This window comes from Haliotis cracherodii, unplaced genomic scaffold, assembly GCF_022045235.1.
Source record: "Haliotis cracherodii isolate W230 unplaced genomic scaffold, xgHalCrac1.p SCAF_18, whole genome shotgun sequence".
Lineage (NCBI taxonomy): Eukaryota > Metazoa > Mollusca > Gastropoda > Lepetellida > Haliotidae > Haliotis > Haliotis cracherodii.
In genome coordinates, this window is record NW_027266273.1 from 13,935,371 (window position 1) to 14,039,439 (window position 104,069).

Consider the following 104,069-nt stretch of genomic DNA (forward strand, 5'->3'; position numbering starts at 1 on the left):
ATTCCAGCAACATCACGGCGGGGGACACCAGAAAAGGGCTTCACACATTGTACCCATGTCGGGAATCGAACCCGGGTCTTCGGCGTGACGAGCGAACGTTTTTAACCACTAGGCTACCCGACCGCCCCGTATTTCGTTTGTGTCTCGGCAAGCCAGGTGGATGGTGACAGTGCGACGTATTCAGGTCTTGATGTGACGCATCAGTGACAAAAGAATTGCTATATGTCCCCGTGATGTTTCTTCAGGTAAACAATTGACTTGCCTTTGCATGTGTTTGTGACGAATGCCACCGGTGGAGCAGGAAAAGTTTATTTATGTACCATTTTAGTGTCTGCCTCTACTTATTTATAACCGTCAGGATCACATGATGGAAATTACATTATTGTCCACCCAGAAGAACATAGTGTTCGTAGTGTAACAAATGTTATATTTAGGACAACACTTTCTGAGTTAAGTACAGATTCCAGTACTTATTTTGGTTGAGCCCTGTCCGGGATTCGAACCCAGACTGCCAGAGCGAGGCACACAAAGTCAGCGATCTAACTCACTCAGCCACCGAGGCTTCCACAAAAAATGAAAGTCCGACAACTTTCGGACTGTGATCCTACCCGAGAAACAACAGACATATTCCCCGTAGGTTTACACGGACATAATACGGATACATAGCTTTACCCTCAATTGGAACAACGTATTTGGAAAAATTGTATAATCCTCACTGTTAACTTTTTGTTTGTTTGTTTGTTCTTTAAAGCCGCAATATTCCAGCTATATGACGGCGGTCTGTAAATAATCGAGTCTGGACCAGACAATCCAGTGAATGACATCATGAACATCGATCCACGCAATTGGGATACGATGACATGTATCAACCAAGTCATCGAGCCTGACCATCCGATCCCGTTAGTCGCCTCTTACGACAAGCATACTAGTAGTCGCCTTTTACGACAAGCATGGGTTTTTGAAGATCTATTCTAACCCGGATCTTCACGGGTCCCGATTCAAATAAGAATTTCAACATTATTGACATTTCACTTCATTGTTACATAGATAATTAACTTCTTTAAAGTCCATGATGGTCATGATGACCTTAATATGTAATATGGTGGCATTAATATGTACTTTTATTATATATTAAATTTGTATGTTGAATTGCGAAGTGAAGGTTTGCGTACATAGAACTGGCAAGGCGTGAAATGTGGCATATTCGATCCAGGTATAGTGGAGCTTTCACATTGTATAACGTTATTACCATTAACCATGGAAGTAGGCAACATGTGGCCACACCTCAATTAGTGTCATAAGTACAGAATCAATATCCTGTGTATATTCTATTTTTTATACGCACAGACCTCTCAATGTTGTTACGTAGTGTGAAAGAGACATCCCCATACATCACACTGACATGAATAAACCAATAAACAATCAATATACAATTAACGTAATGCGTGATTAAATTATTGTTCCTTTCTTAGCAGTCGGTGATATAGAGAATTTCACCTGGGTGTCTTTTGATATCAAATATATCAACACGAGTTGATAAAAGTGGAAAAATTCGAAAAAGACTTTGATCAACGAGCGTTGATACATTTGTTATCAAAAGACATCAAATATTGAATTGTTATTCTTTTACAATGGCAGATTGAAACATGTCAGCGAGGTACAATTGTTGCACTGTTATTACGGGTACATGTGGTTTTATGCGTCCCTCATAAGGGTTTTTTCAGCTCCTGGTATTAAAACCAGTTTGTAGACAGTAATAAGCAGTGTCTTAGGTGTAAAAAGTACTGCCAACAGCTCCAGTAGCTGAGTCATTGGTGATGTCATTTGACTGTCTTGTCATGGTAACCATTGACGTCAGAATGGTCTGCAAAGCAATGTAGATACCGCTTGATCTCACCCATGTGTGTGTGTGTGTGTGTGTGTGTGTGTGTGTATATATATATATATATGGGCGGATTCACTGTAAGCGAATCCGATGGTTGATATGAGCACCCTAATTCAACTTTGTAACAACTATGGCTTATTTCCTTTAAAGGTTTTCTTAATCCCCTACAGGGAACTGATAATAATGAGTTTGATTGTGCTGTGGAGGAGTTTCTGGTCTCACATACACGTGATAACTGTAATGATTTACCCTTTTGGACGAACTCCTGTCAGGTTAGGTCACCGAAAGAGAGGTCACGGACGCTATCAATAATCTGAGTACGGGTAAGTCCGCAGGTGAAGATGGGATACCCCCTGAATTCTTTAAACTACCATCGGATCTCTTTGCACCATGCTTGAAGTTATTGTCCAATATTATTTTAGACATGGGTGTGTTTCCAGAATCTTGGAATATAAGTATGATTATTTCATTTATTAAATCTGGGTCAGTTTGTGAGCCAAGTAATTATAGAGGCATTTCACCACTAAATGTTATTGGCAAAGTCTTCACATCAATCAAAGAAAAACGTTTGAGAATTTGGATGGAAGTAAATGATTTACTGTCCTAGTCTCAAGCAGGATTCCGACCAAAGTACTCTACTGTTGATAATTTCTTTGTTTTACAAACTCTTTATTCTAAATATTTGTGCACAACTAGAGTTCTCTTTTATTGTGTATTTCTTGACTTTAAAAAGCTTTTAACTGTTAATAGGAACAAATTGATGTATTTACTTACTACTAAATGATAAAATGGTAAAATGTCTGTACTTTTAAAAAACATGAATGAATGATTTTCTTTATAAATGAATTTCTTTCTTTATCTTTATAAGTTTGTGCTAGTTTCCATAATACATGTAGTTTCAGTTTAGAGTGAACTGACCTGTATTGGACCAGATCCTTTCTCAATGACAGTCTGAGTTTGTGTTTTAAGTCCGTTCTTGTTTATATTTTTCATAAATGAACTTGACATAGAGCGGCAAAATAGTTGCCAACATGGGATATTTGTAACACAAGAAAAAATGGACATTATGCAACTTTTTGCTGATGATGTTGTAATGTTTTCCTATTCTGTAAATGGCTTGCAAAAACAGTTAAATGTGTAAGATAGTTACTGTTCAAAATGGAGGCTTGAAGTAAATGTGATTAAAACTAATGCTGCAGTCTTTAGAAGAGGTGGTATTGTTGCAAAACATGAAAAGTGGTTTCTTGGTTCGTCTGCCTTGAGTGTAGTCACTTACTATAAATATTCAGGTCTATTGTTCTCCTCAAGATTGTCATGGTCTGTGGCATGAAAGCAATTATGCCTCTTTATAATTTATTCAGGAAAAATAGTTGTGTGTCTTTTTTACAGCATGTACCATTTTCGAAGACACAATTGTGCCTATACTTTTGTATGGTTCTGAATATGGGGTGCTAAGTATTACGCTGCAATTGAAATAAGTTCACACTTCATATTTCGAATGTTTTCTAGGTGTTGGTAAGTTTGTCTCAAACAAGGCAATCCTTGGTGAAACAGGCCTGTGATGTATTGTCATTAACCACGAGAGCACGAGGTGATGATGATTGTTTTTTATTCACTCATCGTACACACACTTGACTTCCGGTTTCGGGTAACACTAATACCCGGATTCCATATTGTAGCGGAACACATATTCTGAGTATAATACGGAACGTAAACATTACATCCTCTTCTTTGTAGAATGTAACTTGGTAATGATGCACATAATATTATAACTGTCACAGGTCTCTGTAAAGTCTTCAAAACGTGCACTGATTGCATAAACGTACATGCACTTCTAAAGTCTCTGACCATCACTGCTTTCACTTAGACAAATTAAAATTGGTCCACAGAACATATCTTGTTCACCTACAGTTCCAAATTAGACCGTAATAACTAAAACTGCCATTTTTCTTGCTGATGTAAATCACATCACAACATATGCACTCTGATAAATTTCAGAAATTAAAATCAACATTTAACAAAAACCCAGAACAAATATGCAAACACAGTCACTGTTTGTTTGTTTAAAGAACCAATCTATCTGGAACTTTACGGACACGGGTCGATCTGCGGACTATAGTATGTTTATCTGGACTCGAGCGACTTGTATCACGTTCGACTACTGTCTCTTGGACATCGACAGCCGTTGATGGGATATCAGACACTTTGACATCACGCGTACCTGCCTGGGTAGACACGGGAATGTCATGAGTCGGACTGTACATCTGCTGTTTGGGGTTGTGCTGGATCACATTCTCAGGCTGGTAAACATCACTAGTGACACTCATGTAGTCATCATCTGACTGATTGTTCATTAAAGGAAGCTTCTTGAAAAAAGATGAGTTTCTCGTCACTGTTCTCCCTCCTCCTTCTGCGGTGTACATGCTGCCTTTCTGGGACACAATGATCATGGGGTCAATTTCATATGGTGTGTTTCCTTTCACCATGTTGAATGGTCTGTGTACCAAAACATTGTCACCAACTTGTAGATTACACGGTCGAACATTCCGTTTGTGGTCATGGTAGGTTTTCATTTTCTGTTTCTGTTCAGCATCTCGATTGCTAACAATCTCTGCCAAGGGATCGATGTAGGGAAGCTGTGGTAGCTTGTTCCTGACGATTCGTTTCAACAATAATGTCGCTGGGGCAACTCCTGTTGTCTCATGAGGCGATGTTATGTACAACCGGAGGTAAGATTGTAAACCTTTTCTCCAGTTCTCACCTTTTGCCTTTGCCACTTTCACGTGCTTTTTCAAGGAGCCAACGAAGCGTTCAATGCCTCCGTTTGCACGGGGCCAAAGAGGGGTAACTCTTTGTATCTTGAAGGCGAGTGAATTGGCAAATCTCTTGTATTCGTCACTGGTAAATGGTGGGCCATTGTCAGACTTGACAACTTCGGGTGTTCCCATTGCTGCAAAGATTTTGTCCAACACGGGAATAACACACGATGCACTTGTGCTGGATACTGGTTCGACGAATGGGTATCTAGAGTAGTCGTCGATCAGCAGTAACACGGTTTCACCATCAATATGCGCAAAGTCAACACTCACCCTTTCAAATGGAGCTTTTGGTAAGGGAGACATTTTCAGGGGTTCTCGTTGCATGGTTGGCACAGCTATTTGGCACGGTAAGCATGATTTTATTTTCTGAGTGACCAATTTGTCCATAAGCGGGAACCAAACTTTCTCACGGAGTAATGCGATTGTTTTTACAATGCCCAGATGCCCTTCATGTGCGATATCAACCACACGTTCCTGGAGTAATGTTGGCACAACGATCCGGTTGGACTTCAAGAGAATCGTGTCAGAACAGGTAAGCTCATGTTGGATTTTCTCGAATCTACTCATCTCTGCCAGTGACACGCCTGGTGGGGTTTCGTGCCACCTTCCAGATTTCAGAGCCGATATAACTGCCTGCAGGAGTTGATCATGCAATGTTGCATTCTCGATTTCGCTAAGTGTCATGGCTTTGGGAACAGCATTCCGCGAGACGTACGCGACATAACTTTCAGCAGACTGGTCTTCCTCTCCTGATTGGTCTGAAACAGGCAAAGGATGACGTGATGCGTAGTCTGCCGGGTTATTTGATCCGGGTCTGTACTCCACTGTGAAGCGATAATGCTGCAAGTCCATCAGCCATCTTTCGATTCTTGCCGATGGTCTTGATGCTGGATTGTTGAAGAGTGATACCAATGGTTGGTGATCAGTCACAACTGTAAACTCTTTACCGTAGAGGTACAAGTTGAAACGTTTGATTGCCCAATAGATAGACAGTGCTTCTCTGTCGATTTGAGGGTAGCGCGACTCTGTGTCAGAGAGTGGATGGCTTGCAAAGTGAAGTGGTTTCACTTCGCCTGTGACAGGATCCTTCTGTGTCAACACCGCGCCAAGCCCAATGGGACTTCCGTCAACGAACAACATGCATGGCTTCTCGGGGTCAAAGTAACTGAGCGTTATGTTTTCAGATAACGCCATTTTGAGCCTGTCAAGAGCTTGTTGTTCGGTTTCACCCCAAGTCCAAGGAACATCCTTGCACGTGAGTCGACGCAGTGGTTTCGTGATGAGAGCAAAGTCTTTGATGAAACGACTACAGAATGACGCTGAACTCAGAATGCTGCGAACTTCAGAGGCATTTGTTGGTGGTTGGATGGCCTGTAGATCTGCCACCTTCTTTGGATCAGGTGAGATACCATCTGCGCTAAATCGATGACCGAAGAATAGCATGCTAGGCACACCAATCTCACACTTTGATGCATTGATTGTCAGGTTGCAGTCAGACAGACGCTGTAACACTTGTCGTAGGCGCTGATCATGCTCCGAAACATTTCTACCACCAATGTAGATATCGTCGCTGATATTGCGAGCACCTGGGATGCCTTGGATCACATCTCCAATCACTTTTTGGAATATTTCGGCTGAGCACGACATGCCAAAGTTGAGCCTTTTGTACCGGTAAAGCCCAATGTGCGTGGAAAATGCAGTCAAATTCCGAGAATCAGGGTGTAGCATGATTTGATGGTACCCTTGCTGGAGATCAAGTTTGCTGAACAACTTACAGCCATTGAGGTCTGCTGCGATGTCATCAATCGTGGGTATAATGTGGCGTTCACGAATGATAGCACGGTTCACAGATCGCATATCCACACATATGCGTATGTCATCTGGGTTTCTCGGTTTCGGTACAACAACAATCGGCGAGATCCATGGTGTCGGCCCGTTGCATTTCTCAATGATATCTGATTTCTCGAGCTCTTCGATTTTCTTTTCCACCTGTTTCCGAACGTGAAATGGAATTCTGAGATGTGGTTGTGTTACTGGTTTTATGTTCGGGTCAACGTAGACTCTGATAGGATTTCCCATGTATGCACCCATACCTTCTGTCACATTTGGAAATTCTTGTATGATTGACGGCAAAGTCGACTTCTCTGTTGACTTTTTTTGAGTTGACTTCTCACCAGTCGACACGTGTATGTTGTTGGCCACACGAATGAGGTTCAGCTTCTGTGATGTCTTCCAACTGACTAGTGAGCTACTTGGTCCACTCGCAACATAAAATGTCTCTCTACACTCCCTGTCTGAATATTCACAAGCCAGGTCTGCTTCAAATTTCCCCAAAATGTTCAATGGTGATATGGACATATAGGGGTAGATTTTGGTTTTGGATGAAATAAGTTGTGGTTTCGGGTTGAGTTTGTCAAAGTCACACTTGTTCATAATATTCACTGTAGCACCAGAGTCAGCCATGATTCGGATCGGGGAACCAGAAACTGAAATGTCGAAAAATGGTGCGTCAACCAGACTTGTTTTCGATAGCAGGAAGGTGTATTCTTCCTCACTACTTGTTTCGTGTGTAGCGCCAGCTACTGTGTTGTTTGTTTCATCTTCATGATTGACTGATCGAGCAGATTGTCTGTTTCTCCCTGGTGTGTGTTTCCAATTTCCTTGTTTCCAATTTCCTCTCCCACGGCCACGATTGAAATTGCCAGGTTTGCGGGGACTGGAATCTGGTTTAGAACGACACACGTGACTGAAATGATTTAATTTTCCACATTTGTGGCATACTTTTCCATGTGCTGGACAGGTGCCATGATGGGGATAGTGTCCTCCACACAATCCACATGTTGTATTTTCCACTGTTACCCTTGGGCGTGGTTTCTGATCTCTCGCTCGGTGTGCATGCACTTGTTGCTGTGATTGCTGTGAACTGAACATGAGGTCATTTTCTTTAGCAACTTCCATGGAATGAGCGGTTTTCAAAATACTGTCAAGTGTCAGTGTTTGTTCAATGGCTTTACGTCTGAGTCTGTGATCACGTGTTCCTTGGATGATTTGCCGTTTAATTTCCAGGTTCTCATCATGAAACTCACACCGTTTTGCCAAGATCACTAACCGGGTATAAAATTCACTGACAGTCTCTCCACTTTGTTGCGTTTCCTGACGAAATGAGTACACAAGCTGATCAATGCATTTCTGCGGTTCAAAATGAGTCTTTAGCGCTTTCATCGCACACAAATAAACGTCCTTCCGGTCCTCGGCGTCCTCTGAAACCGCAGGAACAGTCAGCGTATCGAAAATGTCATTCACATTTTCACCCGAATAATGCAACAACAAAGCCTTTTTACGGTTTGCATCAGTGATGTCCGTGGCGAGGAATAGGTTTTCTAATCGCCTGAGGTACTTTGAGAAACGAGTAGGTGCTGTTTCTCGTGGTTGCAGTTCGAATTCTGCGAATGGGGGTAACGACGCCGCCATTTTATCTACGTACGGTCAACGTTGTGCGAGGGTAGGTGTGAACGAACTATGGAAAAAGTCAATGTTGGTATCGATTCAAACACAAGAAAAGTGTCTCTCGCCAGTAATTACCTCTATGGTATCTGTAGAGGTCGGCCGATAGGCTGCTCGTCGCCAAAATGTGATGTATTGTCATTAACCACGAGAGCACGAGGTGATGATGATTGGTTTTTATTCACTCATCGTACACACACTTGACTTCCGGTTTCGGGTAACACTAATACCCGGATTCCATATTGTAGCGGAACACATATTCTGAGTATAATACGGAACGTAAACATTACAAGGCCGTAGTAATAATTTTACTTAAAATGATACCTGAAGATACCCATATCAATGTCACAAAATGTTAAAGGTACTTGATGACAATGGTGAAAATAATTGGGTTTCAGCGGCGTTAAGCAACATAATAAAATCAGATGTGAGAAATCTATTAATTCTTAGTGGCTTTCATATGTATGGATTTCCCTTGATGTGGGAAATCCACAGGTCTTTTATATTCATTTAAGCAAGGACTAAAGGATATATTCTGTCAACAGTGGCACCAAAGTATTTCTGAATCAGTTTATCTTAGCAATTACAGCAAAGTTAAATCATTATTACAAACTGAAAGATATTTAACTTGTTTAAATGGTAAAAGTTTAATCAGAGCTTATTGTAAACTTAGAGGTTCATTGCACAATTTTAATGTATGTCGCATGTCCAAAGACGGTGATATTTTGAACTGTTCATCTGGAGAAGTGGAGGATGAATACCATGTCTTAATTATATGTGAAACGTATTCCCATTTAAGGTATAAATTTCTCCCCATGTTGCAAGTTTTTTTTTTTGAAGACCATCAGATAATGATAAATCTGCTAAACTCGGAAAATCCTGATATGCTCCATGCTGTTTCTGTATTCTTGAAAAATGTCTTTATAATGAGGAATGTGTAACTTGATTTAAAATCTAATCATATGCGTCACGTGACAAATGTTAATATCCCATCTGCATTGTACTATGGGCCTTGATGCCTAAATTACTGAATAAACTGTCTGTCTGTCTGTCTGTCTGTCTTTTGTAACCACCGAATGGTCAATTAGTCCACCGTTGCTGCCAACACTGGAGTGAATGTGTGCGGTGTCACCCTCGCATTCCCAACATTGGTAGGAGTATAAAAACATATGGATTATTAAGTGGCGGGTGTTGTCCAAGATATAATCAGGGGTCTTGATCGTGGGCTTGGGTCAGTTTGTTGGAGAAGTGAAATAAGTGGAATCAAACTTGTTTAATACATCAATTTTATTACCAATGCTCTAGAACATATATAATAATATACAGTTTTATTACCAATAGTTTATGGTTTTGTTTTTGAAAAAAGATAAAATGTTTGATAGATCAACATAAATATTTGTCACAGATATTTTGTTTTAATTCATGTTACATTGGTTTGGTTGATTGGTTTGTTGTTTAACGCCGCACTCAGCAATATTCCAGCTATATGACGGCGGTCTGTAAATAATCGAGTCCAGACAATCCAGTGATTAATATCATGAGCATCGATCCACGCAATTGGGATCGATGACATGCATCAACCAAGTCAGCGAGCCTGACCACCCGATCCCGTTAGTCGGCTTTTACGACAAGCATAGTCGCCTTTTACGACAAGCATGGGTTGCTGAAGACCTATTCTACCCCCGGAATCTTCACGGAATTCATGTTACAACACACAGATGACATGAAGCCCATTTCTGGTGTCCCCCGCCGTGATATTGCTGGAATATTGCTAAAAGCGGCGTAAAATCAAACTCACTCACTCACTCACAGATGACATATTTCTTTATGTTTTACAACACATATATTTGTTTAAGTCCTTACAACAATTACATCTTGATTATATCAAAATTCAAATAAGGTTGGATGCATCATTAGCAAACTGGATTGGTGTTTTGCGGCCTTCTCTGAGATGACGTTTCTCTGTCTAGAGCATCTTCTAGGTTGCGGTATTTCTTTTTCCTGGGACGGGCAGCTCCACCAGACTGCAGCTGGATGATGCAAGCTTCGGTGTAGGCTTGTTCTGTTTTGAAGAAGTCTATGATTTTGTAGACATTAGGATGAGGACTGCCCATAATGTGTGGTCAGTTTTTTGTGCCAGTCCTCATCAGGGTTAGTTGTTCCTGGGCCAACAGTGTCGCGGTGGTTCTATGTAGTGCGGCCGCGGTTGCCCTCGTCCGAGTAGTCGGTGACGTAGTCGGCAAGCCCCAACACTAATGCACTGAGCCACACGTCTTGGGGATCGGCGACACGAACCTGTGACAAGGCGTTACCTCCTCTAACCGTGGTGTTCATGCTGTCGTCTCTGGTGTAGTCAACTTGAAGGCTAAACGTCTGAGCATTGCGCAAATACACTGTGCGTAATGGAAGAAACAGCCTTTCAAGATATAAGTAGCCAAAGCTCTTCTGATGAAACTCTGTGCAGCTGATTCAAAGTCAATGTAGGCTGTGGTTGGTTCTAGGTTAATGTTCATATTGGCGGACTTCTGTTTCAAAAAGCTGAAGAAACTTTCACAAGTCAGGTAACACGGCAAAAACTAATGGTTTTCAGGTCAACCAAAGAGAAAACCCTAGTTAATCATTCTATTGTTCTACACCTGGCTGGAATTATTGTTTTAACAAATGTTGGGAAAGTGAGGGTAAACTATTTGTACATGATAATTTCATCCCGTCAGGTTCCGGGTTACTATTGGTTCCCAGCAACATATGCTTGTGGAAAGTGACTTAATGGGTCGGGTGGTCAGGTTCGGGGACTTGGTTGATTCTGTGTCATCGTACACCGATGGAGTTGATCGTTGCTATTAATCTGAATCTGTACATTGACTTTACAGAGCGAAGTTTAACAGCTGGAGTTAAACAACACACACAAAACGCACACAAAAATGCGCGCGCACGCACACGCACACACACACACACACACACACACGATCATTTTGATACTATTACTGGTATTTGCTACGAGTATTTGCTACCGCTGTCCTAATTCTGAACGAAATGTCAAGTTGTGGTTATTTAGGTGATGTATGAAGAAGAAGAAGTCTTCTCAAGCACAAATGTCTAAATGTATAAAGCGACTATTAATGAGAACACATCCCCCGTCAAGCTGTCACGATATTTCCATTACTGTGCCTTTACCCAGTATAGAAATAGGCTGCGTTTATTTCTGACTGAAAAGAACGACAAATCTAATATTGTTAACTGTTATGAACAGACACAATTTCTGCAGTATAATAACATAGAACTACATACTTGCCTCTATTTACCACATGCCCCATCTGTAAAATCCATGTTTATTGTCAGTATTTTCCTTCATTCATATTCATATTTATACACATCATGGCAGACACCTGCGCTTTTGTAAATATAATCGATGAGACATATACTAATGCAGACAAAACAGTAAAATCCTGAGTCTGACATACAGAACCTGAAACAAACATATCCAACACAGCCCATGCAAGTCTATAATGTTTGGCAAGTCTGGATTACTGCAGTATCTGGGCTCCCTTTATTATATTTTATAACTGTAGTTTAATAGAACAAAATTCAATAAAGACCTTAATTGGGAATTTTATCCAATTTACTAAACTCATTCTATACAGAACATGCCCCAGACGTCACTGTGCCGTACCATATGAATTGACAATGTGATTATAACATCTCCATAAACAAACTATAATAATAATCATATACAGGTTTTTCTCTCTTCTTTCAAATCATATTTATTTAATCAAGCGAAGTCTGAAGTTCGATGGACAACTTCCGACTTCACCATTTGCATGACAGGGATGAAACTCATCACTCGAGCATATGGAACCATGAACGCAATGCTTGAATACAGAGACACCTGGTATCATCACTAATTTTCAGTGATCCATTTATATAATTTTCATCACGACTTTTCCTCTTCCGAAATATGAAAGATGTTTCGGCAGTTATTTTCTGGCTTTGACATTTTGAATATATTTTACATCAATAACTGGTTGGGCGTGTTTTCTCTCTAGCCATCAATTTACGTCCTAACATATGTGAACTCAGATTGAGAGTTGGGGTCCTTGTCAGCCATCGTCGGAACAATGTTCCCTTCACCAAGCGACCGCCTCCGTGGTCTAGTGGTCGAGCGTCCGCCCGGAGATTGGAAGGTTGGGAGTTCCCCGGCCGCGTTGTACTGAAATATGTTAATAGATGGTACTTGTTGTTACCATGCCTGGCGCTCTACATTAAGGGGCTAAAACAAGGACTGGTCGTCTCGGAGTAAGTACACTGTGTTTGAGTGGGGTATTCATGTTAAACTGCGGAATGGTATCTCAGTGGCACAGCACTATAAAATCGAATTAACCCGGACTAGTACAAGCAGGCACGCACGCACGCATGTATCATAATTAAAGTTTCCTTCATTTAAAATTAACTGAAGTAGTGTACTCAGATGTTATATCATTAGGTGAGGTGAAATGGGGTTTAACGTCGCGTCCGAGATTATTCCACTTATATAGCGACGTGCATGTACGTGTGTGTGTTTGTGTGGCTGCTTGTACTAGTCCGGACTGATGCCGATTTATAGTGCTAGCTCACTGAGATACAATGCCGCAGTTAAACATGAATTCCCCACTCAGACACAGTATACTGACTCCGAGCGCCAGACAGGGTAACAACAAGTACCATCTTTTAACGTCGTATGACGCGGTCGGGGATCGAACCCCGGACCTTCCGCTCTCCGGTCGGACGCTCTACCACTAGACCACGGAGGCGGTTTGTTATATTATTAAAACATCCTTAATTAATCCTTTTATAGTTGAGATCTTTCAGCTCCAAAATCCATGTTAGGGCTGAAAGTGTTCGCCTATGAAATGATTTAGTCGAAATTATATGTTTATCCTTATGCTGCCTGAGAGTTGCATACCGATCATCATGTAAAGCGGCATTTGCGGGAGGAACCGTACTCTCAGTGGGTGGAGCTTATACGAGTAATCTGACAGGCCAATATGACATGATGACACACACATTTCATTGGCTAATTAGTGACGACACGTGTACACCCACCCACGTGGGCATTTGACAAACAAGACGTAAGTTTTAATGGTAATAAATATATATCAAGCAAATCCAAGACTTTTCAACAAACTCGTAGGTCTCTTGTTCCAAAACCGACCTGCCATGTCGTCTTTACATCTTCGTAAAATGTTAGTGTGGAATGGCCACGATTTATGTTCTCATTCCCGTTCAACACCAACAAATTAGTCCTGTGCTTGTATAAAAAAATACGTTGTGCTGTGATGAATAAGAGCAGCGTTATTAAAACATACAACATAATGTGTTTCACGGCGCCACATGTAATCCTGTGTACGGTATATTTGCAGTTTATAAATAGCATTTCTCAAAATATCAACGACAATCGGTGATTTCAACCGTGTTTTATTTTCATTCGTGATCAGGGGCGGTCGGGTAGCCTAGTGGTTAAAGCGTTCGCTCGTCATGCCTAAGACCCGGGTTCGATTCCCGACATGGGTACAATGTGTGAAGCCCATTTCTGGTGTCCCCCGCCGTGATATTGCTGAAATATTGCCAAAAGTGGCGTAAAACCATACTCACTCACTCATTCGTGATCGTCTTGACAACATCTGGAATCAGGATGACAATGATCGTAAAGACAGTGGCAATGGTCAAAACTATATTAATGTGTTGAACATCGGGTTTTGTCACATGTTTTCATGTACCAAGGTGTTTTAGCAGAGCCCCACTTGTCCGAAAGCTCCCCGTGCCACGTCAGTCCGAAACTTTGTGGGTCCCCGTGACCCAGATTTTAATTTCCTGTTGATTTATTTTGTTGCATGACATGCTTTCCATGAGGCTATCCATATTTGTTTTTGTGTTTCTCATCACCAACCTCCTCATCCAAGATGATTGGTTGGTTGTTTTGTTGTTTAACGCCGCACTCCGCAGTATTCCAGTTATATGACGGCAGTCTGTAAAATAATCGAGTCTGGACCAAACAATCCAGTGATTGATATCATGAGCATCGATCCACGCATTTGGGATCGATGACATGCATCAACCAACCAAGTCAGCAAGCCTGGTCACCCGATCCCGTTAGTCGCCTTTTACGACAAGCATAGTCGCCTTTTATGGCAAGCATGGGTTGCTGAAGACCTATTCTACCCCGGATCTTCACGGGTCCCATCCAAGATCCAAGATGAGAGCGGGCGGATGAAATAAAATATATACTTTGTAAAATAATACATATCTTACGATAATTGTGAGACTTCATGCTGGTCTAAAAATTAATTTACGATGTAGATCAAGTCGCTTTGCTTAACAAACAGCTGAGGAAAGATAAAGTTGACATGGTTCTTTTATGTTGCTGCAATGGTCGCAGCAATTGTTGTTGTTTTTTATCAGATCGGTGCAAACATCAAGATACGAAAACTATATATACTTTCACGACGGAATGGAGATGGGGAACTCAGGCGAAATAACAGACATGCTTCGAAACGAGGTCCAGATACATATTTGCTCACAATAATTCTGTCATGTGCGTGAAGATGGATTTCAACATTATTTTCATCAAGACCATTCAGGTCGCTGGCTCCACCGATCTTCCTCTCGTGTAAACTACTTTGTCATGAACACACTTTTTTGTCTCTCAACTCAAAGCAACAATGTCGCTCTCAGGTGCATGTTGTCTTCATCTATGGCGACCATCTCTCATAATGTCAATGCCTCGACAATCTTCCTGGTCAATTGATGTCAAAAATGTAATATCCACACCCTCATTCACGTCATCACTAAATTCCTTCGACACCCACCCACGGCCATGACCTCGTGATGAATGAATAAATTAATTTGCATATTTAAGAAAAGAATTGTTTTAGTGAATACTATATAAAAATATGTTGTACATGGTATTTTGAGATTGCACTTTTTGTATGCTTTTATTCCGACCACACGGTGTCCTAGCAACCACGTCCAGAGCGCAAATCCCAATTGAATTGAAACTTACGACAACAGTTTACTGTCAAGTACTTTGCAAGCTCACTTGTCTTCAATATGAGCAACAAAACATTTTCGCGTGACGCTTAATTTGACGGAAGAGTTCTTCGAGATGATCAGGGGAGCCTTTGGTTATTTCGATTATGAAACTGATGACCTTATTGTGGAGAAAATTCCAATTCAAGATGACATCATGTCTAGTCGAATCAACAAGATGGCGCCTCTCTTCCCGCCCTTGCAAGTGCAACAGAAACATTAACAAATTTAGTGCCAATGTTTTAGATTGATGGATCAGTGTAACAGACAGATTTCATTTTGGAACCAGGCGAAAGCGAAGATGTATTTTCACACTGCTTTTGTCAACCATGCGTGACACAGTACAGGCAATCGTGATTAGCGAATGGTGCCCAACCAACCGGTTACAGGCCGGCAAAGCCACATTTCTAAAATAGATAGCCTAAATTGATGTGGCTCTCGCGGCAATGGTTATGGTTGCGTGAGTGTATAATGTGGCTCTCGCGGCTATGCTGTCAAAACATGCTTTGTGATTCTAACAGGTTACCGTATATAACAAAACAAGTCTTGTTTTCTCATTTTCTATTCAACAAGGATAACATATTCATCAAAACTTTACAATGATGAATATGAATAGCATATGAATATCATAATGCAGATGAAGGAGGTCGCCCACAAGGTCAGCATATTCCATCTCACTCAGGTGTGGGTTCAGGAGCTGGATCTTGAGGGATGCAATACGTGCAGTACACAAATGTTCAATGTTCCTGTCTGTAGTGAAGATGATGATGTCGTCACTAACACGGTGTAGGAACTGGTCGCCTCCCTCAGTCTGGGAGTACCGCGCTTAGTAATTTAAATGTGGGACACTCATATAAAGGTATCGGTAATCGGATTAATTAATTACCCGCTAGAATAGGCGAAATGCACTCAGCTGAAAATGTGGCTTTACCGGTAATAGCCATTTCTGAAATGTGGCTCTCCCGGCTAGACACCCAACCAACACATTCGCCTATTAGAAAACAGTGCCACCGATACTTCTGGACTGAACTGAAAAGACGAAGTGTTTGGAAAGATCCTAGATACTTGGACTTAAAGAAACGGATAAAAAAATGTAGAAGCAGATTAGAATTGATGTGGACAAGACGGGGAGTTTCACATCTTGCCTGAAATGTATCCAAGTCCACAGAACAAAAATTGAATGGGACACATGTGGATCTAATGATCAAATTCAGTTTTGAGTGTGAACATTATGGGAAAGTAAAGGAAGTCCGTGAATAAACTTGTCTTGTTACATGTGTATTGGAGTGTACGTTCATCGTAAGTGCAATATTATCTAGATAGGCCTGATGTAGGTCAAAACATCTAGTTTGATCTCGTAAATATTTATCAGTTGGCTATGTGCATTGTTATGTTGATACAAGTGATATAGTCATGGTAAAACTTTTGGCGTAACTTCTGGTGTTTCGAATTAGGCCTCTTCCAAAAACGCTCGTTTGAAAATCTCTACAACATTGACTCGTGAAGATCCGGGGTAGAATTGGTCTTCAGCAACCCATGCTTGCGGTAGAGGTGACTATGCTTGTCGTAGGAGGCGACTAACGGGATCGGGTGGTTGATGCATGTCATCGTATCCCAATTGCGTGGATCGATGCTCTGATATCAATCACTGGATTGTCTGGTCCAGACTCGAATATTTACAGACCGCCGTCATATAGCTGGAATATTGCTGAGTGCGGCGTTAAACAACAAAACAACCAACCAATCATCTTGGATGAGGAGGTTGGTGATGAGAAACACAAAAACAAATATGGATAGCCTCATGGAAAGCATGTCATGCAACAAAATAAATCAACAGGAAATTAAAATCTGGGTCACGGGGCCCCACGAAGATTCGGAGTGACGTGGCACGGGGAGCTTTCGGACAAGTGGAGTCCGGCGTTAAACCAAAAAAAACCTCAACCAACTGTATAAAATATGCGGTAGAGAGCAAGACACACGCTGCCTTGCAGCCAGGCACCAAGAGTGTCAACGTCCACTTTGATGAACACGCCTGCATTTCGGTTTGTGACATGTAATAGGGACACGCCTTGTGTCACCTCTAACATAATGAATAGAATGTGTCCCACACCTAACCTTTGCTCATCCAGTATCTTATCCAGCGGTCCGACATCATACGCGATTTGATATTAACACATTGCGTATCAACTCGTTAATCCGAACCCCGTTAATCCTGAAATCCCCAATTCCTGACCGAATAAGTCAACATGTCTATAGACTGACATCACTCCGTAGTTATTAATGGTAATGAAGTAATTAATAAAATGATCATTTGATTGAATATAATATCTTCACAAATAGTAATAGACCAGGAATATGTTTTGTTTCAGTTTGTTCAAACACGAAAAGTTTAACTTTCTCAAAGCATGTAGGCGTTGAAACCACTGAAGAATTAGCAGACCGGTGTTTAATGCCTGGTTGGTTGGTTTGTTGTTTTACGCCGCACTCAGCAATTGTCCAGCGGTCTGTTAATAATCGAGTCTTGACCAGACAATCCAGTGATTGACATCATGGACATCGATCCATGCAATTGGGATCGATGATATGCATCAACCAAGTCACCGAGTCTGACCACCCGATCCCGTTCGTTGCCTCTTACCACAAACATAGGTTGCTGAAAACTAATTCTAACCCGGATCTTCACGAGTGTATCTCCACTGTAGGAAGTGACAACACATTTCTGAAGATATATGAACAAGTAAAATAACGGTAATGGTAAGCTATCAGTCAGCTACACGTGAAGAACAAGGACGATCCCTTCACGACTATTGGAGACACATGTATTGCGGCCTCTGGAGACACATGTATTGCGGCCCCTCTTGACATATATTAATTTACCTATCTGTGTATTTATAACAGAACGTTTCCCGACATCTCACAAGCTTTTGTATCTTCATCTCACAAATTATTCCTGTCATCCCACATTCTCCACATTCTCTGTGTTGTGTAACTGAAGACGAAGTATAAGAAGTATTTCACATTATATTGCTTGAGCTGAAGTTAGGTTAAATTTGGTTTAACGTCGCGTCCAATATTATTGCACTTACATAGCACGTGCTTGCACGTGTTTGTGTGTGTGTGTGTGTGTGGCTGCTTGTACTAGTCCGGGCTGATGCCGATTTATAATGCTAGCTCACTGACATACCATGCCGCAGCTTAACATGAATACCCCACTCAGACACAGTATACATGTACTTACTCCGAGCCGACCAGTCCTTGTTTTAGCCTCTTAATGCCGAGCGCCAGACAGGGTAACAACAAGTACATCTTTTAACGTCTTTTGGTATGACGCGGCTGGGGATCGAACCCCGGACCTTCGGCTCTACAGGGGGGCGCTCTACCAATAGACCTCTGAGGCGGCCCTTAAATTGCTTGAAGCTATGTGCTTATGTAAAGTGCAAAAACAGTTTTAATCATTAAAATTGAATACGTGTTCGAGACATTTTCTTTCAGTTAATAAAAGCGACCAAAAACATTCTAGTCATAAAAAAAAATATCTTCTGAAAGCAGAGTCCATTGTACGATTCCGACTACATCATGAGATGTGTTTATGAATCACTATCAAATAGTGATGATACAAGGTGTTCACGAAGAGGTGCGCCTCTCCTGCCCGAACGGTAGCATCCGTCACAAACACATGCAAAGGTAGGTCAATTGTCCGCCTGAAAAAAACATTATATATGGAATATATGGTACAAGTCAAAATAGGGACATGTAAAAGTAATGAACACACCAGTTGAGCAGAGCGGTTAATCTAAGCGATGTGATGAAAATATGTTGAGACGCCAGAGTTCAAAGACGACCTCCATATTAATACCAAAGGCGACACTCTGTACAGAAACATCTGACTGGGGACGTCATGGCCATCGTCGCAAATTGAACAGGATAGTGTTAGTGAGTTTGGATTAACGCCGATGTCCACTGAAGTACTTCAGCTATATTACGATGTGGCAGTTTAACGTAGGAGGAAGTCCCAAAGTGAAGCAGGTCGTGGAATGGCAGAGAACATGGGAGGAGTCCCACCTGTGAACTGGCTGTATGAAGGCGTGTGTGTGCGTGCGTGCGACTCATAAGGTTTTGGTTTGGTTTGTTGTTTTACTCCGCACTCAGCAATATTCTAGCTATATGACAGCGGTCTGTATATAATCGAGTCTGGACCAGACAATCCAGTGATTAATATCATAAGCATCGATCCACACAATTTGGATTGATGACATGCATCAATCAAGTCAGCGAGCCTGACCACCCGATCCCGTAAATCGCCTTTTACGACAAGCATGGTCGCCTTTTACGGCAAGCATGGGTTGCTGAAGACCTATTCTACCCCGGAATCTTCACAGGTCCCACGCAAATGGGAAACGATTACACGCATCAACCAAGTTAGCGAGCCTGACCACCCGATCCCGTTAGTTGCCTCTTACGACAAGCATAGTCGCCTTTAACGGCATGCTAGAGTTGCTGAAGATCTATTCTACCCCGGATCTTCACGGGTCCTGTGTATCAAGATTATTGCACTTCTATGTGCACGCATGTGTGCGTGTGTGTGTGCGTGCGGAGGCGTTTGTAGTAGTCCGGACTAATGTCGGTTTTTAGTGCCAGCATACTGAGATACCACTGAGTCGACCAACCGACTTCAGGAGGGAAAAAAACAGTACCGGTTGTCAGCCTCTTTTGGCATGACGCGGTCGGGGATCGAACACCGACCTTTCGCTCTCCGGGAATTCGCTTCATCCGCTACACCACTGAGGCTGTGATGGAGAAAGAAAATGGTCTTCACCTATTATTTTAACCACCTAACAGCCGACATTCCGTCACGTTGCAGAAGGGAGTGTTCCCCAGGCCAGAACGTAGCCTGGTGCCTTGCCTGGGATGTCTGCAGTTGTCTACAAATCTTGTAGCCGTCTGAAGATACACGATATCCTTTGTAGACAATGACCTTTGTCAGCTTCTACATCTCCACTTGGCGAGCCATACAACAGCCACGCAACAGTAAGTCAACATAGGTGGGCTTCCACCTCAGTGTCTCCGTGTACTGGAGATTGATGATGGCCGTGCGCTGGGCGTTGTGTGCATTGTCCCTAACCAACACACTGGGCATGATATACATACGGTATCTGGACCGGTGACAGCGCTCACTTGATGGATTAAAGAAACAATTGCAAATGGTTCAGAGGTTACAATCAGGTTGTCAGCATATGTGTTATATGTTATTCTTACATTAGATGTACAACTAGAGGAACGGTTAACGCGGCTTGTGTCAGCGTTGGGGCGATATTTAAATTTGACTTTTAGTTTTGAATCCTAGCAAGGAAAAACTTCTTTACATGTGTAAAACTGTAAAAAGACTTTTGGATACCACAATAAAATGTCAGCAGATGAAAAATATTTTGTTTGTGTTATGGTGAAACATAAATCGTGCTACTCCCAACACGCAATAAAGTGTATGAGGGAAAAATTATTACACACCGCAATTGTCAATATTACGTTATATCATGCGTCTTGTATATAACACAGTCTGCATGAGACAAGACAAACTTTCTTATTTGACCGCCCGTGAAGATCCGGGTTAGAACAGGTCTTCGGCAACCCATGCTTGCCGTAAAAGGTGACCATGCTTGTCGTAAGAGGCGACTAAAGGGATCGGGTGGTCGGGCTCACTACCTTGGTTGATGCATGTCATCTTATCCCCATTGCTTGGGACCCGTGAAGATTCCGGGGTAGAATAGGCCTTCAGCAACCCATACTTGCCGTAAAAGGCGACTATGCTTGTCGTAAAAGCCGACTAACGGGATCGGGTGGTCAGACTCGCTGTCTTGGTTGATACATGCCATCGATCCCAAATTGCGTGGATTGATGCTCATGATATTAATCACTTGATTGTCTGGTCCAGACTCGATTATTTTACAGACCACCATCATATAGTTGGAATATTGCTGAGTGCGTCGATTAACATCAAACAAACAAACAGTGGCACCAGTCACAAACACATGCATAGGCAACTCAATTGTTCACCTAAATAAACAAGGCAATATAATTATGGCATAAGTCAAAACAGAGAATTACATCATTTTTTGTCTCTGATGGGTCACATTTGGAAATGTCCACAACATATGTCTGGCATAAAACCTTCTGAATTCTTCACTTAGCCTTGACGCTGTAACCCTGATCAAACCACCTTTGAGAAAGAGCCCTAGGACGCTCTTTGAAACCTTGGTAGAAAGAGCATGCTCTGTACCTCAAAAGTTTTGAAATGTAGACACTAAAGGCTGGAGCTGAACCCGACCACATACCCCACCACCAGCCCCATGTATAAATTGGCACACAGGAGGAACCCGGTGTATCAGTTCAGTTTGATAAGCGAGTGAGTGAGTGAGTTAGGTTAAACTCCGCTTTTAACATTATTCCAGTTATATCACGGCGTGTCAGCTTAATGTGGGAGGAAAGCCCGAAGTGATGCAGGTCTCAGACGTTTACCACTTCGGTGAAACCCTCGAGCACGGATATGGTGCTGACAAACCTAGAAACATAATCGGGGCAAACTGGGATTCGAACCCACAACCTTAAGTATCTGGCGTGCCCAAGGGACGCAACTCTGCATTGCGAATCGCGGCGTCTTATACAACTGGGCCACCCGTGCCCCCAAGTTTGATAAGGGAGATCTTTACTTCTCAATGCACGGTCGCGGCCCTGGTCCCAAACCTTCCCGCTGCTGTAAATATAATTGTATCGCTTAGAGGCTTTGGAAACGAACTCTTCCTTACACAATATATGCCTACCATAAAACCTTTTGAATTAAAGAATTTACTTAGCCTTGACGCTGTAACCCTGATCAAAGAACTTTTAAGAAAGTGCCCGAAAGGCTGCAGCTTAGCCCAACCACAAACCCGGCCACCAACCCCATGTATAAATTGGCACACAGGAGGAACCAATGTTTCAGTTCATTTTGATATGAGAGATCTTTACCGTCTAGATGCTGCAAATATCATTGTATCGCTTAGACTCTTTGGAAACGAACGCTTCCTTACATAACCAAGGGGGACAATGGCTGGTTTCTTGTGCCAGCTGTTGAGTGACTACCCGAGCCAGGGTTCCCTTTAAACAGACGGATAGCTCTTCGGCTGTCGTGTTAATGTTAATGTATGCAAGACACGATCGTCATAGCGCTGAGGTTTGTGGAACAGGACCTAGGGCACTGTTCTTCGGTTCACGTCAGTTCTGTGTCTACATGTTCATGTCTTTCCTTAGACTGTATCCATCTCCATTTCATGAAAATAGCGTGTAAATATGTCACAATTGTTTTACAAAAATGTAATTACAAAATATTTGGTTTGGTTTGGTTTGTTGTTTAACGCCGCACTCAGCAATATTCCAGCTATATGACGGCGGTCTGTAAATAATCGAGTCTGTACCAGACAATCCAGTGATTAATATCATGAGCATCGATCCACGCAATTGGGATCGATGACATGCATCAACCAAGTCAGCGATCCTGACCACCCGATCCCGTTAGTCGCCTTTTACGGCAAGCTTGGGTTGCTGAAGACCTATTCTACCCCGGAATCTTCACGGGTAAGTTACAAAATAGACTCCAGAGGTAGTTATGTATTCGGAACACATGAGGAAAGAGGAAAAGATATCCCTCGGATTTTTAAAGTCATATAGGACACAGGGACTCAGCCAGTCGACTGGTGAAATTACCACAGTCATGTTTGTTGAAAGAGGCTGTGATTGCAATTCGACCGAGGGTAAAAAATATTACTTGTTTTTTTTTACAAACGAAAATCGATTACTCACAAACATGACCAATGGTAGTATAACGCTACTTTTGTTTACAATAATACACATATACTCATGTGACATAGCCGTGACTACTTATAAACATAGAGACAAGATCCGACTTAGAATTGGTCTTCAGCAACCTATGCTTGTCGTAAGAGGCGACTAACGGGATCGGGTGATCAGATTCGCTGACTTGGTTGATGCATGTCATCGTATCCCAATTGTTGTGGATAGATGCTCATGATGTCAGTCACAGGAATGTCTGGTCCAGACTCGATTGTTTACAGACCATATAGCTGGAATATGGCTGTGTTGAGTTAAAAAGCAACAAACAAACAAAACAAACGTAAGCACGTACACACACTAGAATTGTGTTTTCTACCGCTTTCATTGGAGTACTCTGTGTAAATTTATGGTGAGGGTTTTGCTGTCACTTCAAGTTCTGGTCGGCATTTACATGTAACAGGCAGGATGTTTACGTCAAGGAAGGTGCTGACATTTGGGGACCACACAGGAATGTACCTAAACTAATAAGATCTGCATAACAGTTGCTTTTCCTATTTCACAATGTCAATCACACACGCGGAAGTGCATATGACTGTCAAAATTACAAACATGCATGTCTCCATTTTGTCCGACTGAATATGTCGACGAACAATTAATCTTACAATTTATTGACATTTTTGAAAATGATGATCGTATGTTTAGACTTGCATACAATGCCTGTACAATGTAGGCAAGTGACAGTCATTCATGTTTCTACTCAAAAAAGTCACGGCATTTGCTATAACGGCTTATCACTGGGATGGTAATGCTAGAAATTCCGTGTAGTTGACAGACTTTATTGCTGTTACATCAAAACGGAGGCTTCGCAATTTGAATTTTCGCTGTCTGTTACATGGGTTAAATGTGCGTTCACCAAAATCCTTATAAGCCAAATATATATTTTATATTTTTTCAATATACGGACAGTAGATTCCCACCTATTGTCTGTTTGTTTGTTATTTAACGCCGCGCCCAGCACTATTATAGCTATATGATACCCCGGATCTTCACGGGTCTTCCCATCTATTAACCCTATGTATACATAAGTAAATTTAACCAGTTTTCACTTTTGTGGCGTATTCATCTTTTAAAGCACTTATTAGCTTCTTGATAATACCAAAACTGTATAAATTGATTACATCCTGAGCGTTTCAATTTGTTCCTGCAACAACCTGAGCAGATGTGGTTTTAGAGTTGCGTCCCTTATGATCGTTTATTCGAATCCCGGTTTTCAGCATCCTACCTGTGATCGTGGGTTTCAACCAGGTTCCTAAGTCGTCAATACGCCCCATCCGCTGCCCAGAGTCACGTCCCTTAGTCGGGCCAGGAAACTGTGATCGTGGATCGAATCCCTGATTCCCCTGATTATGTTTCCAGGTCTGTTCGTGTGTTTCACCAAATGAGTAAACGTGTCATACCTGAATACTTCAGGCTTTCCTTCCACAGGCGGTGATAAAAGTGAATTACTGTTCAAAAGTTGTTAATCAAACTCACCCACGCCTACTAGGCGTTACGAGCAATCAATGTTATCTTAATGGTATCAACCTGCTTCGTCTAATGTTTAAAAAGAGGCAAACAGTAACAATTATACAACCCAGGGATGAGGAGCTTTGCTGGTGAGACAAAGTAGGCATGTTGATCAACCAATTTTACTGTTGACAGAATTAAAACAAATAGACATTTGTATGTTATTGCATTATTTATTTATCCATGGATACAGTATACGACAGGATACATGTGTACCTCGTTCTTTGCATGAACGGTGTATATCTGTCCAAACAAACATAGTGACGAAATAAAATGTTCCCTTGGCAAATAATGTCTCCTCCCCAGGAAGACACGTATCATGTTCAGGGATGTCTCCGCCCATCAACTCAACCATACAGGTTTTCATTGCCTGTTAATTAGTTTACATTTCTGACTCTATCTACCCGAGATGTACTGTAAATTGAAGTCACTTTGGTGATACTTCTGTGGCCTTCTGTCTCTATTTTCCATTTTCAGAATCTGACAAAACCGCCGGTAAAAGCATCACAACATTTACCCTAACTTTGTGGCAGGTACATCTACCTTATAATTATCTATGAATGTGAACCGTCAACGCCAGAGAACAACCAGTCTCGATTATCTGGCGAAACAGATTCCATTGGGTGTAAGATGCAACATAGCGATGAAAATTATATGCATGGATCACTGAAAATCACTGATGACACCAGGTGCTCGCGAAAAGGGTAAGCATGTCCTGCCCTAAAAAAATATATTAAAAAAATGTCCTGCCCTCCGGGTAGCACCCGCCACTCACACTATTTGCGTCAAGGAGCTGTGTACCACCGGCATGAAATCACGTGCACAAATGGTAAATCAATCATTTATCATCCAAAACTGGCTCCCACCGCAAATTTCATCACAATGCTTTGCAAACATTGTGAGGTCATTGGTTACCATGACGTCACAATCAAATGACATCACTAATGGCTCTGCTACTAAAGCTGTTAGCAGTACTTTATACACTTGAGAGACTGCAAGTTGGAAGAATGATGTTGGATGATACATAAAATCTCACCCTCGTGTCTTTTTTTTCAAATATATCAACACTCGTTAATAAAAGTGGAAAAACTCCTCGGCAAGCCTTGGAGTTTTTCCACTTTTATCAACTCGTGTTATTTGATATCAAAAGACACTCGGTGAGATTCTCTATATATATCAATATACTTCGGGCAACAAGGCCTGTAATTCTAAATAATTAAATATTGTCAGTCTGTTTGTCTTAGTTGTAAAGTTTGTATTTGCCTGTTTCCTTTGCCTCAAGGCTCTCGTCGTCATTGTGTTTACCCATGCATTTATCCATACGTAATTTATTAAACAAAATAGCCAGATATTTTGTTGTCATAAACAAAAAAATCTTTTGCGCAGTAAACATACTGTACCTGTGACAAGTTTGACCATCCTTTCAAACCTTCAAGGTATTCAAGCAAATCCAAACATGTGGTGTGAACAATGAGGCATCTCCTGCACATGTATGATGTATTATCTCTTGTACATGGGGTGGGAACAATGAGGCATCTCCTGCACATGTATGATGTATTATCTCGTGTACATGGGGTGTGAACAATGAGGCATCTCCTGCACATGTATGATGTATTATCTCTTGTACATGGGGTGGGAACAATGAGGCATCTATTGCGCATTTATAATATGTATAAAATCAGATGTACCTAATCATAGTAGATAACAAAAAGACATACGGTACTGATATCGTCGGAATCATACAACGGGTTCTGCTTTTAGCATAAACTGCTCATGTTATAAACGGAATTTGTCGCTTATCAGTATATACCTTTTGTGTCATGCACACTTCCTGGTGGTGGTGGTGGGGGGGGGGGGGGGGGGGGGGGGTTGCTGGCTCACAAAGGCACCAAATGGATCCGGGGGTCAGGCTCGGTGATGTGATGCATGTCTTCGTACCCCGACGGCGTGGATCGTACAATATCGATTACTGGATTGTCTGATCAGGACATTTACAGGACGCCGTCATGTAGCTGGACTACTGATGCATCAAGCAACATACAAACAAAATTATGCCAGATGGATGAGTGGCATTTATTATGTTGTATATACAAGGGTTGAATAATGTCACTTAATATGCGCATATGCACTCTTTGGTCGAGAGAAAACTGTTGAAGAGCGTCATGACGGATCTTGTGATGAATTATGTGACTTGTTGTGAATGACATAAAAGAGTTGCGTTGAAAATGCACAGCATACAACGTGAACATGTAAATTAATAGTAACGTGGCATAGTATCGTGGTTGATGACCCTGTCATTGACGTAAATATTAAACATCAACGCCAGAGAATATTCAGTCTCAAATATCAGACGAAACAGATTCCATTGGGCGTAAAGGGTAAAATAGTGAGGACAATTATCTGCATGGACTACTAAATATCACGACCCGTGAAGTTCCGGGATCTTCAGCAACCCATGCTTGCCTTATAAGGCGAATATGCTTGTCGTAAGAGGCGACTAACGGGATCGGGTTGTTAGACCCGATTAATTGTTTGATGCATGTCATCGATCCCAATTGCGTGGATTGATGCTCATGATATCAATCACTGGGTTGTCTGGTTCAGACTCACTTATTTACAGACTGCAGTCATATAGCTGAAATATTGCTAGGTGGAGCGTTAGACTACAAACAAAACAAAACAAACAGTAATTACACCAGATGTTCGCGGAAAGGCTACATGCATGCCCTTCCCTACCGGTATCACCCGCCAATCACACAATTCGCATAAAAATGTAAGACTCGGTGTTTGTGGACACAAACTACACTCGACCAGTCTATCCAGTGCGCGTTTACTGATTTTGTTGAAACTAAATACAATCTGTGTATCTGTAAAGACATCTGTTGCGTCCGGAGACAGGAAACAAACGAAATAAACCAGATGTTACTATTTGTCGTAATTGAAGCTTTTCCTAACGCGCAAGGATTTGTTTGTACAATCGTAGATACAAGGAGAAAGATATATAGAAGTTCAAATTCACCACCAGGAACTATCATCCTAAAAGTCATACTATCCCTAAAACGTCGAAAACGTCTAATGACCACTAAACAACAGACAACAATGTTGATGTAGGACAAGGAAACATGTAGAAGAACTAGCCTCGATTATCCGACAAAACAGATGACGTTGGGCGAAAACTACAACATAGTGCTAAAACAAAATACTAATATTTGAATGGATCTGAATGAGACCGTGTGTTCTTAGACAACCAGACAATCCAGTGATGGACCAGAAATCCAGTCACGACAGCGCATTTACTGATTTTGTTAAAAGTGCAAAACTGAACCTTAACCTGCAAAATTGTTCCTCGGAAATTATTATCCGTGGACAATGGTCACCACATACCCTAGGGGGTCTCTAGTGTAGATTGTCCCTGGACATTGAGTAGATAGGATACTGGTAGCTATGAAAAATCAATTAGAACTCTAAACGTTTTCTGTACAGGGCTGGTATAGTTAGGGAAATATGTGACTTTATTTTATAATGGATGGGTTTCCGGGCAGGATAAAGCCTACGGATATAACCGATATCCGTTGGGGCCATATGCGGATAGAGATGCAAATATCAAAGGTCAAGTAGGGACTACTTTCACTGTTTATAAACAAAAATGGCGAAGGCCTTGTCATTTGGCGATCGAGTCAGATTTAACCACCGAGAATGTGGAGAAACTTCAGGGATAATTGCCACATTATGAACAAAATAGTCTAATTTCATGAAAATCAGTGTCTAACTGTGCTAAAACATTTTACAAATTTTGGCAACTTAAGAGATCAATTTGCGAAACAATTTAGCGCGGGCACGAGCCAAACGTGATCACTTTACATATCTGTTCTTGTAGACCTCTGCGGCTTGGAACCTTTTCCACAAATTAAAACAGTTGGATTTGGCCGAAATATGGTCGAATTGTTACCTTGTTTCGTTTTGCTGCTGTTTGTACATCTGACTGCACTTCTTAACGTTCTGACAGGACAGACCGACTGTCAACATCTTCTGACTGTGGCCGTGACGTTTCATAGACTAGGGTGAAAGTAGCTTCCCTTTGATAAAGGGCAGTTACTCTATCGGACAGACCAATGGCTTACCGCAAAAGGCAAGTAAAAACAATTTGTGTACTAGGCAATTGGTTTGCACATTTGTAGTTACGCCACTGTATAAGAAACAGGTTTCTGTTAGAACTATATTGGCTACTGTCACTGTCCGACCGACAGATAACTCACCCTCTTACGTAATATATATTAATGCGCAACATTCCAGGGATATTGCAATGTTGTGGGTTATGCTTGTGAGAGATGGAAAGAGGTTTTCGAGCACAGAATTGAAGAATGACATTATCTGTTGAAGAGTTTATCACTCTTGTGTGTTTGGGGATAGTAAATATCCTGTATTAGGATAAGTATTAGCCAAGGCTCGCTAAATACAATGAATATTCCAAATACAGGATATTTACCATTCCGAAACACACTCGCGTGATAACCTCTATTTATATGTCAGTGATAATGAAATAATCTACGATTGGATGTTATGGTGTTCCATAGTGCCATATGTTGAAGAATGGTTTGGGAACTCTTGAAAAAGATGCATAGATATAGTTGCTCCTATGTTAAATGGGAGAATAAATGTGAATTTATTTTAGTCCGTTTATATCATCTGTGCAGACTCTACTCATGGCAAACTGGACACGGGTCTCAGGACGGGAAAACAATGGTAAATCATAGTATCACAGGTACGGAAGCTCACCTTCATTGGATGTGACAAAACTTGAGTTGTGAGGATATCCAACACTAGTTATTTTGTATCCAGACCATACACCACAATACCTGGATACAACAACTTTGTCTTCCTATTTCGATGTCTATATTAATGAATAGTAAGTAGGGCAAAATCATGGCCATATTTTCCTGGTAGTCTGTTCAATAAAATTTGTAACAACATCACATGTAAATGAAGCGACAAAATCTTTCCATGTTCATACGAAACCTTCCTACTGCATCATGAACATGTGTTAATGAATCACTATCAAAGATTGATGATACCAGGTTTTCGCGAAAAAAACGGCAAACTTGTTTATTGATAACCTTGCAACAGAACCCGAAAACACATAATATGTTTGAAAACTGTATAAATCCCAAAATGGAAATATGGCCAGTACTGGTCCGGATTATTACCGTTTTTAGTGCCAACCAACTGAAATGCCATCCCGCTGTATAGTGACTCCGAGCCGACCAGTCCTTGTTTTAAGCCCCTTAATGCCAGGCGCCAGACAAGGTAACAACAAGTACCATCTATCAACGTCTTTTGGTATGAGGCGGCCACTGTTGAACCACTGACCGTAACCTCTCCGGCAGACGCTCTATCCACTAGACCACTGAGTGGGTCAATCTCACATGGAAAAAAATGTATGACAAATATACATGACAACCTGCAAATATAGTTCTGAAACTTTGAAAAATATGAAAATTTGGGCAGTGAAGGCACTTCAAAACATATTTATTTGTCCATTTGCATCATGTTTACTGACCAGGGCATTACACACATTAACATGTCATTAAAAAACACAACCTTTTAAGTCAGTTGATGATTTGATGTTAATACATTAATCCTAACTACTCGAGTTAATGGATTTTGAGTTTACGAACTTCAATTGTTGAACAATCGTGAAATTAAATAAATGTGACTGCCTTAACCAGGTCTGACTCCCGTGATAATCACTTGATCATAATATATTAATCCCCACTACTCCCAATTGCTACTAATTATTAACCAAAGATGTTTCTCTTTTCAGACATATAGTTCGTGATTGGCATAGTATTGGCCAGGTCACGGCATACACTAAGCATTTGATCCACGGAACTCCGTCAATTTAGCAAATATATTACACTCCTACAACCGATCTACTCTCTTCCTGAGTCTTTCGGTGAAACAAGCGTCCACATAAAAGCAAAGGTTGGTTGGTTGGTTTCTTGTTTAACGCCGCACTCAGCAATGACGTCGGTCTGTAAATAATCGAGTCTGGACCAGACAATCCAGTGATTAATATCATGAGCATCGATCCAGGCAATTGGGATCGATGACATGCGTCAACCAAGTCAGCGAGCCTTACCACCCGATCCCGTTAGTCGCCTTTTACGACAAGCATAGTCGCCTTTCACGGCAAGCATGGGTTGCTGAGACCTATTCTACCCCGAACTGAAAACATATTGAAACAATTGCACCCAGTGTAGGCATGTTATGAACGACATAGAAAGCAAAAGCAGTAAAGCTTTTGATAGATTGCAGCCATCGATAATTCGAAACCATCATAATTTAAGTTATCTTTATTTAAAGTTAACTGAAGTAGTGCACTCAGATGTTCAGACCTGTTAATCTCAGATGTTCTGACGTGCACTGAATCACCGTCACATTTGACAAATCTTGTCTGTCATGATTGTCTTTTGTCAATCCTGGGACATTGTCCTTGTCTAAGAACCATAGCCTATGGTCGGAATCGTAAGAAATCTGTACTAAAATCAGAGTCCTTTGTAGCATTGCGAATATGTCATAAACATGTGTTTATGAATCACAACCAAGTAGTGATGATACCAGATGTTCTCGAAAGTATGTGCGTATCCTGATGTTTCCAGGTTAGAAGAGTTCAACGGGTCCGTAACAACAGGAGAGCTGACGTCATACCTGACTACGACCTCATGAATGTATTGTTTTTATGGTGGCGAAATTTAAATATTGCAACCGTTGGATGATTCATCCAGTTCAACGGAGTTTTCTTTTGCAGATTAATTCATTTCATATGCACGGGGAGTGACAATTTACTCAGTCAGCCACTTGTTTTGAGCATCAACTCTCAGGGATTAGCTCTGCCTCCGTGGTTACCTACAATGTGCTTTGTCATTTCCGACTTCTGATTTGTAGAACTATTTATTTACCCAGTCGAAGGCTAGCCGACATAACCTGAAACCTTTCCACATATTAAAAGGGGGCACGGGTGGCCCAGTCGTCTAAGGCGCCGCGATTCGCTGTGCAGAGTTGCGTCCCTTGGGTACGCCAGAAACCTATGTGTGGGTTCGAATCCCGGTTCGCCCCGATTATGTTTCTAGGTTTGTCAGCACCATACCCGTGCTCGTGGGTTTCACCGAAGTGGTAAACGTCTGAAACCTGCATCACTTCGGGCTTTCCTCCCACATTTAGCTGACACGCCGCGATATAAATGGAATACTGTTAAAAGCAGCGTTAAACCCAACTCACTCACTCACTCACATATTAAAAAGCCGTTATCCTAATTATGATTTGCTTCTATTCTTTTTCCTGTCAGATAGATACGAATATTTATACAAAGACCTTTTTTATGTATTAACCAAACTTAATATGCTCTTTCAATACAAGTATAGTTAAAACATATGGTTAAATTGCCATCCGTGCTACCTTTTCAACATCCACCAGAAGATAACTGTTCATAGTGGTATCTGAATTAGAGCATAACTATCGTGCTACGAGTATTTAGTGGTCTCGTGGAACCTTACAGCATTTATTCACCAGATACATATAATAATTGGTTTCGGAAAGGTTACTTTTGTATTACCCAATGTCGTTTCAAGAAAACAAATGAAAACAACGTATACTTAAAAATGACTGAAATATTTGTGACGTCATTTGCAATGGTTTTGTGACGCCATTATATGGATTACGTCATATCCTATTATTCTCAGCTATGAAGCAGTTTTGCGTCACATCACTTTCACTGGCCAATCAGCGTTGAGAATCGCTGAAGTGCACATATGCAAATATTGGGAAGTTATGACACTCAACCATCCAACCTTAATACGGGATATGTATTCCTCACGTATTTAAATAATGGCATTTCTAAGTTCAAGAGATACTTAAGAGCATCTACATATTATTCAAATTTCTTGGAAAGACACAGTTTTCTTACAGCTAAGATTTTCAATCAATGTTTCACTATCAAAGGCCTGCTTACGTTATTCAAGAAAAGTTATTGTGGACATGCAGAGGAAAATACTAAATTTATCACTTTGCTTGTCAACGTGTACACGGGTGGCCCAGTCGTCTAGGGCGCCGCGATTCGCTATGCAGAGTTGCGTCCATTGGGCACGCAAGAAACCTATGATTGTGGGTTCGAATCCCGGTTCACCCCAATTATGTTTCGAGGTTTGTCAGCACCATACCCGTGCTCGTGGGTTTCACCGAGGTCTGAGACCTGCATCACTTCGGGCTTTCCTCCCACATTAAGCTGACACGCCGCGATATAACTGGAATATTGTTAAAAGCAGCGTTAAACCCAACTCACTCACTCACTCACTCACTCACTCACTCACTCACCCACTCACTCACTCACCCTGGTGATGACGTCTTGAATTAAATGACAACTTCATAGCCTACCTTTTATAATAATGGCATCTACGACCCGATACATACATTCTTAGGGTACCTCCCGTGAATAGTCAATGTTAGATTATGAGTATTAAGTAGGTTTCAAATGCTGAATTCATCAAATTCATGGTTGTAAGCGATAAATCGAGTTAATGGATTTTGTGTTTACGAACTTCAATCGCTGAACACTCGTTAAATTAAATAAATGTGTCTCCCTCAACCAGGTATGACTTCCGTGATAACCACGTGATCATGATATACATCACGGACCTTGCCATTGCATCACTTCGGTCTTCATGACAGGCAGATGCGGGAGTATGTAACACTGACGGTATCTCGCGTGAGACATTAGAAGTTTCATACGAGGCATGACGGATAAACAGTTTGCTATTTATTGACATAAACGCCCGTATTAAATTGTCTGATACAGCAAAGCTTTATCAAATGGTTAAATTGTTGTCATATCTTCAATATGCATAATTCACTAGTAAGTAAGTACAGAAATTAGATACTTATTTTATCCTTGGGGTATCCTTTCGCCGGTAATAAATCAAAATGTATGTGCCATGATCGCGTCAAATGAGAATAGCAAATTTGTAAATGCGGAAAATGTTTAGTACATTAGATACCATAATTAGGTTTAGAATAGAATAGAATAACTAATAATATCTGTATATTCCATCTCCACCTAACGTTTATTTAAGCCGACCAATGCTTTATCAGAAAATCCATGTTTCATTTGAAGGCCTGGCTTTGCATGTGTTTGTGTCGGATGCCACCGTTGGGGCAGGATACGCTCACCTATTCGCAAACACTTGGCATCATTGCTATTTGACAGTGATTAATAATCACATGCTTATGGTATAGTCGAAATCGTACAATGGACTAAAAATAAAATTTTCCTGTGATTACAGAAATGGTTTTGTCACTTCTATTTGTTCGATATCGATATTTACCTATTTAACATTGCTATTGCTATTTGCTAAAAGTGCAACAACACGTTGAAGATGATTGCGATCGGATGCTGCCTCGTGGTTGCCTACAATGTGTCATCATGGTATTTCCCACTTCCGACTAGTAGTAGCAACTACTTCTACCTAGGGCAGAGTGACAGCAGGCTAAGTAGTCCCCTTCCTAATTGTGTTCACCGGAATCGTACCACCTTGAACATACATTTCTGATGGTTATGAAAATGGTTTTATCGCTTTTAATTATTTGCAAATACGCTGATTCTTCGACACCAGTAATCATAGGATTTAGTTTTGTTTGTTTGTTTGTAGTTTAACGCCGCACTCAGCAATTTTCAAGCTTATATGACGGCGGTCTGTAAAATAATCGAGTCTGGACCAGACAATCCAGTGACTGACATCATGAACATCGATCCACGTAATTGGGATCGATGACATGTATCAACCAAGTCAGCGAGCCTGACCACCCGATCCCGTTAGTCGCCTTTTACGACAAGCATAGTCGCCTTTTACGGCAAGCATGGGTTGCTGAAGACCTATTCTACCCCGGAATCTTCAAGGGTCAGTAATCATAGGTGATCACATCATAATGAATTAATTGGAAGCGTTTAATGACAATTTCGATTGGCCAAGTAGAGGAACATGAACATATAAAACATGTTTGTTTTGTAGTATGTATACAAAACATGGTATGAACGAATCAAACCATCTGGTACCGATATTTGGAATTGGATTCAATGCATTGGCTTAGATGTAGATAACGTCACGTGTTTTAGTTAGGGTGTCATTATATTTATGCTTGTCCAATAGTTTATTATGTGACCATGTTCTTTTTAAAGAGTGAGTATGAGTGAGTATAGTTTTACGCCGCTTTTAGAATATTCCAGCAATATCACGGTAGGGGACACCAGAAATGGGCTTCACACATTGTTCCCGTGTCGGGAATCGAACCCGGATCTTCGGCGTGACGAGCGAACGCTTTAACCACTAGGCTACCCGACCGCCCTCCTTTTAAAGAAGTATATTTATCCTCGAATAGCAGATCTGATAGTCCACAGCATGATTTCCTCTCAAATTAATAGCGACAAAAAAATAATAGAAGAAATCACTGAAAAAACAGAGTCGAGTGTACGATTCCATTGCTATCACGTTCCACAAGAATGCACTAATCATCAGCGTTTGTAAAAGTCGAATCAGAATATTTAATTTATTCATTTAAGAAATATATTTTCTATACATGATCTATATACAATTTATAATCCAGGTTGTCTAAAATAGGTACGTTTTAGCTAAACGACTTGTGCAGGGAGTTGGTTGTAGATACATGCAATCTCACCTCTCGCTGTGTTTTGATCACACTAAACGGTATCCATAACTGTCAGAAGTCAGAGTGTTACACAATCATTTACGTGCCATGAAAAAGAATACATTACAATCACCCTTGAGGCTCTGAAACAGTCTAGACAATCATGACGCTATCATTAGGCATTTTCCTGATGAGGAAGTGAGGTGAGGTGAGGTGAGGTGAGGTGAGGTGAGGTAAAGCAACGGAGGTAGAGAAATCACACAATGACTATTAATACAAAGGGACACAAAGTGAGGTGAAATGGGGTTTTAACGTCACGTCCAAGATTATTGCACTTATATAGCGACGTGCATGAACGTGTGTGTGTTTGTGTGGCTGCTTTTACTAGTCCGGACTGATGCCGATTTATAGTGCTAGCTCACTGAGATACCATGCCGCAGTTTAACATGAATACCCCACTCAGGATAGCCTAGAGGAAGCCTCTACTAATGCTAAATTTTTGTCTTCCCTTTTTACAAGTCTAGGTCATTTTACGACGATGTCGTATTGGCCATACGCGCTACACCAATGAATATTTATTGAAAGGCCGTGATCCTCCGTCATGCATCCCTTGTGATGAAAGAATCACGGTCAGGCATGTCCTGCTTTAATGTACTGTAAAATTGTATCTTGTATTGTTACGTATGGAGTTATATTTAAATGATTATCTGCTAGTTTTAAATACAATCTGTGATAAATCTAGTTATTTAAACTGTCCTTCGGCGACAGGTTTTTATGGTCTAAATATATGTATTTTGACTATAGTACTTTTTCTCGTCACGATATGGCTGAAATAATGTCCCTTATAGCAGCATGGTAATATTTTACATGAGCTCACAAGTCACCTTCAGTAAATGTAATTAAATAGTGTTGAGACTGGGAGCGTGTATGCTACAAGCATCAGATTTATGTTTAGGTAAGCACTAGTTCGTCAACATGTCAGAGTTTCCGCCTCTCATGGCGCACGTCATGTTGATTACCCACGATATTAAACCATTTCGGGAAAGGCACGTATTCGCAAGCCTGATTAATATTTGCACTATCTCTAAATGAGGGAATAACAGTTACTCCCCTTGGAGAACACGTAATTTTCGTGGCAGTTTAAACGAGACACCCTTTTTAGATATTTATAAATGTACATTTTGATTTATGTCGAGCCTGAGGCAGGGGCTGGTGGCTTCTGTCTTAGAAACGTATAGCCCCCACAGTATCGTATCCGGCCCGCTCAGCAAGAGGGATATATTACATCAGTAGCTTTGGCAAAGCAGCATTTCACTTTAAGAAATCCACCAAGTGTAACAGTATTAGAACTGGCAAACTAAGGGTGAGTTAATTTCTTTGGGTTTTTTTAATTTTCTTCTTGGCATTTTACTGACAAATTAAACGAATGATGTTGAGAGATAGCCCACTTATCGACGCCAGGCAAACGTCAACTAGTAGCATTTGATATTAGATCATGTTATTTTTTCAGTTTGTATTGTTTTCTAATGTACATTATTATCCTTTTTAATAATACCCATGGTTTTCTAGGTTTTGTCCTAAACGTTTCGTTGACCATTTCTTTTTAAACTCTTATGAATGAGAACTTTGCAATGAACTTCTATTCATAAGTGGAGGCTGGAGACACCATGTACAGCAGCACAATTATCCACTTAGGTCTAGCATACATCCTTGTAACGACTGTCATAATCTCGTAATGTGTTCCTGTGCTTGGATGTCAGTGTCATAAAGTAGCCATTAAACGGTATTAAAGGAGTAACTCGGCTGGCCGCATTGGAATCTTAATGACTGCTTCCACGAGATGACGTCAAGTCGTTTTCTTGATGTTTTTGATTTGTTCCAATAAGCCCGTGTTCTTAATAGACATGGTCATGGTAAGAAATATAGTATTACTTGTTCTATCTCTTTGCACATGTAGTTGTGCTTTAAGTTAACATCAGTAGCACTGTTAAATAAGCAGATATTGATTACAAATAAGTAAATGTTACAAAAACATTCCATAATCCTAAGAAATCTCTGTTAATAGAAATATTTCAATAGATCCCTTGTATAATTCCGATTATCATTCTTTATTCATTCATGTACATGTGTAGGCCAGCGGCCCATGGTACAATATTCGGTCCATCATTAACATTTATAGGGTTAGTGTTTGGAGTCTAACATTCATAGCATGGTATATAAAAGTTGCAACATTTCTAATTACAGTTTCATTGTTTACCGCCATACGCATATTGAATTTAGCAAGAGTAGGATGTACAAAATACTTCTGTGGTAAATACTGAAGACGAAGTTCATCATAAGCGTTACAAATTAATAAAAAATGATATTCATTCTCGACATATCTTTGGTTGCAATTATTGCACAATCTCTGCTCTCGTGGAGTATTAACGTATCTACCAGTCTCAATATGGAGAGTGTGGGAGCTACAGCGAAACTGGGCTAGTGCAACACGAAATTTGTTGATAGTGATAGCAGACAAATACAACTCTAGACTGGATGATTTTTTGAAAAGTGTATAATGGAACATTTTAGAACTATTTGCTAAAGACCAATGCGAGTCCTGTTCGTAAGCAAATTTTAACCGATCTTCACATTCGGAAATAAATGATTCGGGGCAAATAACATATTGGTTCTCCCATATATATCCAAATCCAAGGCTGTATAAAAGAGTTTTGACTTTTGTAGCCCAATTAGTTTTACCATGTGTGGCTAGCTGAAATAACATATCATAACTTTTCTTAGGATATCGTGAATTTGGTAGGGACATAAGTTTACACCAATATTTTATACAGCGTTTATACGCAGAAATGTACAGTGGGTATCTTCCACACTCTCCTCGCACAACATGATTGGGAGTAGACGTTTTAACACCTAGCAGACGTTTACAAGCAAGTACATGGATACTTTCTATTTCTTTGCAGTTTTCAAAACTCCACATTTCAGCCCAATATAACATAATTGGAGCAATTTTTGTATCGAATATTTTAAAAAATAGTTTCAGTGGAATAGGTTTAAGTGATGAAAGGGATTTTAGAACCGAGAACAATACCCGTTTAGCCTGTACTGAAGCATTGTAAGTATGTTTCGACCATGATAAATTCTTTGAAAATACAACTCCAAAATATTTGTACGATGATACACATTCCAACTGACAACCACTGAAATACCATTTCTCAGATCTAGAAAGTACACCACCATTTTTAAAAACTACTATTTTCGACTTAAGATTTACCTTAAGGAAATAATTATGGCAATAGTGTTCGAGTACATCGATGCGTTTTTGGAGGCCATATACAGTATCTGATATAAGAATTACATCATCAGCAAAGAGTAGCAGGAATAGTTGAATTATGTCTGGATGGAGCTGGATTCCGGGTTCACAGTTAGCCTCAATTTCAACAGCTAGATCATTGATAAACAATGAAAACAAAAACGGGCTCAGTACACAGCCTTGACGGACACCCAAGTCACAATCGAATACATCTGAGAAGTTATTGTTAAACTTTACACAGGAACGTACAGTCGTATATATGGATTGTATACATTTAAACATTTTAGGTGACACACCACTGTTATTCAAAACTATCCATAGTTTTGATCTGTTTATAGAGTCGAACGCTTTGGAGAAGTCTACAAATAAAGCATATAGTTTACCTCGCTTCTTCCCCAGATAACGCTGTATAACTGACTGTAAAATAAACATATTATCAATTGTGGAATAGCCACAACGAAATCCTGCTTGCATCTCCACAACTTTATCATAGGCATCACACCAAGCCTGCAACCTTCTATTTAGAACAGAAATATATAACTTGCTAAAAATACTTAATACTGTAATCCCTCGGTAGTTATCGGGTGTATTAGTATCCCCTTTCTTGTGTAATGGTACAATTTGGCCAGTCGACCAGGAAATTCCGATTATCGGCATGTGTTGATGATCACTATGAAATTGTGATGACACCAGGGCCCACTTGCTCAAAGCAATCTTAGTGCTAAGACTATCGTAAGTCTATGTTAAAGTATGGGAGTTTCGATCATATTAGTGCTAAGATTACTTTGTGCAAGTGGGCCCAGGTAAAGATATCATTCTGCTCAGGTGACATCCGTCATAAACACATGCAATAGCAAGTCAAATGTTCACCTGAAGAAAACATAGGAACATATGGTACAAGTCTAAAGTGGGAATTACTTCGGATATTATAAAAGGAATGCATCACATATCACGAGCTTCTTGTGGGTAATGGCATGAATACAGGCATGAGTAAGGACTGTGACAATTCACCAGTTAAAGTGGATTGTCATACTTCTTGACGAAACTAATAATGTACATCTCATGGAATGAATAAGAAAGGCCTATGTTGTCATGAGTCGCACAACCAGGAATGAAGTTGTACTAATTTGCTTTTCTCATGACATATGACATGTCACTTTGTGAGACTGAATATATTTTTATCAGTTTGATGTGCCCTTTTTCAGTATAGTTGACAAAGGCAGGAATTGTTGTAAGTCTTTTCAATCTAGCTGTCTGTTATTCGAAGCAGAACATTACATAATCCATTACTACATGACGCAAGTTTCGTATTTAAAGGATGTTATAGTTTCTGTATAGTGACGATATCCGATCTCACAACTCTGCATGCATGTAAAGTTACTAAAAGGAGAAAGGATATTTCACTAGAAAGACCATGACCCTCGTGATGATCCGGGTTAGAAGTGTCGACTATGCCTGTTGTAAGTGTCGAATATGCCTGCTGTAAGTGTCGACTATGCCTGTTGTAAGAGGCGACTATGCCTGTTGTAAGTGTCGACTATGCCTGTTGTAAGTGTCGACTATGCCTGTTGTAAGACGCGACTATGCATGTTGTAAGTGTCGACTATGCCTGTTGTAAGTGTCGACTATGCCTGTTGTAAGTGTCGACTATGCCTGTTGTAAGTGTCGACTATGCCTGTTGTAAGTGTCGACTATGCCTGTTGTAAGAGGCGACTATGCCTGTTGTAAGTGTCGACTATGCCTGTTGTAAGTGTCGACTATGCCTGTTGTAAGTGTCGACTATGCCTGTTGTAAGTGTCGACTATGCCTGTTGTAAGTGTCGACTATGCCTGTTGTAAGAGGCGACTATGCCTGTTGTAAGTGTCGACTATGCCTGTTGTAAGTGTCGACTATGCCTGTTGTAAGTGTCGACTATGCCTGTTGTAAGACGCGACTATGCCTGTTGTAAGTGTCGACTATGCCTGTTGTAAGTGTCGACTATGCCTGTTGTAAGTGTCGACTATGCCTGTTGTAAGTGTCGACTATGTCTGTTGTAAGAGGTGACTATGCCTGTTGTAAGAGGCGACTATGCCTGTTGTAAGTGTCGACTATGCCTGTTGTAAGACGCGACTATGCCTGTTGTAAGAGGTGACTATGCCTGTTGTAAAAGCCGACTATGCCTGTTGTAAGAGGTGACTATGCCTGTTGTAAGACGCGACTATGCGTGTTGTAAGACGCGACTATGCCTGTTGTAAGACACGACTATGCCTGTTGTAAGACGCGACTCTGCCTGTTGTAAGAGGCGACTCTGCCTGTTGTAAGAGGCGACTATGCCTGTTGTAAGAGGCGACTATGCCTGTTGTAAGACGCGACTATGCGTGTTGTAAGACGCGACTATGCCTGTTGTAAGACACGACTATGCCTGTTGTAAGACGCGACTCTGCCTGTTGTAAGAGGCGACTCTGCCTGTTGTAAGAGGCGACTATGCCTGTTGTAAGAGGCGACTATGCCTGTTGTAAGTATCGCCTATGCCTGTTGTAAGAGCCGACTATGCCTGTTGTAAGTGTCGACTATGCCTGTTGTAAGTGGTGACTATGCCTGTTGTAAGAGGCGACTATGCCTGTTGTAAGAGGTGACTATGCCTGTTGTAAGAGGCGACTATGCCTGTTGTAAGTGTCGACTATGCCTGTTGTAAGAGTTGACTATGCCTGTTGTAAGTGTCGACTATGCCTGTTGTAAGAGGCGACTATGCCTGTTGTAAGTGTCGACTATGCCTGTTGTAAGTGTCGACTATGCCAGTTGTAAGACACGACTATGCCTGTTGTAAGAGGCGACTATGCGTGTTGTAAGACACGACTCTGCCTGTTGTAAGACGCGACTCTGCCTGTTGTAAGAGGCGACTATGCCTGTTGTAAGACACGACTCTGCCTGTTGTAAGAGGCGACTATGCCTGTTGTAAGTGTCGACTATGCCTGTTGTAAGTGTCGACTATGCCTGTTGTAAGACGCGACTATGCCTGTTGTAAGGTGCGACAATGCCTGTTGTAAGACGCGACTATGCCTGTTGTAAGGGGCGACAATGCCTGTTGCAAGAGGTGACTATGCCTGTTGTAAGAGGCGATTATGCCTGTTGTAAGACGCGACTATGCCTGTTGTAAGAGGCGATTATGCCTGTTGTAAGACGCGACTGTGCCTGTTGTAAGAGGTGACTATGCCTGTTGTAAGGGGCGCCTAACGGGATCGGGTTGTCAGATTCGCTAAACTGGTTGATGCATCGTATCTCAATGGCGTACATCAATGTTCACGACGTCAATCTGTGGATTGTCTGGTCCAGACTCGATTATTTACAGACCGCTGCTAGACAGCTGGGATATTGCTGAGTGCGGCTTTAAGCAACACACAAACTAAGTGCATGGAAAACTTCGCTTTTACAATAAATATAGATACGATATTGGCAACTGCCATCTCTCCATTGGTGAATAATCCAACATTGCGATAACTATAACGATGTTCAATTATCAAAATGTTCTCCTCAGCCTAACACATTCTATGAAGTGGGATACGAGTGAGTTGGGTTTAACGCCGCTATGAATATGATTCCAGTTATATCACGGCGTGTCAGCTTGATGTGGAAGGAAAGCCCGAAGTGATGCAGGTCTCAGACGTTTACCACCTTTGTGAATCCCATAGCATGGGTATGATGCTGAGTAACCCAGAAACATAATCGGTGCGAACCGGGATTCCAACCCACCATCATTGGTCTCTATCATGCCAAAGGGACGCAACACACTCCCACCCCCACATACGAGGTCATATTATGGCAACATATATTATCAGACGAAACAGCAGTGTTAGTGCAGGCGTTGTGGCCTTTTATTTTATATTTTCATTCGCGGTAATAATGACCGGTATTTCCTCACCGAAATATGACTATGGGAAATCGTTATTCCTTGACCTATTGGGCATTTGATACTAACGTGGTGACCATAGGTATATCTCTACCTTCAGAAGCTCGGGACAATTTTAAATTTAAATTTAATGTCATATGAAGACAATATGTAAAATGCTCATTGAAAACATGTTTGAAAATTAGGGATCAGAGTTAGGCAAGTAGTATACATCGCGATGAACACCATTGGGGCTCCCTTTCGGGCTGATCTATCTCTTTTATGCACAGGAATCGGCAATTTTGGACGGATTTGCATAATCAAACGAGGTAATTCGGCCGAGACGTTTATACATAAACTTAATCTCATAGCTTTCAGTAATGGTAACAGTTCAGTAGTTTTGTATGAAGTTGAAAGTAACATCTTGCTACAATGTATGTTTAGTGGCAGACAGTTTCAGTTTATGTCAGCAGTCGAAAGAATAATTATTTTTTCAAGCATTCTCTTGGACAGTTGATTTTTTTCGATTAAATCTCGGTTCACTTCCCATAGATAGTCGAAAACGTACTTTTGATAGAGATTGCCTTTGATTAAGAACGAGTTTTTGTCGCTTCACTATTATGTTTACATTACTGTTTTCCCATAATGATTACATTATGAAAATGTAAATATGACCTTAAGCTGGACACAATACTAATTAGATTAACGTTATGAATAACTCTCCTCCTGTAGTTGATGCCAGAAATGTGTCCGTGGTCACAATGAATACCGGTTAGTGCATCCGAGAAATGCGCGTGTAAAAAATACACCGTGTCGCCTCAAGTACCTGTCTCCGCCGTCTCCCACTCCCCAAACACCCTCGTTATATTGCTTGTTTTGTGTCCGTGATGTGATGTTTTGTCCTTGGGAGCAATATCATAGTCACCTTGCACGTTCTTAGATGACGGATGACCACATTTCTGAAACTGACTTGATGACTGTAACCAGTGTCATATGGAGAGGACGCTACTAACGATAAACGTGTATAGCCGTTAGTAGACGTCCTTCTCCAACCATTACCTGTCAACTTCCACACCTGCCGAACGTAAACGGGGGGTCATGTGGAGGTCACGTGACACGTCCAGGCGGTGGGCGACGTTAGTGGCCGACAGTATGATGGTCCCATTACTACCGTACACAGCTGTTCTGCCTTTACCTACCTCCGATTTAAAAGATTTCAGTGAATCATAATAAAGTCTGGTTTATTGTTTTATCTCGTGGAAAATTGTCTTTTGAGTGCTGTATGATTTGTGATCTAGTCAGAGAATGCTTATATCAAGTGTTTGATTTATGGCGTTGTGTCGGTATTTCGGTTTTCTTTTTGCAATTATAAGACAAGTTGTCGTTGTGGATGTAAGGGTATTACTGAAACAATCTGGGAGATGAAAGATCTCACTATGAGTCAAAGGGAGCCTGATTCTCAAATTGAGGCAGTTCTATTCGCGTCGTCATAACTGTCAATCTACCTGACACATGGATTTCATTGAGGAACGTTCAATCACGGTTCTTTAATGTTACAAGACTCCTTCAACTGACAATCATAGTGTCTCTGATTCTCATATCAACGCATTAAAATGCAGAATATGACGTTAACAGCCCACATAATTGGCTTACGCTTTCTCGCAGAAACGTTTATGTTTTGTGACTTATTCTTTCAAAATAACCAAAACATCATTATGACACCTTTCCACAAAGATGTTGATATTGGATAAGCTAACACCCTGTCATAACTATGAAAAAGATAAAATAGATAGACGGCTGTGAGAATAGGGTGGTGTTCTACCGGGAGGGTAGCGTATGTTTACCTGTCGTCATCACTGGTTTTCAGCGATCAATTTATTCTCACTTATTTTACCTTTTACACCAAATGAAATCTGTTTAGGCGGATAAAAGAGAATGTTTATTGTCCGACCTTGATGTTTCATATTCACCAAAAAAAAGATCAGGCATGGTATAGCATGGGTCATCTATATCTAACAAGTATTCCATAATATAAGCCTATATCACAGGCAAGTAAACACAAATCTAGGTCAGGCTCTGACATATATGTCAGCATGAATATATTGGAACCAATACATCACATACCTACATGGATAAAAGTCAATAACACCAACAGCGTCTCTGTCACGACTTAACTAAAAAATGATAAACTTCTAGAAGGTGATAGAAAGCAGCACATGTATACAAAGAGTGGTCGCGTAGCCTGCATGTGCCTTTTCAAAGAAGAAGGGTCATGTCAGCACACAGCTACAATAGTGTGCCACGCAATGTCTGAAAGAAAACAAACTTCTAATCACCAGCAAGATTGGCCGTGTCGGCCGCCCCGATGTTGTCCCCGTTGTGATATATCGGGCTGTTTGTCTCAGATACTTTAATCTCTTCCCTGGCCATACATTCAGCCTTTGTCATGTGTATGACACTGGTTATGCATGTCTGTGATAGCAGCTTAATCCAATATAATACAGGTCCCTGTTTAAGGGGACTATGTGTAAAATGCTCAAAGCATTTTGATGAGGGAAAATCTGTGTTCTATGAATGCTTCCAAACACATGGTGTCATAATTGCGTATATACATATTATGACATGTGGTTGTGGCTATCTATGGATTTGTCGCCCAAATTATATTTCGACTTTTTTCTTTTCATGTAGCATCCAAATCAGTTGCACTGGCGCGTGGATTACATTCTATGTACATGTTCCCTGTTATTACTTCTAGTTTTTGTGATTGTGATAAACTATTCTCTGTCAGTTCTCTATCTATATGCAAGCCATCTTGATTGATCTCAAACACAATCATGTTTTCCTGTACGTGTAGGAATCAGACTAGCACTTTGATACATTATGACAAGAGGTACTTAGAAACTCTCGGATACAAACACGAATAAACTCTTCTATATCCACACGTTATAATATAGATACAGCGAGAATGCTGATGTGACGTCATTATTATTGTCCCGTCGTTAAGTATTGCGTAATTAATGATGTATGTATCAAGTCATCAACAATGGCCATAAAACCAAAAATGCCATAATGCGCTTGACATCGTGTTTACAAATATCGCTTTGTTAGAGAATATATTGATTCGCCTATTTTGAGCCATATGGAGAATAAACTACTTTATGTTTTACTAGTATTCGCCAATCGGGCCTGATGATATAACATTAACTTTATATTGGCAGGAATTGCTTTAAGGCGTCTTATTCTACTACAGAAGTAGAAATACACACAGCAGATACACACGGGAATCCAGGAGGATTACTGGAAGGTGGCCTTGATCTGTATTGAATATGTAAAAATCATTTAAGCTTGACACTGACAATGTACCATATTTATATATTTGCGCAATGGGAGAATTAATTCACAAACACATGAACTAATCAGAATTAATTATCTTACCTTACACGTGCATGTCGGATTCTGATTGGCTGAGGCCCATTCTATTTTTATCAATGTACTCTTTATGATATAAAGTAAATTTCTCATGTTTCCCGCTCGAATTGCCGAATCGTTTTATTACATTTGCAACATATGAACCACAATTTTGTTTCCCGGCTTAATTACGTGAGACGACATTAATTATATATTCGCCGGATATTTACTGTTCATTTCCTAATGAAATACATCCAGGGGAAATAATTCTATGTTAGTTTTCCGCCACAACGAAGTAGATAAATGCCTAACTCTGGTATTCTTACCGATTCGGCCTAAAACATGCATAAACAAGACATACCTGCAAAATAATTAGGTGTGCAGTAAGATAATTAGGTGTACACTATCCTTCGGGTGGCATGGGCCGGGGTACCTTTTCGTGCTCCTTAATGTTCTCCGAACTTCCCCTTGAGGCTCGCGGGAAATGAACCAAAACATACAGGTGCGTAGCTAGGGAAGATTATAATGAAAGCAATCATATTGCAGTTCTCATTTTTCTTTAACATCCATGACATTTATCTAACAAAAACACAAGCAGAACTGTGCAGCAAATCTAAAAGAAGGCTATCACGAAATATCCCTTCCACGTTCTGTACATAACACATTTTAAGTATAAAACAGTTTGATTATTGTGATCAAAATCAGATATCCTCATAAATATAAATTGTCAAAGCAAGAGCATAACCACTCTAGATTATCCACAGAAATATATCCCATGTGGCGTAAAGGGCAAAACAGCTGTGAAAATTATATTATGTAAATCTATGATGACAACAGGTGTTCGCGAAAAGGGTAACGGAAATGTAACAAGCAACCAACATCGAATCAACTCATCAACCACAATTTTGACACTGGTAGGCAAGTCAACCTGTAAATTAACAATAGATCATGTAATGTAACAAACGTCTGACAGAAGAATACACTAAAGTACTCTTTTTTATATCTTATTTTATTTTTTAAACGATTTCAAAGTGTAAGCGACCCATAAAGATCCGGAGTAGAATAGGTCTTCAGCAATCCATTCTTGGCGTAAAAAGGCGACTATGTTTGTTATAACAGGCGACTAACGGGATCGGGTGGTCAGGCTCGCTGACTTGGTTGATGCATGTCATCGTAACCCAATTGCGTGGATCGATGCACATGATGTCAATAACTGGATTGTCTGGTCCAGACTCGATTATTTACAAACCGCCGTCATGTAGCTGGACTATTGCTGAGTGCGGCGTTAAACAACAAACATATTAAGGAGTCATATATTAAACAACAAAAATCAAAAACAAATTCAGTGTGTAAGCACTTGCTTTTTGAGTTAATTGGTAGATACGCTACTGACGTAGAAGGTACATCAACCCAAGTTCCCCCTCGAGACCGATGGTCAACTTATAATCTACCTATTCAAACAAGGTGGACACCCTCTGATCAGGGTTATGTACAGAGATGCAGCAATCGTTGACTATTTTCAACAAATACCCAATGATCTCTCCTCCTTTGAGTTGACCCCATTGACCCGCGTTCAAATACCACATTACCGTGTAGCTTTAATAGTGGCACACCTGCTGGGCGAGTCTATTGTCTGGCTAGGGCCAGGGCGGGTCACACAGTAGGGATTTGTCTCTGACCTGTACTGGACCAGCGACCTACTTACATCGCTGCAGGCAAAGATTCTTCAATGACCATAAACAAAATATGGTGTATGGCTGATCCAGTCAGCGACGTGTCCGCGGAGAGGGCTATGAATTAACCCCAATCGAGATACGCTGCAAATAAACAACAATTGTTTCATGATACACAAAACGCATAACAATAATTAATACATGATCGCATTATCTTGACACAAATAGTAGATTCATGTTCAAAAAGCTACTCAATACAATTTATTTGATAGAATAATGTCGTTGTAAATCTTGTGTTGATGAATAGTTACATTGCATCAAAACTTTCACATCAAGTTTTTACATATTAGCAGGGTCTGATGTTGTTTTGTCATATTGTACCGACATACATACATATTTTACTCTATAATTTTAACAGGCCTTGAAATCTATTAACCTCCAGCCACGCCAATCTCTACTAATATAGGGGTCAAGGGTGTACCAGTCGTCTAAGGCGCCTGAATTCGCTGTGAGTTGCGTCCCTTGGGCGTGCCAGAAACCTATGATCGTTGGTTCGAATCCCAGTTTCCCTCATATTTTACTTCTATCCGTCAATTTCTACCCGTACATGTTGGTTTCACCAAAATGGTAAATGTCTAAGACCTGCATCACTTCAGGCCTCCCTCCCACATCATGCTGACACGTCATTGCGAAACAGAAATACAGTCCTTAGCGGTATTAAACCTCGGAAAAATACACTTCAATGAAACCATCAGTCAGAAAACCCGTCTTCCGAGCGCTAACTGCCGACGAATGGTCGTTGTTTATCGTACAATAATATACTGCAGGAAGTACAAACCATTAGGGGCGCAGGTTTATTCTTCCTGCATTGTTTTATTTACGATAACTAACGACCATGAGTAGTATATTTCTTAAATGAGACATCAACATTATGTACAGCCTCTTTATGGTTGATGTTAAATTAATTTTTAATTGAAAGTTTACACGATATACTGCGTTTCAATTGGACCAGAGGTCGGTCACCTGACTGCGAAATTGACGTTCATAATTGTATGAACGACACAATTTGACGGACATTCCCCCACATTCCTGGGGAAACCCCTGGGAATTCCCTAGCACGAATACGTACAGAAGCGTTCTTTCTGATCATTTAGAACCTTTAATCTTGAACTCAGCGTTTCAGTATACATTCAGAAACGTTAGAGTTTGATAGCACGTTCGTTCACGTATATCCTCGCTACGCCCCATCCTAGTGAACAAAACGAAGAAATGCACATCTAAACTATGGTAGTATCGACTCGATCCGTGACAGTGACAGTGACTGTCTACAGTCAATGAGTTTAACTTAGGGTCTATTTGACACATCTTTAATCACCTTTCAATGATCGGCCAATTGATCAATGATGACTAAAACATGTAACGGCCATGGTTTTATTAGCAACTCCTGAAACTTCTCCCGTCACGTTTATCGTGTCGGCCATTTTGACGTCTTGTACTTGATGTAAATGTATTACGACGCGTTGTCGTTGTGACTGACTTACTGAGGTAGTTCTTAACATACCTTTCTCATCTAATGGTGATATTATTTGAATACATGTGTTGCGTAAGATGTTTCTGAAGAGCAAGTTTTTTTAAGAACTATTTTATTCCACGATATATCTGGTTGTTGTATGGCTGTTAGTGTAAACATGAAGTCACGCGTACTAATTAAAAATTGTGTATAGATCTTGTCTTACATCCTTCGAGGTAAGAAATTGTGATAAAAAAATATAAGAATTGACTTTCACTTAGTGTGAACGTCAATTCTTAAATGTACAAGCTTTAAAAATATATACCCCTATTTAAATAATGAAGGCTCCCGCAATAGAATCCGACCACTGAAATGTCGGACAAGTCCATTTTATGCACAGGTTGCTATTTACCTCATATTCTCACAATTCTCACCTCGACTGCCTTTACCTTTTCACCCAATACCGATTGTCATATCTCTCCAACGTTTGGATCATTCAACCACGGCGTTTATCTGCCTTGCCCAGCTGCATCTACGAAACCAACTCAGTAGACAATCCCCTCTAAAAAATGATGTCGTCCAAAATACGATGTCATCAAGTTGAGAGCACATGTTCGAATCTCCAGAAATGACGTCATTATTTTACAATGTTTTATGGTGAAATATACCTGGTTTCGCTTTTCATTGTTCTTTGCAATTTATCTTGTAGCTGTCATGTTGTCACTTTAGGGTTAACGCTTTGTGCTGTTTCTTCAGTGTTTATGTCATACCATCACAACCCTTTCTCTCTGTGTAACAGCAGGATGCGACTTCTCAAGGCAGTCGGGTGTGTCCTGGCGCTGATTCTAGGTGAGTCGGCTTAATCAACGGTGTTGTTTAACATCCCTTTAAGTCCTGGGATAAGTACCACTATTGTTGCTAATGGAGTTATAAAATCCAACCTGACAGTAGAGCCAAGGCCAGTCGGTACCTTTGACGGGATACATTTTCAATATGGATACTGCTGTAGCATCTCTAGTTCGCGTGGCTTTCCTGCTTCCTTTAAGGCACCCACCAATAAATGAGCGTAAGTATTATTCAAAATTATTGCATTCGCAATAGTACTTGTGGTACGTGATAGCGTGCAGTTCCAAGTACCTACACCTGCTGTCATCCAGGGAAACCTCTTTGAGGCAAATCCGTGGAACCATCAGTTATATACGGTTTCCCATATTCGAGACAAGAGAGGTGCTGATCTTAGGGAAAAGTGTCGATAAGGATCGTGTCGGTATCCTAACGTTACATTCTCTTAAAAGATATCTCGATACAATGAACTTCAATGTTACACAACATTGCCTAACGTTAAGACATACCGCTCAAACACCATGGAGAGTTCATGGATGGAAGTTTAGGAAACCGGATTACCATTCCATGGCTAATGTAATTTTTTTGTTATTACAGTTTTAAGTTATCGTTTTTATAGAGCAATTATGAGGTAATTATATTATGTATGGCCCCGAGGACACTCAAGAGTAGGAGTGGCCCCCAGTAGCCCATGCTTGTTGTATGAGGTGACTAAAGGGGGGTTTGCTGGTCAGACTTTGAGATTTGGCTGATTACGGGTCACCGAGCCCCGTTGGCGTTCAGTAGTACCTCTATGTAATGATGTAAATCACCCTAAAAAGCTTTAGAAGGCTTTAGCCTTGATGATGAAGCAATTATCCTTTGCGATATGTCGAGTTAATGAAGCAATCATGTTTAGCAATGTATCGAGTTAATGAAGCATTTATGTTTAGCAATATGTCGAGTTAATGAAGCAATCATGTTCAGCAATATGTCGAGTTAATGAAGCAATCATGTTTCGCAATATGTCGAGTTAATGAAGCATTTATATTTAGCAATATGTCGAGTTAATGAAGCAATCATGTTCAGCAATATGTCGAGTTAATGAAGCAATCATGTTCAGCAATATGTCGAGTTAATGAAGCAATCATGTTTCGCAATATGTCGAGTTAATGAAGTAACCTTGTTCAGCAATATGTCGAGTTAATGAAGCAATCATGTTTCGCAATATGTCGAGTTAATGAAGTAACCTTGTTTAGCAATATGTCGAGTAAATTAAGCAATCATGTTTAGCAATATGTCGAGTTAATGAAGCAATATTGGTTAGCAATATGTCGAGTTAATTAAGCAATCATGTTTCGCAACATGTAGAGTTAATGAAGTAACCTTGTTTAGCAATATGTCGAGTTAATGAAGCAATCATGTTCAGCAACATGTAGAGTTAATGAAGTAACCTTGTTTCGCAAAATGTCGAGTTAATGAAGCAATCATGTTTAGCAACATGTCGAGTTAATGAAGTAACCTTGTTTAGCAATATGTCGAGTTAATGAAGCAATCATGTTCAGCAACATGTCGAGTTCATGAAGTAACCTTGTTTAGCAAAATGTCGAGTTAATTACGTAATTACCTTCAGTATTATATCGAATTAACGAAGGAATCTTGTTTAGCAATATGTCGAGTTAACGACGTATTCACGTTCAGCAAAGTGTCGAGTTAATGAAGGTTCGAGTTGACATTACTTATCTGTTGATCTGGTGTTACAGTGAGTGATGCATACTTTGACTGTCGACGTCGGGGGATGTCCTGCAATACCGGAACATGTGACATCAACACGGGGAACTGCATCTGTATCGGCAACACCTCGGGGAAGGACTGCGGCCAAGGTAGACGAAGCCTTACATCCAGTCATACACCTGCATTGCAGACGCGGTAGTCAGCGACATCACACGTGTATGCTGACATCTATTCATACATCAGTATTACAGACACTGTTGGCAGTGACAAACGTGCTTCATGACAAGCTACATACACCTGCAGACAATATTGAAGGCGATGTAGCAAATGCGTCCAGACAAGCTACCTTACACCTGCAGACACTGTTAAAGGCGACATAGCACATGCATACAGACAAGCTGCCTCACACCTGCAGAAACAGTTGAAGGCGATATATCACATGCGTGAGTGAGTGGGTGAGTATGGTTTTACGCCGCTTTTAGCAATATTCCAGCAATATCACGGCGGGGGACACCAGAAATGGGCTTCACACATTGTACCCATGTCGGGAATCGAACCCGGGTCTTCGGCGTGACGAGCGAATGCTTTAACCACCAGGCTACCCGACCGCCCCCTATAGCACATGCATCCAGACAAGCTACCTTACACCTGCAGACACTGTTGAAGGCGATAAAGCACATGTATCCTGACATCCAGCCACACACCTGCATTGCAGACACTGTTGTCAGCTATAATACACGTGCATCCTGACATCAAGCTAAACACAGACATTGTTGACGCTGTTTTTTTCTATGTTAAACATACAGCCAGCATACATCAGCATTTTAGACACACATGTATGTTAGAAAACCCTTGGACAAAACTAATAGATAGTTCCACTATGGTATTATTAAAAATCAAATTAGTTCTAGCAGAGGTTTGTTTTTAAAAGATAATCTAGGATATTCGAACCATTATATTGTCGCACAGTTCTTGGTACGACTGCTGCTGACTGCTGTGATTACATGTACAGGACCTGAGACCACGGGGTGTGTTGGAGACTGCCAGAACGACGGCACGTGTACAGACATCTCGGGGTCGCCGAGCTGCTACTGCAATGACACATTCACCGGACCCCTGTGTGAACTGCGGCGATGTGAGTATTAGAAAAGTCTTAATGCAAATATAACGATAGTCCCAAAAGGTCTGTGCAACCTTTGACTACATGTGGTTGGATTTCTCTTCATAAAAAACTCCGTTCCTTATTATTCTGGGGAAAATAAAATTTGTCAACAGATTTTACACAAACCGTTCTCTGGATATTTTGAAATATGTGTTGTGGGTCAAAAAGAAACTACTTGGCTCCTCATTCTCGACAAGAAATTGTATGTCTTAGTCTGTCATACAGACCCAGAAACAAATATATCCAATACGACCCACGCAAGTCTATAGTGTTTGGCAAGTCCAGATTCGTGCAGTATCTGAAAATGAAGAAAGTTTCTACGCTCCTTTTTATTATATGTTATAACTATTTATCAACTTTTATACTGTAAAATAAGCCCTTTTTAGATATTAGTCTAGCGCACACTGACAAACTAAATGTATTTCGGTTTAAAACAAAAATGACAGCCCCTCCCTACACCACTAATCCGTCTCCCGTTACCCGACCTCCAAACACTACCCGAATATTTCACGGTTGGTCACGTATCTCCGTGTTCACGCCAACATGTCTAAAGACAAGAACAATCTATCTAAATGTACATGCAATCAAGATATCTGTTCATTAGTGAGTGAGTATGGTTTTACGCCGCTTTTAGCAATATTCCAGCAATATCACGGCGGGGGACACCAGAAATGGGCTTTACACATTGTACCCATGTTGGGAATCGAACCCGGGTCTTCGGCGTGATGAGCGAACGCTTTAACCACTAGGCTACCCGACCGCCCTCTGTTCATTAATTAGACTTATTATTGTGTCCAGCCCAAGTGGAGTGCAGCGGAGAGAACATGACGATAACCATTCGACCCTACACTGGCTTCGTCGGTGCGGTGTACATTCGAAACCAAGCCAACACTGCTGACTGTCAATTCGAACAAAAGACGGACGCACAGTCCACATACTACGAACAGGTCTTTAACCTCCGAGAAGGGTGTTCTGCTATCGTGAAGAATGACACCCCAGGGGTAGGTACCATGTGTATCTGCAGAGAAAGTGCATTGCATCAAAATCCTTGAGATAAGTGGAATAAATAAAAGCGACAAAATCCTTTCCATAATACCAGTAGCACTAAATTATGCTGTGTTTCATAGAAGTAGTCACATGATTCTGGTTTTCGAATTATTTGATATTAAAATTTAATCAACAGTTGGTTTAACGTTTAATTTTATTCTCAACTTTATTGGAACCTAAAAGCCTTGAGTGATCTTTACTCAAACTCAGATCTACTCTTTAGCCGAATCAGATATAAATATATCTTAATACACTCTGTCGTCATTGCGAAGGATTAATTTCTGTAACCAAGATATACTGTGATGTCATGGACAATGAATAGCCCATGCTCAAAAGAAACATATGCTGCTTTTGTATTTAAAATAAAACATAAAAGACTCGATGCACAGGTTTGAATGTGAATGAGAAATATTTTTTGTTCACCCTGACTAGTGGGGAAATACTGGTATTTGCAGGAGGACGACGTGACGTTTCAGAGGGAGGTGATTGTCCAGTACAACCCTAATCTGGAGACGCGGCTGGACCAGATCATCACAGTCTCATGTGAACATATTGCTGCCAACACATCAGATCTAGAGAGCACCATGCCAAGCGTCGACGTCGATCAAAGGTTTGACAAAGAGCTGTTGAGTTGTGTGATGAAATAACCAATGAATTCGAAATTGTGTGATGTCGTTCCATTTTTGCCTGTTACGTACATGAGAAGGCGTGAGTAGAACACAACTATGATTGTCACATCCGCATCGGAATCAAGAACTGTGATTCTTGATCAGTGAAATGATTTAACCAATTGAGTGAAACCAAATCGCTGAAATTGGTGATGATCAAGAAACGAATAACCCTGACTGTTTATTGAAGCCGTTTTAACTCGAACTCGTTTAACTTGATATAGCGTTTATGATACAGTCCATGATATAGTGTATGATCCCTGCAGTTTCCTGAGACACAATATAGTCAAATGTCGGCACTCCGCTTTGTACGAACTATGGGTAACTCGACGGGATTATTTGGAACAAAAGAAGTATGATACTATGGGCAAAAGGAAGTATGTAGTACCTATGTTTGTTTGACGTTGGCTAAAACATGAAAATAACAAGCAATGGTTATTCAAATGTGATGTACAGTAAACTACGTTTATAACGAACACGCTTATAACGATAACATACGGGTATCATAGTCGACATTACATGCATCATATCAATGAAAATGTCACAACGGGCAAAGGTTTTCAGACTAGTAATGTTTGTACTGTTTTGGTCAAATATTATTTTCTTGTATGCTTTCTTTTGCCGGCGGTTTATGATGGTTCCAGTCGATGTGTTTGACATGATTATATCGGTGGAATTGAAATAATGGCTCTGGTGATGATGACGTTCGCAGGACCAACCTTACAAGAGACGAGACGAAGTCAGTGTACGAACCTGTGGAGTTCGAGATTCAGGAGAGAAGTGGAGGCAAGGTCAATCCGCCCATCTTCATTGGCAGGGAGCTACGCCTATTCTTCTCCCTCAAGGACACAGCTGGTAAGTATCCTCTCAGAACCCAGCATCATTTACGAAGGACAGATTCTTTGTGGGATACAGAGACAGATAGTCCCTTAGGTTGACAGAGCACAGGTTCAGCTGTGACTGTAGTGGGGTTACTTTAGTTTTCTTGGGATACAGTTTAAGGTATTGTCCTAAACCTTTTTTATTGCGTACATTGTTGTTGTAAAAAAGGGACATCTGATGGTGAAACAACTTCTAGTTGATTAATAGTAAAGCCATGTATATCTAGTATAGAGGGGTCACGCAGATAATACGAGATATAAGTATTCAGAAAACGTCTCATGTTCAACTTCAAAGAGCAGTTTAGTTACATTTGAAATTAACCATTTTATATCCACATGCTGTTTGTTTGTTTGTTTGTTTGTCGTTTAGTTAACGCCGCACTTAGAAATATTCCAGCTATATGACGGCGGTCTGTAAATAATCGAGTTTGGACCAGAACATCCAGGGATTGACATCATGAGCATCGATCCACGCAATTGGGATACGATAACATGCATCAACCAAGTCAGCGAGCCTGACTCCCCGATCCCGTTAGTCGCCTCTTACGCCTTATGGAAATTGCTCGGTAGATAACCTAGACTGATTGTGCTTTTGCGTTGACGTTTTACGTTGAGATAATACTGACGTACCCGTGAAGATCCGCGGTAGAACCCATGCTTGCCCTAAAAGGTGGCTAACGGGATCGGGTGGTTGCTCACTGACTAGATCGATACAATGTCTTGTCTTTGTATCCAAGTTGCGTAGATCGATGCTCATGGTGTCAATCACTGGATTGTTTGCTCAGACGCGATTATTTACAGACCTACGTCACATAGATGTAATATTGCGGTGTGAAAGACAAAACAAACAAACAAAACATATACTTTACCTCTACCCATGCGTACCGCAGTGCGAATTCAGGTAAGAAGAGAACCCAAGTGTTCACTGATGATTGCTTTTAAAGCCGACACAAATGGAGCTCGGGTGCTACAGTGTTGGTCTGTATGTCTGTTCCTGGTTCAGACTCCAATAGTTACAGACATCCATCATGTAGTGATACAAAAACTATTCGCAAAAATAAAATGTTCAGAATCTCCCGGTATCCGTAAGATGGTGGCCATACTAGTTATTGTCTGCTAATGGTTATTGTATGTTATATACTGTATGTTCTTACAAAGACGTGGTATTTTCTACACAGTGTTCAAGACGTTGAACGTGGAGAGTTGCATGGCTGTGAACGGGCGATCAGGGTCCGACAGGAAAACCCAGAACCTGGTACAAAACAGGTAAACTGCCCACTGCATGACGGAACTCCCGCCAGTCGATCTGATGAACACTGAAAACAACATTACACAACCATGCAAAATATATATGCGGAGCTACATACACATTCACCTCGGCACACATCAACGAAGTCAATGAAACCTCATTAGTATGGACCCCAATAGTCCGGAAACCCCTACATTCCGGGCAAATGTAAACTGCTATATTTAACTTGCAAAGGGTCATGTGTAGGGGATATGTCAAATCGGACAATCCGGACTGCTAGATATTGAATGATACAACCCGGGTCCACAGTATGGTCCACAGTATGGTCCACAGTATGCTCCACAGTATGTCCACAGTATGCTCCACAGTATGGTCCACAGTATGGTCCACAGTATGCTCCACAGTATGCTCCACAGTATGGTCCACGGTATGGTCCACGGTATGCTCCACAGTATGCTCCACAATATGTCCACAGTATGCTCCACAGTATGTCCACAGTATGCTCCACAGTATGTCCATATGTGTGTTCCATATGAACATGGTAAGATCACAGTAGAACCTATATATACTCTTACAGAAATGTATGGGAACGGCCATTATTTGAAACAGACTACGTCAATGAACCGTTATGTGTGAGTCACGAGAATCATGCAAACACGTGCACTGTTGCACTGGGATGAAAAATGTGAGCATTTTGAAAAACATGCAGTTGAGGTTTGGCAAATTCAGGCAAGTTTGCAGCCTCAGAAGTAACCACCCAAACGCATCCAAAACTGTTTGTCTCTCAGCGAATAGCAATATTCCAGCAATATCACGGTGGGGGACACCAGAAATGGGCTTCACACATTGTACCCATGTCCCTCAGCATTGACCTCAGGTTCTCTACTGAGCGCTCACATTGTATGTGTTATAAAGGGCACGCAGCTCTCTGTTTGTTTGTTTGATTGTTTATTTGTTTGTTTGTTTGTTTGTTTGGTGTTTAACGCTGCACTCGGCAATATTACAACTATCTGACGGCGGTCTGTAAATAATCGAGTCTGGACCACCCAATCCAGTGAGTGACATAATGAGCATCGATCCACGCAATGTGGATGCGATGACCTGCATCAACCAAGTCAGCGAGCCTGACCACCCGATCCCGTCAGTCGCCTCTTACTACAAGCATGGCCACCGCAGCTCTCTGAACGAAGTGTTTTAAATGTTGGTTATTCCTGCACTTCCTTGAAGGAATAACACTATGTAAGCACTGATAGAAGTGTTACGATTATATCATACTATATGGCACTCTTAGCACTATGAACGAAATGGGACCCATGTTTTCTTATGATTACATACATTCGACTAGGCTATGGGGAATTTACCTATCATTGGGACAACTAGGTAAGTAAGCACAACACTTGATAACTGACCGTAGATCAACATATTACCAAATTGGATGAACGATGGCGTGTCATGCATTGCTACAGAAATTTTGTGCGTTCGTTTTTAAAAGCAGTATCATGCTTTTATATAATATATAAAATTATAAACAGCTTTTTGTGTATATTAACTATCGATATGTAACATCTTCTACATTAAATTATCAGTATTTCCACCGATCCATGTACCATGCTTGACATATTCGTGCTTTATATATGTGCTATTTATCCGTGCATGTGCTTTCCCATTACCTGAATAAACATATATCATTCAAAATTAGCTTCCAAATGAAATATCGCTTCGTTAAGATCAAGTGATCTCTCATATAGTAGAAAGCACTGAAGAGTTGCGTCCCTTGAGCTCACCAGAAACTTATGATTGTGGGTTCGAATCCCGGTTCGCCCCGATTATGTTTCTAGGTTTGTCAGCACCATACCCGTGCTCGTGGGTTTCACCGAAGTGGTAAACGTCTGAGACCAGCATCACTTCGGACTTTCCTCCCACATTAAGCTGAAACGCTGTGATATAACTGGAATAATGTTAAAAGTGGCGTTAAACCCAACTCACTCACTCATATAGGATTCTCATATAGGAGATAGCAGAGCAATGCTTTGCAGACCATTGTGACGTCATCGGTAACCATAGCATGAAAATCAAATATCTCAAAAATCCTTTGTCTGCTGTATGTTTATCAGGTTATGAATGTACTACAGCTGGTCGTATAGCGATCTCGCAATGGACAAGAGCCTCCAGTTGTGCTTTAACTCTGATTTCAGGATGTATCTTCAGCTATACACATTGTTTGGCATTATCCTTGCTTCCATGGAGCGAAGACTTCTCTTCCTCATTGTCAACAGGTTACATCTTGTACAGTCAGGGGTGGAATGTAGAGTAGTGGCAATATTCCCTTAACGAGTCATTTTGTATTATCCAATTACTGGCAAATATTTGCATGGAAGTAGTTGTTTGTCAAGATATAGTCATAAGTGAGTAGTCACGTCGTTGTTAAGGTGTTTTTGATAGCTCTATCACATGTTATTATCCTTCCTAACACGTGACCATTGTGAGTGGATGAATGTCCCGGGGACCTATTCTGTCCATTGGCCAACGGAACTGTGGTACTTACACGTTAACATAAATCTGGTATATTCTGTAGAGGATTTTATATGGCATAATATAGATTTTTTGCTACAGTCAATATGCGCAAATATGCATGCATCATCCGACTCGTTTACAATTGTCTGGATGTTCGTCTCATTTATTTATTTGACTGTTGAATAAGCGCATCTATCTGGCTCCATCTTTGCTGCTGCTGCTGCTGATGCTTTACCTTCAATGGTTCCAAACATATGCTGGCATCATTGCATGCTAAACATTCATATATACCTTGCTGAAATTAATTACCTAAAGAATGGTACGAAACATCATCGCAACCCTCAATGTGGGTTCATGGAAACAGCTAAGCGTTAAGCCGGTCTCACAACTAACCGATGTTCTGTCGCCTGTAGCAATGCATGACTTCAGCCGAACTCGCTAAGAAGCTTCACGTGATTGTCCACAAAGTACATTGTAAGTATATTTTCAAACAGTTGAAAAAGGGCATTGGTTTCGTGCAGGATTCCACACATGTAAGAAACATGTTTGTCCATGTGACCATTTTTTTAAATTGCAATTGACTGTGGCAAAAGAAGAAAAAGACTAACATTTCATAACACTGGACGTTTTGTTGACAAATGGTGTTTTGTTTTTCTACTGCACGAGATCCTTCCTTTGACGTGAGTGTGTTTTGTCAACAGCTGACAACTATAATGCATCCACTATAAGCAGAAGCAGATCTTGTATCTTAATGTCTGCAGTGACAGCTATATTAGTTGATACATTTCTCAGTCGCCCTCGGTAACAAGCAAAAGAAAAACTCAGTCTAACATGTGCATATATACTACTCAAAACATGTTAAGAACACCCACAATTGGAAGGCCGTGTGTGAAATATCCACCAGCCATGGCAGATTAACTATTGCCATGTGGACATATCGGGTGTCCTTTGAATAGTATATATGAGCTCTAATTTTGTATATTTAACCCATCATGCAAACCTAGCAAACCCAGGTAAACATTAAGGTGTGAGTGAGTGAATATGGTTTTACGCCGCTTTTAGCAATATTCTAGCAATATCACAGCAGAGAACACCAGACACTGGCTTCATTGTACCCAAGTAGGGAATCGAACCCGAGTCTGCGGCGTGACGAGCGAACGCTTTAACCACAAGGCTACCTCACCGCCCTAAACAGTAGGATTTAGAGGGGGCAATAACGAGCACGATTAGCATAGCTCATGCATGTTCACTGAATGGACCACATATTACATATGGTAGGCCGTGATAGGATCATACAGATTATAATACCTTTTCTCTTTACAGCTGCCCAACAGTAGAATCCTTTGATGTGTTACGAGGGCCTCTAGCACGTAACACTGACCAGAGCGCTGTTGTCATCAACTTCGATGCATTTAAGTTTGTTGACAGTAACGACCTGGAGTTTGAGTGTAAGGTTCGCACGTGTAAGGAGGGGGACACCAGGTGTGAAGCGGTGAGTAATAGTAGTAATAATAATAATCATCATCATCATAATCATAATCATAATATCTGTATGAAGAGGCCCAGGGTGATAAAAACAAACTTTCCTCTTTGCTAACAGCTTAAAGTATTTTCTGTCCCTTTTGATACTAATGTGATTGACAAGATTCAGGAAAAATATGGCAAACATGCGGACCTCGCTTTCTGTTCCCAATCTGTTGACTGAATACTGTTAAAAGCGGCGTTAAACCCCACTCACTCACTCATTTGCAGGAAACTTGCTTTGGGGCCGATACAGGATTCGGTAGGAGGAAGAGAGATGCCGACTTCGGGAAGCTGCAAGAGGAAGAGACGGTCGTGAGGAGAAGAATCACAGTGATAGATCCCCACTCAGCGCAGATTATGACAGGTGAGTTCAAATCAGATGAAGATGGCTTAGGCTCAGGTAATAATTGATTACGAAATGTAGATTATCTTTAAGTAGAGTATGAACTTTAGTCAACAGGATCAGAAAATGTATTCTCAGAGACCTTTTAATCATGTATTTTGATTGTGCCACAGCGATATCGAATCATGATACATTCCCAAGGAAACAAATGACAACATTTATCATATTTAGAAAACGTTGCGGAACGCCGTGTTGTTGGTTATTCATAGCAAATGCATAAAAACGTTTCAGAAAGAAGGGCGTTTCTTCATCCTCCATCTTCCGACACCCGTTGTTAGAGGTTTTTTTATGTTTTCGGCACTAAACCTGTGCTCGTGAATTTCAAAGAACCTGCATCACCTCAGATCTTCCTCCAGCACACAATTATATTAAATTCATTAAGTAGTGGAGGCTCATTGTAAATAATCGTAGAGTAGCCGAATAGTGAGGGACGGACCATCTAATATTATGTACTCTGTAGAGGGTATGGTGTGTGTGATTATCGAAAGAAATATTGAAAAAGTCTTGAAAAAAGTATTAATGCTTCAGACTATTGAAAGCAAAATTGACTGCCACAAAAATTGCATTGTTTCAAGGTGTTTTCTTTTTTATATAAAATGAGGCTCATAGTTTTAAATGACGTCATCGGCATGTATAAATGTTATATGACACTACATACGTAGTATTTTTTCAGGTTCTTTGAGCGACTCTAAAGAATGCATTCAGAGGACGGATATCATCCTCACCATCGCCATGCTGGCTACTGCCGTCTTCATCCTCTTCATCGTCACTTTCTGTCTGGCATTAAAAGCTCTCCGGTCACGTGGTGAAAAGTCCGTTGACAGTGACACCGACTCAACGACGTCGTCGGGTGGCACACGCCTTAGAATACCTCGGATCAGATCGGTGTTCTAGACCTATTCAGTTCTGTAAGGCTTAAACAGGAAATGTTTCTCCGGCATCGGAACGTTACTTAAAAGCATGTGTGTCAGTCATTTTTTGTGCCAATTACAAAATAGTTACGCGTACTATGTTATCCATAAAATAATACTTGACAAGAGACATAATGTTTTATAAGGCCGAGATCAATGCACGCCCAGTTGTGTTTGATGGTATTCTCTGTGGGAAGATAAAGGTTCCTACCGCATCACCTTTGTTTTCACATCCTACCACCCTCTTCACTTTTGAGCAAAATGTACCGAGAAACATTTAATTTATATATGCAGCCTAATAAACGTAATCACATGTACCGATGCATGTAATTACAAAAGCAATCATTGAATTGTTTCAATCAAATACCAGTGTATCATCTCTTGCTACTGAAATCAAATATACAATTCCGTTTCACGTTTTCAATTCAAAACGGTTTCCTGCTTGGCATTGTCCAAGCATGTTGAGTATATAATTACTATAATCAACAATAATCAGTTGCAAGAAACTGAATTTCAAGACGCAGTTTCTTTATACAAAAATACACAATGAATATTATAGCATGTTTGTTGACAGTTGCAATACGTACATTCAAAGCAATTCGATCATAAGTAGTAGTGAGTGAGTGAATATGGTTTTACGCCGCTTTTAGTAATATTCCAGCAATATCACGGCGGAGGACTCCAGAAATGGGCTTCACACATTGTACCCATGTCGGGAATCGAACCCGGGTCTTCGGCGTGATGAGCGAACGCTTTAACCACTAGGCTACCCGACCGACCCTCTCATAAGTAGTAAGATTAATGTGGTATAGTACATACTGACAATATTAAGTCTATTGGAATTTTATACCCAGATCAGATAATACTTCATAAGACATTCCTCTGTACATGTGTGTACAATGTGTTAAATTTAGTAAATGCCAGTTTGTAAGCGCAACATACGACCGTTGAAAACAAGAAGACAATATATCATGTATGTTATTTGTTCAGAATATATGGTAAGTGTTCTATATTTGTTACTGTTGCTAAAATATTGTATATATCGATTGTATACTTTTTGTAATATCTGTATATTTTTAAATAAATAAAATAAAATAGAACAGTTTTGTTATGTCAACTGTGGATTTCTGAGACGAACTGACCTGGTGGATGGTAGATTTTTCTAACGGGAAACATGTACTGTCGAAGTGCTGTCACATATGTATACAGTGAATCCTGCTTCGGTCAACTGTGAATTGATCTTCACCATTACACTAGACACATTATCAATAAGGGTATTTCTTAAACATCTGTTTGATATTCGGGGTATGGGGGAGGGTGAACAAATGATTGTCGCAGAAAATGCTTGAAAACAATAATTATTCTCCAGACTGTTAAAACATAGAAATTGTCTCCGACACAACTGACAGAGAATTATTTGTCAGGGAAGTATTTGTCAGAGAACTGTTTGTCAGAGAACTGTTTGTCAGAGAGCTGATTGTCAGAGAACTGTTCGTCAGAGAAGTGTTCGTCAGACAACTGTTTGAGAGAGAACCGTTCGTCAGAGAACTGATTGTCAGAGAACTATTTTTTGACAAACTTTCCTTATTACAGATCACCAACATATACCTGTAGAAGCAATATTACTTCACTGACTAACTCACTCACTCACTCACCTAAACGGGTCGGGTGACCAGGCTCGGTGACTCGGTTGCATGCGTGGCATCGTACAACGACGGCGTGGAACATTGCTCAGTCTGGTCAAGACTCGATTATTTAAAAGCCGCCGTCTTATAGCTGGACTAGTGCGGCGATAAACAACAAAAACTTGCCGAAATTCGGTGTCTTAAAATCCTTTTGGACCCTGCCTATATCATGACAATAATGATACTCAGATTGTGTTGGGTTAACTCACGCGAAACTACCTGATTACGTCGTGAACGTTAACATATACAATAGGTAGAAACTCAACATTGAACACAAGCGACAAAACCCTTTCTATAATCATCAGAATTTTCCGAGTATATATACATTGAGTCCATTGTACGACTACTGGAATATCATAAGCATGTGTTTATGAATCGCTATCAAACAGTCATGACACCAGGTGTTCGCGAACAGATGAGCGTGTCCTGCCCTGCCAGTGACAACCGTCATAATCACATACAAAGGTGAGTCAACTGTCCTCCTGAAAGCACACTGGAGCATATTGTCAAAATAGGGAATTGCATAGGACATCATTTTGTCACCGATACGCCACATTTGGAAACTGTCCTCCGCGTGTCTACCATGAAACCTTTTGAACTGACTGAGGTCTTGAATGTTGTAGCCCTAATCAAATAACTTATGAGTAAGAATCTTTGAAATCTTCACATCAAGAGCATGTTCGATTGTACTTCAAAGTTGTTTAATATAGACACTAACGCATGGAGCTGCTGGAATATTGCTTGGCAGTCATCCCACTTGTGGATAGTATTTTGTTTATCTCTCCATATTGTTTTGCACAGATCTAAATATCAGACAGATGAGACGGTTCACTGGTGTCTTTTATTTCTAGTTCAAATGGGTAAATCAGTGGAAGGCAATTGGCTATTTGAACAACCATTAGTGAACGGTATTAGATCATCTATATACCTAAAGCTTGAATTAAACTTCTTGGCCAAATCCTCTCGTTTTGATTTTGCCAATCCGAGCAGAAATTCCGGTTCATATGCATAGACTAGATCAGCGGGAGCACAGCTGGTGCCCATGGGGATGCCTACTTCTTGCCTACATGTCCTGTCCCCAAATTTCAGTCCAGTGCTTTTCTTTCATTTTTGATGAGAGGTACTAAACCACTGACGTTAAGTGACAAATGCTCCATGAATCGAGGAATGATGTTTTTGTCGTTAGGTTTGCTGTCTGTGATTGTGGTGCACAAATATGAAAAATGAAACGTTTTGACAACGTTGAACGTGGTTCTTTTCTGAGCGTCCACACGAATTCCACTTGTCTTAAACATCTGTTGATATAAATAACGTTCTCCCTTAATTGTATTAAGAACCAAGCAATATATCTGTCTTTGTATGGAGCTCTGGAATCCAGTACAAAAGAGGAATGGACACGTCTTCGGGTTTTAGAGTCAAGTCCAAAGTTGATCATACGGATGCAGATTTGGGTTTGGGCAGATTCTTCCGCATGTCTTCGAAAAGAATCCAAGATACGCCTTGCGAAAGTCTGTCACTGTCGACGCGGCAGTAAAATCTCTCATGTATTTGTGTCATAGCACTGTCTTTCGCGGTATCCATTTCTCTGTTGTACAACACCAACAAAGGATGGAGATTTGAGCCAAATTAACTTTGAACAGTTTTATTATTCATTCTCAGAATTTCATATGCAAAACAAATGTTCTCAATGAACCTGAAATATTCGGAATTCTGTTTGAGCGTTCTTCTCATGACGTCTTCACCTATAAACACTGCTAATGGTCAATCTCTTTCTCTGTGCTCAGAGCTCGTAAAAACACCAACATGCATTGATCGGTTTGCCAACCAAACAAGTATAAGGTGTTCAGTCTTATGGTCTGGTGCTCCTGAATATATTATGTTCTAAAACACAAATACACCGTGTCTTGGACTCCAAATCACCTTCAGCCTCGGGGGTAGGTCGGACTTTTGGTTAAATCTTTGCTCGAGAGGCCGCAGTCACGGGCAACTAGATATAAATATTCAGGCGTATCCAGGCCAACACACCTGAACTTGTCCTTTTTGATAATACATACAGCCCCAGCTGCTTGTATAGTGCAAGAAGGTTAAGAGTCACATTACCAGGTACTCATTCACTGCTGGGTGAAGAATGGCATTTCTGACAAAGCCACTTGCCCGAGGAGACACCACACGTGAAGCAGGGCGAAACGCCCACAACGTTGCTTGGCTATAAAGTTGCATCTTCATAAAGGATGAAATTCAACAAGTTAATGGAGTTGGAGTAAAACGAGGTTTTTTTTTAGAATGTGTGCACAGAACCCTTCTAACCTTAGTAAGAGTCACTCAAACTGAATATCAACAATTTTGTGGAATCGTCCATCTTTGATTCTTACACTGACGCCCTTGGGCAGAGCCATGACTTCCGTCTCAGCGTCCTCTGTGTCATCAGCATCAGCATCAGCATCAGCATCGTCATCAACGGTGAGGTCATCTCTGCTGGAGACTGTGCACAGCATCCGCTGACTCGCTGAGAAGGCAGATTTGATATCACTGTCCATTCCAATGTCGAGGTCCACATATGGTCGACACATTCCTTGGACTGGCTCTGTTGGAAAGTCATATTTGTGACGACGTCGCCCGACTCCCAACTCGGCGTAGTCGTGAACTCTTTCTGTCGGCACCACCTGCTTGCTGTCGACCTGTGGAGTCTTCTTATGGAGGCAACCACAACAGCCACACCCTTGCCTGTGAGAGAATAATAAATATGTGATCTAACGGAAATAAAGTCAAATCATGATACTCAAATGGTCTAATCAAGATCATGTTAACTGATTAGGTTTCTTAAGGAGACTGGTAATTCGCCTAGTTGTAGCCCAGTGGTGAAAGGTTTCGCTTGTCTCACAGCAATCAAATTTCCAATTCTCCACATGGTACAATGTTTTAAGGACATTTATAGTTACCTCAGTCGCAATATAGCTGGAATAATGCTAAAAGTGACATAAACCCATATTCTTTTGCTCTGATGTCAGACAAAGAGAAACGATAATCTGTTTTACCTTTTGAAAAACCGTTACTTTCCAGCCTCAAACTAATTATCAATCGTGGTAGAAAGGGTAGACGAGTATTGTAGGTCTGGTTGCAACATCAAGTGAATATTGTCTTGATTTCATCACTGTTATCATTTGTAAGTGATGTTTTCTTTTAAATATCTCTTTCATCTCTCGAGAGGCGTTGGGGTAGCCTGGTGGTAAAAGCAATCGTTCATCTCGCCGAATGCCCGGGTTCGCTTCCCCACATGGGTACACTGTGTGAAGCTCCTTCTTGGTGTCACCCGCCGTGATGTTACTGGAATATTGCTAAAAGCGGCATAAAAGCATACTCACTCACTCTGAACAGACTCGGTTGTATGACTGTATGACAAGAGGGGTGACTTCAACTTTTCGTTCCCTTCATGTCGAGCAATATTCCAGCTCCAACCTTTGGTTTCACAGACGTTGTTCTGAATTACAACCGAGCATGCTCTTGCTACCAAGATGTCAAAGAGCGTCATACGACTCTTGCTCAGACGGCGTTTGATCAAGGTTACAAGAACCTCAAAAACGGTTTTATTGTAGACATGTGGAGGACATTTCCAAATTTGACGCATCAGTGACAAAAATGATGTCCAATGCAATTCTTTCTTTTTCACTTGTATCATATTTTCTCGTGTTTTTTTCCAGGCGAACAATTGACCTTGCATGTGTTTGTGATAGGTGCCACCGGTGGGGTGTATATAATTTGGTATGACCTACCTGCACAGCACAAATACAAATATGAGGAAAATTACAAACAACACCACTATAGCGAAGCTGGTGCCGGCAATCACGTAGGCATCTGAAAAATAGAAATGTTGTCTAGTGAGATGACACCACTGGCTCTGATATTACGATAAGAAATGGTTAGAACATTTCACTGACTTACAATTTGTACATATTTGTTAATGTAGTCTGGTCCATTTAAATCCCATGGGTAAGTGATTTGTGTTGTCACAGTTACTATAACATTCCAGACATACAGCAACAGAGCCTGTCAGAATTGGCTTGATTGCATCAATATGTGGTATGGAACTCAGAACCGGCGCGACAAACCAATACTTGAACTAATAGGCAACCCAATAAAAACGGTTTTCTCTTTCTGATTAACAATATTCCAGCAGACCCAGCCTTTGGCACAGGACATAGCTACATTCAACTCATCATAGCAACATTCAACATACAACAGCATTCAACACATCATAGCAACATTCAACATATCATAGCAACATTCAACACACTAACAACATTCAACACACTAACAACATTCAACACACTAACGCCATAGCAACTTTCAACACAACATAGCAACATTCAACACACTTACAACACTCAAAACACTAACATTCAATACAACATAGCAACATTCAACACATAAAACCATTCAACACATCATAGCAACATTCAGCACGTCATAACAACATTCAACATATCATATATCAATTCAACACATCAAAACAACACAGAGGAACAGTCAACACTTCATAGCAACATTCAACACAACATAACAACATTCAACACAACATAACAACATTCAACACCTCATATAACAATTCAACACCTCAAAACAGCATTCAAAACACCAAAATAACATTCAACACATAACGATATTCAACACAGAGCAACATTCAACACATCATAGCAACATTCCACACAGCATAGCAACATTCAACACATAACGATATTCAACACACAACAACAGTCATCACACCATAACAGCAATCAAAACACAGCAACATTCAATACATCATGTAACCATTCAACACATCAAAACGACATTCAAGACATAACGATATTCAACAAAGAGCAACATTCAACACATCATAGCAACATTCCACACAGCATAGCAACATTCAACACATAACGATATTCAACACATAACAGCAGTCATCACACCATAACAGCATTCAAAACATAACAACATTCAATACATCATATAACCATTCAAGCCATAACGATATTCATCACAGAGCAACATTCAACACAGCATAGCAACATTCAACACTCCATAGCAACATTCAACACATCTTAGCAACATTTAACACTCCATAGCAACATTCAACACATAATAACATTTAACACGTCATAGCAACTTTCAACACAGCATGGCAACATTCAACACATCAAAACAGTATTCATTGTATCAAAACAGTTTTCAACACATTTCTGTAAGGGTCAGTCCATCATAGTTATTATTGATTCACAATGATTTATGATAAATACTGCATTATTTGCTGTTCTTAGTTTTATATAAAACAGTTTAGTTGTCGGACAAATACGGTCATAACTGCAAGAACAATACACATTTGTTATTCCTCATATATGATATTTATGATACGAAACCACTCGAGTGATAATCGTTATCTCCTTATAATACAACGCAGTTAGTTTAATGATAGAAGTTTAAGACTAAGTATTTCCTACCGAGTGATCTCATGTCATTTACCAATGTAAGTATCATACATAGGCACAAACAATTCCACTAACCTGTAGGTGAAGGTGTAGAGGTAGCAGCAGTGGTGGTATTTGACATGCTGCATGCAATATTAGAAGACTATTACAAATCAGCTGGGCCCTTACAACAAACAGATTTGAAACCGCGAGAGGACATTATTCAGCTTGCCACTTTAAAACATCACTGCACCCGGAAATTTCCCGTTTCATAACTTGGTTAGTTTCATACACCGGACTATGTTAAATGGTGTATATATCAGTACAAGAGAAGGTGTGTGTGTGTGTGTGCGTGCGTTCGTGTGTGTGTGTGGGCGTGCGTGCGTTCGTGCGTTATATAGAGCGGGTCCATCAGCTATTGCCCGTGACTTGAGAAGTAGGGAGCATGGTCTGTTGGGTAGAGTCTATTTTTTCAACGACGTACACTCGTACGTGTACCTTACCGCGATTGGGGAGTGGTTTACAGCAAGATTTTATGTAAATTAACTATTTCCCTGTTTCAAGTGTCCGGTCATGGAAAGTTTTATGTCTTAATGTGTTACAGGAAAATGAAAACCAGTATGGCATGTTGCGCCGTTACATCCGAAAGTATTTTGATTGACCGGGAAGTAATTGTAGGGTAAGGAGCGGTGGTATGGTGTGGTGTAGGGAACGGTGGTATAGTGTGGGGGTAGGGAGCTTTTGGATGGTGTGAGGTATGGAGTGGTGGTATGGTGCGGGGTAGGGAGCGGTGGTATGGTGTGGGGGTAGGGAGCGGTGGTGTGGGGTAGGGAGCGGTGGGATGATGTGGGGTTGGGGGTGGTGGTATGGTGTGGGGTAGGGAGCGGTGGTATGGTGTGGGGTAGGGAGCGGTGGTGTGGGGTAGGGAGCGGTGAGATGGTGTGGGGTTGGGGGTGGTGGTATGGTGTGGGGTAGGGAGCGGTGGTATGGTGTGGGGTAGGGAGCGGTGGTATGGTGTGGGGTAGGGAGCGGTGGTGTGGGGTAGGGAGTGGTGAGATGGTGTGGGGTAGGGAGCGGTGGTATGGTGTGGGGTAGGGAGCGGTGGTATGGTGTGGGGTAGGGAGCGGTGGTATGGTGTGGGGTAGGGAGCGGTGGTGTGGGGTTGGGGGTGGTGGTATGGTGTGGGGTAGGGAGCGGTGGTATGGTGTGGGGTAGGGAGCGGTGGTATGGTGTGGGGTAGGGAGCGGGAGCGGTGGTATGGTGTGGGGTAGGGAGCATTTGGATGGTGTGAGGTATGGAGTGGTGGTATGGTGTGGGGTATGGAGCGGTGATATGGTGTGGGGGTAGGGAGCGGTGGTATGGTGTGGTGTAGGGAGTGGTGGTATTGTGTGGGGTAGGGAGCGGTGGTATGGTGTGGGGTAGGGAGCGGTGGTATGGTGTGGTGTAGGGAGTGGTGGTATGGTGTGGTGTAGGGAGCGGTGGTATGGTGTGGTGTAGGGAGTGGTGGTATGGTGTGGGGTAGGGAGCGGTGGTATGGTGTGGTGTAGGGAGTGGTGGTATGGTGTGGGGTAGGGAGCGGTGGTATGGTGTGGTGTAGGGAGTGGTGGTATGGTGTGGTGTAGGGAGCGGTGGTATGGTGTGGTGTAGGGAGTGGTGGTATGGTGTGGGGTAGGGAGCGGTGGTATGGTGTGGGGGTAGGGAGCGGTGGGATGGTGTGGGGTAGGGAGCGGTGGGATGGTGTGGGGTAGGGAGCGGTGGGATGGTGTGGGGTTGGGGGTGCTGGTATGGTGTGGGGTAGGGAGCGGTGGTATGGTGTGGTGTAGGGAGTGGTGGTATGGTGTGGTGTAGGGAGCGGTGGTATGGTGTGGTGTAGGGAGTGGTGGTATGGTGTGGGGTAGGGAGCGGTGGTATGGTGTGGGGGTAGGGAGCGGTGGGATGGTGTGGGGTAGGGAGCGGTGGGATGGTGTGGGGTAGGGAGCGGTGGGATGGTGTGGGGTTGGGGGTGCTGGTATGGTGTGGGGTAGGGAGCGGTGGTATGGTGCGGGACAGGGAGTGTTGAGGTGGTGTAAGGGTAGGGAGCGGTGAGATGGTGTGGGGTTGGGGGTGCTGGTATGGTGTGCGGTAGGGAGCGGTGGGATGGTGTGGGGTAGGGAGCGGTGGTATGGTGTGGGGGTAGGGAGCGGTGGTATGGTGTGGGGTAGGGAGTGGAGGTATGGTGTGGGGTAGGGAGCGGTGGTATGGTGTGGGGTAGGGAGTGGTGGTATGGTGTGGGGGTAGGGAGCGGTGGTATGGTGTGGGGTAGGGAGTGGAGGTATGGTGTGGGGCAGGGAGTGTTGAAGTGGTGCTGGGTAGGGAGAGGTGAGGTGGTGTGGGGTAGGGAGCGATGGGATGGATATGGTTAGCGGTGTGATGGGGCGGGGTAGGCAGTTGTGTGATGGTGGGGGGTAAGGAGCGGTGGGCTGGAGTAGGGTAGGGAGTGGTGTGGGGTAGGGAGGGGTGTGGCGTAGGGAACACAGATTAGGAACAGACCGAACACAGAATAAGGAACAGACTATCCCCTGGGGGATACATGTGTTTTGGTAACTGGAATGGAGTCTTTCAACCATCACTTGAACTAAGACTACTGGAGCAAGGCCGCTTTCGACTAAGAAATTTTAACGCTACGATTGTATAAGTATGGCTACGATTATCGTAAGTCTATGGTAAAGTATGGGAGTTACGACGTGTTGCACAGGAGGATGGACAAACCCCATGTTTTATGCCAGGTACAAAGAAATCTCCACTGAGAAGTTCGCTCTTCGGTACCTGTGTTTCGTCGCCTGGTTTGTGAAATGAGGATGTTAACAGGAATAGTGTCCTTACTTTTTGTGTTCCAGGTCGGACAATAAAAAATATGTGTCACTACCCTATCAATCAAACAAATACGGTGTAGATATAAATATATATATCAACTATAATTTTAAGAAAATGATTTTATTTCGACAAAAGCTATGGAATGTAAAATAAAACCTTAGGTTTAAAACATGTGGTAACATCAGACCTGAAGAATCCTTGAAAAAAGAAAGAAAAATAAACAAACGTATATATCTACAATGATATGATTATATTCCCTCTGTGACACTAACTCCAAGCCAAGCATACTTGAGTAGCAAACGTATCATGTTGTTTTCAAGTTGGGAGAAAGTTTAAAGCGTGGTGCGGTAAAATAACCTCGTTCAGCGACATGATTTACGTTCATTTTAAAGACCCGTGAAGATCCGGGGTAGAATAGCTCTTCAGCAACCCATGTTCGCCATAAAAGGCGACTATGCCTGTCGTAAGAAGCGACTAACGGGACCGGGTGGTCAAGCTCGATGACTAGGTTGATGCATGTTATCGTATCCCAATTGCGTGGATCGATGCTCATGATGTCAATCACTGGATTGTCTGGTCCAGACACGATTATTTACAGACCGCCGTCATAAAGCTGGAATATTGCGGCGTTAAACAACAAACAAACAAACAAACAAACTTTCACAAGCAACTGTCACAATTATGTCAACACTGGAGTGAAAATGACCATATAGGGCTGTCCTGGTTTCAGTAATAGCAGGAAAATCAATTACCACTAATAAATAATTAAAATAATTTTTCACCCCTGTCAGCAATATGTCATTTTCAAGAACTATACATGCATTGTAGAAAGGTTATATGAGTCCTTTATATAAGTATAATGTAACAATGGCTCGGGCTGAAAAGAGAATTGAGGGAAGGCTGAATGTGTACACCAAATGCAAATTGAATTAAAAGTAAGTAATAATTCGTTCGAAACCGGGTCAAAGAGACCGTGTTGTTTGAATCCTTTGTAGACGTGACCATCAGTTGACCGTAGCCAGCAGGCAACGAGGACAAAGATATGACATATTCTATTTAAGTATATATAAAACATATATGACTAATATTGATAATAGAGGTCCAGTTTTTGTATTACGTCATAACCCAGTTTTGCGGAATATATTACTCAACTGCTGACAGGGATATACGCTGAGGTTCTGAATGTGAATTAGCTTGTAGATGTCATGAGAATAGAACTGATATTACCATGAAACTGGCGCAACAACATATACACATAAGCACACGTGTTCATACGTCTATATATTTATAGTTTCGTATTAGTATGAAGTAGTTCGATATCCCTACTACCGTTGTGTAGTATATATCATTCAGACAACAAAACCCTTTGTGCCCAGCATCTTGAATGGTCAACTGGTCTTTGTGTTCCTGCAATTCTTCCTCTGTTCTACTGAGTCTGCGTGTGTGTGACGGCCTAGTGGGGAAGCGTTCGAGGGACATTCCGAAGACTCGATTCGATTCGCAACATCAATAGGATGCTTGATCTTGTTGTAATATGGCTCTAAAACATTGTTAATGTGAGTGAGTCAAAGTTCCCTGTCGTGATATGGCTCTAGGACATTGCTATAGTGGGTCAGTTAAAGTTTCGTGTCGTGATATGGCTCTAAATCATTGTTAATGTGAGTGAGTCAAAGTTCCCTGTCGTAATATGGCTCTAGGACATTGCTATAGTGAGTGAGTCAATATTCCGTGTCGTGATATGCTCTAGAACATTGTTAATGTGAGTGAGTCAAAGTTCCCTGTCGTGATATGGCTCTAGGACATTGCTATAGTGGGTCAGTTAAAGTTTCGTGTCGTGATATGGCTCTAAAACATTGTTAATGTGAGTGAGTCAAAGTTCCCTGTCGTGATATGGCTCTAGGACATTGCTATAGTGGGTCAGTTAAAGTTTCGTGTCGTGATATGGCTCTAGGACATTGCTTAAGTGAGTGTGTCAACGTTCCCTGTCGTAATATGGCTCTAAAACATTGTTTAAGTCAGTGAGTCAACGTTCCCTGTCGTGATATGGCTCTAGGACATTGCTATAGTGAGTGAGTCAATATTCCCTGTCGTGATATGCTCTAAAACATTGTTTAAGTCAGTGAGTCAACGTTCCCTGTCGTGATATGGCTCTAAAACATTGTTTAAGTCAGTGAGTCAACGTTCCCTGTCGTGATATGGCTCTAGGACATTGCTATAGTGAGTGAGTCAATATTCCCTGTCGTGATATGGCTCTAGGACATTGCTATAGTGAGTGAGTCAATATTCCCTGTCGTGATATGCTCTAAAACATTGTTTAAGTCAGTGAGTCAACGTTCCCTGTCGTGATATGGCTCTAAAACATTGTTTAAGTCAGTGAGTCAACGTTCCCTGTCGTGATATGGCTCTAGGACATTGCTATAGTGAGTGAGTCAATATTCCCTGTCGTGATATGGCTCTAGGACATTGCTATAGTGAGTGAGTCAATATTCCCTGTCGTGATATGCTCTAAAACATTGTTTAAGTCAGTGAGTCAACGTTCCCTGTCGTGATATGGCTCTAAAACATTGTTTAAGTCAGTGAGTCAACGTTCCCTGTCGTGATATGGCTCTAGGACATTGCTATAGTGAGTGAGTCAATATTCCCTGTCGTGATATGGCTCTAGGACATTGCTATAGTGAGTGAGTCAATATTCCCTGTCGTGATATGCTCTAGAACATTGCTAATGTGAGTGAGTCAAAGTTCCCTGTCGTAATATGGCTCTAGGACATTGCTATAGTGAGTGAGTCAACGTTCCCTGTCGTGATATGGCTCTAGGACATTGCTATAGTGAGTGAGTCAATATTCCCTGTCGTGATATGGCTCTAGGACATTGCTATAGTGAGTGAGTCAATATTCCCTGTCGTGATATGGCTCTAGGACATTGCTATAGTGAGTGAGTCAATATTCCCTGTCGTGATATGCTCTAGAACATTGCTAAAGTCAGTGAGTCAATGTTCCCTGTCGTGATATGGCTCTAGGACATTGCTCAAATCAGTGAGTCAACGTTCCCTGTCGTGATATGGCTCTAAAATATTGCTATAGTGAGTGAGTCAACGTTCCCTGTCGTGATATGGCTCTAGGACATTGCTAAAGTGGGTGAGTCACAAAATGTAAATCCCATTCGATCCTATGACTCTGGATATGCGAAACAACATACCCATATAATGTGTCTGTTACATTGAACAATATGGTGTCATAACTCGAAACACAAGTAAAGCTGACAAATAAAAACTTCGTCCGTTAAAGCCTTCATCTCTTACATGACAAGTAGTGTGTTCAATTGCAAAGCCTATAAACACAATTAAATTCCCCTCCCTACAAGGCCTAGCTTCATCAATGGATTCTAGAGAACATGTCGAATATGTGAAAAATTCATCGTCCACGGCGACTTCTTGGCACAAGAACTTCGGTATTCCACATGGTTCCAGATCAACGGTCACATGAAGCGAATATTAACAATCTTCTGGTTTTGACCATCTTTGATTTCTATAGAAACGTTGCTGTTGGGAGTACTAACATTTGTCATGTCTGTTTCGTCATCCGCGTCCAGATTGTCCTTTGTGTACTGACTACACCCGCTAGATGGAGCGGCCACTAGATAGCCATCCGCTCCAAGGGCGGGGCAGGGGAGTGGCAGATCTACTTGATCGTAATGATCTCCGCTCGTAAACTCCATATATTCATGTACACTGCCTCTTGTCGTCGGTTGATTATCCACAATGTCCTTCTTTCGTCTCTGTCGACGAGTGCAACACGTACATCCGTGGCTGCAAGAGAAGGACGGCATTGTGTGCTGAGGTTTGGTTTGGCTGTTGTTTTACGCCGCACTCAGCAATAGTCCAGTTATATGACGGCGGTCTGTAAATAATCGAGTAAGATCGGGTTAGGATAGGTCTTCAGCAACCTATGCTTGTCGTAAGAGGCGACTAACGGGATCGGATGGTCAGGCTCGTTGACTTGGTTGATGCATGTTATCGTATCCCAATTGCGTGGATCGATGCTCATGATGTCAATCACTCAATTGTGTGGTCCAGATTCGATTATTTACAGACCGACGTCATAAAGCTGGAATATTGCGGGCGTTAAACAACAAACAAACAAGGTAGCTATTATATAACTGAAATACAGTTCAAAGGTGCGTTTTTCTTAAATTCATTCACTCACTCACTCACTCACCCTTACCTGCAGATAGCAATAAGAGATATCAGAAGTACCAGCAACATCACAAGGATGCCGAAACTGCATCCAACAATTACGGCAATATTTGTTGCTGAAACAGAAAAAAACGTTGTGGAATGTCATGTAACGTCCTCTTACATTGGCATATACCAATGCTGTAAACGAAAAAAAGGTAAACTGCCAGGCAAAAGAAAATGTACACGTGGAAACTGGATTCAACCAAAAATTACAAACATAATCAAAACTTAGTAACAGTTGCCGAACCACTGCAAACATGAGGTCCAAAACACAGCTATGATACCCGTATCAAATACATCACCGTCGAATAACTAGTTCTCTTTGTTTCCTTTTAGCCACAATCAAACATGGGTGTTTACTTTCTTTTGCCCGCCAGTAAATATTTAATACAAAATTATTATATGAACCATATAGGTTAAACCACTCACTAACTCAAAGTCTTCTAGTATAACTGTGTAGTTCCAAATAAACTAAATAGAGCAATCGTACATTCTTGCCCTCGTGTACTTAAACTTCGGTTTTTCATCACTTTCTTGAAAAGTATTCCAGTCTTGGTACAGGGTTATTTGCGACTGGCTGCAGGTGTATTAGAGACGATCATATTATAGATACAACTTCCCTACACGTTTTCATATATATATAATATACATATGGGGGGGGGGGGGGGGGGGGGGGGGCAATGTGGTCAGTCGTCTATGGCGCCACATTTCGTTATTCCGACGTGACACTAATGCGTCACAGAAACTATGATCATGTCTTTGTCAGTAACACCCGTACACGAGCGTTTTACCAAAATGGTAAGCATTTACGACCTGCCTGACTTCGAGCTCTCCTCCCACGTCGATATAGACATTACCCACGCTCCTCTCACTGATATATGGACACGCATACCCTGCCTTTATCACGGTAAATCACCATTGGAAGGTGATCTCTGGCATTAACTGACGCTTCTTCGGACATTGGGTGGTCCAGTTGTCTCAAGCACAGCAATTCGAACTCGAGTTGCGGGTTCGAATCCCAATTCTGCCTCGGTCTTTCAGCTTCATACTTTTTGGATTCACAATTGGGTATCGGTCTATACGGTAGTCATTGTATACAGTAGCAAGTTCACACAGCCTAATAATATGGAATACAGAATGTATAAGGTATATAAATGCCTTCAATGGAATAGTTAATAAATGCATTAAATACCTACTTTCATGTCACCGTTATTATTCAACTCTCGGTCATTTACGTTGGATTAACACCGTGTTTCTTAAACCCACTTTTGGATACTCGTATTCTCGATAGTGTTTTAACTAACGCAAGACTACACAACGAGCACAACGTCCTTCTGACAAGCAAAGGATGTCCTCAGATCGTTGATGAGAACTAAGATCTGAGTTGTATGAGGCTGCAATACAAGTCAAAAGAAAACTCAAGTACGATAACTGCCTTCGTTCAATAAACCCCATCAATATGCACTAATCCCGCGGTGGGGTGATGTGAAATGGAGTTTAACGACGCATCTATGTTTACTGCACTCATATATCGATGTGTATGCACGTGTGTGTACCACTAGGTTGCGCATACGAAGGTTCCATCCAATGAACAATAAAGAAGGCATTTGTCGTTTGATCTTACATCTCGCACACCTCCTTGAAGAGAATGTGTTCAAATGCAAAAACAACATCTCCAGCGAGGGAAATGCGACAGAATAACCTTTGGACTGAGGCTCTTTCTGAAGAATGTCCCTGGAACAGAGGCTCTTTCTGTAGAATGTCCCTAGGACAGAGGTTCTTTCTGTAGAATATCCCTGGAACGGAACAGTGGCTCTTTCTGTAGAATGTCCCTGGAACAGTGGCTCTTTCTGTAGAATGTCCCTGGAACAGAGGCTCTTTCTGTAGAATGTCCCTGGGACAGAGGCTCTGTCTGTAGAATACCCCCTAAACAGAAGCTTTGTCTGTAGAATATCCCTGGGACAGAGGCTCCTTCAGTAGAATATCCCTGGGACGGAGGCTCTTTCTGTAGAATATTGCTGGAACGGAACAGAGGCTCTTTCTGTAGATTGTCGCTGGGACAGAGGCTCCTTCTGTAGAATGTCCCTGGGACAAAGGCTCTTTCTGTATATTGTCGCTGGGAAAGAGGCTCCTTCTGCAGAATGTCCCTGGGACAAAGGCTCTTTCTGTAGAATGTCCCTGTGACAGAGGCTCTTTCTGTTGAATATCCCTGGAACGGAACAGAGGCTCTTTCTGTAGAATGTCTCTGGGACAAAGGCTCTTTCTGTAGAATGTCATTGGGAAAGAGGCTCTTTCTGTAGAATATCCCTGGGACAAAGGCTCTTTCGGTAGAATGTCCCTGGGACAGACGCTCTTTGTGTAGAATACCCCCTAGACAGAGGCATTGTCTGTAGAATATCCCTGGGACAAAGGATCCTTAAGTAGAATGTCCCTGGAACAGAGGCTCTTTCTGTAGAATGTCCCTGGGAAAGAGGCTCCCTTTAGAATGTCCCTGGGACAAAGGCTCTTTCTGTAGAATGTCCCTGTGATAGAGGCTCTTTCTGTAGAATATCCCTGGAACGGAACACAGGCTCTTTCTGTAGATTGTCGCTGGGACAGAGGCTCCTTCTGTAGAATGTCCCTGGGACAAAGGCTCTTTCTGTAGAATGTCATTGGGAAAGAGGCTCTTTCTGTAGAATATCCCTGGGACAAAGGCTCTTTCGGTAGAATGTCCCTGGGACAGACGCTCTTTGTGTGGAATACCCCGTAGACAGAGGCATTGTCTGTAGAATATCCCTGGGACAAAGGATCCTTAAGTAGAATGTCCCTGGAACAGAGGCTCTTTCTGTAGAATGTCCCTGGGAAAGAGGCTCTCTGTAGAATGTCCCTGGGACAGAGGCTCCTTCAGTAGAATGTCCCTGGGACAGAGGCGCTTTTTTGGAAGAATGTCCCTGGGACAGAGGCTCTTTCTGTAGAATATCCCTGGAACGGAGGCTCTTTCTGTAGAATATCCCTGGGACAGACGCTCTTTCTGTAGAATGTCCCTCGGACAGAGGCTCCTTCTGTAGAATGTCCCTGGGACAGAAGCTCTTTCTGTAGAATATCCCTGGAACAGAGGCTCTTTCTGTAGAATATCCCTGGAACAGAGGCTCTTTCTGTAGAATATCCCTGGAACGGAACAGAGGCTCTTTCTGTAGATTGTCGCTGGGAAAAAGGCTCCTTCAGTAGAATGTCCCTGTGACAGAGGCGCTTTCTGTAGAATATCCCTGGGACAGACGCTCTTTCTGCAGAATGTCCCTGGGACAGACGCTCTTTCTGCAGAATGTCCCTGGGACAGAGGTTCGTTTTGAGTGAGAATGTCTCTGAGAAGGAGGCTCCTTCTGTAGAATGTCCCTGGGACAGGGGGATATTAAGGATAATGTCCCTCTTGACAGATTATTCTCCAAAACGAATCCCAATAAAACAATTGGATGACGTCACTTCCGGTTAAAAATTCAAATATATAACCTCTCAGCAGGTCTCACTTGAAATAGAAGCTCTCACAGGGCTATTATGAGACAGCAAGGCTTCGGCAACAAAGGCAGAAGATTTAAAAGTATTTAAAGGTGCACCTACCTGGCGCTGAAATATGTGTCGTATTGTTAGAAGTCATAACATTGGAAACAGAAAGGGTATGCTTCACTTCCATAGCTGCTGGGTCGTTTACACAATTGGAAATCATGCATCAGACATTCACGTTGATGTTATACACACGGAAGTATTGATAGCTGGGGTATTGTACTGACGCAGATTACATGAAATGCCGCCCAACAACAAGTTTCAACCTTTATTTCCGTCCGCGTAGTGAGTCGACAGACAGAAAGCATGAGACACGTAAATGTTTAAATATACCAAAGAGATATATATAGAATACTAAACGAGCTCCCGTGTAATACCAATTTTATGAAACGAGTGAATAGTTCTGGTATCTGACGAGCGATCGCTCGTCAGATACCACAACTATTCACGAGTTTCATAAAATTGGTTTTACACGGGAGCGAATTTAGTATTTTATTTATTACTTGCCATTTACAACGTTTTTAGAATTATACTGTTGAGTATGAATAGGCTAGCTGACACCTACACGATCCACGGCATAGTCCAACTGAGTCTAACAGAATAATACTTCAAACACGTCAAAAGTTGAAAGGTGTGCATTTAATACCATACTACGGTTCACCTTTAGAATTCACAAAATTATCGTAGGGCTAAGACTATCGCAACTCACATACTTTAACTTAGACCGACGACTGTCGTTGCGCTACAATACGATCGCCTTGTGGAACGGGCCTTGTACCTCAAACTTTACAATAACGTCACAATACCCGATGACGTAATTTGTGGAATTTTGTTGCAAGACCCATCGGCGAAACAATGCCATGTGACGTCACCCTAGCAACAAGGTTGCTGGGGTCATCGAGTGTGCATAAGCTCCTCTCAGTGATCTATCATCTCCACACACAATATCGTTGAATAAGCCAAGGGATGTTGAGAGCTTTCAATATTTGTTCGTGAAACGTGTTCCGAGAGTACATAAGCACGCGTTTCGGTATTACACAATGTGTAATAAAGCTGTATGTTTATTAAACGGGCGATCTCTTCACGGGCAATTAATAAAAATAATTATTCATTATGCACTTCGATGACGTTCTTTGGTTCACATAAGCTCCTGCACCGTAATCTTACTGAAATACATTCTTTCAAAAATTGCCTTATGCCGAGCTCATTCACTCACTGTTTGTTTGTTTGTTGTTTTACGGCGCACTCAGCAATATTCCGGCTATGTGACAGCGGTTTGTAAATAATCGAGTCTGGACCAGACAATCCAGTGATTGACATCATGGGCATCGATTCACGCAACTGGGATACGATGATATGCATCAACCAAGTCAGCGAGCCTCTTACAAGAAGCATGGGTTGCTGAAGACCTATTATAACCCGGATCTTCACGGGTAAGCAATTTAAGATTGTGTCAAATTCTGTAGGCGAAGATTCGCTTACAAGATTTTGCACCTAAGTAGCGACGTGTGTGTGTGTGTGTGTGTGCGTGCGTGTGTGCGTGCGTGCGTGCGTACGTACGTACGTGCATGCATGCGTGCGTGAGTGTGCTTGTACTAGTCCGGACTCCTTTGCTCACCGAGATACCACGCAGCAGTTTTAAAATGAATACCCCACTCAGACAATATACTAACTGCCAGACCAATCCTTGTCGTATCCCCTCAATGCCGAGCGCCAGGTAAGGGAACAACAAGTACAATCTGTCAACGTCTTTTGGTATGCCACGGTCGGGGATCGACCCCCGGACCTTTCGCTCTCCGGGCAGATGATCTGTCTACAAAACCACGGAGGTGGTCTCAATTCCCTAAAAGTATACGATAGTCTACTCATATTTTCACGAGCGTACAAAATATATTGCATCATATTCCTTAATGTAATATTAATCAAACAATATTAGAATAAATTGAAAACATAATTTTAGTATAACACCCATAACCATGCATACACCTCTGGAGTGATTCAGCTTGACCTCACACATGTCTCTTCCCACACAAAGATAAAATCCTTATAGCATTAGACATGTGCTGATTAATCACCAAGACATACACGACGCACGCTTCATGGGAAGGACTTGAAATAATCATACCAATTGCCCGCTTATAGTGGTGAGTGGGTGAGTTGGGTTTAACGCCGCTTTTAACATTATTCCAGTTATATCACGGCACGTCAGCCTAATGTGGAAGGAAAGACCCAAGTGATGCAGGTCTCGGTGAAACCACTTCGGTGAAACGCACGAGCTCGGGTAGAGTGCTGACAAACCTTGAAACATAATCGGGGCGAACCGGGATTCCAACCCATAATCTTGGTTTTCTGGCGTGCCCAAGGGACGCAACTCTGCCGCTCATAGTGGGTGTATCTCAACATGGATGCATGTTCACAGTTTTTGATTTAATGTGACCAGAGACCATATATATGGTCTCTGATATGACCAAGTCATTGTACATTCACAAAGCACTCTCTCCTCGCTGGTGGGATTTTAACAATAGAGTCCACGTGTTTTAGTCCAACTTTTGGCAAACGGCAAAATCAACACTAATCAACATTATTTTGCTAAGGAAACACCTTTAAGTACAGTTGACTCGACCGCCTCCGTGGTCAAGTGGTAGAGCGTCCGCCTGGAGAGCGGAAGGTCCAGGGTTCGAACCCCGGCCGCGTCATACCAAAAGACGTTAAAAGATGGTACTTGTTGTTACCCTCCCTTTCGCTAGGCATTAAGGGGCTAAAACAAGAACTGATCGGTTCGATATCAGTATACTATGTCTGTGTCGGGTATTCATGTTAAACTGTGGCATGGAGCCTCAGTGTGCTAGTACTATAAAATCGGCATTATAGTCCGGAAAAGTACAAGCAGCCACACACACATACTCTCACGTGCATGCATTTCACCTCACAACATATGACGACTTTGTTCCTTTGCAAATGTTGAGTTGTATATAGCAATGAAAACGTAATTTTAACAGTAGAAGGTCGTGTAGTTTATGGGATGCTTAACTGTGTAGCGTAGCCATCGTAAGGTATCGCTTCCACTTTCCCGAGTTTTTGTCGGAGAAGAGTTATGTCCCTTAACGGTGTCAGGATATGCGGACAATTGGTTTGAATCCAAAATGTGTTTAATTCATATTCCCTGACTCGTCAGAATCATAGCCTTGCCCAGGGTGTCAGCAACGTGATAATTACAACAAGTGTCTCTTTCGGCTGTCCCATAGCATTCAGTTGATACAACCATTGGTAAAGTGTTGTACTGCGGACAGTTGAATTCAAACCGCGGCGAATTATAACTGCATTGCAGTAAACTGCAATAATCCTGAAATAGATTGTCATAAAATTCTTTTCGATTGCTGTTGTACAAGGAAACAGACGTGAAAATGTGCGCCTAAGCTATTTGGAAATCAAAACCCGGACGTTGAAAACATGTTTAGACACTGAACAGATCAATATTACTCTATATACATATGGTTCATTTCTATGTTATGGGGGGAGGGGGAGGGGGGGGGGGGGGGGTGCAGCAGACTCTACTCCTTAGGAAGTAAGTGCTTTCTCGGGCATGGAGCAGTGTGCGCAAACGTACCGTACTGCAGCAGGTGTTTCATGCAGACGTTGATAATTAGTCCGCCCAAGTCAAGACGGGGTTCATGTTTTGGGTGTCTTTTCAGATCTCATAGCACAAATTAACATTCAGGTCCTCGGTTATTGCAGCTTACTTTTTTAGAGTTACCTTTTGTTCCCAAGTTGTTTGGTATATTTGCTTAAATCATTCTCTATTTCCTGTTTTTCCGTTGCGCATCTGGGGCACGGGGGGGGCCCAGTCGTTTAAGGCGCCACAATTCGCTGTGTAGAGTTGCGTCCCTTGGGCACGACAGAAGCCTATGATTGCATGACTGGGATACAAACGGATCCACTGGTCGGGGAACAAATAAAACCGGATTCCTGCAGTATAATAATAATAATAATAATAATAATAATAATAATAATAATAATATACTGCCGTATAATAACAATAATAATAATCGTATCCAAATTGCGTAGATCGATGCGCATTATGTCTATAACGTGATTGTCTGGTCCAGACGCAATTATTTACATACCGCCGTCATATAGCTGTGAGCGGCGTAAAACATCAACAACAAGAAAGCTTTCAGCGCTACGTCTTCCAAACTATGTCTGTTATAGTAGACCGCCTCCGTGGTCTAGCGGCCGCCTGGAGAACGGAAGGTCCGGGGTTCGATCCCCGACCGCGTCATACCATAAGACGTTAAAAGATGGTACTTGTTGTTACCCTGTCTGCCGCTCGGCATTAAGGGGCGAAAACAAGGACTAGTCGGCTCGGAGTCAGTATACTGTGTCTGAGTTGGGTATTCACGTTAATCTGCGGCATGGTATGTCAGTGAGCTAGAACTATAAATCGGCATCAGTCCGGACCAGTAAAAGCAGTCACACACACGCACGCACACACACGCACACACACACACACACACACACACACACACACACACACACACACACACGTGTATTCACGTCGCTATATAAGTGCAATAATCTTGGACGCGACGTTGTACCCCATTTCACCTCACACCTCACCTGTCATAGTAAATTGTCCACACACAATCTCTTCGATTTGAATGTCTGTCTGTTGTTTAACGCCGCACTCGGCAAAATTCCAGCTCTGTGACGGCGGTCTGTGAATAATCGACGCGTAGAATACTGTCCACACTACACCCACGACTCATTGTGGCATGGCGTTGCTACTTCCTTCGTTACCCAAAGATCCAAGTGATAGATGTTTTTGATTAAAAGCATGAAAGAATTTGTAAAATATCTGTCGATGCCCATTTGGCGGTACACATGCTTGCAAAGCCTGCAGTCGACCGATGTCCGCAGGTTGAACTCCATGTTTACGAACCAAATGTCTAGTTCGCTACGCGATTTTGATTTTGATTAGACTATGCATAGACTCGTTAGTTCAGCGAAACTGTAATAATTGCAGTCTAGTTCGGCAAGGTTGGAAACTGGACTTTTACAGTCAGTTAATTCCCTTGACTCGGGAAGCTGACCAGCTGAGGGACCGACCATTTGATATCCTCGAGAGGAGCATGGAATTGTATCGAAAAAATATTGTCCCTGAAACAGGTGAAAAAATGCTTGAGGCTGTTAAAAAAGGGAATTGTCAGGCACTAAAAATACATTATTGCAATGTATTATACTTTATACTTTTACCGTATTGCTTTATTTCGTTTCACTGCAAATACTACTAATCATACCTAATTCTCCTGTGTCAGCATTTCTCTCTTGCCGCTATCTCGTAAGTCCCTATGGTCTGTGGTATGGTGGCCTATCTTTGGTTGCTGGCGATCTAAAGGCCGTATATATCTTGTGAAGTTAATTTATAGTTTCCTCTTTTAAATGTTCCCAAACTAGTTTTAAAAATTAAAAAAATGTGATATATCACTAGTCACAGTGCAGTTTATCGTTGACTGGATAAATTATATTATTATCAATGTATAACATTTTCTAGTCACGATATGGGACCGCCTCCGTGATCTAGTGGTAGGGCGTCCGCCCGGAGAGCGGAAGGTCCGTGTTTCGATGACCGGCTGCGTCATACCATAAGACGTTAAAAGATGGTACTTGTTGTTACCCTGTCTGGCGCTCGGAATTAAGGGGCGAAAACAAGGACTGGTCGCCTCGGAGTTAGTATACTGTGTCTGAGTGGGGTATTCATGTTAAGCTGCGGCATGGAATCTCAGTGAGCAAGCACTATAAATCGGTAATAGTCCGGACTAGTACAAGCAGCCGTGTGGAATAGAGCGAGCTTGAGCTGGCTAGACTTGCTTTTGTATGCGTTTCTAGATTTATATATTTTCATAAAATAAATATATTCCACGGTCATGGTGCAGGACTAACACACGTGCACTCACGTCGCTATTTTACTTTTATAATCTTGGACGCGACGTTAAGCCCAATTTCACTTCACCTAGTCACGATATGGCTGAAATACTGCCGATGTGACTATAATTTTTAAAACATTCGCTCACTTTTGCCGCTATCTACTTGGATCCAGTTTGATAAGATAATTCAGTGTCAGGCAAACACACCTCGCACACCTGTGCATTGAGCCGCCATGAAGTGTCTCGTTCTCGTCAGCCTCGTGCTTATTATAGCAGGTACGTTATGCCTTTCTCAATTCTTCTACATCTAAAACCGCATATCATTCATCAGTTTGCAGCTTTTTGTAACAGGTACAAACATCCGAATGAAAAAATTGACCAACATATGGAATAATCAAAATACAATATTGAGACAACGTTCCGAATAATTACTTGAGATTCAATATCGATATGGTGTGATATGTTCAAAGAACCTCAAAGAACAGCCCACACGTTCTATATCACCGAACATACCCGCTTCCTCTAGGACCACAAGAGGGAAATTATAATTTAATATTTTGATAAATGATATAAAAGCAAATATTAGCTGGTGTGTTTTCGTGTCATAAATATCGTGTAACAGGAATAATAATATTTATGATACGGAAGTACACAGTGTAACAATATCTTCTTTACATAATGCCAGTCTTAAAAATATTAAAGTTTAAGACATATTAATTGTCGTTCACAAAGCAGCTTAATAAACTGCTTAGGAATATAAAGCCTGAGTGAACCGCCCATGTATTATATAGTGCCAGATCGTGATGCGAAGTTTATCAGAATGGTTAATCGCATCGATGACACTATCCATTATATACAGCTGACAAAAGTTAAAGAACATTTTACTAAAGATAATCTGTCATGTCTTCGTTGTGGTTGGTTGTTTGTTGTTTAACGCCGCACTGAGCAACATTCCGGCTTTATGACAGCGGTCTGTAAATAATCTAGTCTGGACCAGACAATCCAGTGATTGACACTATGATCATCGATCCACGCAATTGGAATTCGATGACATGCATCAACCGAGTCAGCGAGCCTGACCACCCGATCTAGTTAGTCGCCTCTTACGACAAGCATAGTCGCCTCTTACGACAAATGTAGTCACTTTTTACGACAAGCATGGGTTGCAGAATCCCTATTATTCTTTCTAGTGGTATATAATAATTCACCATGTACCAGGAAACAGATCATGTATATTTCGCTGGTGTATTTGTCATGCCCGATATTATCTGAAAATAAAGGGGAGGGGCAGTCGTCTAAGGCGTCGCAATTCGCTTTGAAAAGTTACTTATAATTGTAGGTTCGAATCCCGGCTCGTCCCGATTATGTTTCTAGGTTTGTCAGCACCATACCCGTGCCCGTGGGTTTCACCAAAGTGGTAAACGTCTGAGACCTGCATCACTTCGGGCTTCCCTTTCACAATAAGCTGCCAATTCGTGACATAACTGGAATACTGTGAAAAAAGGAGGCGTTAAAATCCAACTCACTCACTTTAAGAATAATTAAGAGATGATATGGACGTCGGATATGCATGTATATGTCATGGCAAAACGGTTGCCTTGATGTTTCTATTCACTCAACGACGTGCTACATGTCACTTCTCTTGTCTTACATGTTTGCCATTATGTACTGTTTCCTATCAGCTAATAATAGACCAGGGCCTATTTTTTTACAGAGTTCTCTGCTCTTGCCTGTGACTGTTCAGGATGCCCCACAGGGGGCGTGTGTGTAGGTCCCAGTGGGACGTCGCATAAGTTCTGCGTCTGCGTGGACGATAAGATCCTCGACGGCAGAGCTGTTGCAAAGCACATTGCAAAGCACCTTGGCCACAAGAAGGTATACAGAACGTTGTTACTCTCCACACTTAAACACAGCTTAGAGATTATAATAAAGTTGGTTGGTTTGTTGTTTAACGCCGCACTCAGCAATATTACAGCTATATGACGGCGGTCTGTAAATAATCGAGTCTGGACCAGACAACCCAGTGATTGACATCATAAGCATCGATCCACGTAATTTGGATACGATGACATGCATCAACCAAGTCAGCGAGCCTGACCACCCGACCACGTTAGTCTTTTACGACAAGCATAGTCGCTTTTTACGGCAAGCATGGGTTGCTGAAGATCTATTCTACCCCGGAATCTTCACGGGTCGAGACGTGTAGCTTTTGATGATCTCTGCCGAACGAATGGTCCTCATATTCCTTTGAGAGTATTTGATATTCTTATGGAAGGGCGGCTGGGATTTTGTATCGAGATTACAAAACCAGATATATTTTTTTTCTAACTGTGATCCTGAATTCTTCTTTAAGCAATACACCTTGCAACAATGTAATTTTTGTGGCAGGCATTTTTTTTTAACAGTGAGAAGCACAATAATATTTTTCAAGAATTTTCGGATTCAATTTATATTTTTCGTTTAAATCCCAGCTCGCCACGATATGGCTGAAATATTGCCGATGTGACGTTAAATTTTAACTCACTCGCTCACTAGGACACAGATATACTGTAGACAATAAATGTGCAACTAGAATCTACTGCCGCAACTTGAAAGTAAGGGAGGTATCCCTGCACTGCCGGAAAAACGGCGTAAAATCTTACTCACTCGCCCTGCGTGTCTTGAACAGTTTTATCTGAAAGTTACCTTTCAGGTGAGCTACACTCAAGCAGGACAAATCTATTCGGACGTCATATTAATTCTAAAACATGTGTTACGGAGTTCTGATGTTATCGTTGATAATACAGTAAACTACGTTTATAACGAACACGCTTATAACGAACTGACGGATATAACGAACTTACTTTTTAGTCCCGACTATCTGCTGTATTATGCTGTATATATGCTAATAACGAACTACGGTTATAACGAACTAAAGTAAGTGGTCCCTTTAAGTTCGTTATAACCGTAGTTTACTGTAGATGATTAGATGCGAAAGAAGTCCCCATTATGTTGGTTTGTTCGCCCAGGGCCACAAGTCCAAGCACCACCCACGAATGCCAGTCCAAGTCCGCAGGAAGAAGGTTAAGACCGCGAAGCTCCACAGGAAGAAGGTCAAGCCGACCAGGCTCCACAGGAAGAAGGGAGCCAAGAAAGTATAAACCACGTGACATGGCTTATCTCCAGTAAACTGAAGTGTCAATGAAATGGGTTTCTTTTATTATTTCATATCCATAAATGATGCAAAACATTAAGGTGTACTTTGGCCAAATTACTACAATAGACTTCACAGTTTCAACTGGGTGAGTGAGTTTCGCCTTGAACAGAATTTCGACTACATTCCGACATGCCAGCTTATATGGAAGAAAGGCCCTGAAGGACCGAAGATAATTCGAGAGTCGCGGGAGTGGGGTGGGCAGGCTGACTTGGGATTTCATCAAAAAGCATATTGACGCTCATAGTTTCAATAAAGGAAATAACCAGTTTTGCGCGCACGCACACACGCACACACGCACACCGTTTAAACCGCGTAACGGATTTACGTGTGCACACTATTTCACACATTGCACATTATCGTAAACACATGAATCGGCCTCCTCTTGTGCCAATACCACCCCTTGTTTTTGTTCACCTAAACTGACTCAACACATTGCCTAACATTTTACCCTGAACACCAGTTTTACTACTGATATAAACACTACCTAAAGCACGCATTAACTTAATCTTAAAATGTTCACCAGTTTACTTCATTAAAACATTGGACACAATTAATTCCCAACGCTCTCAAGTGTACCAACTCACACTTCCAACCTTAGGTCTGTCATTGATTAAATATTTCAGTCGCATAGTCGCTATGTGACGGCGTTCTATATATAATCGAGACTGGGCTATGGTTGATATTATCAGCAATCAGCCACATCATTGGGGTACGATGACACCCAATCAACCAAGTCACCGAGCCTGACCACCCGATCCATTTGGTCCATTTACGACCTGTATAGGTTCCTGGGGACCTATTCTAACACGGAATCCCCACATGGCTGTCAGCTAATGTAATGGGTTATTGGTTTGTTGTTAACGCCGCATTCAGCAATATTCCAGCTACATGACAGCAGCCTGTAAATAATAGTCTGGACCAGACAATGCAGCTGGTGACATCATGAGCATCGATCTTGGCATACGATGACATGCGTCAACCACGTCAGAGAGCCTGATCACCCAATCCGGTTAGTTGCCTCTTACAAACATGGGTTGCTGATGAAATACAGGGATATGTGACCTGGTTGTCTGCATGTGCTTACGTGAGTGAGTGAGTGAGTTTGGTTTTACGCCGCTTTTAGCAATATTCCAGCAATATCACGGCGGGGGACACCAGAAATGGGCTTCACACATTGTACCCATGTCGGGAATCGAACCCGGGTCTGCGGCGTGACGAGCGAACGCTGTAACCACTAGGCTACCCGACCGCCCCGCATGTTCTTACGGATAGGAAGGGTCGTTCTTCATGCTATCAACCACATGCTTGCCTGACCCAATACTAGATATTGATGGAATACTGCGGACTCCTGCGTAAAACATTCACTTCATTTAATAAAGACTTTCGATAAGATCCAAACACCATGGCCAACATTTAGGATTTTTTTGTCATAACCATGTTTGTATGATTTGCATTTAGTGTAGGGGCACATTGGAAAGATTAGAAGGGTTTGTCTTTTTGTTTGTTTGTTTAAAGCTGCTCTCACAACATTCCCACCGTATCTCCAGCTGTTGATGGTCCATAAGTAATTGAGCAAAAATATCCAAGGATTTATGTTATGACCAAGATCCGGATCCAGGCTGCCCCCAGTACAATTACACACAATCTGACAATCATTGAGTCTGACAACCCAATCCATTTTGGCACTGAGAACATATTCTCACAGGGTATCTCCAACAGGGACTCTTTGAGTGAGTGAGTATGATTTTATGCCGCTTTTAGCAATAGTCCAGCAATGCAATGCCTGAAAATGGTCTTTACATATTGTATCCATGTGGGAATCGTACCTGTCCTTCTGCGTGACAAGGGAACACTTCAATGACTAGGCAACCCCTCCTTGGCCTTTAGAAAAAGGCACATGGTACTGATTTATCAACTTCACAGTTTTCAATACTGGCCCACTCCGTGAGTGAGTTGGGTTTTATGTCGCTTTTTGCAATATTCCAGTAAGAGCGGGGACACCAAGAATTGACTCCGGACATCATACCCACTGGAGGACCCGAACCCTAAACCGTGGCCTGCTCATCTACCCACTGGAGGACCCGAACCCTGAACCGTGGCCCGCTCATCTACCCACTGGAGGACCCGAACCCTGAACCGTGGCCCGCTCATCTACCCACTGGAGGACCCGAACCCTGAACCGTGGCCTGCTCATCTACCCACTGGAGGACCCGAACCCTGAACCGTGGCCCGCTCATCTACCCACTGGAGGACCGGAACCCTAACCGTGGCCCGCTCATCTACCCACTGGAGGACCAGAACCGTAAACCGTGGCCTGCTCATCTACCCACTGGAGGACCAGAACCCTAAACCGTGGCCTGCTCATCTACCCACTGGAGGACCCAAACCCTGAACCGTGGCCTGCTCATCTACCCACTGGAGGACCCGAACCCTGAACCGTGGCCTGCTCATCTACCCACTGGAGGACCCGAACCCTGAACCGTGGCCTGCTCATCTACCCACTGGAGGACCAGAACCCTGAACCGTGGCCCGCTCATCTACCCACTGGAGGACCCGAACCCTGAACCGTGGCCTGCTCATCTACCCACTGGAGGACCCAAACCCTGAACCGTGGCCTGCTCATCTACCCACTGGAGGACCCGAACCCTGAACCGTGGCCCGCTCATCTACCCACTGGAGGACCCGGCAACCCCTCCTTGACCCACTGGAGGACCCGAACCCTGAACCGTGGCCCGCTCATCTACCCACTGGAGGACCCGAACCCTGAACCGTGGCCCACTCATCTACCCACTGGAGGACCCGAACCCTGAACCGTGGCCTGCTCATCTACCCACTGGAGGACCAGAACCCTGAACCGTGGCCTGCTCATCTACCCACTGGAGGACCCGAACCCTGAACCGTGGCTTGCTCATCTACCCACTGGAGGACCGGAACCCTGAACCGTTGCCCGTGTGATGAGCAAACATTTTAACCACTTGGCTACCCCATCGCCCGCGCCATCCTATCACTTAAGGAAACATCCTCATATCAGTGTTCAACAATGGTCTGTAAAAAACAAGAGAAAACAACTGCAGTGTGTCAACAAATATGTATATTTTAAAAAGATGGATTCATCAGATAAACATTCTGTTATTAAATGAAAACCAGTTTACACCATCTTGAAGCATAATCAATTGTCTTTGAAACAAGACATAATTTGAGGGTCAATGTTTTTCTTAACATGCTTAACAAGGCATTAATTTATGGACAACCCACAAGCTCCAGATAAATATACACATGACCTCACATTGATACAACAATATCATACACAGATTATTATGTCTGCTTATACAATGTTCACTGTACTTCTGTACCATCTCAGCGGAACTGTTGCCATAGTTACCTTTGCCATAGTTACACGGGAACATTTTAAAATGATTACAGTCCCCCTGTTTAGCCCTTTTTTCTTCAGTTAAGTTCTTTACATTCAAAACCATCAAGAAATGCTAGTTATGACTGTGATACTAAGCAGGATTGTGCTTCTGTTTGAAATATATGATAAAAGTCAGGATAGAATAGCCAAACGCTTTCTATTTCACAGTTCTAATGCCCAGAATAATGGATGGGATGGGATGAGGGCAAGGGTAGGGGTGGACAAGGTTAGGGGTGGGGATGAGGGCAGGGGTGGGGATGAGGGCAAGGGTGGTGGTGGGCGAGGGTGGGGGTGAGGGTGGGGCCGAGGGCGAGGGTGGGGGTGGATGGGGGTGGGGATTAGGGCGAGCGTGGGGGTGGATGAGCGTGGGGTGGACGAGGGTGGGGATGAGGGCAAGGGTGGGGATGGGGGAGTTGGGGGCAAAAAAGATGAAACAACCAAAACCACAAGACTGAAAACACAACTGATCAAATGTCAATAGGAATATGTTCAAATATGCTTGAAGCGCTGGACAGTGAGTAGCTTATGCAGTTTCCCGAGGGAAGGGAGTTAACTGAATATGAAGGTCCAGTTTCCACATGACTTTATAGTCAGTTACCTCCCTTGCCATCACTCACAACCAGCTTCACATGGATCTAAAGGGGCAAAAGAGGACACATACTTTCTTGTGCATATGTTGAGAGAAGGTTGTTGAATTCAACCAGTGAAACAGCCCAAAACATGCTGCTAGATTAATAAATGAAAGGATGAAACAGGCTGACAGACTTCAACCACAAGACACAAGATTGATATCTCGATCTACGATCTACCGGTATGTCTTCAAAATGTCCCTCAATCAATCTCACAATCTTCCAAGGTCTCATTCAACAAAGTGACCTTAGCACTACGACTGTCGTAAGTCCATGCAAAAGTATGAGAGTTACGATCATCCTTAGTACTGAGATTGATTTGTGGAATGGCGGGCAGGATTTATTCTCAGCAAGAACACTTTCATAGTGAAGAACCTAATCATGACTACAAATAGAATGGAACATAGTATCACATGTACAGTGTCACACTGATTCTGCTCTCAGGACTAATACTGACAGGGACATTGAAATTTTAAAAAGGACATTTTTACCTGATAATAATGGTATTAAGAACAGTTCGGGAATCCAGAATTTAGGTTCATATGGAATGAAACTGTCTGGACAAACAAGATTTCATGAAATATAGTTGTGCTCAACATACGGTGATGGTGATGGATAGCGGTATATTGTCTACAAATGTTTTACCAACTTCAGCTTGTGATCGAAAAGTTTCCCCAATCATCAGTGTATCGATCCTTCATGACATAGTAATCAAATGCTATGGTCCAAATGCAGCTGACAAAATATGATTCAAATGGATTGTTCCATCCACTAAGTTTACAACTAACATAAAAGCCAGTTAGTGAAAATTCAAAAGGTTTTATCATTCATTTTAAAAAACTAATTTATCCTAAATCTGGAATAAACGTGTATAAATATGATAAAGTTAAGACAGTGAAATCCCCTTAAGCGATTTCTATCTTGATTTACATGATACATGGGATAAATTCAGACTGATTCATTTTCATGATTTCATCATTTATGTTCACAATATTTCATCTGTTGCAATTAAAAAAAATCACTTGTCTACTTAGCAGGCTTTGAAAAAGATTCATCTACAGTTGATGTAAAATTCAAAAACTCCAGAAAATGTTTTGGTTCCTTCTCATTTGTTTTCATTGTTTTTCGTCTTTTTTTTAAAATGATAAAACAACTTTACCATCCACTTGGAATAAATTTCCATTACAGTTGAAACAGAATTGAAGTTTTCTTGAGTTTCTAACATTCATCGATCATTTTGCACACTTTCAAAATAAAATACATTTAAATATTTTCTAAGGGCAGTAATGAATGACTTGTACACTGTAATCTCCCTTGCCATGCCATAACATCTTCCTGAGGCAATGGAGCTAACTGACTGTAAAAGTCCAGTTTCCACCCTTGCCGAATTTCTAGGTTCGTGATACCACCAGTGGCTATTACGAGTTATGTCCCTTCTATATCCCCCTATTCACCAATCACATTCCATCTCTCATATCACTTGCATTTACTTTAAATAAAATGGTGTCACCCAGCGATTTGTTTGTTGTTTAATGCCGCACTTAGCTATATGACGGCGGTCGCCCAGTGAAGACAATCGGATCGATAATCAAGATTGAAATAAAATAGGTCTTACTTCGCGAAGTGCATCAAATCATGTGAGCACGTTGTTTAAAAACATGTACTGATTTGGGAAAACTGCAAAGCAGTTTACGAACATGATGTCGATTTCATTACGCAATTTTGATTGAACTATGCATAGACTCTTTAGTCCAGCCAAAATATAACTTCGTAATTTCAGCCTAGTTTGGCATGGGTGGAAACTGGACAGTTATAGTCAGTTAACTCCATTGCCTTGGGGAGATGTGCTATAAGAGTGGGAGAAAGGTTTCACTCCAGCCAGGTCTACTCCATGTGTTGATGCTCTCTGTCTCCACCTCCCCGCCACACTGAAGCACACGCCAGCAGGAAGAGAAAAGTCACTCCAGCAAGGGAGAGAGTTGACACAGCATTAAAGTATTGCTTCTGTGTGATGCGCAGATACCAAATGCAAGCCAATATGAGGGCAAAGAGAGGCAGCATGAAAGAACCAAGTGCTGCATCCCCATCTCCGTTGTCCATCTGTGGCTGTGCCGTGTGCTGAAGGTTCTGAGTAACCAGACAATGTATAACACTATTGTCGGTGATGTTGTAGCCTTGTAGAGTGTTCAGGTCGTTGCGCATGTCTTGTCCGTTAAAGATGAGACGTACCAGTTTGTTGTCTGCAAGTTCAGTGGAAAAATGGGCTCTGCAAAAAGAGGAATACATGTGTACATGGTGTAAACATGGTTATACACTACCTAACTATGAACTGCAGTTGTTGAGAGGTGTAAAAATTGTACATAAGAATGAGATGAGAGCAAGATAAGATGTTCTTCCATCAAAATAAGGATGCATTGAGAGAGTTTTTATCATATTGTCACAAGTGAAGCATCATGTTGCATGAATCCTATTTATATAGAGAGTCAGAATCTATTTGTTTTCCACTTGTCACAAAAAGACACTTTCGGATCACACATCATATATGTCCACAACAAGTTCAAAGTGATCTTTCTTAAACCAATACATTTCTGACACCCCAAAGGGATGCAGCTCAGTCATAATTAGAAATTAACACCAGCCCAATAGTCCGGGGCTAGTACAAATTTCTGCTGGCCAGTACAAATTTCTAAATTTCCCCATTGTTTTAACATTACAAGGGCGATTTATCTTTACCCGGGCTAGAAAAACCTGTGAGTTCAGTTTTAACACTGTCAGGTCTGTTGGTAGAATATGAACATCGGAGTAATGCCCTCACCTTCTGAACTGGCCAATTGTATCTCCAGGATTACTGTACACAAGTCGCTGAGTGTCATTCAGATATTTTAACCTAATTCGGATCTGTCCTTGATTATCACTGGACTGGTTCAACAAGTCCTGATGTGTTCCACTTGATACAACAGTAGTGTTGGGAGAGAGGGTTGGGGAGGGGGAGGGGGAGGGGGAGGAGGGGGAGGTGGTTGTGGAGGAGGAGGAGGAGGAGGAGGAAGTGGTTGAGGAGGAGGAGGAGATTGGGGAAGGTGGTTCACTTGAAGGCACATGTCTCTGTCTCACTCCTGTCGAGGCTGCAACACCAGGCTGAACTGTCTCTGTTGAAGGTGAGGATGCTGTTGGCTTTTTACTTGCATCCTCAGCAGATTCAACACTTACATCCTGACTATTTACATTGCATGTCTGCAGTGCTGGTGATGAGTTGGTAGTCCTGCATATCTCACTGGCTATCACATTTGCAGAGTCTTCTGTCTTTTGCAACTCTACACGATCATCCACCACAGCCTTACTCTCATCACCAAGCTGGTTAGTTCTGGGCAACTGTGGGCCCTCTGCACCACTCCCTGATGTGTCAACCCGACTGCTGGCAACAGCCATGTTCTCCTCCTGGACAGAATCATCATTCTGTATATCGTCACTTTCAACAACAGGGCTGTCACAACCAGTTTCAGAAACTGGGCCTGCATCGCTAGAAACAGCATCCTCAGCCACAGCATCGCTGGGAACCGCATCTGCTTCTGCATCCGGAGTTTCGCCAGTATTCAGGATCTGTTGCCTCTCATGGTGTTCCTGTATTTGCCGATTCGCGTCGGCAAGTTGTCGCCGAAGAGAAGCCCTCTGTGTGAGCTCCACCACAATGAGGCTGAAGAATGGTATGTCCCGGGTATGTGTGGACAGCCATGCTATAAGCAGAACCACAATGAATGTGACCAGGCAAAAGATTATGGTCACCTCATCCCCCAACCCTTCTATGAGAGGCATGGAAAGCTTCGGGGACCTTCCCCAACTCCTATCTTTTGTGTTGAACCTCAGCTGAATCCCCAGTCCATCCTCAGCAACATCTGGAACATCAGTTAGGGTGTTCAAAATTAAGCATGAAAACCAATGGGTCTTTGTCACAACCCTTATGTCAAAAGTTTGAAAATATCTCACCAGAGTTATGAGTGAGTGAGTTGGGTTTAACGCCACTTTAAACAGTATTATAGTTATATCACGGCGTGTCAGCTTAATGTGGGAGGAAAGCCCGAAGTAATGCAGGTCTCAGACGTTTACTACTTCGATGAAACCTACGAGCACGGGTATGGTGCTGACAAACCTACAAACATAATTGGGGCGGCTTGGGATTCGAACACACAATCATAGGTTTCTGGCATTTGTCCAAGGGACACAACTTTGCACAGCAAATCACAGCGCCTTAGACGACTGGACCACCCATGGCCCCTACCTGAGTTATGAAGAAATCATGATTGTCATGTTTAAAATCGGATTGGAATTCTGAATACATTTCAGAGAACTCATAGCTGGGATCATTCATACAAAGTATCAGCTACTTTTGTCAGACATGTCGAAATTTGCATTAAACACTCAAAAAATGGGGAAAGCTATAGGCTAAAGTAGCAGAATGATAAAAAAATATGGAAGAAACTGTATCATGTTTATTTGCTGCATATCAAATTTCATAACGATACATGCATAAATGTATTTGGCAAACTGACATTTTCAATACATCATGATACACTTGGAACATATTTAAAGTCAGAATTCTGTGAGCCAATCTTAGAGACTTCATTTGTACAAAGTTTTAGTTCCATAGATCTTGTAAATTCAGAGCATCCCATGAACAATGTTAATTTAAAGGCAGAGTTAATTTCACATGGTAATTTATCATACATGCACAGAATATGACTCAATGAAGGACTTTATCATGTTCAAGTAAGTGAGGTTTAGAGAAGCACCCATGTTTTGAAATATTGCAAACTTAAACTGCAAAACTAAAATACAATGAAAAGGTTGCAGCCGTTGAAAACTTAAAACATTTACTGATTTCATAAGATGCAACAAACAATGTAAAATTGGGTAATTTGATTTTGAAAAGGATAACAAGAATAACCTGAATTGGTCATTTTTTGGCATAAAACTAAAAGTATATGTTACTGTAAGCTTCTTCAAAGAGCACACTCCAATATTGATCCTTAACAGTCTAATAGCACTAGGCTACGTGTTTGTCAACTAGAATTACAATTGCTGAGTGAGTGAGTTATGCTTAACACCACTTTGTTAGTCCGTGCCCAAAACTTGTGAGTCTACTTTTGAGTAATTTTCAGACTTAGTTTTATAGAATGGATTATTATAACCTGAGCTCACTAGACTGAACAGTAGTTAATTTGACTTGGGGCTCAGACTAGTGGCTGAGGTCGCAGAGTGCTACGTACAGTATTTCAGCGATATCACGGCATGTCAGCTGATGGGAAAAGCTTTGTAAACAGTAGCCGATATCCCCCAAGCTCACTCGGCTCTGTTCCCCTTATTGAGAGACAGAATGTTCTGCTCCAGTAACAACACCACGGGTGGAGGCTTATCATGTAACTAGACTTTTCTCTTGTTTGTAAATAAATGCACTTATTCTGAAATAAGAACAGAAGGACCTAGTGCAAGTTTTTCGGTGTGCTTTACATTTTGTTTTGCATAATTATATAGACATACTACTGCAACCAGGACAGTAAGATGCATGACAATATAGCTTTACACATCGAAGTGACTGTATCTGTAGCTCTCTGAAGGGTTTCGATGACAGCAAGTGGGGGATAAATATGCAAATGGAATTTTTTTGGTACTTTTTAGGATATTTTCTTAATGAAAGTTATGTTTAACAAAATGTGTAGACTTGTAAAAATTGGAACAGATGAAAAACACATGAATGAACTGTGTAAGATGTGACGATGTGACAGAGGTACTCGGATGGCTGCAAGGAACTCTGGGTAGGAGAGTGATTTGCTTCATACGACTGAGGCATAGAAATATTGTAATCTTGGCTTTGATAACACTGGCTTCAAATGTAATCAAGCTGGTAATTAGTATTTTGTAACTTCTCCGTAAGAAAACACACTGGCTTTCTCTTCAATTTGCCTCTGAAATCTGAAGCCAGTTTACTCTGTGCAGCGCTAGCGTTGTTGGCTTCGCTGTACAGATCTCTGTTGTTTTGGTTTGAGAATTGAATCATGCATGTGACGTCACACTCAGAAATTACTTCATTCATGATTTAAAAACACACAATGTAGTGTCTCTTTAGGAAGAGATTGGTATGTATATCATAAAACTATTTTGTAGCCATTTGGAGATATAGAAGTGTGTTCTAAACCCTACAGAACATTCTTTCAGGGCGACGCCACCAGTAGTGACAAATAGAAAAACAGGCATGCTACAAGGAACAGATGAGGGGGTGTTGTAACCGCAGCTACATTTAATCAAGCTGTTGTACTGCTGATATTACACAAAATGAGTTTCCACTGAAGTATCTCCTTTTAATTTCGGTATGACCTGATGACTATCTTCAAATGTCTATGGTTCATAATCTATGAAATAGGCAACAATTTAATACCTTACAGCATATTCAACAGAAAAATGTACAAAAGGCAAGTATGACGGCTGTTTCTCAAAGTGTTTACATTTCTATTGGCGTATTAGTATGTAACGAAATCAACAGTAAGTCGAATGAAGTCACAGCCGACTGCCAAGTCACCTTTGCAGATCTGTGATATGTTTCACTTTCATTAAAGTAGTTCTGTATTTTGCTGTTGTTAAGTAGACATGCGCCTCACAAACAATGAAATACCAGCGTCATTTGCTCGAAAGGTTTTCAAGAAACTGAGCCTACAGGATTGAAAATTTTACCAATGTTTACACGTCATGAAACTCGAACCGGTAGACGAAAATATTTGCTAACATATTTCGTGTTCATGTTACTAATCTTATCTGTCCCTTGAGTGACATTTAAGCGTACATGTGTTTGTGAGAATGTTTGAAGAGTAAATACCTTTTGTGGTTTGTAGCTTGTATAATTTCAGACACGTAAATATTTCACTGAAGATGTCGTTTCTCTTCTCCGAGTCTTCACTTCGACAGACTAGGTTTCTGCCAACATTTGCCTTTCGTCGTTTGAATGGGAGGTGGTGCGCTAAAGGGTGAAAGAACTAGTTTTACCACTGCCACACCTCGGGAGCCGGAAGTTTGGACGTTTGTGATTTTCCTTTTACGCGTTAAAAGAATTTTAATATTTGCACTAACAGTAGCTAATATTAAAATAGTAGCACTGCGATATGATAGTCTAAACATTTTCCTGCAATATTGTGGCACAAACGTATTTTCTCCGTGGATATTTTGAAAACTATTTTCCCTACAACGATTCGGATTGCCGTTGTAACCTTCTATTGAATACCAAAGTATTTCAATACTATTTGGCATAGTTACATACTTTACTGTACGTGTTGGAAATACCATTGCCTTAGATGAAGATGATTATTTAAATTAACGCTACCGCACAGTACAACAGGTTTTATGCATCCCGTTACCTAATTTGTATCGGTGCGCTGTTCATGTGTACACGTGTGTTCATTTAATCGCTATCTGCATGTGGGTAACATCATGCCTCTAGTTAGTGCAAATGCATATACGTACCCACGCGTGTATTCGAACGTTGTCTCTTTAATAGTTGGCCCCTGAAGCCTACACTGGTTTTAAGGGAAGCTACTTTATGGATAGAATGGTCAGACTCGGTGACGAGATATTGTCGTACCCCGACGGCATGGAACGCTGCTCCTAATACCAATCACTGGTTTGTCTGGTCCAGTCGACATTATACAGTTGGAAGGGCGACGTTAAACCAAAAATAAAACAACAACCATCTTTTTACTTCTTTGAATATATCAAATAGTCTATTCGAGCTAATTACTTCACTGTATCAAAACGTCAACCAAATTCGACGTAATAAGCGCCCCGCTCTAATAAGCGCCCAAGGCGATATTTGCTGATATATTGGCTAGTGAACAATCCCAATTAGCACCCCTTCCGATTGATTAATGTACACAAGACTTTTTTATTCGAGTATAATACACACTCGTGTGTTAAAAGCATCCTCAGTTGTGAGCAATCAAATTCTGGAAAAAATATATCTGTCGTACATAAACATTTCAGGCTGTCACAATAAACCACGAAATGTATCTTTCAACTCTGTTTTTTTTCCCCACCAAAATAATATTCTATTAAGAGCCCCCTATTTCTAATTTTGAGACCGTCCTGGGCGCTTATTACGTCGAATACGGTATATCAAGAAGATCAATGTAATTGAAATTATATTGTTTATATTACCGGTAGATAGACTGCGGGACTATGACAAATTATTTTGTTGCTTGAAATCAACCAGCTTGGAACATGACAAGATACAACGTAAATCTCTTGTACGGGACCGCCTCCGTGGTCTAATGGTAGAGCGTCCGCCCGGAGAGCGGAAGGTCCGGGGTTCGATCCCCAGCCGCGTCATACCAAAAGACGTTAAAAGATGGTACTTGTTGTTACCCTGTCTGGCGCTCGGCATTAAGGGGCTAAAACAAGGACTGGTCGGCTCGGAGTCAGTATACTGTGTCTGAGTGGGGTATTCATGTTAAACTGCGGCATGGTATCTCAGTGTGCTAGCACTATAAATCGGCATCAGTCCGGACTAGTACAAGCAGCCACACACACACACATATACACGTGCATGCACGTCGCTATATAAGCAATAATCTTGGTCGCGACGTTAAACCCCATTTCACCTCACCTCATGTACGGGTTGGGACGAGTCAAGATTTACTACCCGGGTATACCCGCATTCATAAACGGAAGGGATCATGTGGTTACAAATTCATTGTTTACCCCAAATTTCACTGAACCAATTTACTATTACACAAAATTACCCAACAACAGATTACTTGTTACAATCTCATTAAAATCAGACCTTGGTTCTCGCTACCGCTTAACAAAGATCTTTTGTTTAGCGGTAGCGAGAACTAAGATCTGATTTAATTAGATCGTACTTGTTACAAACTGTTGCAGGGATGAGTGATGGGAAAATAGAGAGAATCAAATTTAACAACAGTTCTTTCAGTTTCGATTACATAAAAAAACTCGGTATATTTTTTGCACCTCAGTCCTGAATGAGAGGTATTTGTTTGTTTTTTTGTTCTTCGGTTCATATCCCTTTAAAAACTCGTTCTTCTCGAAGATGACTTTTCAGTATGGTGAGTCCATCGCTTGTTTAGTCGTCTATTTAGTTGTTTTCATCATTATTACTGCAATAATTGCTACAAGCCACTGGAAGACGGTGACACTAGCATATAAATGGAACTTCTCTCGAGGATTATAGTATATCATATTTCAATTAGTCACATGATCACAATTGTTCAAGATGGCGATATCAGCTGCAAGGGGACGGCTAATAGCTGTCATTGGCGATGAGGTAATGCATGACACCAGTGCTATATTCATATTTGCGTAAAACATGTTGAATTTCCAACACGTACAGACCAACAATAATCTGGTTTTGTCATTTCAAAATACATTGACAATAAACATAGATATTTTGGGATGTCGGATCCTGTTTACAATCCGGCATTGAATCATGTTCACGAGTGCAATAATCATTTTAGTTGAAAGTCACCTTGTCGGTCAAACCTAGGAACTCAAAGTAATATTTTCATCACCACTTCTGTGATGGAAATATTCCAGCAATACCCGGAGGCCAAATTCTGTTGTTTCTGGATAAGAAAACCTAAAATAATTTAAATATTTAACCTCTAATTAATAGTACGGATCCATCTTGACACTATGCTAGGTAATCGAGTTTTTTAGTCAACACTGCACGGGATCACATGAACAAACATAGGTAAGTTGTGCTTGTTTTCCTGGTAATTAGCACCAGGTTAACACACATGGGCACAAATGTATATTATCATTGAAACTTGATAACTCAATTTTAAGAACAACATTTGTGAAAAGAGATAAAAGTGAGATAAAGGGAGCAGGTCAAAATGGCCTCATGTCAGAACAGCCTCAACAGGTAAAGTCAAAACATCCACAGAAAATAGTCAAAACGTCCACAACCCATAGTCAAAACGGCCACACAAAAAATAAAGAAGACAAACTCATGTATTGTCTTACATTAATTGTATTATATATACATCGTATAATAGTTACTAAGACAAAATTGTTATGGATGATCAACTTCTTTATTATGATTGGGCAACGTTTCGGTGTAGATTCTAACACCGTTATCAAGCATCATTTGCTTGATAACGGTGTTAGAATCTACACCAAAACGTGGTAAAAGTCTGAGACCTGCACCAAATCGGGCTTTCCTCCCACATCATGCTGACACACCGTGATATAACTGCAATACTGTTCAAAGCAGTGTTAGACCGATCTCATTCACTCACTCTGTAGACCATATATCATCCTCACCATTTTGCATAACATTCTATTGTAAGGAATCCTGTGTTTTAGACATGTTTGATCTGTTGTTTGATCTGGTGTTTGACCTTTGCTCCAGGACACCTGCACTGGTTTCGTGCTGGGCGGAATCGGGGAGATGAACAAACACAGACACCCCAACTTCCTGATTGTTGACAAGAGTAAGTCATATTACTTGGCCAAGCTGTCCCTGGTTATTGTAAATGACAATATTTCTTTGATTGTCATTAACAATATCTTTACTGTGTGAAATGTATTCTTACTGCCATTAAATTGCTAATACATTGAGTTCATTGAAAATGTTAGTAAATTTTGGGAGCCATGCTAAACCGCGCGCTATAACCGAGTTAGCGCTATATCAAAGGGCGTAATAACGAGGGAACACTGTCATTCATTGCTCTGAGAGAATGTGGAGTGTTAATACTTGTTCATTTCCAATAAGAAGCCAAGGAAACAATGATGATATCTTTTCTGACAAACTGTGAGATCAAGACAATGTTACGGCAGAGATAATTATATAAGAATCTTGAATGGAATTCTGTGATTCGAATGTCTTTTCCCTTGGCTTGGTTTTGAAATCAATCCTCAAAAGTGTCTTAAAACTGTTGCCATCTATTAATTCTGTTGATTATTTGGCATACTGTATGTATATTGTATATAAATTTCTTTGTGTGAAAGTAAAAATTGTCCCCGAAAAAACTCATCCTCATATGAAAATATTTTGTAATAATATTGTTGTCACCAGTCGCACTATGACAATATTGATATGTTTGATTTTTTTTGAATGAGTTG

At 41.5% G+C, this 104,069-nt stretch overlaps 5 protein-coding genes and 1 pseudogene across 7 annotated transcripts in view; 3 read left to right on the forward strand and 3 right to left on the reverse strand.

The window, feature by feature from the left end:
• Positions 1-36,626: 36,626 nt before the first annotated feature.
• On the forward strand, positions 36,627-62,343 carry LOC139465292 (EGF-like domain-containing protein 2). 3 transcript variants are annotated; one of them, XM_071246973.1, is made up of 11 exons: positions 36,627-36,718; positions 49,921-49,970; positions 51,707-51,826; positions 52,690-52,812; positions 53,638-53,840; positions 54,342-54,496; positions 55,267-55,409; positions 56,614-56,701; positions 60,522-60,690; positions 60,951-61,086; positions 61,799-62,343. In XM_071246973.1, exons 2-11 carry the CDS (start codon positions 49,925-49,927, stop codon positions 62,017-62,019), a joined length of 1,404 nt encoding a protein of 467 aa, XP_071103074.1. In that variant the 5' UTR covers positions 36,627-36,718; positions 49,921-49,924; the 3' UTR covers positions 62,020-62,343. The 3 variants fall into 3 exon arrangements, with proteins under 3 accessions (XP_071103074.1, XP_071103075.1, XP_071103073.1); XM_071246974.1 differs by having other exon boundaries at positions 49,924-49,970; XM_071246972.1 differs by lacking the exons at positions 36,627-36,718; positions 49,921-49,970 and adding an exon at positions 50,009-50,187.
• Positions 62,344-65,890: 3,547 nt separating this feature from the next.
• Positions 65,891-69,304, reverse strand: LOC139466052 (uncharacterized). Its single transcript, XM_071248067.1, has 3 exons — positions 69,259-69,304; positions 67,492-67,573; positions 65,891-66,445 (listed from the first exon to the last, which is right to left on the reverse strand). Exons 1-3 carry the CDS (start codon positions 69,302-69,304, stop codon positions 66,040-66,042), a joined length of 534 nt encoding a protein of 177 aa, XP_071104168.1. The 3' UTR covers positions 65,891-66,039.
• A 494-nt stretch (positions 69,305-69,798) lies between these two features.
• LOC139466053 (uncharacterized) lies at positions 69,799-75,841 on the reverse strand (annotated as a pseudogene).
• Positions 75,842-85,876: 10,035 nt separating this feature from the next.
• LOC139465293 (uncharacterized) lies at positions 85,877-88,897 on the forward strand. Its single transcript, XM_071246975.1, has 3 exons — positions 85,877-85,987; positions 87,426-87,586; positions 88,720-88,897. Exons 1-3 carry the CDS (start codon positions 85,945-85,947, stop codon positions 88,849-88,851), a joined length of 336 nt encoding a protein of 111 aa, XP_071103076.1. The 5' UTR covers positions 85,877-85,944; the 3' UTR covers positions 88,852-88,897.
• Positions 88,898-94,156: 5,259 nt separating this feature from the next.
• On the reverse strand, positions 94,157-99,916 carry LOC139465795 (transmembrane and ubiquitin-like domain-containing protein 1). Its single transcript, XM_071247711.1, has 3 exons — positions 99,811-99,916; positions 95,764-96,838; positions 94,157-95,214 (listed from the first exon to the last, which is right to left on the reverse strand). The coding sequence occupies exons 2-3, from the start codon at positions 96,756-96,758 to the stop codon at positions 94,833-94,835; spliced, it is 1,377 nt and encodes a 458-aa protein (XP_071103812.1). The 5' UTR covers positions 96,759-96,838; positions 99,811-99,916; the 3' UTR covers positions 94,157-94,832.
• A 2,267-nt stretch (positions 99,917-102,183) lies between these two features.
• Positions 102,184-104,069, forward strand: part of LOC139465294 (V-type proton ATPase subunit F-like) — a 5,495-nt gene continuing 3,609 nt past the window's right edge. Inside the window, exons 1-2 of the mRNA XM_071246976.1 lie at positions 102,184-102,267; positions 103,357-103,438. Coding sequence (XP_071103077.1) covers positions 102,217-102,267; positions 103,357-103,438 — 133 coding nt within the window. The 5' untranslated portion in view covers positions 102,184-102,216. The remainder of the gene's footprint in view (positions 102,268-103,356; positions 103,439-104,069) is intronic.

Excerpts from the sequence above, each read along its gene's own strand:
- LOC139465795 (XM_071247711.1), bottom strand. The coding sequence starts at position 96,758 with ATGCCTCTCATAGAAGGGTTGGGGGATGAGGTGACCATAATCTTTTGC. Across the intron at positions 95,215-95,763 it reads ACAATTGGCCAGTTCAGAAG|AGCCCATTTTTCCACTGAAC; the intron begins GTGAGGGCATTA and ends CTCTTTTTGCAG.
- LOC139465292 (XM_071246972.1), top strand. The coding sequence starts at position 50,115 with ATGGATACTGCTGTAGCATCTCTAGTTCGCGTGGCTTTCCTGCTTCCT. Across the intron at positions 52,813-53,637 it reads CCTGTGTGAACTGCGGCGAT|CCCAAGTGGAGTGCAGCGGA; the intron begins GTGAGTATTAGA and ends TATTGTGTCCAG. Across the intron at positions 53,841-54,341 it reads TGAAGAATGACACCCCAGGG|GAGGACGACGTGACGTTTCA; the intron begins GTAGGTACCATG and ends TGGTATTTGCAG.
- LOC139465293 (XM_071246975.1), top strand. The coding sequence starts at position 85,945 with ATGAAGTGTCTCGTTCTCGTCAGCCTCGTGCTTATTATAGCAG. Across the intron at positions 85,988-87,425 it reads CCTCGTGCTTATTATAGCAG|AGTTCTCTGCTCTTGCCTGT; the intron begins GTACGTTATGCC and ends ATTTTTTTACAG. Across the intron at positions 87,587-88,719 it reads AGCACCTTGGCCACAAGAAG|GGCCACAAGTCCAAGCACCA; the intron begins GTATACAGAACG and ends TTGTTCGCCCAG.
- LOC139466052 (XM_071248067.1), bottom strand. The coding sequence starts at position 69,304 with ATGTCAAATACCACCACTGCTGCTACCTCTACACCTTCACCTACAG. Across the intron at positions 67,574-69,258 it reads CTCTACACCTTCACCTACAG|ATGCCTACGTGATTGCCGGC; the intron begins GTTAGTGGAATT and ends TCTATTTTTCAG. Across the intron at positions 66,446-67,491 it reads TTTGTATTTGTGCTGTGCAG|GCAAGGGTGTGGCTGTTGTG; the intron begins GTAGGTCATACC and ends ATTCTCTCACAG.